General features: G+C 38.3%; 1 protein-coding gene across 2 annotated transcripts; it reads left to right on the top strand.

Annotated features, from left to right (window-relative positions):
* Positions 1–22567: 22567 nt before the first annotated feature.
* Positions 22568–118362, top strand: kif26ab (kinesin family member 26Ab). Of its 2 annotated transcripts, XM_084392482.1 has the most exons (15): positions 22568–22658; positions 23161–23400; positions 62032–62520; positions 69080–69246; positions 95811–95994; positions 100372–100581; positions 102908–103001; positions 104646–104908; positions 107740–107923; positions 109140–109299; positions 110000–110162; positions 110659–113965; positions 114452–114642; positions 115735–115885; positions 116021–118362. In XM_084392482.1, exons 1-15 carry the CDS (start codon positions 22602–22604, stop codon positions 116197–116199), a joined length of 6039 nt encoding a protein of 2012 aa, XP_084248608.1. In that variant the 5' UTR covers positions 22568–22601; the 3' UTR covers positions 116200–118362. The 2 variants fall into 2 exon arrangements, with proteins under 2 accessions (XP_084248608.1, XP_084248609.1); XM_084392483.1 differs by lacking the exons at positions 22568–22658; positions 23161–23400; positions 62032–62520; positions 69080–69246 and adding an exon at positions 91689–92160.
* The last annotated feature ends 844 nt before the right edge of the window (positions 118363–119206 follow it).

Raw genomic sequence — 119206 nt, 5'->3', positions numbered from 1 at the left:
AAATGAAGATCTTTTTGATGAAATCTGAGATTTCTGTCCCTCCTTTGACAGCTACACAACTACCACACAAGAGGTCGTAAAACTAATCCATATTAATTGAGCAGTTTAGTCCAAAATTTTCTGAAGAGGCAGATTGAATGTAGGATTGTATTCATAAGCATTCATCAACTCATATCAGTTGTGGTAAAGGGTTATGTTTGCTTGACGTGCGAGAACCAATGAGGTTCATTCTCGTGTTTGAGCTTCTGTTTATGTTTGCTGATGAATGTTTATATGTGAATAAAAGACTAAATTAAATCTGTTAAACATATAAAGTGAGCGAGTTTCTTCAGAGAATTTTGACTAAACCACTCATTTCATATGGATTAGCTTTATCATCTCTTAACAAACTTTTTGAAGCGTCAACGTGGTAGTTGTGTAGCTGTCTATGGAGGGACAGAAATCGCTAAAATTTCATTTAAAATATCTTAATCTGTGTTTCAAAGATGAACGGAAGTCTTGCGGGTTTGGAATGACATGAGAGTGAGTAAATTATGACAGAATTTTCAACCCTTTAACACTATTGGGCACCTGTGGGGGATTTTGTAGAGACTCGTTGAGCAACACTCCCCATCAAACATCATTCAGGACACTTAAGGAGATCGTCTTCCAGGAACAGAAATGTGAAAATTTTATAAACATAGATGTGAAGATTTTATATAGGCCCCCTACATTAATTTTTCAAATTGAAGAAGTCAATCTGTTGTAAAAATGTTAGGCTAATTTATAATGCATTACCTAATGTTAATGAATTGTAAATTGTTACTACTTTATATTATTAATGTTATAAAAAGGATTAACGTTTTGGGGAGTTTCCACATCAGATGACTGACTAAAGTGATCAAATGACTAATAATCAAACATGATTTATTTTGTGAATGACATGTCAGACAACACGCTGTCTCATTCATAGCCATAGCAACATTGTTTGGTAAATGGTACAGTGACATTTAAGCACACTGTATGTTTTTCTTATGGCACCCTTTCATTTAAATGATCACAAACATATGTTTGGGCTCCTCTGAGGGGAGGCTGCTTTGAACAGTTGTGGCTCTTGCGCGTGTGTGTGTGTGTGTTGGGCTGTTTTCGCCCCTGCTGTTCTATTGATCCACTGAACAAGGCCTGGGCTGCACCCTCCTCCATGTCTTTATTCACTGGGAGGGATTTCTGTTTAAAAAGAGAGATTAAAGAAATCTTTTCAACAAGCTTAAAGCAGCCACATGACACTATTAGCTCATATGTGCACCTTACAAGGGTGGCCCAATGTAACGGCACTTTGGGGGCCACATGAATATTTATGCGCTTTTAGGATAAGCCGTCTGTTTTTAATTAGAACATGGAGGTCGTGCAAATCTGGCCACTACTTGTGCTTAAATGGGGAAAATCCCCCAGCGCTCCGCCAATAACCCCCACTGACACGATGCACATCCAGAAAAATCAGAATTTCCCATCTTTACAACATTTGCTCATCTTTTCCCTCGCTCTCTAAAGACAGTAATTGTCGTGTCTGCACTTTGCCTTTCACTTGAGGGGACGTCCCGCTGCTCAGGCAGACGAGGCCCTGAAATGGATTAAACCCTCCCTCATCCCTTACCTTTTTTATGTGTGAATCTGAAGGTCATCCATTTCCCATTGTCTACAAACATGTCCATTTGAAAAGAATTGAGGTTTTTTTTTTTTTTTTTTTTTTTTGGCTTAACTTGTGTTGCTTGACTTTTGAAGGAAATATAAAATGTGTGTTTACTGCAAATGGGTCTCATTTTGTCATTTTCTTTCTTTTGCTCACCTCAGACGATCTAAACTGGACCAGAAGGTTGTACGTTTTTCAGAGAACTGCTCGACTCCACCAACATTATCCCAAATGACTGGTCAACTATTGGAAAAGACATTGAGGTTCACTTTTGACACTGGCACTAATAACAGAATATGAATCTGTTCTCTTAAGATTAAATATATATATTTTTTCAGATTTAAATTTTAGATATTAAGGCAAGATACAACCGGCAAAACCATTGTTTTTTCATGCGCTGGTCAATTTTGAGCTATTTTGCATTCATAACTTGTCTTCTTTCAGACTAGCAGAAAGAAAACATCCAAAATAGACATTCAAGTGTTTATATTATTATTACACTTCTTTCACTCTTTATGCATATGGAGATTTCAAGTACAAAACATTGTTTAAAGGCTGTTACATGCATGTTAAAAAAAACCTTGCGTTTTAGTCATCCTGCATGGCACACCTCTGCCTTCTGAATCATTATATATTACCCAGTGTTTAACAAAACAAGCAGATTTTTCATGGTATATTTGTAGGTTTTAGAGTAGGTACAGTAAATGATTTATATACTGTAATAATTCTGGTTTTAAGACTTTTCAAAGCAGCAGCCAAAATTGTGTGGTGTTGTCTTTTTATGTGGCCATCTTTGAGATGAGGAGTGATGGGAAGGTCAACCTCTTGGTGGCGCTGTTGATCGCAGGACAGTTTGTCATCCCTGAGGTGAGAGCTGTATGTTCACAGAGATGTTGTTGTGGCATTTGCAAGTGCAGTATGTGCATGAAACAGACAAATATATATATATATATTTTTTTTTTGCATTTTTACCGAACACTTTATTCAGTGTTGTACAAAAGAAAAACACATCACATTATTTACACAAAAATCTTGAACTTACTTCTGATTCTACCATTCACATTTAACTCTTTGATTTGAGTGACGCACTGTAAACATAGACAGTTCAAATGTGCAACAAGCATGTACATTCGTGAAACAAGTCTGTACAAGTTCATTCGGCCCATGCTAAGGTGTTCTAATGCAAGCTGACAACTGAATCTGAGGGAAATTACTATGACGTGCAATAAAAAGGACATGTGCAATTATGAAACACAGTTTGGACAAGAAAAGCCCTCTCACTATTTGTCACCAAAGTGGATTCTGGAAGTTTTAAAGCATTCGTCTGACAGAACCTGCAGGCTTTAGCCAATGCTGTCGATGCAGTGATTCAGTTCTTTCATTTATGCACTATTGCAATCAGAAATCTGTCTAAGCTACTAATGCTTCTAGGTCTACAGAAATGCAAAGATACGTTTGTTGGATGCTCATAATAACTGAGCATAAAGAGCAACAATTCATTGTTGGGCAGTTTAACTACCTTTTTAACTAACCTTTCTTATGTTTATTTTATTATTTAGCCTATGTAATTATATATAATATGCAGTATAGGTGTTTCAACTGATATTTATTTTATAAGTTATTTATTTATTGCTGTTCACTTAACCCTCAAGCGTCCTTCGTATAGCAGACCTTTGGGCACGAAGGTCTCAGGTGTGATCCCAATTTATTTTATTTTTATAAATGTCATATCACTATCTTCGTGTACTCTAAATGTACCATATTTTTATATATATATATATATACACAGTACTGTGCAAAAGTCTTAGGCATGTTAATATCCCCCACCCCCGTCCCCCCAAAAAAATGCAGGAAGGTTTCTTCAAGCATCTCGGAGACGTTCCCGCAGTTCTTCTGGATTTAGTCTGTCTCAGTTTTTTCTGTTTCTTCATGTAATCACAGACGGACTCGATGATGGTGAGATCAGATCATACCGGCTGTTGTCAGACTCCTTGTGCATACACAAATCTCACTGGATTATTACAATTAATGGCAAAAATAATGTTTGGAAATGTAAACTGATATTTCCTACTGACACACTACAGCAAAAGATATAAATAACTGACTTAAAACCATTTTTTGGGGGGGACGGGGGGTGGGCGATGTTAACATGCCTAAGACTTTTGCACAGTACTGTATATATATATATATTAGTTAGTATTATGATATTGTATTTAATATTTTTTTAACCTCAGTACAAATATTAGTTCCAGTAAGTTCAGACAAAACCATGGTTACATCTGGTTGATATATGTTGGTATAAAAATAGCAAAAAAGAGTCATAATTGACTCTTATAAAATTGTTTTTTTAAGTCTTGTTTAACTTTTTGTCAATTTAAACTTTTTTATCTCATAATTATAACGTAATAATCTCATTATTGTTACTTTTTTTTAAATATCAAAAAAGCATTTTTTAAAATGTTTTATGAAATTTTCTTCCATACTATGATAAAAAAAACTGTTTTTTTGGATGAAATACAGAATGTCACACTGCAGGACACCGTTGCCACTGTTTGTGATTTAATGTCAACTCCCCCATTACTGATGTAATTGTTTTTTGTTTTATTATTATTATTATTTAAATTTTTTGTGTGTGTGTGTGTCGTGAAATTCACTGTCAATACACAAATGAACCACAGTGTGGGTCTCTTCAAGGGATTGCTGCTGATACAGTAAAACAGTGTGATACTGCCACATATTTTTGTCAAATATTATTTATCTTGAGTGAAAAACCGGTGAGTGGAAATCTGCTACATACCATGAGAGTTTAATTCACATGCAGACGTTCCGCTTTTTGTGCACTTCACAGATTTGCTGCAGTGTATTATTTAGTCAGATGCTGTTATTTGGTCTGTATGTAATGAGACCGAGTTATGGAGCATGTCTAATTCTTTACAAAAAAGCCAGGAGTTGGCATTAGGGTTTACGCCACCTCTGTTAAGAGCAGCATGGGGGAAGGAGCAGGTATTTACTACCTCAATCTGGCTCTTTTGCCATTCGGTGCCTCCCATTTTTTTTTTTATCTTCTTTTATGACCTCAGTTTTTATGGCAGATCCTTCAAATACGCTTCTGTTTTTATGATTCCACTTCACATTCATTTATAGTCCTCTTAACCCTAATACTCTTGCAACACTGCAATGGAAATATGGGGTTATATTAAATAAATCTTATATGCTCTTTTTGGTTGGTACAGTAGTGTAAAATTTGAAAAGACACAAACAAATTGTAGATATTTACCATTACCACACAAAGACAGTTGTGGATATGTTGTAAATTACCACCTATTAGATGCCTGTAGGCGCTGACTAAAGTTTCAGTATTCATTCACAGCTCCCCATTGCATTATATGCTATTTCTGTAGTTTATTGAACTATTATTGGCTTAGTAACTTGTAGGCTAGCTATCAAGTAGATATATCCTCGATTTGATCTTAAACCACAGGACCTGTGTCTACAATGTCTCTGAAATGTCCTTGAGCGTGCTGATGTTTGGTAGCAGCTCCAGATGTGCTCTAGCAGGCGTGGGGTCCACCAGGGCTTTAATTTAATCTTCAGCGTCGTTAATTCTTTTCTCAGTGGGACTATTGGGCCACACACACCCTCAAGTATAACAATGTGGCGATGTGATGGGCTAGTCATCCCAATGGGACACTTCACAAGAAAGTGTCAAATTAAAACATTAAAAAGCTTGTGGTGTCTTTTAATAGATGGATCTTGCATGTTTCTCCACAAGTCAGCATGAAATTAAAATAGACCCCCCAGTTATTATCATTGACAAATAAGAGTGTCCATGAAAAAAAGGACAGTGTTTTTTTTTTTATGTGGTTTAAATACATTTCTTAGAAACATACTGTCTGTATTTATTTAGGTTTTATATTACTCATATTGTGATATCAATATTACTCATATTGATAATGATTATCATATTCAAATATATACATTTGTATATATAATATACAATTTTCTGTACATCATCATGGGTAATGTAGTTTTTCACCACAAATGATGTTAAACATAATGCGATTAAATAATTCAGGCTGACGGCTTTAGCAGAAACAAGTACCATGGATTAAAAACTTCATTACTCTTTACTTTAAAGGTTTGTTAACGTTCAAAATGATTGGAGTTCTTCCGGAACCCGACTGTTGCACTTTATTGTTTTGATCTCATGTGACTGAAAAATTGTCCCGCCCTCTCCCCAAAACACATAGTCAGTGAAGAGAAGAGATGTCACTGCAAGAGGAAGGAGAAGATATTTTGATTAAAGATTATGAGGAGACATGAATAAAAAAAATAAAAAACGGAGGGGGTAATTTTGGAGATGTGGTAATGCCCCAAACAGCCGCACTGACCTGCTGGATGAGATCCATACAGTGAGGGTTTAGAGGCCGTACAGGGAATGGTGAGCATTTGTGGTACCATATCATAAAACCAGAACATGCCTATGCAATGACTGTACTATATAACTCTTTGTTAAAGATGTTTGCTCTCAGGGTGATTCTTCAAATTTCCTTACAACACAAACTGTCAGTCAGGTTGGACCATCTGGCATACAGCCACTTCCTCCAAAAACAAATATTCCAATACCTGTTTTAGTCAAGTTTTTAGACCTGTTCTGACAATCATTTTAAAGGACACATCACACATTCTTTAAAGCAACTCCACGTCTTAAAGCTTAACATTGGTAAAAAAAAAAAAGATTATATTCAGATATCCCTGTAGTTCACTGCTGAGACTGATTGCCTTAATCCTGTACAATTATGTTGTAGATTTGAGTTTCCGTCACAGTGATTATTTCAAGGTTCTGACAAGCAATTTATTCTACATGTGAAGCAAAGCTGAATTTTCATTATCATTACTCAGTCTTCAGTGTCACATGATACTTTAGAAATCATTCTAATATGCTGATTTGGTGCTCAAGAAACATTTATTATTATCAATGTTGAAAAGAGTTGTGCTGCTTAGAAACTGTGATTGTCATGGCTGGTTGCTGCAATGAGGGTGTGAGACTGGATCTAATCGCAGCATTCACTTTATTTAACAATACGAACAAAATAACAAACACGCAGGAGAACAAAATAAACGCACAAGTAAGACAAGCAACTTAACATAGACAAGAGTGGACAAAGAAACCACTGAAAATGTGGGCTATCAATACAGACCCAGGGTAACGTTTACATGACAACGACACTAAAAACGTAAAAGTTTTTCACATACAGACGACAACGTTATCAAAATAATCCCTGTCCACATGGATCCACGAAAACGACTAAAAACGCTGTATTATTCATGCCAGGCCAGTAGATGGCGATGTCACTTTGTAAAGAAACACTACACGCCTAAAGACTGAACACGTAAAATGCATGCGTATGTCGTCACCGTTTTCATAAATCCTAGTTTTTGTAGTTTACACGGAGACGATAATGGTATCGTTTTCAAAAACTCGCACTTTGAAACCCTTTTCAGAAGTTTGCGGTTTCAGGACCGCTGTTGTGTAAATGAAAGGCCAAAACGCATAAAATGTTTTACGTGACGCGGTTCAGCGGCAAGCAGCGGCAAACGCCAGTAACCAATCACAATATAGACGTCCTTCGCGCTGGCTGATTCCGGAGAAACATACGATGTAAACTTTCGTTCCTACCAAAACATTAGTTCCGAGAAAATGGAGGAGAAACTGATAATCGCTGTTGCTGGGTTTCCTATAATTTATGATATGACGTTATTTTCATATAGGGACCACACCAGTTACAAAAGAGAGAGAGCCCTGGCCGCGCGCGCTCACTCACCTTCACTGTCTTCAAACAACACTGTCTTCAAACTTGCTCTCTTTCCCTCGCGCATATTAATCAAAATATTTTTTTTTCCCGACCAAATGTGACCAAAACGGTTATAAAAATGCTGTCATTATAAAAGGTTTCTAGTGTCAATGTATTGCTTGCTTTTTTCTGTTTACATTTCATGGTGTGACACAGACTTCAGAGCGGCCAAAGCGTCAACAAGCTTCCCCGTACTTTTTGACAAGCGTCCTTGACAGGGCGGCCAGAGCTTCTTTGCAGCTCAAGTCGGCTGCGGTGTGAACGTACAGTTAGGCCTTGTTTTTTTGCTCATATGTGTCACAGATCGGATGTGTAAACAGGAAAAAAACGCATGCATTCGGATATTTCGAGTTTCAGGCCTCATTCATATGTGGAAATAAATCAGATATGTGCCAATGCGACTGTCATGTAAACAGGGAGATCAGATTTTCTGAGGCATTAGGCTGCGTCTCCACAGTTTAATGACTAGAGAAACCCCGACGCGCGTCTGCAAAGGGACGGATGGCCAAACGAAATGTTGTCGTCGTAGGAGAGGAATGTGGACAAATGTTGACACAACATATCAAAGGTTGGCTTGCTCATCCTAAAATTTCGGACCCACTGCTCCTTGTTAAAGCCTATATTTAAACACAATATGCTCCCACCAGTCCTGAGATCTCTCTCGCACACAATACACTGAAGCATATGCGCAGGCTGCAATGTTGGCACTTTTCGTCCTCCTCCGCCTCAAAATCATGGTGATGGTTTGGCAAACTTCGCATATATCGCAGAGCTAGCATCAAGCATATTTCGCATTCATCCATCTGTGCAAGAGAATTTAACCCTTTAAGCATGCATGATGTTTCAGATAGTATGGCAAGTGTAAACACATGAATCGAATATGGGTCACGGTTAAAAAAAACGTGTAAACGAACAGTCAAAAAAATCGGATAAAGGTAACAAATCAGAATTGGGCATCAAGACCTGCAGTATAAATGAGGCCTTAGTGAAGGGAAAAAACAAGGAACAGGTGAGGGTAATCAATTAACAAATGAGAAACCATGGAAATAAATGGAACATACCTTGAAACCATGACAACTAATGGAAAGGAAACAAGAATTAACACAGGTAAACCAGAAACCTCATGTGACAGTTTTTTTTTTTTTTTTTCAGGACACTATGATGAATAGAAATTTGTACTGATATATAATTTTTTATTATAGGGCACTCACTTGAGCATGGCAGATTATGATGGCCGCACTCCGCTCCACAGCACACATTCAGGGAGTATCTGATGAGTAATGGGGCCACCGTCTATGCCAAAGAATGCTTTCGTCACTTCTCAATGGCGTTTACCTCAGGTAAGGCTGGATGGATTAGTGTAGGACCTTATGCATTAGAGCGTTGTGTATGTAACTGAATGCTGTAACTGCATATTATGTCGTTGTTTCGCCTAGCTAGTGCACGGGTGTGGAGATGTGTATGGGCATGTTGTATAACAGGTGTTTTTCATGTAACACAATTCTTTCCTTTACTCAAACTGAAACTTTTTATGTAATTACTTAGTTTTTTAAGTTTAGTTTTAAATATTTATCCATAAGTCTAAAATTATTTAATTAAAAAATGTAATCAATTTTAGTAAAATGTTAATTTTGTACACCAAATAATTAAATGCCTTTACCTTGACAAATATAAACCTTTTTCTAAACAATATGAAACCAACATGAATGCAAAGATTATACTTGACACATTTTAAACTGTATTTTTATTTTTACTTTATTGCCTTCATAGTTTCTTCAAAGCTCCTGCTGTGAGTAACATTCCCGTTAAAATATGTAATCCATGTGTAATTTGTGCAATAAAAATGTATAGTTATTAAACCTTATGGGTAAACCAGATTTCACCAAGTACATCATGTTCCTGGATGAACATCTTTGTTGACCCTGGAACATCCAATCAGATTTGAGTGACAAGTTTATGTCAAGTTACAGTTTATGTCAAGTTTAGGTTTAAAACCAGGGTGAGTATACATCAGTGTTATTCACCAATCATTTCCCTAGAAGTTATGGGTAGGGTTGGATTAGGAGTAGGGATAGGGCCAAATTTTCAGACAGGATTGTTGTTCCAGGATCAAAAAAATATGTTGATCCAGGAACATGTCTAAATTGGCAAATCACAGTGACCTTATGTTAACCTATGTTAACTGTAGCAATTAAGCTTAAGGGAAAAATTAACACTTAATTGTTACAAGTTATAATTTGCTACATAGTTAACCTATTGAAGGGCTGTGCTTAGTTTTTTTTATATATAAATAAAATAGTTTTGCACTTCCCTGTTATCTAAAGAATGACAAACTCAAAGATTCTTTGCAATTCAGATAAAAAACTTCAATCTAAAATCAGATTAGTAGTATTTTACAGATCATCAAAACCTGCTCTTCCTGTAATGGGCATTTTCCTGTGTTCTTCATCAGCTTTCTAGCTCTCGACTGCTATCCAGATGACACAGTACAACAGCGTGGCATACACAGCAATTACGAATCTCTCCTGAATGCGTGTTAAGTCTATGTATGGCCTAATTCCTCAGACTGATTATAAGAATTTATCTTAATGACCATGTTGCAATCTGTCGAGCAAAGCAAATTATGGCACAACACAAGAAAGTAGGATAAAATCTCCCCCTCAAATTCTCTATGGACCATCAACAGCCTTTAAACGTCTCATTCGGTCTGTCTCTGTGGAGCAATGCATGATCGGAACTACATGTGGTGTCAACCTCATTAAGACAGTTTAAGAACGAGGCATTAATAAAATCATGTCGAGAGACAGATTGGGATTCAAGTGACTATAAATGCTTAATTAGATTAATCATGAGGTAGATTGTGTAGAGTATGTATTATTGCCGCCTTTTGTGTTCAAATCCATTAAAGAACCTGAAAAGAAAACCATCTGAAAAGTCTGTTTGAGGTTCAGGTCTCAAAATAAGCGTTCTGCTGCTCGAGTCATGTAGGCTATATCTAGTCATCAATGGAACGCGTGTCTTTTCTGTTTGCCATGCAAGTCCAGACATGTCGCCCCTTTTTAAAAACAATGACAGGTTCAACTGACCTGGGAGCAACACTTAGTCTCGCTCTGAGTCATTGGAACCTGATGGAAAACACTTTTCTTTAAATGCAGTGACACAGGGTGACACTTCCTGTGGCTATTGTCTGGGCGTACAAGAAATGTTTGGATCTGTGACCTTTTTTTTTTTTATTGAAGATGATAAAATAACAAGAATAAATCTGAAATAAATGCAACAAGAGAAAGAAAGGTGTGTTTTCTAAACCAGCCCTACCTGATTCAAGTTTCATGTTTGGCAGATACTCTGACTAGTGAAGAGAAACAGAACCAACTGGAAGGGTGACTGTCACCAGATTTGTCAGAGCTCGGCTGGGAAGGGCCAAACTGAGGTCTGAAGTACCTGAAATAGATTAGGGAACAACTACACCCTGATACTATGTAAGACTGCTGCATTATTTCATATTAGCACAAACTAAGTGCCACTCCTAGTCATATTACTTAGATTAATAAGACTACTTAAGGTTTAATTTGTGGTCTTTGCTAATGACCTTTCTATGCTATTAGACTTTAATCTGGTGGACGATAAAATCAAATCCAGTGGACATACTCACATTGAAGGAGGGATCCAAACCATCTTGAGGGTGGGCTTTTTTTTTATTTGGGCTAGTAAGCAACAACCTATATCACCATAGCAAACAACTCCAAGTATACAATGGCAATTGCTTAGCCACATGCATATTCCTTTTAAAAATGTAAATAATATATAATTTCACTGTACTGAAATATATAGGGTTCTAATCAAGCCTGTATAACCAATGACATCAAGAGTTCAGTCCCATAGTACATTTCAAGTCATGCCTCAATATTGTCTTAATTGCCGACTACACCTCTTCTCCGCACCCTTATCCTATGGCGGGTATTGAAATGGCACTTAAACGCAATTAAAAGGATTTCTCAGGTGTCCATGCTTGTCCCTGTGTGTCTAGACTTATGCTGCCAGTGTGCAATGGGCAACAATTCATTAAAACCTGAGCGTTTCTTCTCTAGCAATGTTTATTAGTTGGTTTACTGAGTCAAGTATCACTATAACAAGTATTACTGTTAAGGATTTTATACTAAATTGAAATCTGTCATTTACTCACTCTCATGACGTTCCAAACCCATAAGACTTTCGTTCGCATCTTTTTCGTCAACACTTGACCCATTAACACTAACACTTACTTTTTGTGTGCTGTGCTAGACTAGTCATATTGTTGCCATATTGTTAGTTTGATTGCTTCTTTTGTTCTCCTTATTTGTAAGTCGCTTTGGATAAAAGCGTCTGCTAAATCATTGAGTGTAAATGTAATGAGACCTGAGAGATTTGTGTCTCTCCATTGAAAGTTCAAACTAACTTCAAAAAGTTAATTTAGACTTTGTAAAAGTAATAAATAAATTGAATCCAAGTCCGTTTACCATATTGGATGTGCTCTATGTATGTGCACTGATCAATGTTTAATGTGAATAAAAGTCTTGATCAAATCTGTTCATCATATTTATGTCTTCAAGATTGTATTTAATATTTAAGATTGTGTCTTCAAGAACTTTTTGAAACGTGGAAGTTTTGGTGGAATGGACTTAAATCTCACAGGTGTCAATAAAAATATCTTCAGTTGTGTTTCAAAGATGAACTAAAGACTAATGTGTTTGGAACGGCATAAAGGTGAGTAATTGATGATAACAATTTTGGGTGAGCTATGCCTTTTAAACATCAGAACATAACAGGTCGTGTGCTATTTGCACTATGGACATGAGTGATGCCTCAAATCATATGGCTTGTTGAGGAGAGGTTTCACAAACAACATGTTTAAAACTTCAAAATTAGTCATAATGCAACATTTGTTTCATGTAGTTTGAGGGATTTCCAAATTCCAGTTAATTTTGATCCAGATTAAACTTGTTGAAACACTAGACTAGAATATCATGTCCCAAAAAGAGATGTGGTGGCAACTTTTGTATGATCAAGCACCACTGACATTTTCTTTATATAATGTAAAAATGTAGTTCATTTTGCACAGATTGAATTAAATAGATGGTAGAGTGCCGTAGACCAATTGTAAGACTTTCTATAGTTCATTTCTCTTTCTGTATGTCACATTTCTATGCCTGCATGCATAAGGGTGTTGTGGAGGTGCTGAGGAAAACTGAAGCTCACCTCTCGTGATGAATTGCTGGAGACTGGAACTGAGTTGTGCTGGTCTTTTCTCTCTCTTTCACAGAAACACACACATTTCTTCTTACCCTGGCCTCTTCTTCATTCACTCAGGTCTGACCAGTCGTTCAGGGACTTTCGTGAACTTTTAAAATGCTCCCAAACAACATTACATTGAAACAGCAAAGACATTTCTGGAATCTGGCTGTAAACATGACAAGAGTCTTGTGGCCTATCAAACCTTCAGTCAGTCAGCCCTAATGTCACCAAAGATCTGTAGAGCATTCATGATTGAACTGTGTCGTCAAAGCAAACAGTCGTCAGATATCAGTATGATAAAAAGCAAGAATGCTCAAAGGGTATTATTAATAATAATTATATTAAACAATTTGCCACCAAATAGTACTGTACTATTCGTTTACTGAACAAACTGCTGTTTAAATTGACAAGTGACATCAATTGAATCAACTCAGCGACTTCGAACATGGCTCATCCAGTCAGGATTTAGAGTCTGAATGATCCGTTTTATAAAACAAGATTGCAGTCATCACAACCATGTCTGGATATGATGGAACGATGCCGGTTGAAGTGTTAGAAACATAACCACATCTAAAACAACCAATTCCTGCAATGCCATTTCATTCATAAAGGTGTGTCTTCTGTGTTGGCAAAACAAATGTTAAATATGTATGTTAGGATATGTTCAAAATGTTGTCATGCTTCTTGTAATCTTTCATGAATTGGCTTCTCATATTTAGGCAATATAGACTAACAAAAGGAGGTTTCCTGAAGGCTGCTTAGTGACCAACTCACATAGGCTTACAATCACACAATTTATATATCAATGAGAACATAAATAAAAGATAATAAAAAAGAAAAAGCTAAAAATGTTCAGACTTATCTTGATTTCATTTAAACTTGTGGAGACTGACTGAGGAGACTTTGAGTTTAGTGAACTCATTGACATGTTCAAGAAACCAGTTTGTGATGATTTAAGTTCTGTGACATGGTGTGTTATCCTGCTGGAAGTAGCCATCAGAAGATGGGAACACTGGTCATAAAGGGATGGACGTGGTCAGCAACAATACTGCTAGCGTTAAAACAAAGTGTGCCAAGAAAATATTCCCCACACACCGATTTCACCACCAGCAGCCTGAACCGTTGAGACAAGGCAGGATGGATCTATGCTTTCCATGCTTTTATACACACACACAGAAACTAAAACTATATACAGATGTACTATATAGTTTTAGTTTCTTTAAGAAATTATACCGTAGGTTCAAATACAAATTCAGGAAAACTTAAAACATTAACAAATAAATAACCCTTCAACTGCATGTGACCACACTTGTTTTTTTCCTGTCTGTTCTCTAGAACGGCAAGTTTATCGAGTTTACTGCTTGTCCAACAAGATCTTGAAGAGGCCGTCCTGCTTGCTGTCACTTCCTGCCGTTATTGTCCATCCAGTTTCTCATTTTTAGCAAAACTGAAGAAAAAAAACTGCAACAGTAAGCTATCGGATTTGAATACATTGTGATGTTCACAGTACAAGAGTCATACAAACTGTATAATTATACTTTAAAGGGAATTTTTTTGTGTGTGTGTTTTTTTTTTTTTTTGGGAAAGAGATGATCAGTGCTATCTACACTGTAAACAATTTCTAACCTCCCTAACTCAAAATTCTCTAGTGACTGGTAACATCTAAATTTTTCAATTGGCCCAAGTGAAATTCTGTAAATTTAATTTAATAATTTACAGAATTTCACTTGGGCCAACTGAAAAATTTAGATGTGACCAGTCACTAGAAAATTTTGAGTTAGGGAGGTTAGATTTTTTTTACAGTGTACTTGATGTTAATGTATTTTTTAAAATGCTTTACATTCTTATTAAAAACATTTTTGTTTATTATAAAACTACAGTATTTAAAAATGTACAGCATTTTCCATAGTAATGACGGTGAAGCGTATGATGTCTTTACATTCTTTATTTACAAAGATGTTTAATTAATCATTTGGATTTTCCTTTAAAAAGTTTAATAAATTATCGTTGTGTAACTCAAAAAAGTATGTTCATAAACCAGAATGGATATTAAATTTAGTGATGTCAGATGTGTTTCTCTGTTCTGTGTTTCTTATTCAGATTTAAGTTGTGTTTGAATTATACTTTACTAAAGGAAAAGTTATATTTATTTTTACAAAATTTAATTTGCTGTATCAATGAAATGCTCCTAAAAATACCGATGTTCCAGCACATCTCTATCTTTTTCCTTTTACACTGTCAGGAAAAGAGTAGCATAAATATGCTTTGATGCTAAAACAAATATTATTGCCAAGCACACAATTATTTACTTGTGAAAATTCTAGTGAACATTATTTGCATATTCTAAAGTAAGATATCGATTCAAGTGCAAATGCTTATTGCCAGAATAATTGTTAACCTTTTAACAAATCGCAATCTGAAGTTTGATATCGTTGTAAGCACAAAGACAAAAGGAAATTTTCGAAATGATTTACGTCTATTCTATTTCACATTATAACAATCAGCTTATTGTCAATACAATATTGTCAATTGTTAATACAAGTTAAATATTGTCTTATCAAAATCCAAATATGAAGAAACACTACAGTAGTCAACAGTTGAAGTGAATCAAAACCTTTCATCGAAGTTATAGCCTTCATGAATTTTAAACAATACCCGTTCTTGTCTTAGGACAACTTTGATTAACTTTTTTCATCCACTTCAAATGTTTACTACTATAAAGTGCTGTTTAAGTGTCCAAAAACTTTTTGGGGTCACTGTATATTGACTGGACCATGCTGATAATTAAGAATGAGGATTATATACTGACTAAACTAAACTTTGAAGAGAACAGCCTATGCACGAGGTAAACGGTCGTGTAAGATGCAGTGCTGATTGCTCTTTTGCCCAGGAACCCAGATGAGCCGGTCGGACCTGAAGAGTCGTCATTCCAGTCTGAATGAAAAGCCCAGGGTGAGTTATCCACGCACCGCACAGTATAAAAGACTGCACACCCAACTTTTACATCGCCGAGGCCAGACCGTTCCAGGAGAACTGCTTGCGCTTTTGAAACAGTCTTTTCTTGGGACGCTTATATCGGATGGTAACGTGAACCAGGTGCTCTGCAAGATATTTGTCATTGATTGAAGAGATTGTTTTTTGTTTTTTGTTTTAAAGAAGAAATACCTTCCCGAAAGTTATGGCGCGAGCTTCGCGAGTTTTCGCGTTCCGTCTGCGCCGTTTTTTAATCGTTATTCTACGTCCGACTCGCTGTTTTTAGGTCTTCATGAGCATTAAACGTAGTTCAACTCCTGGAAACACGTCTCGAGACTTTCCTCTCCTTCCTGCTGTTTTTGAACGAATGAACGCGTTCTGTGTGAACAGGTGAAGAGGAGGACCTGGACGGCTGCAGATGTGGATGTTCTTGGTCTCTCTGGTGCAGTGGTTCTTAACAGTTCAACAGTTCTATCTCAAAATTGTGAAATGTTTAGGACCACTTGATCAGGGAGACACTGTCATTGGTTCTAGGACAAAGATGACATAATAATATGCGTTGGGACGATTTGTTCGCTCTATAAATGTTTAACAACTTTTTAAAACATTTAAACAGGTGTCAGTCAAACGCTTGAGATGGAATTATGACGTCATTTGTCCACTAAAACAGTTTAAATTGTTATGAAGAGTAAAATATTTAATTTTTTTTGTTAAAATGATTGGTTGTTGTAAACGCTGAAGACTTAGTGACAGTGTATTTGAGGTCGAAGATGTATAGTGTTAACTCTATGCTTTTGATTCACTTTCTGTCTCGTTTAAGGGGAAATTGCGTTACGGGGAATTCTGTTTAAAAAGTCTGAATTGTTTTTGAGCTTTTTTTGGGGGGATTGAAGGTGTGTGTTCTAACCTAGCTAAAACCTGGGACAACTTTTCTGACAATGTCCCCAGAAATTAGAGAAGTGTGTGTGTGTGTAGTGTATGTATGCATGTGTGTGTGTGTGTGAGTGTGTGTGTCCCAAAAATGAAGGTTGGGTTTGGGATAGGGTTAGTCTATTGCAGGACATATTAGAAATTTCCCTTTTAAGTGGGTCAGCTTTTCTTTCTTTCTTTCTTTCTTTCTTTCTTTCTTTCTTTCTTTCTTTCTTTCTTTCTTTCTTTCTTTCTTACTTTATCCATTTAATTAATCTTTTTTTTTTAGACATCATGTGTATAGGTCCGTCTGACACATTAAAGACATTTAAAAGCTAAAAAATATATTTTAAAGACTTTCTCTCTTGTGCCCCCTTGTGTTTTACTGTGTAACTTCTAATGCTGAATTGTAATTAGTTGCTCAACTTATATTTCCATTTTGCCTATTCAGTATCAACATATCAGCTTCTTGCCCCCTAAAACACTCTTCACAGCTAAAGGTTAACAGGACACTCATACACCGAACTGACCTATAGTCGTGTCTTCAGTGGTGTGCTGTCCGTGGTGCTGAACCTCAAGTCTCTTGGGGACCATTGACGGACTCTGCTGGTTCGTCGGTTGCCTGCATGATTAAATTGTCCGAGACTTAAGATTTAACGCTTTGTCTTAAGCTTTGACAACAGCACGACTAGGTAACGAGAGCGAACAAACACAGATGAGCGCAAACTGTCATGCAAATCAATAGTCACAATTATCGTGTCTCAACAGTTTCATCAGTACATTAAGCAGGCAAAAGACCGACCTGTGACCCTGCTTTTAATTAAAGAGTACGACGAAACCATACAGAGAGGCTCCAAGCTGTGCGTCGTTCACCCACTGTACACATATCAAACTGTTTGTGGACAAATCGATTGTGCTTGTGTCTCGTAATCAAGAGGGGCAAAATAGAAGGGACGAGAAACATCTCATGAATTGCAAATTAAAGTGGAAACCTTTAAGATGAATCCATGCCACATATGGAGAAAAAAAATAAATAAAAGGCTATATCAAATAGCATATAGTACGAGACGAGTTCCTTATACAGTCTGCACAATCTTTTTTTTTTAAATATATAATAATAAAAATACAAACGATTAAATATTATATTTTAAATATTATTTCATTCGGCAGGTCATAGGCCTACAACGATTTCCATTGAGTCCTTAAAGAAAAGAAAAAAGAAACAAAACATGCATTCAAGACTCAATCTTCAAAGATTTGTCGTCTTTTGGTGCCCCTAGCGTCATAGCTAAACATCAAATTGATTTTTGAACCAATAGACCTTATTCAATGTAGCGCCATATTATTATTATTATTATGATTATTTTTTACAGGAATGAAAACAAGGCTTTGAGCCTGAGGAATAGAATACTGTTCGTTCATTAGTTCATTACTGTTTAACAACAGTCCGATTGTTCAACTGAAGAAACGTATTTCCGGAAAAAATAAAATCAGTAGTCAAAAACTCCATAAAATAGTACTGCAAGTTGTGAGTTGTGCAAATGACATGATTTAGGACTTTTATACAGTGCGTGCCATTGTAAAGACATCTATTCCTCACATTCTCGTTTTCATCTGGGTTAAATGTGGCGTCTAAACTGATTTAGTTTTTTTTTTATACTGTGATAAGTTAATTTATTGTTAATACAATTACTTTATATATATATATATATATATATATTAGTGATCCTAACAGAAACCGCTCATGCGGCCTAGGCTACTGTTGCTAGATGAAAATATGCAATCTGGCCGATTTGTAGTTTTCAAGATGTAGCAATCTTTTGTATTGGGTGAATTCAGGTCAAATTGGACACATTTTTTTGCTTTTTAGGTGACTGGGAAAAAATGTCCCAATTATTTTGAATGAACCCTAATTTTCAAGATCCACCGTAGGCTAACCTTTTGTTTGAAGCTTATATGTCACATCCCAAAACCACCCCCGCCCATAATTCACTCCAAAAACTCGCTCGAATCGAATGCATCAGTGGAACCATATAGCTGTCCTTTGTTATTGATAAATTATTCATGAGCGTTCAATCCAATCAGTTATTCTGTTTATCCGAGTCCTCTCGGGCGCGCGTCGACCGCTTTCTTTCTTCTTGATCTCAGAGGCGCGTCCTAAATAGCGGCAATATTCGCTAAACGCTCCGTCTTGCACCCCACTGGCGGAGCTCAGTATGAGTCAGGGTGGAAGATATTTCAACAGTCTTAATGAGGAGCCCGGAGCGATCCGCGTACATGCGCGAGGGCAGCAGATGTCGAGCAGCTCCCGCGAGACTCGATCCGCGGAATTTCATCATCGTGTCGGGATGACCCTGCGCTATCCCGGAGAGGAGAATGAGAGAAAGGCTTGTGTACGTGGTAAATCACCTTTACAATGGATTGTAATCATGAGGTCCTAAAGGACTAATGCATGAGCGACCCCCTTCCCCATCCAAAACTAATCTGAAGCACTCATTGCGCGAACTGGCTATCAATGCAACTTACGACTTAGTATATTGGGCCAAGTTGATGAGCCAATATCACTTCTAATTCACAATCAGATTTGTCAACAGTCAACTGCCTAATTCCCCGACAAAACCTCGCTCCTTCAAAAGACAGTCTACAGGAACGAGTATATTGCAATAAAGCCTGTCTGCTTATCTACTGCATGCTCCTCTGTATGCTCGAGATAAGAGTTTTTATTAAGAGGGCAGCAGTAATGTCCTGTGTTCGGCTTTCAAAGCCCAGCAAACAACCGCCTTTATCTAGCGTATTAAGCCTCGTATTTAAACTGCTCAATAACAGCCCGGGTTTGCATTCGGCTGCTCAGAAATCACGCACCAGGGAGCCTTCTGGTGGATCCGCTTTGGTGTTGAAAGATCTGGTGTTCAAAAATAATGGCAAGTTTTAAAATGAGTCTTTCAAGCTAAAAAAAAAAAAGAAAAAAAAAAAAGACATTATAATAAATAAATAGGCTAACATACATAGATACGTAATTGCATTGGCCTACATACATAAAGTACGTACATACAACATACGTACGAACGTACATACATACATGTTTAAAAACAACAAAAAACAACAACATACATGCATACATACATACATACATAATAAAAAATAAAATAAAAACATACATACATACATACATACATGTTTAAAAACAACATACATACATACATACATACATACATACATACATAAATGTTTCAAAACAAAAAAACAACATACATGCATACATACATTAGATCTACATACATACTGTGCATACATACATACATACATACATACATACATACATGTTACTGTTTCAAAAGTTACTTTCATTTTCCTTTTACATGGCGTTTTAAAGCCAGATAGGGCAATTCAAATTCATTAATAATTTTTTTCATTGTATGAAATGTCTATATACACGTCTAAAAATTAAGAAGATTATGTTGTTTCAAGCACACGTATGTTCCTTTAAAACACCCTCTGAACTATGGGATCTCATAAGAATCAGTATTAATCTATAAGCATTGGAATATACATATTTGAAAATGAGCAATGCCGCATAATAAGTCAAAAATTAAGTTAACATTATTTAAGCAACCTTGTCTGCAATGAAGGATACGCATCACTCACAGCGCACGCAAGGAATTGAAGCGCGCACTGGTTGAGCATCAAGCGCGAGAGCGACACACTCGCCATGAGGATGTTAGAGCGGAGAGAGAGAGAGAAAGATAGAGAGAGGGGTTGAGAAAGAGGTGGAGTTGTTCAAGGTAGTCCTCAACAGGCTCGGGCGAGTTCACTCTTAGACCTGCAGTGTAGACAAGACAAGGCGTGGACTGCCTATCCAACAAGGATGTATGCCAGAAGCGCATGGATCATGTATGGAGTGTATGGGGTTCTTGAAAGCTTTGACGAGTGTCAACATATGGATGTATGATTTTGTACGCGGCAAGTGATTTGGAACAGAAACCGGACGATCTAAATGAGTCAACAGTTGGATGTACCTGAGAGGGACCCTCTGGATAAGACCATGACACCGCTTTGGATCAGAGAGAACCATCTGTAAAATGACTCGGAACTCCAGAGCGCGCGCGATGACTTCTCCACATTTGCTGTAAGCAGGGCGAGGAAACATATTTACAGCTGCACAATGGATTTACAAAACTCTAACGGGTCATCTGGGGAGGACAAGCAGAAGCCCAGTCTGATTGACCTGGGGACGTTTTTCGTGGACGCTGACATCATTTTTGGATTTACTAGTCATCTGTTGAAGCGAAAAGCCAAGGTAAGCATGAGTACAAAAGACTCCACAAGTTGACTAATTTAGAGCTCATTAGAATCTATGTGGGATGTTTTGCTTAAACACACTTATTGTCCTATTGAAAGCTATCAAATTTTGAGGTTCACAAATATGAATAGGAAGTTATCTGTGGTTATCTGATTTGTGGTGATTTCTACACTTCAGCACCACGAACAGCTCTCAGCGTCCACATCACTTGCGCTTTTAGCAACTTCCTTTAAAGCATCCGAAATACATTAAAGTGCTATCGCAACTTAAACCATTCATTTTGCATATCATTTTTTTATTATCATATTGTGAACTTTGTGCCTAATTAAAAGTTTTCAGCGGTTAAGATTTCAGTAATTCAATTCAGTTATAGGCCTATAAATGCTACTAGGCTTCCTAAAGCCTGAAAATAAAAAAGACTTCGAGTAAAAAACAACATCAGTCTGAGGTGTTAACCACTATAAAGGTGCACAAACTGACATTAATGCTCAAATAAAGGTTTTGAAGCACTCTGTCAGAGAGTTTAATTTATATTGGCTAAAATGTTTTTGAGTCTAGACGGACACAAAAAAGCCGAATTTCTGTCAGTATAGGTTTAGCTGTTACGTTCGCCCACGTTAAACGGTCCGTTATTGATGGTTTATTGGACTGCTGGCGCTCTCACCGACAAAGGATTGAATGTGGGTTATTTGAGGCGAATTGTTTGATTGACAGTATTTGGGATGCAATTTAAAATCACGTGATCCCAGCATATACATCATCAACGTAAAATAATTAGCAACGGGTAATTAAATATTCAAACATTCCCACAATTTCTTGCCAGTCAAGAGGTTTGGAAGATGCAGTTAAAGACAATACCAGAGGGTGGCGCCAGAGTAATATGCAAACGACATCAGCACACCCGTAATCTCACAGTCGACACAAGTGAACTGCAACATAAAAGATGACGTAATTTATGTTAGCAGCAATCATTTATTTATTTATTTATTTTTATTTCAGACATACATTTTTTTTTTCATACAATTTTTTTTTTTTTTTGATTAATTGTCTTGTTGAGCACCCAATTTGAGCAACATTTTGCTTTGGATCTGATTTTACAGACATACAAATGGTAAAATAGTAAAATGAGTTTATAGGCTGTTCCTTACAATAATACAAATGGTTTTATTATTATGAATTGTTGTACATCAGACAGACACAATTTGATCAATTGATTAGGTTCACATGAGCACACTCCTTATCACAAAACACACAATTAATTAAATGGTGAATTCCCTACAACTTTATTTTCACTTTTTGTTTGTGCACAAGCAGCCTATAAACTATCTGAAACAGCATATTCTCAGTGTTTGAATAGCTACTGAATAGCAGCTCCACCCCTCTAACCAAGTGACCGAGCCGCGCAGCGCGCACACGCATTGACAGCAGTCAAACTTCACTCCCGCGTACGCGCATCGTCATGGAGCTACAGCAAAGCAAAACTTTAGGGGGAATCTTGTTATGCCTTTTGCTTTGCGCTCCCACTGACTATTCATGAACTGTGTTCCTAATCAATGTGTGTAGACAAATAGAGGAGCAATAAAGTACACTAGATATCCGCAGTGCTTTGATCTTTTATACCGAGATGATGGATTTAACTCAAGGGAATGCGCGAGGAGAGTTCCAGATCAGCCGGTCAACTGTAAGTCCTCTTATAAACAACAACTGATGCTGAGAAGTTACAGTAATCGAATTGAATGCCATCGTTTGCTGTTTGTTCAATTGTGGTTGAATAACTTGCAACACGTTAGAAAGTCTAATCACATGTTGTGTATATAACACGAGTTAAGAACTGTAGTGAAGCTACGTGTACATGCACTGCCATACATTTTTAAGTGCAATCAACTTGGATATTCAAGCAATTTCAACTTAAATGACATTAAACTGACTTAAAACATTTTTTTAAATCTTGTATAACAAAATTGCTTAACTTATTTTGATGAGTTAAAGCAATGTAAAAACACGTTGTCATAACTTATTAGTCATAATCATTTTCATAGTGTGGAATGGGTATTAATATAATAAACAATTTTTAATATGCAATTAACTGTAATGTTAAAGCTCTAAATGTTAGCAAATTTTGACAGGTGTTTGAAAAGTATACGTGCAATTTCTGCATTGTGATTTTGTTGTCTTTCAAAAAGGTGGAAGGCTGTTCGAGCGGAGAGTCTTCTCTCTCACTTGAGCTGAGCACGAGGAGGAGGAGGCTGTCAGCGGAGGAGGAAATGTGTGCCGGCAGACCAGCACCTGAAGGCGCAGGAGCCGTGAGCGTCTCGGAATCAGACAGGGACGAGACTAGGCCAGATCTGTGCAAGCAGTGTCAGATGACCGTAGCTGAACTGAGGAGACAAGCCCTCGCTCTGTCCGACCCCGCTTCCTTAAAGGTCAGTGAGCGAAAAGCATTATTAGGATGACACTGCAAAGTGCATCCAAGACAGTGGAAATCTTGCTGCATTTTTTTTTTTTTTTCTAATAAAGTTATCTTTCGAGGATCTGTTTTGACTCATGCAGAAATGGATGACTAAGAAGCTTTTGTTAGTCTCAAGAAGCACTTGACTTTCACCTGAGCTTCAAAGCTTTGGAAGTTGTTCTCTTTGTTGCATTCTGTCACTCTGCTCTTTTCACAGCATTGTGAAAGCCTCACATAAATCAGATGCAATGCGGTGAATGCCTCTTAAAGGCCATTTTTGTGTAAAATCTGAAAAGTTGACACAAATAAGCCCTGTCTTTCTAGTTTTATGACCCTCTTATCAGAAAACTGATATCCTATTCAGGCTCCTATTCACAAAGTTCGCCCAGTCATCAGAAGGTTAATCTTTTTACTATACCTTCACAGAGAGTAAATATTTCAGCAACCTCTTTTTCAAACTATAGGCTTTGTTGTACTTTAGAATGCTTTCAAGTCATTATTATAATTTGTTTGAAATGCATACAGGCTTTGATAAAATCGCTTCACCGCACAACTTCCTTAAAATGCTGTTTGAAATGTCTTATTGCTGGATGTTGGTTTATGGTCAAACTGGTGATGAAGCCTCATCAAGCCTTGAGTGGGATGGTTGGAGTGAGATGTGAGAAGCTCAGCTGTGTGGCGTGATGCGCCCCTGTGCTTGCCAATGCAGTAAGTGGATGGGCATGATATATAGAGAGCAATCTGGATGCAAAAATGAACTATTAAGGTTGCACTAAATTGACTGAAACAAAACAAATTATTATAATTTGTGAGGTTACATTTCTAGTGTAAATTTATGGTGCTGTTTAATCAATATCACATGAGCAAGAGTGTTTTTGTGATGAATGAGTCACTTGTTTCGTTACTAAATGATTTAGTGCTTTTGAATGAATTATTTGAGTGAATGATTCAATGACTCACTTATTAAGAGAGTTACTTGTTTCATCCTGAATGTTTTTTTATTTATGAAAGGATTGAGCTAATTAATTGAATGAATGAATCAATTATGAAACAAGTTTCGTTCCTGAACGAATCCGTGTTTTGGGTGGATGATTTAAACACAACCTCATAAAGAGAGTCATTTGTTTCATTTATGTTTCATATGTGAATAAATCCGTGTTTTAAACAAATCGTTTGAGTGAATGATTCAAAGACTATCTCATAAATACAGTCACCTGTTTCATTTTTTAAGGCATCTTGGTTTTTGAACAAACCATATGAGTGAATGATTCAATTGACTTTTTTATAAATGGGTTTTGACTACCTCATAAAGAAAGTTACTTGTTTCATTCCTGAATGAATTAGTGTTATTGAACAAATAATTTGAGTGAATTATTCAATGACTCACTCATAAACACATTTACTAGTTTTATTTCTGAATGAATCAGTGTTTTTAAACAAATTGTTTGACTGAATGATTTATGACCCACTCATGAAGAGATTTGCTTGAGTGAATGATTTAATGATTCACTCATAAAGAGTAATCTGTTTTGTTGTTTATACGTTTTTATGACTCACTGAATAAATCAGTGTTTTATTAACAAATTGTTTGAGTGATTTAATTAGTGACCACCTCATTAAGAGAGTCATTTTTTTTCATTACGGAATGAATCAGTGTATTTGAATTAATTGGTTGTGTGAATGATTCAAATGATTCACTCATAAAGATAGCCACCTGTTTTGTTTCTGAATGCATCAGCATTTTTGAACGATTTTGAATGAAGGACTCGATGACTTACTCATAAAGAGAGTCACTTTCAGAAAGAGTCACTTTCAAATCTCCACCGTTAACGCACTCTTTTAATGCTGCTCGACCAATCAGGTTTGAGGCCTGGAACTAACTGTTCTTTATTTTATAAAACCAATGCTTTTTTAATTGGAGAGTAATGGAACATAATCAATCAAATGGAGGACAGAATTCCATACCAGTAATGTATAACCAAAGCTGAAAGGAAAAATCCCTGGTACTTTGAAGTAATCCACAATATCCACCCTTGCGTTACACTTTTCTGAATGCTGGTAAACTGAAGTCATTCGCCATTGTTTGTTTGGGGTGTTTACAGTCTATCTGCTCATTCCTAAAGCCAAAAAATGCTCTTTTTTTCTCACAACCTTCCGTTTCTAGAGTTTTCAACAGCTTTCCTTACTTTCACACACTGTTTTCATGCAGAATATGTGAGTGCCAGTTTCTGAGAGTCTGTCGATAGGGGAGGGGCTATTGGAAGTGGCCCATTGTTTTGAGAAACAATGCTTATCTCCCCCCTTGTCCATCGACATTGGGGGGAGAAAACAGTCGAGCGGACTCGCTGTGGAGTCTGTGGAGGAAGTAGAGACCCAGTTGACCTTCATCATGCATTCAAAGTGTTCCTGTATACTCCTCACCAAATTCCCACCACAGTTAAATATAGGCTGTCGACTTTTTATTGTTGTCTGACTTGCTGCTTGGGTTAGCCTCAGGTTTTCCCCCTCCCTTCGCTTTCTTTTGTGGTTGTGTTTCAAGAGAGATCTCATGCTTAGGTAGGATTACAAGCCCTCCGGTTTGCTTTGAACCCCCCCCCCCTCAAGTTCTCTTCTCTCCAGGTTACCTCAGGGGATAAAGATAGGGCTTTTGTGTGGGTGTGCATCAGTGTTGGTGGATGCGTATGACCTCGTCCCACCCTAAGATGTGTTATTTGGTTAGTACTTACTCATTCTCATCACCAGTGGTTGTCTGAAACCATCCCAAGTTTGGCTGTCCGTTTCACTCCTGCTGTTTGCCCTGTGTGGTCGTCTCCAGGTGTGGGGGATAAAGCGATGGGGTCAAGCCGGAGAGGTCTCTATCGGCCCCTCTGCTGATGGCTTAATGAGACTGTGGAAGTATTGGTCATGGGAGTCCTGCTTTCCCTGCAGTTGGGAAAAGAAAGGATGCTTTGTCCAGCTGGAGATGTGTGGTGGTTACCTGACCTGAACTTAGAGACTCAAGTGATATGGTTCTAGCCGAGAAGCTACAGAGGGTTACTGTTTATCAGCTCCTGCCAAAGTGTGGGTGGCCTGTGGGCTTAAATCCTGGGTTTAAATTGGTTGAGTTTTCATTATTCTTGATTTTCAATTGCGATTCACACCTGCTCCCCCCTCATATGTTCATTATGAAAATTGCTCTCAGTTTGCTGGTAAAGTCTGGGAACTGCAGCACTCAATAAGTTTCAGATATCAGGCTGCCCCAATGACCCAGCTGCACTTCACTGGTTCATACTAGAGCTCATTTATTCCCAGCCAGCTTGTGTTGGCTAGGAGTACTGGCCTCTTAGTCAGTTATTTTTGTGTAATTGCTGACATTTATGTTTTTTTGCAGTTTAACTATCCAGTGGCAACATTCAAGTAGGCTTGCAAATCCAGACTTTTGAATATTGGCAAAAAAAAATTAGGCAGCAAAAAGCTGCCATCTGACATCTAAAGTGACGTTTGATTAGTATTATTTAATACGATTATATATTAATTCAATGACAAAACAAACAAACAAAAAATGTAAAGATACAAAAATATTAGTAATAAAATAACACATTTATTATAAATTTGTATCATGTATTATATGACGTTTATTGCTTAATTGCTATCTATCTATCTATCTATCTATATATCTATCCATCCATCCATCCATCCATCCATCACCCTCTCTTTAATAATAATAATAATAATAATTCATACATTAACAATAAATAATAATACACATTTATAATATCTCATCTATATCTACTATGTACACAGTGTGATGGTTTAATAAAACTAAATTAGATTAAAATAAATTGCCAACAGTAGTGGTCTGCAAATGATGCAACTTAATGGCACTAAATTCTCAGCTTTTGGCAAATTTAATGATAATTTTATCCTCAAAGGGGCTAAATGTAGCAGGCCGGTACCTTGTAAATATGACTTTATTTCCAATGTGTGTACTATGAAAGGCTGAGGCTAATACGCAAACTTTAGGTATATATGTGAAATGTATGTCTCGTAAATGAATGTATTGGCAAGTCCAGCAAAGCAAACTATTCGGAAGTGAAATCCTCATTGAAAAAACGTAAAAGATTGTAAAATCTTAAAATTTGCTCCTGAAAAAGTTCCTTCCAGGAAATGCATGGTCAGCAGCACTGCAGCCCGGCGTGTGACAGGCCGTTTCTTTACAGTCTTCTGCCAAGCACACGCTCACAGGTGGCAATTAGTCTTCCTTCACGCCCCACAGCTTTTAATGGCTTCACTCTTTTTCACCAGGTTTGCTTTCAGTCCTCGCCATCCTTTGTTTTATTATTTATTACCGGTGATTCCTTCGCCTGATATCAGTGAGGAATGGTCTCTTCTCTTCAAACAATAAAGAAGCTCTCCCCTCAGTAGTTCATTCACTTCAATGTCAGGGCACTTAACACCTGAACAATGCCTGAGGATGGAATGCCTGGAAGCTTAACACGGGACAATGGACAAAGACTTCATTGCCTAAAATGATTGGCACTTAACTAGTCACAAAGCTCTAGCACATTACCCAAGACTCGCAATTTTAAAAAATGGCCGGCGTTAACCCTAAATCATATGTCCGGCTACGATAACCATTAACCGTTGAGAATTAATCTGAGACGTCTAACGTCAAACTCTTTCACTCCACTGGCCATCCGCATCGATTACAGGATCATTCAACAAAATTTAAGGGCATTCGCACCTGGGTTAAAACAATCTAGTGGTATGGAATGTGGTGTTCCCAATCCCATTATTGTGATGATGGACTACAAGGTATCACGTTTAATAAGATGAATATGCGCTTCGGGGCGGCCGTTATTTCATCTCCATTGTCCAAAGAAAGGCACTGAAATGGCTGTCATCAATTATAATGACCACTACAGTTCTAAGGGTCTATAAGCTCTCTGTTGTGACATGTAAGAAGTTGAAAGTCCGTTCACAGGGCAGGTCGAAAACACCTGCATCCCTCCATCCTTCAAATGCTGTGTGAAACCTTATATGATGGTTGTAATGAGAATACTTAGCTCTCATTTGCTGTCAGTCATCTCCTTGAACTCTCTTGTGACCAGACCTCCAACCCCCCCCCCCCCCCCCCCCCCCCCTGGGAGGATCATCTAAAACAAAGCTAGATGGATTTGCAGTTTGCCGTTTTCATTTCGAACACTTAACCCTTGCAGCTGTGTGTCTATGTGTGCGTATGAGCGACACTGGGGCTTTAACTGCCGCATGAAAGGTCAGTGTGGTTGGCTGCTATGGGATAAGAATCATAACAAAGTATGAAAATGGGTGGACCGTGCCTGATTAGACTACATCGTTTTGGACAATAAAGATGGAGATCTTTTAAAGGGCATTGGCTAATTGTCTCATTCAATTTGTTGTTGCGTAAGCCACTTAGATGTTATATTGTATGCCAGGGCTCAGAAGAAGTATGAAAAATCCCTGAGGTATAGACAGGCTTGAAAAGACGTGACATTTTAAAACGATTCCAGTTTAAAAAGCACTCTACTTATACACTCTTCAAAATAATGGTTCCAAAAGAGGGTTTTCACAGCAATGGCGTTAAAGAACCATTTTGTGTTCCTCAAAGAAACTTTCAGTGAACATTTTTTTTTCTTAGTGTGAAGAACATTTTAATAATCTGAAGAACTTTTTTCCACTCACTCTTTAAAATTAAGGTTCTTTATTGGCTTTGATGGTTCCATGAAGAAACTTTAACGTTCATGGAACTTTTCCATTGCACAAAAGGTTCTTTATAGTGTTCTTTGTGGAATCCAAAATGGTTCTTCTATGGCATTACTGTGAAAACTCCCTTTTGGAACCTTATTTTTTAGAGTGTATGAATAACCTTTTTTTTTCAGGTTCCATGGATGTAAAATGTTCTTCATGGAACCATAGGCCCTTAGCCTGGGTGCCAGCCCGAACCCCGCCCACAATATTTTTTGGTCGGGAAGTTCGGTCTGGACAAAAATTGTTCGGACCAATCAAATTGTCAGGGCGGGCTTTATACGATGATGGACAGATAAGCAACGGTAACGTCATCATCCACGTCATCAACGAGCGCTTGGGTTGAATTCAAATGACTGCCGCTGAAGAATTGAGATTTCACGAGTTCACGCTTACAAATAAGTCAGATAGAATAAATGCATATTTGGCGTGCTGTCTGAGGAGAGGCTTCGGGCTCGGTATTCGGCCCGAACCCAAAGTACTCCCCCCGTATTCCTGGCTGTGGAAGAACAAGCCAAGAGTGAGTGCAGGGATGCTGAAAACTGTCATGTTAGGTGAGTTGACCGAGTGAATAAATATATGCTTTCCTCTCATGCTGATAGACGGTTGATTGGATTGATTATTTGAATGTGCTCCTCCTGAAATTTGTTTATAAAACATCATGTGTAGATTCCGCCATCGCGTCTGTTATAGAAGATATCGACAGCGCATTAATTTTAAAAGAGGAACAGAGAACCGCGATCGGAAACATGAATGAAAAACATACGTCACTTACTCCGTTGCTCTGATTGGTTGTAGGTCTATCCAATTGAGTGCAGAGGAATTTTTTTTCCTGGTTCGGTTGAAACACGCCCCATAATCAAAGCTCAATGGAGAAGTATCAGACTCACATTCTGACTAGAATTGAGTATGACGACGTCAGGCTAATAGGCCCTGTTTACAACCGGGAATTACCTCTGGAAGTGGTCGAAAGTGGACAAGCTCAAAACGTTTTAGACCCCGCTAACACCTGTATTTAGCGTCGTCCACTTGTGATCAGATCGACCAAAACGCCTCTTAATACCAGGTGTAAACAGACTCATAGATGCCAAGAACGTTTTTACTATCCTCTTTTTATAGAGTAAAATGCGTCAATAAGCCTGACGTTGTCATGAGCTCATCTAAATTTTCAGGTTACTTAATAGAGTGAAATTTGTCAAGAAGCCTTTTGCTTCCGTGAGTTCAAATAAGAGTGCATGCCCAACGGCATTGTTGGAATGTTTATTCCAAGGACATCAATTATTTCCTCACACCCCTACCAGAGAAAAGCTCTCGGTTCTCACGAGAAGCGAGGCTGGTTGAAGAGGAGTTGAAGGTCTACTGGAAGTCCTGGTTCGACTTGCTCGTCCCATTCTTCACTCTTAACCCTGCAGGGAAGTATTGCCTTGCACATGCCAGAGCAGTCACTATAAATCACTCAATTTTATTGCCTTTATTAGTTTCTCATTCAATTCTCCTCCTGTGCACTTTTCTCGTACTTTCATATGCTCTGAACTTACAAGAAATTCAAAGGCGTTTATCAGAACATAATAACAGGAGACTTGTGACGAACATGGGGGTGGATGGCATCCAGCAAACATTCTTACGTCAACCCACACCTGATTCCTTGAATTGTCTTTTCGTTACGTGTCTCTGATGTTATTTGAAAGAAAAGCATTTTATGATTAATGGGTTAATGACATAGGAAAATAACACACATGCCAAGTTCTCAGTAAAGTTGACATTTTTTATGTATTTATTTCACATGTATTTATTTTAAATGTAAACATTATTTTGTGTGTATATACATACATACATATATATATATTTTTTTTTTAATTTCTGACCCCCCAAAAAAAATATATAGCCTATATGGGTTTATATATATATATATATATATATATATATATATATATATTTTAGTCAGAAATTAAAAACATCATAGAAGAGTTGTATCCAAGTTATTGTTCGTATGATTTGCATTTTTATGCATTTTTGAATTAATCAATTTAATAGATCATGGCACTGACACTAATGCAAATACGTTTTTTCCTAAAAAAATATCCCCAAAATATCATATAATTCAGAAAATATACCCTAATCCCTATACCAAGACAGCATGACTTTTTAAGCTGGTCAGCTAATGTGAAACTGTCAATACTGGTAGCATTTTGATACCAAATGGTGAGTTTGAATAATATTTAACAGCATGTGTCCGTAGAACTGGATTCACTCACCTCATCTGAACCTTGACGTTTTATGCATGCCACTCTCGTCTTCCTCTTAACCTTTCAACCCGACGTCGACCATAGGAAAACCAGAATGTAAACCACAGGAAATGATGGGTTGAGAGATGAGAGAGCGAAGTACTACACTGCATTATTGATGTTTACTCCGGTGAGCATCTGATTACTATCTGATTCTCAATCAGGGAGTGTTTAAACTCAGTGTTTGCTTCCGGGCTGTTTCACTGTAAAGCTGTGTGTTCAGCTGATATGACCATGATAAACTCTTCCTAAATTGTTTTATTCTCAGTCTCAGGCTTTTGACTTTGAAACAAAGCACTTGTTTTGCATTTGTCTATCTTAGGGCATGCACTGATGCTCGCATTATATATATATATATATATATATATAATAACAAATTTCCAAGGAGGTAATTTGCATTTTGAGACTTTGACATATTTACTGTTTTATGTAGATTGTTCAGACATGTTGTTTGAAGCTGTCAAACATAAATCATGAAGCACTTGAAATTCCTATTTTGTCCTCTAGAGGCATATGGGCTTCTTTTTTAAATGCACTCTTGAACAGTGGTTTTATAGAAGGACTTGAGCTGGTGAAAGTGGTTCTATCTTTTGCCAGTCAAATCAGTTTCTCAATTGAACCTATTTTCAAATGTATCTACTGACTTTTATTTTCAACAGGAGAAGTTAAATAAATTAAATGAATTGTGTATTTGTTATAACGGACAGTAATATAACTACAGTGGTCAAAAAAGCATTTGGACACATAATAATAAAAAAAATTAAAACAATCTCAGAACTAACTTCACTTTTTGCAGTGACTTCCAATCTTTGATATTTTCCACACACACAAAAAAATTACATTTTGTTCTATATACATATATATATATATATTGTGTGAAATATTTTGCTTGAAATGTGTGCTTTATTTATTTATTATACCACTTTGTTATGATAGTTTCAGTGGCATTTATAAGTTGGGGACAACTTTATGTACAAAAAAGTGTAGCACAAAGTTCAAACAGTACTGGATATGCAGTGAAAAAGATGTCAGAGAAAAAAAGAGTTCACACTGGCCAGTTTACAGCCATACAGTGCGTGCAGAATTATTAGGTACGTTGATTTTCTGATCATATTTTTTTTCCAGGCACATTTTACCAATTCCAAACCACATTAATCTTAATAACTACAATTAATTTTGTATTTAATCATTTATAAGTGATATATAATTGTTCATGAAGGCTGGAAATGAAAAACTCCTTATATTCAGGTGTGCATAATTATTAGGCACGTTTTCCTTTACAGATAAAATAAGATTTAACTCAGACTGAAAAGTCAAAAATGATTAAATCCCCATGAGAAGGATGCAATACTAATGCAATACTAGAAATTACAGTTAAGGCATGACCATTGGACAGTGAAATACTCATTGGGTCAGCAGGGTCAGACAAAAACAGGTGGAGAAGAAAAGACTCATGTTAACTGCAAAATAATTAAGAATTAAGGTGAAGAATTAAGTGTGAAACCCTTAAGGAACCCTTAAGTCTCCAGCGCCACCATTTTCCAGAAATGCAACCTACCTGGAGTCTCCAGAAGAGCAAGGTGTCAGGGTCTCAGAGACTTGGGTTAGGTAAAGAATCCTAAAAAATGACCCCCACTTAATAAGAATCACAAGCTGAAGTGTAGTAAAATACATGAAGACTTTTTTTTTATATAGGCTTTATAGACAGATTGAGAGTGACTCTTGAAGGACCAGCACCACATCCTCTTCTACCACTATTTGAAGAATTCATCTTCCAGAATCTTACAGTAAGTTTTAGGAGTTCATTTTTAGTCCATCTCTGCAAAACGGACTAAAAATAAACTCCCAAAACGTATTAAACCGTATTCTGGAAGATGAATTCTTCAAATAGTGGTGCACACCTGAATATAAGGCGTTTTTCATTTCCAGCCTTCATGAACAATTATATATCACTTATAAATGATTAAATACAAATTAATAGTAGTTATTACGATTAATGTGGTTTGGAATTGGTAAAATGTGCCTGGAAAAAACAATATGATCAGTAAATCAAAGTGCCTAATAATTCTGCACGCACTGTACTTTCTCTTTATTCTGTATTTTATCCCAGGCTGCCAACAGCAAGAGGAAACTTCTCAATGTTGTAGGGTGTGACACAGGAAACCAGCTGAAGAGGGCTTGAGCTGAAGGCTGTGCAACTGTGTGTGCATAAATGCTCGAGTGCATTGGCATATGTGTGGTGTCAGACTGTTTGGGAATCCACACGACTGTGTGGAATCTGTGTGGAAAAAGAACATTCAGGAATGTTCCATCCAGCGTAATTGCTATTGTCTGTCATTCCTCTCTCTGTCCAGTCCTGCCCGCTATTACAGTAAATGTCAGGCGGACTGCAGGCTAGCAGATAAGACATAAGCGTGTGGCGTACCGAACCGGCTCTGAATATTGAGATTTGATCACATCTGGCCATCAGCTGATCAGTACAATGTCTCTCTGATTTTGTTCTCATAGGCTAAGTGAAAAAATAGCGCTGAAAAGGCGTGGACGCAGTCATTTTTGCGGCTGACCTTATTGCATAATGCATTTGTAGGAGTTTCCCTTTCAGACACAAAATTTATGGGAGGAAAATATTTATATGAATCATGCAAGGTGATTTACTAAGGTTTGCGCTAGTCAATGTACTGGTACCATTATTTACTGCCCAAAAAGCATTTCTTAACCCAGATGCTAATTTGCGTTGGTCATTATGGAAGTTATCCGGCTGCGTCTGGTTTTTTTTTTATTTGCGCGTCCTCTGTAGATCACGCTCAGAACTTTCCACTCCCATCCCATCCCATTTTCCGAATCACGCTCTCATGCTAATTTGTGTGGTTAATGACAGAGCATTAAAAAACGTTGGGCCTAAATCTGGCTCAAAGTGTTTTCATGCTCTGAAGCAAATAATTCACCACACAAAAGAGATTGTGGTCAGCACCAAAAACATCATGTCTGTCTTTTTTCTTAAGTTCAGATGACATAATATGCGAACAGAATAGAATCTTAAGTTATCATGACATAACCGCTGTAGCCTATTTAACATGATGTCGCCATGGAACAACACAAGGACATTTGCTTTTGAGCAATCAGAGGTTAAGTGCCTTTCTAATGGTCCATTGATGATGGCTCACTTCTTGTAGAGATTAAACTAGAAGCTACACAACAACACCCTCATGTTAATGTTAATAACCCCATGAAATCAAAATGGCAGTTTTGTGGCTTTTAATCTATCTCTGTGAGATTTGAGGCCATCTATATGCTAGTGTACAACTAAAAGATTTTTTTAGGTTTTAGCTCTTGGCACTTTTAGCAGATTGTACAGTTCAGTCTGCAGCTTCTCTTTGGGCCACCAGAGGGAACCTTCACCAGCATTCTAGGAAGTCAATTCCTTCCTCTACTTTGACTGAAAATCGCCCCCTATACCCTTATATAGTGCACTATTTGAGGGGATAGCTATTTGTAGTGGTGTCCAAAACCATTGTGGGCATTATCAAGTGCACTCATTCAATTTCATAATGCACCTCAACAAGTGCACAACGGATGTTCACTCAACACCCGGTTGCTAGAGAATACTTGTGCACTGTTAGCTTCGTGCTGAATGAATTCCCGCGTCTTGACAGAAGATTGCATCTATTATCACGTGCACTCAGTGTCCGAATTTGCTCACTCGTTTTAATTACTTGCTGTATTAGTGAAGTAATGTAGGGAATATGAGGCAATTTTGGATACAGTTAATTGCTGCCAATTTAATAAGCTATTAGCATGTTTAATGTCACCATGAAATCAAAATGGAAAATTCTAAATTCAATTCAAAATTCATGTGTCCTCATAATCTTTAATCGAAATAACTTCCCCTCCCTTTTGCAGCTCATCTCTTCACTGATGACACGTTTACTGGCATGAGGGCGGGACAACCTGTCACTCACATGAGATCCACCAATAGCAAACCACAACCATCTAATCAATTCCTGATGGACGAAATCAAGTCCCTACATTTATTCTTGTTTGAGAAGCTGTTTCAATCGGATGTATGTCACAATAGAAAAGAAAAGACCATCACAACTTCGGTGCTGACTTTTACAGATTGTGACATACTCCAGTCCACCAGAGGGAATATTTACAGGAATTCTAGGAAGTCATTTGCCTCCCTCCAATACACCAGCCTCCGACTAGCAATAACAAATAGCTAAGTAGTAATTAGTAATTCATTTTAGTATTTCGCTTAGTAATTTTAGCAGATTGTGACAGCCTCCTCAACCATCTCAATTCCACTAGAGGGAACCTTCTACAGATTTCTATGAAATCTCCATCTAAAACACCTACCCCTGACTAGTAGTAGCAAATAGCTAAAATGTTAATAAGCCCAAACAAAAGAGTTGATGAGATTTGCAGCCACTGTTGAAAGAATATGGCTACTGCTTTCAGACTTGCCATGACTAGTGATGGAAGAAACAAAGCTTTTCAAAGCTTTGAATCAATAGAACCGATTTCTTCGCAAAATGATTCATTGTTTCGAAGCGTTCGAAATGCAACACGCTGGTGACCCCTGCTGGTCTTTTTACTTTATTTCAATTCCACCAGCCCCGTTCAGCAAGAGCCCAGGTTGCGAAAGATGTCAACAAATCGAGATGGGTAAGCCCGCAGTAAGCATTCTCGGTGCACCGAATGAAAGGCCTTGACAAAATGGATAAAGTTCTGCTGCTGGTCAGAACACTGTAAATGCAACTAAAACTCAGACCAAACATGCATAAAAACAGCTTTTACAAACCCATTGTAAATGTTTTATTGAAAGTAAAATCTATCAAATGCAATTAACTAGTCATCTAATAATATTAATATTACTGTAAGTATCTGATTATGTTCTTTTATCAATTTTCCAGGCTTTTTTTGTTTGTCCCATGGATGGCTCAGCTAAACAGGCCAATAAGAGACTATATACTACTATTAGTCCTACTAATGTCTTATTAAAACGTCTACAAATGTATACAACTGATCAGAGATCAGGTAAAAACCATAGACGCTTGTTTAATGGTTCGCCACTGGGGGGGCCATCTGAGTGACTCCACATGATTCGTGGGTTCACAAAGATTGTGGTTAACTATTGAAATTTAGAAACGTTTAGAAACAAAGCCTCGTTTGCTGAAATCACGTGAGATTGGCTGTTTGATTCATGCTCCTAACCACTGATTCATGAAAAAAAGAAGAAAAAGATTTGTAAATGTTTCGAAGCAGTGTTTCGAAATAGCCCATCACTAGCCATCACTGGATACCATTTAACAAACCTGAACAACTGTAAACTCCTTTGGAAGGAAGGACTCTGCATCATTATAGCTACTCTGGCCTTGACATCAGTGTCAGTGTCTGCTAGTCAGTGGGTCAACTGTCAGCACAAACTGTCTTTGTATTGTTGGCATACGTGTAAGTTTGGCTGGATCCCCGTGGTGTTTGGCTTGGCATGTGTAAGCATGAAATGAGAGAGTGTGTGTGATGCCCTTATTTATTCTCCATTCTGCAGAACTCATTGTGATATGTGGGCCCCATAAATCTGCGCATGGAAATGCCAGTCAAAGTTCACACCTAAGTTCATTTCATGCTTCACTGTCTTCCTCTGTGTGTGTGGTGCAGCATGTTATCGTGTGAGTCTGTGTGTGAGATTTTGCATAAAAATATGCTGGTTTATCATAGAATGATAATCGTTTATTCTTTTTGTGTTTGAGCGTGTGTGCGTGTTCAGAATTGATTCAAGCTCTTCTATGATAACTGTGCTATGAAAAGATTTTTCTCAAAGATGGAAGATTTAATCAGCCATTACAGTAAAAAAATGATTTGCCTTACCTTTGGTGACAGGATTCACTGGGTTAAACAAAAGCCACTGCTTCCAGTTCTTTGTCATTCTGGATAATAGTCTAGTTCAGAGGTTCTCAAACTTTCCTGGTAAAACAAAAAATTGTGGACCACCTACAACCCCAGCAACTAGTTTTAACTTCAAAATCATAAAAATGTGTATAAAAAAGAGAAAGTTTAACTGTTAGAAACTCTAACAGACAACAGAAAAATGTATTACAAATGTATGTTTATACAGTCAGTTCATTTTTGTTATGAATTGATATATCAGTCAATCAATTAATGTACAGGTATGTGCTTTTGATAATAAATTATTTTCACATTTTTGTAATCAGACAATGAATTTGCCAACCATTTTGAATCTTTTATGGACCACATTTTGAAAACCTCTGGTCTTGTCACTTGGGAAGACATGCAGTAGTGTAATTTCCTCTCAGATAATCTTCAACCACTCTTACTTTAAAGTTTCTGACTCTTGAGTGCATTTCAGCTAGTTCTCTGTTTCCGCCACAGTAAAAAGTTCATCACCTAATTTAGCCTATTACTGTCATCGTATGATAAATCGAGACTTCCTGCAAGGATCTTCTAATCTCTGTTTTATAGGCTTGCAATTTCATGGCATCTGGCTTCTTCTCACATTTTGCATAAATAGACTTTTTATGACAAAGAGCGGATAAGAATCACTTCTGTTTTCTTGTTGTGGTTACTATCTGTTCTTTCGTCTATAGTGAGTTTCTTTTATGTGATGGACATGTAAACCTTTGATAATTTGTAAGATAATGTGTAACATGGTGGAAGATCACACTTTATTATAATGGCTTATTATGAATAATGGCCTAATGCTCTTTGAACTTTGATTAGAGCAGATGACGGTAAGAGTAATGAATCACTTGCATGTCTTTGAGTGCTGTGAGAGTGCCAGATCTTTGCCCTTATTTTGTTTTCCCCCTTGGAGGCAAGGGTTGGTCACAGTTCATATACCGACAAAGAGAGTTTTTCCTAAACCAGTTCCTGCAATTTACATTTTGTTCTTTTGACTATCCTGATAAAACCTGGGAGATTATGCTCCTCTAGACCTAAAGATGTAGTCAAGAACCATCTTTAACTTTGACTTTAAACTTGGTTTAAGAATCATTTACTGTAAAACATGCCAATCTACAAATAATTTAAACTGCAGTCACGACAAAATGTTGATAAGGTACTACCTGCTAACTGCTTTAAATGTTACAAAGCACTGGAAATTCTCAATAGAAACAAAATACAACAACTAGCAAAACACCCCAATTGAAATAAATGAGTTGAAATCACAGTGACAATTAGCATTTAACTATATATTTTGCCATAAAACAGACCTTAAATGATTTTGAATCAGTGATTCACTTTTTTGAACTACTTCATTTACATGAACTGTCTGAATGAACCGTGTTTGGAGAGCATGTTTGATTATTCAGCTAGCTTTGTTTCAAAGACAGAGATGTAGCATTTTGCTATGCTAAAGTGCTGCTTGTTAGAAAAAACTAGCTTGTTACTTGAAAACTTGGGACAAATGTCATCTTTATAATGTCAGTGCCATAGTAGACTGCATGTTGGCCTGTAATTGCCTCTCTTGCTTGTGTTCTGTATAACCCAATCTGTTACCATGGCCTTGCTAATGATGCCACAACAAAAGTAGCTCTGTATTAGCCCATCTGTTACCATGGCACTATTTATGATGTCAAAAATCTACCGTCCTTCTCCTAGCCTGAGGTTACTACAGCGGGCTTTTATGATGTCAGATTGCAGCGTGGTCCTGGAGAGCTTGTGTTTTATCCTTGCAGTGTGTCAGCTAGTTTACTTCACAGCTCCCTTTATGAGCCCCACTCCTATCTTTCCCACAGACATCAACCACTCTCCGGTCCTCTGTGTAGAAGCTAGTCACTTTTGGACACTTAAACAGCGCAGCCGGGAGTTTCACACGGGACTGTGAAGTCGCAGCCTTAAAACAGTTACAGTTACAAGTTGCATGTTATCCCTGTGGTCATTCCATTAAAGGAAGAGTTTAATTATCAGTGACGCAGCAATTAATGTACGCTTGTTATGCTAGTAAAGGGGCAATGGGTGGTGTTGAACAATCTCGTGTTCTACTTTCCCACACTATCTGAGCCAGCAGCCGTTGATAGAGTTTTTTTGTCTTTACTCTTTCATGTTTTTTTTTTTTTTTTGGAAGTGCAGTTAGTTTTAGCAGTTGAGGAAATTGAGGAAGCAAACAGGAATTTATAGATAGATAGATAGATAGATAGATAGATAGATAGATAGATAGATAGATAGATAGATAGATAGATAGAATGAACGACAGACATATAGACACATAAACAGACAGACAGATAAACAGATAGACAGATAGATAGATAGATAGATAGATAGATAGATAGATAGATAGATAGATAGATAGATAGATAGATAGATAGATAGAATGAACGACAGACATATAGACACATAAACAGACAGACAGATAAACAGATAGACAGATAGATAGATAGATAGATAGATAGATAGATAGATAGATAGATAGATAGATAGATAGATAGATAGATAGATAGACAGATGATGGACAGATAGAATGTCAGATTGATAGAGAGATAGACTGACAGACAGACAGACCTATCTTTGTGAGTCGGGATTTTCAAAAGTGACTGCAACGAAAACAAAAAGCAGGAATAGGCTGACAACAGCTAGTGTGTGTGCGACAATACGAGTCGCCCTTTCCCAAATTCCACCGCGTCTGGATATCATCATTTCAGAGCGGCAGTCTCAAGTGTCACATTAACATGAGTAAAAAAAAACAGTTTGCTTCATAGTCTGCATAATTATTGAAAATGTTTGTGTGGTTTTCTGTTTTCGTGAAATTAATTATAAGCATATACGGTGCAGCCTAGGTCTAAAGAGGCATTTTAGTTATTGATTTATTTCCCGCCTTAGTGGGTCGTATGACTGGCATACAAAAAAAAGTGTGTCACAGTAGGCAAAAGGTTGAGAAACCCTGACCTAGAGCACCCTAGCCTTATGGCAGTGTGTTTTGCATGGACTTACTTAAATTAAGTTATATTAAGCAGCAAATTTGCCTGCGGGTAGAAATAAAGAATCAAATCAGTTTTGTCTGTGTGTTTTTGAGGGCTGTGTGAGAGAGTGTGTGTATGTAGTTCCGTGCTGCGTGATTCTTAATTAACTCTTGAACAATGGACCAGTGAAGATCAGAGAGGCAAGTGAGGGGCTTGTTGTGTCTCCCTGTGAGCAGCTTCCTGAGCACATGAAAGGAACACACACTGCCCAAAAAAACACGTGTGGAGAGAGGAGGAACTTCTGTCAACACCAAACTATGGCCTTCAAAGTGAACGCCACCCCCTGCTTCACCTCCCACCCGTAAATGCAGACAGCAGAATACATTCATTAGGATGCTTTAAGCACACACACAGCATACACATACATGTTCGCATTGTTCTGTCTTTCCCCCTCCCTTTCTTTTGTTTTGGCACTCTGTCTATCTGTCTGGTTATCATTGCCGAGGGTGGGGTTGTCGGAATACCAACATTTCAGTAGTTGACACCATTAAAAGTGAAATTTCATGATTTTCGATGTCATTTTCAGAATATGCAAAAATGGATATCTAATTAACACATTCCTTTATTTAAAACGTTAAATGTTAAAGTAAATATATGAACAACAAAACAATAGCATGTAGTCTTTTGTTTGTCAGTTAAGTAGTTATTTAGTTATATAGTTATCTGTGTTTGTCAGTTAAGTAGTTATAAAATAATTTATTTACAAGCAAATAAAATAATAATGGAACAAAAAATTATATTTCTATGGAGTTGAACATTTGGATGGAAATATTTTTGTCTTTTCATGCAAAAATGTTGTGTTCATTTGCAATACTGGTGATGTAAATAATTTGAACATTTTTTATTTTAATGCATTTTTTTTTTTTTTTTTTTTTTTTTTTGTGGAATGCAAAAGCATTGCAATAGAATTTTTCCTATTATCTCAGGTGTTGTCCATCAAGTTCTCTAGGGGCTCCATACATTTGAATATCAAAAGAAATAAAAAAAGGCATATGCATAGGGATATGTTCACAACCTGATTGGTCAGCTTTTATTACGTATATTTCGTGACAGAACTTACCGAACATCCAGAACAATGCTGTGTTCTGGGCTAAATGTGCTCGTTGTATGTGCGTAGCCGACATATGATGGTATTTTGACCAGCTGAGAACTCGTGAAGAGCTTATAAAATGTGTAAAGGAGTCAAAACATCGTCAGGAATCGCTCCGTCACACACACAAACGCAGATCTGCTGCAAGGAGACGCGGTTCTGATGTCTGTCCCGAACTGTGATGGGCAACATCGCGACTATGACGAGAAACAACTGGTATGATTGAGCATTCTGTCCTTTTAGGGTCACATCTTGTGACATCATGTCCTGTTTTTGGTTAGTTTACGTGTCTTTGGTCTGTGTCGTGTTCAAATTTAATTCGAACCGCATCAGAGTTCGTTTGGAAGAGGACCGAGACCCATCTTTTCAGCGATGTCCGCTTGTTTGGGGCACCAGGGTTCAGATGGCAGCGTTCACTCTTATTCAAATGAACCGCACTAACAGTAATCACACCAGGGTTCGTTTTAATCTAAACAAACATGCCAAATGTGAACATCCTTAATGTATTATTTTCTTTTTTGGTCTGGACCAAAAGAACCAAACTACAAGTGTTGAACTACAAGTCTTTTGGCTTTAGCTAGAGGCATGTGGTCTTTACATATTTCAGTCATGAATGTCTGATCCACAGTCAAAATGAATTCTGGGAAATGAATTGACTGTAGTTCCAAGTTGAAGTGATATATACTGTATAACACGGTAGAGTGTCCTGCCATGGGTCACACCCTTCATATCCCTGTTTTCTGAACTGTGGAAACAAGAATAGGATTCCAGCCAATGCACATCAATACAGCAATTTCCTATTTGCTCATTTCCTGTTTTGACAGGAAGCAGAGGAAGATGGCTTGCTCACATAAACAGTGAGAGCAATGGACTTCTGGCTCGCGCAAGCAACTGTCCTCAGGTAGTTCGGCACAGGCGTTGAAGGACCTCTTACACCCCGTTAATGAGATTGGCCTGCCGCTTGTGTTTAGGAAAGGAAGCTTTTGTGGAGAATGCTGTTAATCATTTCTGAAGTGGTGTCCTTCTTCCCAGGACGCTCCTTTTGACCCGCACACAATGCAACGCTTTTGAAAGCACCGGTTTCTTTTGTTTTTCCATCACATTCCATCCATCACTGCAATCCATCTTTCTGTGGGCAGGGAAGTTGTCTCCTCTGTTCACACCTAGCTAGTGGGACTACAATTGAGATGTTACATTGTACCTAGGAACCATTTTTCAATTGACATTTCAGTTCAAACGTAAGTGCCCGGCTGCCCTGTAGAGATAAACACCTGCTGATTCATAAACAATGGATCACATGACCAGTCAAATACTTACTTTATCTTGATAACTATTATGGAGTCACATGACATGGGGGAAAAAAAGGTGTTGTGGCCACTTGTTAAGATTTTGGTCCTACAACTTATTAATTAAGTCCCTCGTTTTAGGTAACTAAATTAAAACTGAACTTAATTAAAACGTAAAAGGTTTTTCTTTGTTTAGATTGAACTGAAACACGGGAATGATATATTGTATATTTAATGCATGCTAATTTCTCCTATTTTACTTTTGCCATCCTCTATTGCTCACATAAACTAATCTTTTAAAACACGTCACTTATACTAACATTATTCAATGTAATCTCAAGCAAATTAATATACATTTTTCATAATGTACATTATTATGTTGTGATGCCTCAAATCACTTGCAGCATGTTAAATGATTGCTTGTAGTTTCTTTATATATATATATTAAAATGCTATATTCTCAGATCCACCCACCATTGGCAGACATGTTTTTTTTTTTTTGGACACTGCGTAGAAGTATTTGTGATTAAACTAATTCTTGAGACTAACCTCTTTCTCAGATTGCAGGGCAGATACACTGACAGGCAGCCAGAACCCTTCCACCCCCCCACCCCCTGCCCCCCAAACACCATTATGCACTGCCTCGAATTGCTAATTAGGAAATTCAGTGATTATTAACCTTGGCACTAGACAGCAATCTCCTCATTTCTTTCATTATAGCCTGGAGTTGATTTACTCTGAATGCTACTTTTAGTTTGACTGTAGAGAGAAAGCAATTGCACGCTGTCAGCTGCACACAAAAGCCCTCTGTTTTAGATTTTTGGAAAATATTATGCTTTGACATACTCCCTTTCTTTCTAGCAATTTGACCTTCTGTTTGCTTTTAAGTGATTTAATGCTGCATTATTTTAGTTCTTCTTCTTTTAGCAGACATTTATTGTACCAAACCAATTTTACAACCCTTGAACCAACCCAGAGTTAAATATCTTGCTCGAGAGCACAGTGGTTCAACTGGCCCTTCTGGAGTTTGAACCAACAACCTTTGATCTACCAGGCCAGATCTCTAAGGTGCAGTGATGGATTATGTACAGTCAGCCAGTTATGATCACAAAATAAACCTGTATGGTTTTTTATTATTATTTTACAACAATGACTGTCTGACTGTACAGTATTCTGCATATTTCAATGCTTATTACCAAATAAATAATAGATATGAACATTTGTACCTTAATATAACAGCTTCGAAATCATTTAGATGGTAAACGAACTCGTAGTAGGGCGAATCATCCCGATAGCAAAGCAGATGACTCTAGGGGTAGCTGTTTGAGAAAAACGGAAACTGCATAGTGTGCCTTTAAGCAAAGACATATGACCAATCAGAATCAAGTATTCCAGAGAGCCATATAACTTACTCATAGACCTTATGTAATAAGTTAGCCCCGCCCTTTTAATCGCTGCACTCGTTGAGTTCTGTCTTCTGGTTTGTATTTCCACAGCATGAAAGTAAGATCTTACGGATTAAATCTCGTTTTCAAATCTTCACGGTCTACTGACATTTGTTATGACATCCGCTTCAAACATTACAATGCTCGTGATAACTTTCGTTTACTCTACAATAAGTAAATCCACTTCACCAGCTAATTACTCTTCGAAAGCAATGCCATAGAAATATACAGATCTACCGCAAAAAACTGCTTGCTTGTGATTGCTTACTGTAAGTGTTTTGTATTTATATATGTTTGTATTTGAATGTATGATCATAGGTGGGTTGATCTATGTATTGTAAATCAATTCTAGGACAGGAACTTAGTGAAAATGTGCCATGTATGATGAAGGTGAGGGGTCAAAGGTCAGCGCTCCTGAATGTTTAACTCTGTTGAAGCTGCAGTGCACTTCTACCCTGACCTTCAGAAGCTGCACAATTAGCTGACCTTTGACATCTCATACTAGTCAATGAACCCCTAGGCACAAACAACATGCTTCCACAATCTTTGTCCTACATTTGTGTGTTTGTTTAGAATAGGGAGAACATCTTAATAAGGCTGCCTAGAGAAATAGAGACAATACTGTTAAAGAATTAGTTCACCCCAAAATGAAAATTTCCTAATAATTTACTCACCCCAATGCCATCCAAGATATCCATGTCTTTCTTTCCTCAGTGGGAGAGAAATTATGTTTTTTGAGGAAAACATTTCTGGATTTTTCCTCTAACAATGGACTTCATTGGTTACCATCGGTTTTAAGTCCAAATCAATGCAGTTTCAAAAGTCTTTGAAGTGTTTAAACGGGCTGTACGCGATCACAGCTGAAGAAGAGGTTGTTATCTAGCGAAACGATAGGTCATTTTCACATTTTTTTTAATCATTTATAGACTTTTTACCTTCAATAGTTCGGATTGAGCTGATCAACAAACGGACAGGGAACTACGTCATCACGTTGAAAGGTCATGCTGGCGCCGGCAGAAGTACCGCCCCACTGTTTACAATGCGACCTTACATAGGAGGATAGTTCAAATAGTATTGTTTGCTATTATATATATAGTAATAGTATTCAATGAATATGAATATGAATAGTAGTTCAAATAGTATTGCTGGCGCCGGCGTGACCTTTCCGTTTGTTGATCAGCTCAATCCGAACTATTGAAGGTAAAAAGTCTATAAATTATATATTTTTTTGAAAATGACCTATCGTTTCGCTAGATAACAACCTCTTCTTCAGCTGTGATCGCGTACAGCCCATTTAAACACTTCAAAGACTTTTGAAACTGCATTGATTTGGACTTAAAAACGATGGTAACCAATGAAGTCCATTGTTAGAGAAAAAATCCAGAAATGTTTTCTCTCCCACTGAGAAAAGAAAGAAAGGGATATGGCATTGGGGTGAGTAAATTATTAGGAAATTTTCATTTTGGGGTGAACTAATCCTTTAAGGCTCTAATGGTGTCTTGACTCACTCAACTTAGTTTTCTGCATCCAAAGCAATTACTGTTTGCTTTAACCTTGCACATTGTACTCATAAACATGCCTGTGCTTTTTATGTTCAATATACTAATCTGTCAGTTAACTTTCAAGCAGGGATTAAAGTGAAAAAAATTCTTCTGACTGAAATTTTTTTTTTAGGCCAAGTCATATTCCTTTAACTTTTTAAATAGTCGAGACCAATAGCGTTTTAAGGGGAGACGTTTTAAACCGCTTTTATATTGCCAGTAGGCGTATTTTAAAAGCTATATTTTAATCTATGAAAACCAGGCATGGAACATACTAATATAATTAATAATTTGCATATATATATATATATATATATATATATATATATATGCAAATTATAACACGTTTACACAAAATTTGTTAACACACAAGTAAGTTACTTTTCCCCTTTACTTAACATAAATTGTAAGAATATGACTAATAGTAAAGACTAGTACTAATAAATACAGTGCTATGCATAAGTTCAGACACCCATGCTAAAGTTGACTAAAAAGAGGAATAAAAAATCATCTTTTGGAAATTGAACTTAAAGGTATAGCGGAGGATCTTTCCGAATTTTAGATAAGTCCTGCCCTCTCCACTTTTTGAAAAGTTTGATTGATTCACCAGAATGATTGACAATTAGGAGGACCAATAGTATAGGGTATCCACCCGGAAGTAAAAAGATCCTCCGCTATACCTTTAATGCCTTAATTTAAAAAATTAGGAAAAATCCAACCTTTAAGGACACCAATTTTCTTTGTGAATGAATAATGTATCGTAAATAAATAAATGTTCTTCCTTAAAATACAGGGTGCATAAGTTTGGACACCCCTATGTTAAATTCCCATAGAGGCAGGCAGATTTTTATTTTTAAGTATTTTTTTTATTTATTTTTTAGGATACTATGAATCCTGATAAAGTTCCCTTGGCCTTTGGAATTAAAATAGCCCCACATCATCACATAGCATTCACCATACCTAGAGATACTTTCCATAAGATCATCTCTCAATGCAAATCAAACTAGATATTAGGCTAACTGAAATACAACCATGCCAATCTCTAGGTATGGTGAAGGCTATGTGATGATGTGGGGCTATTTTAATTCCAAAGGCCAAGGGAACTTTATCAGGATGCATAGTATCCTGGATCCATGAAGTAACTGGCCTTTAAAAATAAAAATTTGCCTGCCTCTATGGGAATTTAACATAGGGGTGTCCAAACTTATGCACCCTGTATTTTAAGGAAGAACATTTATTTATTTACGATACATTATTTATTCACAAAGAAAATTGGTGTCCTTTAAGGTTGGATTTTTCCTAATTTTTCAAATTAAGGCATTAAGTTCAGTTTCCAAAAGATGATTTTTTATTCCTCTTTTTAGTCAACTTTAGCATGGGTGTCTAAACTTATGCATAGCACTGTAAACATTAGGCCTAGGCTAAAGCTATTAAATAGCAGTCCCAAACTAGTTTTTGTTAATACAATGTTGGTATGAGCCACTGCAGTCATTTAAAAATATAAAAAATAACACAAAGAAAAATAGTGGCATTTTGGGGTTATATGGAAACGACAGTTACCATGGTGAATACACAATATTAACAATAACTGTTAATGAAACATGGAAACTGGTGAATAGAATGAGAATCATACCTGCATTACTTTTATTTCGTGTAATTTACAACGTAACGGCGTTGCATGCTCGTAGTTTCTTTTGCACTTGATCAGTGAAGCAATACAGCGCGCGCCGCTGAATTTGCGCGTGCAATTGAGTGTGCGCTACGAGAACAGGATAACGGCTGACAGGACAAGAAAGTCCGTTTTTCTGAGGTGAAAAACTTTATTTCAGCGTACACTTATGTCACTGCCTGCCTGGTAGTTCCTATTGTGCTGGGTTTTCTGAAGTAGTCATGATTCGCCTCTCATAACATAACATGCTCTAAACACGCACGCAGTGTGGAAAAGGAGGAGCGGAGGCGCGGGGAGCAAGGATCACGTACAGCGCAAATTTTAACTATATCGATGTGATATGGTCTAATTCCATATCGCATTTAAAAAATATATCGATATATTTTTTATATCGATATCGCCCAGCCCTACCTGCATTATAAGTGTGTCACTGAAATATAGTTCTACCTCAGCGCTCAGCTGTAGCCTGACATGCACTTTCCGTGAGCGGTAATTGAAAACCCGGAGTGGACTATGAGCGAAGTGATTACAGAGTGCTTAGAGTGGAGAGAGGAACGTGCTTTTGCTCCACTCCAGGCTTTGATCACATCCCCCTCAGCAGGGTGAATACACCTCGTCTTTCCTTAATTTAAGACCTATTCAAACTAAAATTAAGATATTTATTACACTATTTGAGAAATGAAAGCCTATTTACGGCCTTAAAATTATGAAAAGTGAATTTAAGACTTTAAGGACAGACTGGAACCCGCAATGACGGAAATCCGTCATAGACTTGCTGCAATTAACGGAAATCCGTCGTAGCGACGGAGAACTTTAATCCCTGTTCAAGACAAAGTTCCCAATTTATTCACTTTTGTAGCATTTTATTTGTATGATTCTAAATTCAGAACAGCAGGAACAGGATAGAGTTTAGAATCACTCAAAGTCTTCACTGAAACTCTCTCGTATGGATAAAGAGAGTGTCCTTAATGCCGCTCAGCCTCGCTTCGACCGAGTACATGACTAAATGTGTCAGGCCATTAAAAATAATGTAATGAACTCTCAATGTAATGGGCTTTCATTCATATGCAAATCAGAGTGGATTCAGCCTTGGCCTTTCTTGCTACCTCATTGCACACTGACGCTTGTGACATCACTGTTGGAGATATTCTCCGAACGCTTTCATGTTTTAATTGCCTTGATGGACAGAGGACCAACAGGCGGAATGAATCCATCAACGTTTACTGTAAGTGCAGGAGAGATGCGTTTATGTAGGTGTAGTGCTTCTAGGCCATGACAAATTGAACATGTTTTGAATGGAGTTCAGGGAGAGAGTTTAAATCAGGATGGAGAGTTTAGGGTTTTTTTTCTTTTCTTTTTGCCTTGTTTCCATCAAATGGAACATTTTAGCTCTGATAAATGACAGTTATAATACTGGTTCAGTAGAAACAATCTAAAGCACCTAGGTAATCTTTCTTTTTCTTTCTGTCCTATCGTCACAATCCCTGTCCTTTTGTAATTCTGTCATTTCAGTTCTTCCCATTATAAATCAGGATTGCCTCACCTCATCCTTGCTGCCATTAATGGGAAGCAGATAGATTTTGCTTTTGTATAGTTTACTTCAAGGCCATTTATAGTCGTTCCAATTGTGTCACACAAAGTGGCTAAATGTCTTTTGTTACTATTTTTGATAAGCAAAGATTTCAATAAAGGAAGAGAATGAAAAGGGAAAGCATTTTTATAGTCATTAAGGCGATTCGTTTGTGTGTTCTGCCTTATGTCTTCTCCAGACGGAGAAGGGTTCGGGAATCCTCAGTCTATCTTCCTATCTTTATTCGCTGTGTCTAGACGTCTCTATTCACCCAAAGAAAACATTCAGACCTGCCAATCTCCGAGAGTCTTGGATGCCTTCCTTGATGTGTGTCCAAATGTCTGCAGCACAAAGCCGTATTAAATTTAATGTCTATTGGATTATTTAATTGGCTTTTTTTGAAACACAGATTTAATAGCCAAACAAATAATAATAAGAATAATTCTATGAGAATACCTCTCTTTATTATATACAGTATAATGTCTCTCTCAGTTTATTTATTTATTTATTAAGTAATGTTTCTCCTAAAATTCCTTATGAAAAAATGAGGGCAGCTTTATACAGATAATTTGATCTTGGGAAAATTTTTGAGTTGTTGCGATGTCTTCTAAAACATATGGAGACACATGAGATTTTGAAGGGTTTTTAGGGCTACATCTACATTAATCCAGATTACATTTACGTTTTCGTTTCAAAACGCTCTCAGTCCACATTAGCATTTTCCAAAAGTTTCTGATTCACACTGAAACGTCAGAAAACGCTAAATTCACTTCACTGCACATGCGTAAAACCTCATAAAAGCTCACTGAGATTATACAGATGGAACAGACAAAGTAAAGTTCTCACGCTATTCTTCTGGCAGGATCAAACACATAACAGGCACAATACCGATATGTAAACATAGATATCTATTGGTTCAATATGTGTTATATGACTAAACATGCGTCATCGTTTTCAAATACCTCAATTTTCTCAGTCCACACTACAATGCGAAAACACCGGTCTCAAATTTATCCGCTTGGGAACGCATTTTCAAAACCCTGTCTTCAGTGTGGACGGAAGAAAAAGATGCGTTTTCAAATGAAAACGTATTAGTGTGAAAAAGGCCTAAAACTCTTGATGAGAAGCTGGAGAATCAAGCAGGTTTCTCAATTTACTCTTCCATTTAACATGATTTTCTGTATAGGAGAAACAAATGAGATTCATGATTAACAATACATGATTTTTCTTTCCTATGTGTACATCCTTGTGAACTTGGCCTTGCTCCAATTGGTTTGACAGATTGAATTACATTTAATTACGCTGAAAGGCAATTGTTGTTACCAATTAAAAATGATTTAGGCCACCGGTTGGCATCTTTCATAATGTGTTGTTGTATCTGTATATATTATCTGAATATAAATTGTATTTTAAAGGACATTTTGACTGTAATTTTAACCAACCCACAAGTTACCTCACTTTTTTTGTGAAGTGAAGTGACATGAAGGCCATGTATGGTAAGTCATACTTGAATTTGTCCTCTGCATTTAACCCATTCAAGTAAGTGCACACACATTAGGAGCAGTGATTATCGAACACACACACTGCAAACCGTGGACAAACACACCCAGAGCAGTGGGCAGCCATTCACTGCGGATTGGGGGTTATGTGCCTTGCTCAAGGGCACCTCTGTCATTTCCTGCTGGTATTGAGAATCGAACCCACAACCTTTGGGTTACAAGTCAGACTGTCTAACCATCCTGTGAATTATCTAACCAGAGTCATCGCATCACATTCCACTCCAGAGTTTACACACTCAGAGCAGTCTAAGACACCAATCTCTTGTGTGAATGACTCTTCCTAATTATGCTGATGTGGTACTTTAGATGTGACTTTGGAGATTGAGTTCCAGGGACGAGTGCTTCAGAGCGAGCAATCTCATCAGTTCCCGTGCTGCTGTTGCAGACGAGTGGAGCTCATGCAAATTACTGACGCATGTGTTTGTGTGTTTACCTCTTCCTGTTTGCATTTTTCACTAGGTAATTAACTTCTCCTCTCGCCCACGCGGGCTGGTGTGTGTTAAAGTCGAGAGAAGAGGTCTCTGTTGAAAGCAGATGGCTCTGGGAGGGCTTACAGGAAGTTGAGAGGAGGCTTAGAGCTGTGGAAAAGTTTGTGAAAGTTGGATAGAAGCTCTGTTCAGAGTTCAGTGTTTGCAGATTGAGGTACTTTGATTTTTCAGGATATATATCCGAGGCTTTCGCACCGGAGGAAGCTTTTCATAGTTCCTAGACCTATTGGCGGAAGTACCCGGATTTTGGCATGTTCGCACCGCAGGAACCAGGGACGATTTTAGTTCTAGGAACTCCTTTTGGAGGAACTAATTTAGCTCCTACTGCAGAGTCGGTCTAAACCAGCACTATAGGAACTACCCGTGACGTTAGTGTACGCTGATTGGCCGAACGCACGCCAAACACCAGCACCCGGCATTTAAAAAAGCTGTTAAAAGCTATAAACACACAGATTATAGCCTTTATATTTGCTCCACAAAGTAACTCTAGAAACATGGAAAACAGTGATAGATGGGCCTCTTAGCCTTTACGCTGAGGAGAAAATCCAATGCAACTTTGAGGGGACTAAGCTAAACATGATTATGTATTTCTGCTCAGCTAGCAACACTGGACATCAACCACACGGCATACGCTAATACCTTTTCATATACTGTCTACTTTCTATGCATTACGTAATATAACGTATTAGACACGACTGTTAGACAGATAGTAAACTAATGAACATGGATAATGCGAGCACTGTGAGCTCAGGCTCTGGCTGGCGTTCTTAGCGCCGTCAAAATAAAAGTCAAAACAACAAACGCGGCTTACGTCACTTCAGAGTTCCTACTGGCGGTGCGAATGCAACCAGGGAAATGTTCGAAGTCCTAAAAAGTTCTAAGTTCCTAGAACTACTCGGTGCGAAAGCCCCTAAGAGAGAGAATGGATTTTTTGCTATGACGCACTCACAAAAGAAAGCAACGTCGTCGCAACACATGAGCATTGCCATGACATCGCTCTCTATTTTTTGCGCGTTTGCTGTGCGTCTACAATAATAATAATTTAAATAATGAACTTGGGATGTGAGCGGCCTCTTAGAATGGCATATTTTGTGCAAGACTCTGCAAAAGATGCGAGAGGCAATCACAATAGTCAAACACGTCCATCTAGTGCATTTTTACATAAAAAAATAATAATAAAATGCAGCGCAGTGGAATAACAAAATGCTTTCAATATGAACATCCCCATGTGTTTTGCATTAAGTAGTTCGTGACACTGGCCCAGCCTGTTTTTTTTTTTCAGCCAACTTAGCGCTTTTTAACTAGTGCTTGGGGGAGGGGCTTAGAGGTAACGATAATCACAACTCTTTCTAGCGTACATTTGTTGACCGCCATTGTTTGCATTGTTTACGTTATTAAGTGGAGTATACTTTGCTGGTCACGGTGATTTTGCCAAGTTAGAAAATTTCCTGGATCAACATATTTTGTTGATCCTGGAACAGCATTCCTCTCCCAAAATTTTGCCCTAACCCTATCTCTACCTCTAAACCCGTAATTTATCCATAAAATCAGAGGGAGATAACAGTTGAATAACACTGAAATAGAAGCACCTAACCCTGATTTTAAGCCTAAACTTGACATTAACTGTAAACTTGTCCCTCAAATCTGATTGGTTGATTGAAATGTTGTTCCAGGATCAACAAAGATGTTGATCCAGGAATAAGCTGCACTTGGTCAAATCACATTCATCATACTTTGAAAGTCTATATGCATATGCAAAATGTTTGCACCAAGGTTTAGGCTGTTCCGTGTACTAGATCAGACATTTTTTGTGGGCTAATGGACATGATAATGGATTGTGATTGATAAATCATTATTTTTGATGAGAAGGGTTGGCTGAAACATCCATTCACGGCATATGTGGCAATCAACAGTACAGCCTCCAGTGACTGAACTGCTGTCATACTGAACACACATTGACTCTTCACTCAGGTGGTGCTCTTTCCCAAAGTGCTCAGTAGTGCCATCTACCTTGATTAGCTTATTAATAGTCAAGAACACCCACAATCCCTTGCAGCAATTACTTTTCCTTCCCTGTTCTTCACCTTTCTGCAGGCAGCTGTACTTCTAAACAGATTGAAGAGTTGATTTATTGTTTTTTATTTCCATAAACTCTGGCTAAAGAGATAAATAAATCAAGAGCAGTCTGGAGAGTTTCCAAACAGTCCCTGCATATTAACTATTTTAATTAGTTGCAGAAAGTATGCCGGTGAGCATGTATAAATATGCATGCGCAAGTGAGTCTCTAGTGCAACTGAAGGCGGCGTTGTTAGTTTAACTAAGTTTAACTGCTGCATTAGCCCTGGGTCACATAAAACTCTATGTTGTGCTGAGGAGTTATGAGTTCTGCTTCAAAACTGAGTGAGCTGCCTATCTAGACAGCACTTTAAGGGAAAATTATTGCTACCAGGCATCACCTGTGGGCTTCATGTAGAAAGCAATCACTGTAATGGGGAAAAACACCTAAAATCGACAAATTTGACTATAAATATATTTCATTTCAATTTTGTGTGTGTGTGTGTTGTTAACTAAGCAACATGCTAACTCTATTTGTTGTGAGTTGCCTCTCTTTTAAACAAATACTAATAATAATAAAAATAATTTTGACTTTATTTCTCGCAGTCCAAGTTTATATCCTGAAATTGTGAGTTAAACATATCAGACTTTCAGACATTTTTTCCCCCTCAGAATCTCGCAGTTCTCACGTTTTTTTCCCCCTCAAACTTCTGTTTACATCTTGCAATCCTGACTTTTTTCTTCTGAATTCTGGAGAGCAGAGAGCAACTCTGTGACACTGTGATTATATCTCTCTTTTTTAGGGGCACCTAATTTCGTGGATAAAGGATCTGAACAAAATATTCATTTCGTGAACGTAATATGTGATTTTGTGCATTAATATGAATGCAAAATTGAATGTACCAAAACATTTCTATTACATGTTAACTCAACAGTGCAAGATGCAATGTGCAATTTCAGTTTTTTATTTGTATTTTTCATTCTGTGGTGGAAGCAGGCTTTCATAAGATGCAGAAAGCAAGGCAGCTCACAAGGTTTGGGAACATCGCTGAAGTCAAACATGCAGACAAGTGCTTATAGTTTGTCTTTCAGCAATAACCTACTATTTAAGCTCAAAGAAGCTTTGGAAATAATGGTCTGTGGTTACAACAGCCTCAATACTGACTGACTGCCCATCCAGGGTTTGACGAGGCACTGACAGCTGGAGTGATCCATGAGGAGAGTGAATGGGAGGGTGACAGACAGATGGGAGACAGTATTGTGGGTTATCCAAACAATTAGGGAGAAAGCTGGTTTCTTTCTCAAGCCCCAGTGAACAGGAAAAGCAGTTGAAGTATCTTTCTGTTGAGAGCGATCTATGATGGATAGGTGATTGGGACATACCTGCATTCTTTTTTTGCATGGACCCTGGAGATTGAAGATGTTCATGTCAATATACAATTGCACAAATAAAGTAAATCGACTGTGAACTACACAGGTAAATATTTGGCTTACTTGGAGCACGTGTGTATAGATGTACTTTTAAAATCTGGGAGACATTATGATCATAAGACATTATGATTTTCTTTTCTTGATCAAATCGATTTTTCAGCCAGGATTTTTGCTGGTCAGTAATCAGGATTAATATAACTGTTTTATAACTGTTGAAATCAAGTTTTCTTCACCTTAGTAAGATTTAGTACAACTGATTTATCGAAAGCAGGCCAGTGTTTAGGAGAGGTCTTGGTCTTTTGACTGTGTGCTACATAAATATTCATGCACGTTAGCTTTGATTTATGAAACCTGCCACTTTTTCAAATTTATAGACATTTTAATTGATTCATTGATATTGGAATAATATGATTCAGTTTGTGTAATTTGGGGATTTTTTTAGAGGCTTTTTAACCTGCACTCTACGCAAAGTGGCTGACTGTACATTTTCCTGCTTATGCCACAGCTATTTAGACAGACATACAGATAGATAGATAGATAGATAGATAGATAGATAGATAGATAGATAGATAGATAGATAGATAGATAGATAGATAGATAGATGTAGATAGATAGATACATGTAGATAGATAGATAGATATTGGTCAATTATAGTTTAGTGGTCACTAAAAATAATGCCACGATTGAACAATTACAATGAAGTATTTGAGAAAGCTGTGTAATAAGTAATTGTATCATACGCATGCAGAATACAAGAAATAAGGCCTCTGACAGTGGATATAATCAATCAGACAGTAATGAGAGAGCACCAACTGTGGCCTGTCACTCAGCAGACACACAAACATCTGTGTTTCTAATCACCCTCTGTCTCATTCTCCCGCGGTGTGTGTGTGTGTGTGTGTGAGATCATCTTACTGCAGTAAACACATGATTTTAGAAGCTGAGGTTTGCTGTGTTTTTTTTTTTACATGTACATGTGTAAAAATATAATCATAGTGTTTTCTTTGTAGTTTAACATTTTCTATTCCTTTATTGGTAGATGAATTTAACCCTATATCTATCATTAATTAATTAATTAGTTCTTGTCACCTTTGATCAGTTTAATGCATGCCTGCTGAATACAAGTATTAAAGACGTATTTCTTTAAAAAAAGAAATCTTACTGACCCCAAACATTTGAACATTAGTCTATATTACACAATGCCTATCGTTATAGCTACATTTCTGCAAAATATAAGCAGTGAAGTTTTTACAGTAAGTCTTATAATAAATCTCAAGATAAAGCTTTTTTTTTTTTTTTTACTCAGAATTAGGATCACATTTAAGAAGCTCGTAGCACCACCAGATTTTTACATTTAAATTTTCTTTTTTATTGGCAGCCAAGGAAAGTCAAACCCCATATGCTCTTTTATACACACACACACACACACACACATGGATGCAGGTGTGCGCGCACAGACAGAACCTGATTTTATTAAGCGCAACATGTTCTTGGATCAACATTCCAATCAACCAATCAGATTTGGGTTTACAGTTTGGGTTTATGTCAAGTTTATAGGCTTACAACCAGGGTTTGGTGCTTCTATATCAGTGTTATTCACATATCATTTACCTCTGATATTAGGGATAACTTACGGGTAGGGTTAGGGTTAGGTGTATAGATATGGTTAGGATTAAACAAAATATGTTGACCCAGGAATGCGTCTAACTCAGCAAAATCAGGACGTGCCACACACACACACACACACACACACACACACACACACACACACACACACACACACACACACACACACACACACATACCTACCTGCCGCCGTTCTATGCTCCTGTAATTACACCCATAGCGGCCCAGAGGATCTCAGAGCTTACATTATGGCCCTGCTTAGGAATCCCTCCTGGGCTGCAGTGCGTTTGGATAGATTGACCATGGCATATGTGTGTGCGTTTGTGTAGAGGTCCACAGGGATTAGCGTTGGATGTGGTCTTTAGCTTTTTAGAGTATAGTGAATGTAATCTGTATTAATGGCCTGCTGTGAAAAGACCCAGCGCTCACCTTTTCACTACAGGGTGTGTAGAAACAGCTGTTCCTGGGACTTTCACGCAACCCCGGTTTCCATCTCAGAAAAGCTCCTCCCTCACATACCTGCAGCAAAAGTGCCAAATCACCTTTGCCAGTTGCTAGAGACTCAGTCAAGTCAAGTCAAGTCAAGTCACCTTTATTTATACAGTGATTTATACAATTCAGATTGTTTCAGAGCAGCCAGTGATAACAGGAAAATAATGATGCAAACAGAATTCAATTCTGCTGTAAAGCAGCTCTAAAAAGACAACAGTAAACAGTCATTATTCAGTTGAAATTCAGTGTTAATTAATTTTGGTTCAATAACTGAGTTCAATTCAGCTATAAAGCAGCTCTGCAGAAAACAGTGATGGCATCATCCAGCTGTGTTGTGTTCTCATCCAATAGTGCAGTCAGATCAGTAATATTGCTGAATATTAAGTGTCCCCAACTGAGCAAGCCAGAGGCAACACAGTCAGATGTGTATTTATTTATGAATACATATAACTTTAGTGTTAAAAAACCTGTGTTCTGTTATAATACAACGTATTACTTTAATTTGATGAGACTGAAAACTAGGTTGTAAGAGATAAAAGTACAGTCAACATGTCGTTACAAACGTGCTTGATTTTCTTTCTTCTGCGGAATACAAATTAAGATATTTTAAAGAATGTTTTGTTCATACAATGAAAGTCAGTGGGGTCCAAAAACAACAATGGATCCCATTGACATTCCTTCTATAAAAAAAACACAGACAAAAAAACAATGATACATTTTTCCAGTATATCGTTATTTTTGTAAGTCATAAAGGTTTGGAATGAGTAAATGATGACAGAATTTTCAGTATTTGTTAAACTATCTCTTTAAGGCAAAAGAGTTTGATGCTATCCAGGCTTAAAATGAATGATATATATATATATATATATATATTCGGTCTTGTCTAATTAAATATGACATCTAGCAATATATTTTTCAGCAATGGTGGTCAAATATCATAGATAAAGTTCTTGATCCACATGTTACAATCTCATCCATCATCATATGTTTTTTTTCTCTCTCTTTTCACCTTCTCATTTGTCAGCTTTATCTTCTGCGTCTCCCTTTCCTTTCTCTCTTTTTTCACTCACATGTATTTCTGTAGCTCTTCCCCCACCCTTGTATTGTCTGTCCTTTCCCCACACTCATATCTCATCATCATTAGTTTTAGAGACAGTCAGACTAGCGGGCTGAGGGCACACATGTAGTCATTTATCCTTCTGTTGGCTTTCTGTTCTTTAGTGCATCACTAATCAGCAGATAGGCTCCTGCATTCATACCCAGAGCTTCATAAAACCCAGAGTTGACTGCCAATAAAGTCACACAATGGCCAACTACAAGCCCCAAGGCCAGGGGTCTAACCCTCATCTTACATCTCATCCTGACTCGCTCGCTCGCTCTCTCTCACTTCTCAATTTTTTATAATTCTCTTTCTGGCACTGGTGGATGGATGGTACCATCCTAATGGCGGTACATTTTACTATACCGCAGAAAATACATGTATGTCTTCAAGTCAATGTGAAATCAGAATTCACCCCATTTACAGTTTTAAAGTGCCCCTATTATGCTATTTTAAAGGTTCCGAGTTTAGATTGAGAGGTCTCCTACAATGGGTTTATATGCGTCAAAACACTTTTCTCATAATATTCATCACCTCATTTCTCAAATAGTCTGAAAACGGTTTGTTCAAAGTCTCTCTAAACCCCTCCTTTCCGAGAGCCTACTCTGCTCTGATTGGTCAAATGGCCCAGTTTGTTGTCGGAAACGAAACGGCCATTACCACATCTGAATTTCAGCTCCGGATCTTCTTCAGCACTTGAATACACAGTGATACGAACAGTAACAGTGGCGTTGGTTTTTCCTTATGAATTCCAATGTGAGTTCTCACCCTTTTGAAATGCATGCAAAGTGGATTTGTCGACAACACGAACCAAACTCTTCCAGTCTCAGCTACAACTACAGTGTTTGAGGACGGGTCAGAGTAGATATTGTTCGCAGGCAGCCAATGAAGATCACAGGCTGGCATTATACATTGTTACGTAGGTATGTAACAGTAAGAGAGACTAAAATTACTGACGACTCGCTTCAGTCAGTTTAGAATTGATTCTTTCTTTTAGGAGACAATGGGCCCTATTTTAACGATCTGAAACGCAAGTGTCAAAGCGCAAAGCGCAAGTAACTTTGTGGGCGGGTCTCGGCGCTGTTGCTATTTTCCCGGCGGGATAAATGACTCTTGCGCCGGGCGCAAATCTAAAAGGGGTTGGTCTGAAGTAGCTTCATTATTCATAGGTGTGGTTTGGGCGTAACGTGAAATAAACCAATCAGAGCATCATCTCACATTCCCTTTAAGAGCAGACGCACTTTTTCCTTGGCGTATTGCTATTATAACGGCGGATTTGCCAGCCGCGCGCGTCAAGAGCGGTTCACAGCCGAGGAGAGCAACGCTCTCGTCACGGCCGTAAAAGAGAGAGAAGTGACATTGGGGATGGGAGAAACCCACCCAAATTAGCTTCGGCTAAACAGGCATATAATAATGTGGGTAAATGTGTAAGCTAGATGTATGCTTTTATAATAAATTATTATATTTATAATAAATTATCTATCTATCTATCTATCTATCTATCTATCTATCTATCTATCTATCTATCTATCTATCTATCTATCTATCTATCTATCTATCTATCTATCTATCTATCTATCGTTTGTAATAATATGATTTGCAAAAATGAAAACTGCTGCTTCTGTGTAGATTAGAGAATCACAGTGTATTAGCGTTGTGCACTCTATACATTATGGTCAAGCATGCGCCCTTAAAATAGCATAATGAACAACGCGCAACGCGCCACTGACTTTAGACTAGGTTTTTTCTGGCCAGTGGCGCAATTGTTTTATGGAACAGTAAAATAGCACCAGGGAACGTTTGCGCCAAAACACGCCTCCTTTTTTGCGCTGAACCGCCCAGAGAGCGCAAGTTCATTCCCTAGTTTAGCGACGTGCTTCTGTGGAGGGAAAAGCGCGCTTTGCGCGGGTGCAAAATAGGAATGAAACATGCGTCGGTGTACAAAGTCAATTGCGCTGGGTGCAAGATAGGGCCCAATAACTTTATTTGACATGCACTTTGATGTTTAAAGCTTTGCAGACCTTTATCATTTACAAACAGCTATATTACACACTGCATGAAAGATCATTGTCTGGTCTTGTTCATGATTCTGTTCATGTTATTTCAAGGATTAAAAATATATATATATATCTGCAATTTTCCACTTAAATATAATAACTTGCTCCACTTCTGAAATGACTTACTCTTTCAAACCCCTCCAACCACCTGGCTTTAACAATTTATGCAGAAACAAGAAAACAATTATGCAGCGTAATATAAAAAAAAAAAAAAAAAAAAAAAATCTTGTGTACATACAGTGTAAATCATAAACGTCATGAAAACATCTGTAGAATGTCCTTCTACCATCTGACATAGAACATTTTAGAAATACATTGCATATGAGCAAGCATTCTAAAATCTAAACACACACACACACACACACACACACACACTTCTTAACACTAACTGGTTCCTTCTATATCTTTGAGTATTTGGATGGCTTTGTGTTCCCAAGCTAAGATATTCAAAAATGTATCTGAATGATCATTTTTAAATATTCATGCCCTTTTGAATAGTCCCACAGAATATTTAGTAATTGGACTTTAGCACACCTGAGTTGAGAAGTTTAAATTCAGGGCGCAAATCCCAAACATATCTGCTTGCATTCCCAACCGTCTGCAGGAGACCCCATATTTTATTTAACAGAGGAGTTTTGCTTGCATATTGAAGTCTGTTTTAGTAGTAATTATGATTTAATTGCAATAAATATACTTATTTAGTGGTAGTCGTTTTAGGCTCTCGTTCATCCAGGTTACTGTGGCTTTGAGAAAAGCGGGCTCCATAAACATCAATGCTGCCCTGGGCTCCAGTCTGATCTAGAATGTGACATTTGTCTTTCAAAAGACCAGAATGCGAGTGTGGATGTAAACGAGTTATTACAGCATTACAAACAAGTGCTGTGAAGGAATAGTTTGCTCTAAAATTTGCATTCTGTCATCATTTACTCACGCTCATGTCATTCCAAACCTGTCTGGTTTCTTTCTTATTTAGAACTTAAAATGTCCAGGTAGCTTTTTTCCATTATAGAGAAAGAGGGTGACTAAATAATGACAGAATTTCTAAGTGAAGAATTCCATACAAGCATGTCATTAATTTCCTTTTAATTCTACATGTTCACCTTTTATATAAGTGTTTTTATATCGGCGGCTGGTTAATCCTTTATGTTCAGTAGTAGTATCATGATAAGTGATCTTGTATTGTAGCAATAGTTACTGCTCCAAGCACTTGATTGTGTTTGAGTATGAGTACACAGACATAAGCCCCTGTCCATCAGGTAGACTGGCGTCATGCCCCTGGCATTGAATGTGAGATGATTATTTTCATGCTGGGTCTCTTGTCATATCTCTCCCTGCTGGGAGTCTTATCAAATGTAAATACACGCTGCAATGTGCTTCATGCCCGGGCTCAGCTGTTGTTTTCTTTACACCCTACCGCCCACCACCCCACCCCACTGCTCAATCCCTCCACCCACAAAACTCTCACTTTTCAGCTCTGCTTAGTTTGAAATATTATAATTAAGATGAGGCTTCTGGGACAACTAGGATGATCTTGTCTAAATGTCTGCAGGCTATATGGCTGTGCTGGTTTTTCTGAGCAAAACTCATCCAAATATACATTTTTCTACATATTTTTAAATGGCCTGCTAATAAAATGTTCATTTAGCATTTTTAGTATTAATATCACAAATGAATCATTATTTTAGACCGTGAGCTCAGATAAATCTGGAAATAAGAAAATGTATCTATATTTTAATATTAATTTATTCTATAATCTTTACAACATCAAATATAACATTTATATGTTACATTATAAAACAGAAACATTATAAGCATATTTGTTGATGTTGTTAATGACTAATTATAATTCATTAGAATAATAATTAATAATAACAATAATATTAATTTAATTATTTTAAATATTCAAATGTATTACATTTCAAAGATTTACAGCATTTTTTTTATATACACACATTTTAAAATTATTATTATTAGTAGTAGAGGAGGATAATGATGATGATAATAATAATAATATTATTATACATTTTTTAAACCTTATTTAAAAAAATCTGAGATTTTTAAAATAATTTTCACATTTCAGAGATGTATCGCTTTGTGATTTTATACTTTAGACACCAAGCCAGAATTCATCAATAAAAACAAGCATAATTTCTAGCTATAACAGCTCTTTTCACCTCTTTTGCTCTCTGTAGGACCCTGGATTTGCTTCCTTTATCATTGACCAGCTGCAAGTGCCTGATTGGTCGCTGAAAGGAGGACATGAAGGAAGGAGGTGTCAGGTGTGTGGAACACCTGCACAGCAGCTAAAACAGCAGGCGCTTCAGACTCTCCAAGAACTGTACCCTGGTTCCCACATGCCATCCCTGCCTCCCAACACCTTCCCTGGGCATCCCACCAGGCTGACGACTCACAACGTGGTCACTCTTTCCTCCAGACCTACCAAATCGAGGATACCTCACCCAGCACACAGCGTCCTGCCTGTGGGGGAGCGGCAACGTGAGCTGGGCTGGTCTCAGAGCCCGTCTCCCAGCGCTGGTCCTCTGAAACCCAGCGTGCAGGTGACCATGGGAGGAAGACCTCTGACGGGGACCATAGGCTCAGTCACCATTCAAGCCCAGCAGTATTTAGAGGGCATGTGGAGCATCTCACGCGTCAATAACTTCCTGCCTCAGCCAAACCCGGTATGCAACCTTCCATTTCTCTCACAAGATCTTTTGTTTATGTGTTAAATACATTTATTCAATCACATTTACTACTGTACTACAAAACAAACTCCTAATGTGTTCAATTTATAAGTGACCACGTTTATTCCCTGCAAAGGTTTTATCGTTCACAGTAGGAGTAGGGTGTAGGGGTTGAAAATAACAGTCATTTTGATGCACTTTTGCATCTTTTCAAGTCAAAAGTGCTGCTGTTATTGTCATATAATGGTTGAGAGGTATGGAAAAGTTCACTTTGAAGGGCTTTTTGAAGTATTATTGTTTCGAAGTGCTCAGCATAAGCATCAGTTATAACATTCGGTCCGGTTATGTGAGCTTACAGCTGTCTGAATGAGTCGCAGTTGAAAACACCTGCATAACTGAATCACACGCACTCAGTTAGACATGGGGAGCATGCTTGAAACATAATGCACTAAGACTGTGTGTTAACATTTTATGCAGCTTCATTGACAGATTTTTAAATCTCTAGTGCAGTTTCACATTGTCAGTGCACCTGTTGCTTTATGAGTGAGTGTTTTGGAAATTAGTATCATGTTGTCAATGAATGTTGCAGGGTTCGGTATTGCTGTTTCAGTATCACTTTATGATGAGGTTTATGCACTACCATTCAAAAGTTTGGGATCAGTAATATATAAAATATATAATCTAGAGATCACAGTATCACGGTTTCTATAAAAATATTAAAGGTCCCATGACATGGATTATTTGATTATTTTATAATGTTTCCTGGGGTGCCCTTATAATGTTAGTATGTTTTTAAGATCACATTTTTTTATCATTTAGAAATAAAAGGCATTTTTCCTAGCCTGATTTTAGCCTCTGATTTGAACACTCTGTTTGAAGGGGCGTGTCTGCTGTGAGACTTCAGTGTAAACGCCCACTGCTGTGATTGGCTGACATGCTTGCATATGAAATAGCTAGCATTACATGTGGAACTCTCTCAGATACTTTTACTATTACAGCTATTATACGTTTTTACTATTATAGCTATCGAGATAAATGAATCATGAGAAGTTTTTTAAGTATCTAGATCTATTCCCATCACATAAAAGGTTGCAGTGATGAGCATTGAGCAGATGACAGCCTGTTGATCGCATGAATGAAGATCTTATCATTGCAACGCAGTTTCTGCAATCTCACTAATGATTTCACCAATGCAAACATGAGGTAAGTACAGTAAGAGCTTCGTTGTGCAGCGTAATTGATTTCATAACGAGTTTTGGCAAGTGTCCAGATAAACTCGCGCTGTGTGATTGACAGCTTGGGCGATTGGAAAGGGATTGTTCTTTGATCGCTTTCTGTATATATTTTAATCACAGTTTAAATAAGATTATTTTCATCCTACCAAGAGAAACGATGTGAAGTTGATATTTTAGTCACTGGCTTGATTTACTGATGCATAAACAGTATTGAACGATTTTGAGAGAAAGATTATCTGTCTGAACTTGAACAATTACACATCAGAAATTCACATAACCCACTGGTTCTTCAGAGGCTCGGATGAAGGAACTAAAAAAATACTTTTGTGTTCATTTGTACATCCAAACACTGAGCAACTGCCATGCTTCGCTCGTTTGCAAGCCATGATGTCTCGAGGAAAAACCAATATCGCGCTCGCATAGCTCATTTTCTCATGGTCGGGCCAAATTCTCTTTGCGGGCAAAGAAGAGAAAGGGGAGGTAACCTTTCCCCTTATGGCGACATAAAGGGACAATTCTAGATTCGCCCGTCTGAGCTTTCATTTTCTCAAATATACCCAGGGCTTGGTTTACACCTATCAAAATGTCAAGCCACTGGGGGACCATAGGCAGGCTAGGGGAACTCAAATAATGTTAAAAAACCTCATAAAGTGAAATTTTCATGTCATGGGACCTTTAAGACACCAACCGTTTTCAACTCTGATAAGAATAAGAAATGTTACTTGAGCACCAAATCAACATATTAAAATGATCTCTGAAGGATCATGTGACACTGAAGACTGGAGTAATAAAGATCCTGAAAATTCAGCTTTGCCAACAAAGGAATAAGTTACATTTTAAAGTATATTACATTTTTATTTTGTAATAATTGTTCACAACATTACTGTCTTTACTGTATTTTTGATCAAATAAATGCAGCCTTGGTGAGCATAGACTTCTTTCAATTTACCAACCCTAAAATTTGAACAGTAATGTATATATACAGCAATTTAAATAAATGCAAATATTTATTGTTATTGACTGGTGACAGTATACAAAATAATGGCTGAATGTCGTGCGATCATCATCTGTCTGATATATTGGTCTCAGTCATATATCGATCGATCACCAGAATGCAGGTTTGGCAGATTGACAGCTTGGGGAGTTCATTTTATGACTCCTGCGTTTTATTGACTGCCTGCCTTACTGCACTGTTACATTCCACAGTGGACTGCTGAAGCTGTATAAATGTACAGCTTCAGCGTGTTAAACTAAACAAAACTCACCACCACAGGTGGACAGCTCAACTATTCCTGTCTGTCTTCCAATGCCGAGTCTCTGCTCCATCAGAGCGGTATCTAATTATAATACATATCACATCTTTTTGTGGTGTTGACAATCTTTTGCAGTTGCCTTTGCTAGAGCCTTTTTGTTCCTGCCAACAGTTACCGCTATTGACGAAAGGGGATTAACAATAGTGACGCCAGTGCATTTTATTTTTGCACTAATATCAACAAGTGCTTTTATTCCAGCGAATGAGCCGACACAGAAGCTTTTAGCAACCAGCATGTGCTTTTGCACAGACAAAGCAAAAAGCCTTGGATAAATACTGGCCCAATGCTGGCCCAGTACGTCTTGAAAAACTAACAGAAGCTGTCTGCCTTGTGGTACTTACCCAAACACACCACTCGCACATGTAGTTTGTGGATGAACGGGAATCGCTCTGAGCTCTATGTTTCCCCCTAGTTCAAAGATGTGCCTTGTATAATTTGGAACGGCTCCTTCATTTCATTAGATTGGAGGGATGACAATATTGCATGCAGTGCGCTGGGACTTCAGCAGAGCCTTGAGCAAAGAGCTTTAATGCATCTGATTTCTGTGGGGAGAAATGACAATCGGCAGGAGGAAAGAGGAGGAGATAAAGCCTTTGAGATGGGCTGAGTCTGACAGGAAGTCTTTGGAGGGGCCTTGTGTTCTGTGAAGTAGATTTTTATGTCTCTTCTAGTGGGTAAAGATACATCACTACTTTTGAAGCAGGTGAGAGTTCCTCAAAAGCAAGAAGTGAAACATCAAATGGCAAGGAGCACTTTGATGCAAAATCAGGGCATTCATCATCAACACATGATGAAGAAGTTGACTGCTGTCAAGTTTAGATTCAATCATACGCCTGAAATGCTTAGACAGACCACGGGTGATTGTGTATGTGTGTGTGTGTGTGTGTGTGTGTGTGTGTGTGTGTGTGTTTTGAGCACTTACTCTGTTAATACCATTGCATTCCTTTTAAGTCCTTTGGATTACTTAGATAAATACCATGATGCATGGATATGTATAACGAATATAGACCAGTGTGTGTAAACCCCACTCCCCCATCCTGCGCCCTTGTCAGCCTATCCGCCTTCCACGCCGGAGACCCGGGTTCGAATCCCGCTCGGAGCAGGTCGAGCAGGACTGGTTACCTTTGGTGGCAGAAGCCGGATGGGAGTCAGGTTTAGGGGGTGAGTGTAATGGACGTAGGCCAGTAAGAGCTGTAAACCTCACTCCCCTGGCCTTAAGAGGCTGCGGTCTTTAGCGTCCTTGTTCGCACGCCCACCTCCCACGCCGCAGCGGGTTGAGTAGGACTGGTTACATATGTTCCATGGTAACAAGTGGTTACAATATTCAAGTACCATGGTAGTACCATCTGATAATATCAATGTGTTACCATCATAATAACTGTTTATATAGGGGTATAAAAACACATTCAGACCCACACTTACGAAAGTGTATATAATTTTCATGTTTTTACACATAGCCACACTTCCGACATGTAGGCTGCACCAAATCGTCAGCTTAATCTTGATTCCTCTTAAGCTTGTTTTGGCCAAAATTTAAGACAGTATCGCATTCATCATTTTCAATGAAGACATTTCCAGAATGCATTGCAATGAGGACAGTTAAGTTTGTAAAAAATATATATATAATCTGATTAGAAGCACCTGTAAAAAGAGAAAGAAAAACTGTATTGAGAGCATGTTACTGTCAGCTTTATTGCTCTTTGCTCGAGCTGGCAGATAAAATTATTAGAGCATATCGAGGTGGGATTTTCCACGTGGGCTTCATATGGGCTGGAATGACCTAGTGGCCTACTGGGAGCCCAAAACCAGGAATCCTTAAGCAGCGTGAACAGACTGTGATCTACCGCCCTCTGAGAGAGAGAGAGAGATAGAGAGAGAGAGAGAAAGAGAGAGAGAGAGAGAGAGAGAGAGAGAGAGAGAGAGAGAGAGAGAGAGAGAGAGAGAGAGAGAGAGAGAGAGAGAAATTATGCTGCTTCTTTCTATAAAGGAAAGGGAAAGACATAGACCTTCGAAAGGAGATGCGAGTAGTAGGATTTTGGTGGGGTGTTTACTGGGTGTAGGGTGTAGCATAAAGAGAATACCTGATTTTATTGAATGCTAGGAGCTCTTGCAGCTGTACTTTAATGACCCGACCTGGGGATACAGCATGCGCACCTCGTGCTCTGTGTCTGACACTCATGAAAACAGCTTGACTGGAGGGCTTAAGTCCTCAAAAACCCATAGTGGGTTTTTTGACAGCTGCTTCAGTGTGTGTGTGCGTGATTGTGTGTCTAATGTTTGTGTTTGTGTGTCCCAAATTCGGTATCGCTCTGAGTGCGTAGCCCCTTAAACATCCTGTTGATGTGAAACCTGACACTCACTTCTTCTTTATCTGTACGTGGGGGGATTACCATCCTGTCCAGATAGACACCATTCGCTGTCAGTGTGACGCTGTTTTGATTTATCAAGGCTCGTCTGAAATCGGAATGTCATGCGTTGTGAAATTACTTCGACATTGTCATGTTTTTTGTGTTGATGAATGCTTGAGTGCTAAGTTCAAATGAGCCCTTTCTGACTTCTCACAGACATAAAAACCTGGACACTGTAAAGCAGCTCAGATAAAAAGTGGCAGGAACAGCTATTGTGTATGTGTAGACATTCACAGAAACAAATTTAGTTCTACAACAGAACTGACAGACATAACAATTATTGATTTCAACCCTAAACAGAAAGCAATTATAGACATAAACACAATACAGAGGCATCTGAATAAACAGACATAAACAACTCAAACAAAACAAATCCATTTTTTCTCTGCTTTGTTTAGAATCCCCCATCCCTCAAGTTGAAGCTTATGTTTTAGTAATTATTCAACCAAATGTCACAGTTCAACAAAGTGCAGACTAGAAACATCTCAAAATGCATGCTACTTGTCGTAGTCCGCCTCATGTGAGTAATCCTTCCATGTGTCTGAAGGTTTGTGATGTATGAAGCTCATATGTCATCCTATATAAATATTTCTCCTGTCAGAGTTGCATCGACACATCACGCACTGGATGGGATATGCTTCATGAAAAGATTGTTAATGATGTTATTTTAGTTGCCAGACATGAATCCAGAGCAAACACTAATCCAGCCATTATGCACAACCACCACAATGTAGCTGACATGCCACGCTAAAGCCATGGTTGTCTATTGCTCAATGTGTTTAACTCAAGATAGTCTCTGGGAAATGGCCCAACCTTACCTGAAGCCTTTTAGCACTCTGCCTACTTTCAAAACAAGCACTTGACAGATCATATTGATTGTGGGTTTAACTACTTAGTTACTCACAGACCTCTGAGACAAAGAGTGACTTTGGTACAATAATGAAAACATAACTGAATGAATGGTTTCTTTCCAGTGCAGGGATATTTAACAAGCTGCAAAAGAACTCTAAAAACTCTATTCCTATTCCATATCTGCGAAAAAGCAATTCCTCACATTTCAAATGCAGAGTTGATTCCTAGAATCATGCTCTGTTCACTTGCTATCCCTTCACTGAGCTTTTGTGTGGACACCATTGGAGACACTGACAGGAGACTAGTTTCTTGAACTGGCAGAGGAAAATGTGCCTATATTGCCTTGGGTCATGAGAGACCTGGTGGACCCATTTCTGGATTGACAACCCCTGCATCTTGCTAAGGATTTCACATTTCTTATGAGCCTGTCTAATCTCTACCCATTGAAACCCTATTCATACCTTTAGAACAGGGATGAATGTTCCTCCCTGGTGGCTAATTATGTACTTTATCATAAATGCATGCGAGTAATTGTTACCCACTTCTTTTTTATACGTGACCTTTGAAGCATAATTTGTAAGGGAACTGCCTCTTGCTCCTTGTAAGGACTTGCTGCCTGTTTCTTCTAGAAGGTGTAGCCTAGGCATAGGATTCTTGGAACAGTGTAAGTTAGCGTAAGATAATTCAGTATCTCATTATTGAATTCCAATGTTTTAAGCATCATAAATCCTGCTTCTTCCCACCCCAGTCACAAGGCCTCGTGGGTCAAGCAGAGCAGAGCGAATGGTCTTCAGACACCACCATCTCCAGAGTGTCCATAACTCCCTCCAGACAGAGAAGTCAGGTTCAGGTTGGCCAGACTGTGCCCTCTTCCTCCGACCATCCCAGTTCAGCTGCGGCATCCTTCTTCATCAGGTAAGAAAACACATTTACTATAAATCACTTAATGGATCCTCAAACATCTATATATAGCAATGCATTGTAAATAAAGGTACACTATGTAACTTTTTTTGTTCAAAATTAACAAAATTTAAATAATGAGTCAATACATCAATTCTTCTTCCAAAACGTTTTTGACTTACCATGACGTTTTGACTTACCCTGGTTCACTATGATAAGCCTATTATAAGTGTTTATATTTTAGACCTAGAAGGATGGGTTTCGCGGGACATTGCGTACGTATGTTACTCGCCCGTGCGTGTTACTGTTAAAAGTTACTGTACATAGTGAACCTTTAACTAAATACTTCTGAATTTTTACCTTCAGAATATAATGTCAAGGTTATAGATTTTGGACTTGGTATAATGTGGTGTATTATGCTTTGGCATAGTAGCTATAGACTGGCAACCAGCTTTCTTGAGAAAGGCACCTAACCCTAGGTTGCTTCAGGGGAATTGTCCCTGTAGTAACTGTACTTAAAGTTGCTTTGGATCGAGGTGTCTACTAGAGCACTGCCTAAATTAAATGATGGCATGATTTTAGGAACATGCATTCTAGTCTTTTATAAGTCAGTGTATTCTCAATTCCACTGGTATGTGGAGAGGGGTGGTGACTGACAGGAATGCTTCTGGAATGCTCCTGGAAAACACATTTGACATATTTCTCTAGCCAAGTGACAGCATGGGACATTAAAGAGTGTTCAGGGGCCTCTCCCTTTGTGGAGAATGAGGGCGGCCGAGGTTTTAGATCCGCTTTGGATGCTGCCACCTGCCCGATCACTTCCAGGTCATTCTGAGACAACAGACAGATGTGACCCCATGTTGGACAAGGTTAATTTTTGCAGTCTGATTAATAATTGCTTGTCTGTTTTCTTTGGAGTTGATTTCAAAAGAAGCGGATAGCAGGGAGGCTGTTGCGTCACAGAAAGAGAAAGATGAGGAAGAGAGAGAGAAAATAGGTTTGTTTTGGTCTCTTAATTTAAACTCTTGGGTGGATGAACAGAAGAAGTAGGAAGTCATGTTAGGTACCACCTCTTGTTTCATTGCAAATAGTATTGCCTGCCAAGAATTTTATTGTTATGGTTAGGAATGAGGTCAGTTATCATTTTGGACACCCTATTATCCTTAGAATACTGGTTCCAAGACTAGGACAAACTGTACATAACTTTGTTAATAACAACCAGTAATTTTATGTGGCTAACTATCATTAAATTAGTAACCAAAGACAGTGAAATGTAATAACTGCACTAGATCAGGGACTGTATATGGCATAGACAATCCACTGTCCTAATTCCTAATTTTCAATAATCTGTTGCGTGTTTTGAAATACTTTGACTAGATGCGGTCTGATATCAGTTTGCATCAGTGTTAGTTTTCTATAAGAAGTCAGGCTAGTTTATTTAACTGCATGTTTTAAGCAGTAAAACAAGTGCAAATGATTCAGTGCTATTTATTTTAAAACAGACCATTACTATTTTAATAACATGACTTGCTCCACCTAGAAATTTACAAAGACTTTCAGATACCTTTCACCTCAAAGATGTTTGACCTGATCAGAGTATGCAGAATAAGAAATGCCAGTGAAATACCTTGCTTTTAGGCATGCCAAAAAATGTATTAGGGGCATCCTCTAAATTAGTCATTATCAAACTTCTACATTTAAATTAAGAGCTGGTAGTGAACATCCAGACCTGTTATTCCTCTAGTGTGCACTGGGCCTTTAAACTGCTTGTACAACAAGCAAGAGGCTGGATCCTCTTGTAAGTCAAATGTTAATTAGAGTGCAATTAGAGTTGCACAGCGGAGAGGAGAGCAACGGGGGACAAAATAAATCTGTTCCCAGTCATCCATTCAGTGTTATGATCTTATCCATTTAATTCCAAAACATTTTCAATAAAATTTCAGAACAGCAGTGATCAGAATCCATCTTTGACTACCTCTGAATATTGTTTTAGTGATCTAATCACAGTTTCTTGGGTGTAGTTAATGTACACATGGCTTTTACTGCTGATCTATGTGTTATCTTAGTTCTTCTTGAGGCCAAAATGTTGCCTTATAATTGCCTTACAATATCAGTCTCTCAACTTTCATCCCCAAAAAATATATATTATGGTATTACATTATAAACGGACACTACTATAATGGTATTGAAGTACCTTTTAAATACATTGATCTATGAAAAAGGTAATCAGTAAGTTCAGTGATATTAGATCTGGTACTATTGCTGAACCATGCTACTGCCACAGTCCTTTTGTAAGGCATCTTTGGCTATAGTATGGTGATTTAACTTTCTTTTATTCAGACAGTACTGTATTTATTAGTGAGTATCTATTGAGAAAATAGAAGCGGACGATGAGTAGATGCATGGCTCAGAAGTTGACTTTTCCCTAACCCCCATTCTCAGCATATGCTCCAGAGTGGCGGAGCATATGATTAGTGTATTGACATACTAGCTGGCTCCTGTAATGAATACAGACACAAGGCCCAAAGAGATTCCCAGAGCTTTAGGATGCCTTGGCTATTCCAACTCAGTGCTCCAGGAGATGAAATGGTACTGAGCATCGTGTGCAGGGTCATGTGAATGAATCATCTGAGCTTTTGCTAGGAGGGAATTGGGGTAGAACTGATTAAAAGGATATGACTGTTTTAGACGGCCACATGCTCCATTGACTCCAAAGGGGATGAGACAAAGAGAAAGAAAATGAGGATGAGAGATTTGTCTGTCTAGAGATCAGAGCGACTGTCCACGTGGATATAAAATGTGCAATGGATGCTAAAAGATTTGGGGCCAGATTTACTAAACATGGCAAATTAGCGTGAGAGCACAATCCCATAAAAGTGCCTATGGGAGTGGAAAGTTCTGTGTGTGATCTACTGACAATGCGCAAATTAAAGAACACAGAAGCAGCCAGATCATTTCCATAATGACCAATGCAATCTACCAAGAGCTAGCTTTTCTACCTCTACCTTTAGAATCAATTTACCTTTTTTTTTGGCGGTAAATAATGGCGCAAATACCAGTAAATTGACGAGCGCAAACCTTAGCAAATCACCTTGCTTGATTTACATAAATATTCTCCTCCCATAAATTTTGCATCTGAGAGGGAAACTCCTACAAATGCAAATGCAAATAGATCAGCAAAAAAAATAACCCTGTCCACGCCTTTTCAGCGCTAGTTTTTCACTGCGTGTCTTTAGTAAACCCTGACAATAGTTTTTTAATGCCAAAAGAGGGTTTGCGGTGGCGCAAGCTGTAAATCTGGCCCTTGGTGTTTGTGTGTGTGTGTGTATGAATGTGCCTCATGGGTTTTAAATGGGAAAGTGCCGAATACAAATCTTTCACTGAAGTTTTAGGTTAGTGGTCTAACTGAAAGGTTCTTTAAACACTGATGTGTATGGATGACAAGATTTCATACAGAGTATAATGCCTTTAACTGTAACAAATGTATTGTTGAAGGTTGCAAATTTGTGACAAAAGCACTCCTCGTAGAGGGTTGTAGCATGCTGATAGCATGCTGTGCTTTAGCATGCTAATAGTCTAACAGTACCTGTTAAAATGTGTCTACACTGGAAGTGAGTGGTGCATTGTAATGTGACAAGACTGTTCCTGTCTTATAAGCACTGTGATTTCACTGTCTACATATTATGCTTATTCACATGCAATGTAGACATTGTGTGATGCTGAAGTAGTGCTAAAATTCATTCCTTTTAAAGTGTACACAACTCATTAGTTGACCACCCAGTCCAAGTTTAGGGTTGCAATTTCAAGGTGTGTAAACGGAGGGTATATGTTTGTACATGCATGTATGCTGGTCAGCATGTAAGAGGCACAGCTGTTTGGTGGTATGTGGACTTGCAGTGGCATTGAGCACACACAGTTAAACATTTTTTATGGCCAAGCACTCATTTTTAGTTGCCTGTCCAGGTGAGCTTAAACAGTAATGACTATGATTGAAGTAAACATTCCACTGTAATTACTTAAACAACAATCCAGACTTTCACCAGACAAAGTGCTTTGTTGCGCTGGTCTTAAGGAGTAACCATAGAAACAAAGGGAAGTTAATTCATGGGATGTTTATGTTGTGGCTTCAATAAACATCATTGCCAGTTGAAGATAAAAGGAAGGGAGACATTAGCCCACATGAACTACGAAATGACATTCTTTCTTGTGACACATCTGAATTGCTTTCCTATACACTAGTTCACAGTTGTTCCAACTAGAATAGTACATTTTAACATTTTCAATTATTATTATTTAATCACTGACATAACATCATATCCTTTATGTATTTGTTACCAAGTCCAAGTCCAAAATAGATTTACATTCTTATAATCTACCAGGGCTGTAACGACCATAGGCATTGAGGGAGACAAGTCTCCCCCTCAAAAATTGGAAATGGTCATATTGTCTCCCTCAATATTTTATATTTCTTAATGCTGCATTACGCACCACTCTTTTGTTGTAAGGATGGCAGACAGTTTAAAAATGAAAATTTTTAGGCTGATCTGCCTCAGCGGTCTTATAGCTCTCGTCAATGTCAAAATGATGGCCAATCAGATCAAAGAAGGCGGGACTTAATGTTCACTGAAGATGAGTGTGAATTCCAAATCGCCACTTTTAGTTTTTACAGTGAAAGAGTGCGTGCGTGGTATGATATAATTAGCTAAACATTTCATATTTGACAACTGTTTTACAATGGATATGTTTAACGATCAACAGTAACATACAGTGATGCAAACCACTCAACTCTTTCAATGTAATTTCGCCATTTTGAATAGAAAATGCAGTCATTTAAATTACGTAATTCATTTAGTCCAGTCTTCATCTCATGTGAGCGTACACATTCAGATGAATCTTCTTGTAAAACGTTTTTAAATTAGCACCAAACTACTGAACACACCTTTAAATATCTTCCATTTGGCCTGTATTTTGATTTGTTTTGCATGTGTATAGACTACAAAGCTTTAAAGTAACCTTTCATGAGCGGCTAACTGCGCATAAGTTAGTAGATATTTAACAATTATTCCTCTTGCAATGAAAGGTCAGTTGATGCATTTTGGTACCCCTTTGGGTAACCCTTTATGACTAGCATTGCCCCTAATTCTTGAGTTCTCACTGTGCGTTCCAATTTAAAGTCAATTAGGTACATTAATGCATCAGTTTAATCTCATTGTTCAGACGATTTGCTTCCTTCTCCTGCTGTAGTGGGGCAATAATGATAAAGCATCCCAAGAGTTGTAAACAGGGGGATGCCATTCACCTTTCCACCCACATGCTGTGTCAATGCTAATGTGGACAGTGGTCTTCTGATGGGTGGGACAAGGGGGCGGGGCTCTAATGGAGCCGATGGGATGGTGACATGGGGGATGGTTGACTGTAGAGTAGAGAGGTGAGTGAAAGAGAAGAGAGGGGTTGTTGAGAGTTCTTACACACAGTCACAACAGCTCTCGGCTAAAGCTGATAACGTCGGCTCCGTAGGCCACCCATCACAGCGGAGGATTACAGCGAGAAAGAGATCCAGGAGGGGCAGAGAGATGGAGAGATAAAGTACACAGAGGAGAACAGCAGAGGAGAAAGAAACAGGCAAATGATCCATGTGGATGGCTGTTTTTGAGTGACAGCACTAATCCCTGACAGGGACAAATTGGGAAAAGATTAATGCTGAGTGGTCGGGCCCTGGAGCGGAGCCGGGCCCTGCTGCGCCGCTGAGTGACGGGAGCCGGGAAACAGGAGCACTTCAGTCAAGGCTGATAGTGGCGGACTTTGAAAACATTGATGCAGTGAGTTGGTAGGCAGTGAGGTGAATCCACACACATATCCACTCATGGTGGGCAGATTCGGACTAATGCCCCATACCAACACTCCCAGCTGGAGGGAGAGAAAATCATGGACTGTGGAGGAAAGTAACTGGAGCGGCACTATGAAACTGAAGTAAGTCACCATATAAGAAAAACTTGTGTTTTGAGATTAAAAAGTTTTGACTTCGCATTATTTTCTGACTACCGTCAAAATTGTTGGCTTAAGTTGAGTAATGATGTTTTTTTAGGATCTTGCAGAACATATTTCAATGATTCAGTTGAACCAGTTTGCAAAGCACAACTATTTCACTACAAAACATTTGACTGATTAATCAAATGAATCAGTGAATCGTTTTTCAACTGGTTCAGTGAACTCACTGTTTCTCAAACGAACTGGGCTGTTCAAATACTTCTAAATGACTATTTTTAATGATGACTTAAATGAATCAAATAATTGTATTTAAACTGGCTCAGTCTGAAATATTCCTCAAATGAGTCGGGTTTAGCAAATGCTTCTCCATGAGTTTTTTTTTTGTTTCCTTTATCGTTGACTTTAGCTGTAATAGGATCAGTTTTGTTGACAGTGCTGTGTTGAGATGTGCCTTGTTGTTTTACCGTGTATTTACTCTGGCTGACCCTCCAGCTGCTGGTCTCTACTCCTAATCACATGGTCAAGCTTGAGTTTGTCTGTAAGTGTGTGTGTGTGTGTGTGTGTGTGTGTGTGTGTGTAATGGTCATTGAGCAGCTGAGGCTGGTACTCGAGAAGTGGAGGCTGGGAAGGAGGGGGGCCCTCTGGGCAGAGTGTCCAGGTGTGAAGAGCCTGCGGTGGGCCGTGAGATGTTCTGGTTTGTGGTTTTGGGTGGTAAGGGTGGATGATGGAGGTGTTGATGGATCTATCACTCTAGGCCAGCAGCCCCAGGGATCTGCTCAAGCCAAGCCCACTTCCTGTCCTCAGGGTTTTGGGCTGAAGTATTGATGTGCTCAAATGGACTGATCCACAAACACACTCTTTAACAGCATTTATCCCCCATTTTTAGTGTATAATTCACCTTTTCCCTTCTTAATCTATTGCATTTAGTGTTCTGGTATGAGTGAATCTTACAAGAAGATGCTTGGGTCACATTTTATCTCAAAATCAAAAGAGAAGTATAGCTACATTTGGCATCAAGAAAATTATGCTTGGGTTTTGCATTATGAAGTGGATTTTCATTTTTATTGGTCATCATTTTTTTTAAAGAACTCTAATGTAATATAGTTTTTCCCTTTAATCAAAGGAAAATTTAAAATTCCATACAAATGAAATGAAATGGGATTATTTTATTTATTTCTTTTTTGCATTGTGGTAAAGAGAATTGGATGAGATGTGCTTATGTGTCATGAAAATGATGTCCCAAAATATGGTTAATTTTATATTAGGGCTTCATATATATTAGGGGTTATTTTGATTTTGGGATGAAAAATGACCTGAATATGTTCTTGACAAGTTTCAAGAGATTCACACACAGGAAATATAGATACAACCCAAGGATAGCCTTCAGCTTTACTGGTATATAGTAAAAAACGAGATGCTTTCCATTTCCAATGCATTAGTAACATTATATATACATGCACAAACACAGATATACAGAATATAAAAGTAACTGGAACAAAATAACATTGAAATATGATACAAGTAATGGTTTGTTATACTGTGCACAGTGCACACAGTGTTGATGTCAAGATGGTGGTCCTGTGTCTTCTGTCCTGTTTCCACCCCCCACACCTTTACAAGATGTCACCACTTCAAATCACTCCCCATAACCTGCGACCACCTCCGCTGAATGTCTCCCACCCACTCTCTCCATTATTCCCCAGATCTTTCCTGCTTTTTACACACCCCCAGGTTGTGTGAATAACCCCCATTTTGTGAGTTTCTCAGCCCAAACAGTTCTCACTGGGGTGATTATCACCTTCGAGAAAACACGAAGAACACTAAAGCTTCTTTGTTTTGTCTGAAAGGAGGCAGACTCACCTTTGAAGCACTTGTGAAACAAATGTACTGTCAGCGGTTTAGCATCACAATGGATTCTCTCTCATATGTCACAATCTTGAAGCTTTCTGCATTTGCTCTACACAAATTAATTTCTGTTAACTGTATGTTCCCACTCTGTTTAGAAGTGTAGAGACAGCAATTCATTTTTATGCAATATAGACAACCAAATATCTAAACCTCATCAGCAATGTGAACAGTTTTTCACACATCTGTTTCTCAGGATGAAATGTTCTAACAGTACATGATACAACAGCATTCAAACTTCAGTTTACTGATCAGTGGCAAGACATCTGGACCCCATTTACACCTGGTATTGACATCTGTCTTGGAAGATCGGATCACAAGTGGTCAGCCGAGAAAAATTTGTTTACTTCTGGTATTAGCATGTTTCTCGTATGCCGTTTTGTTGCAAGCGGAGACACCGTTCAAAAGGTTGGGGTCATAATTTTTTTTTTATAAAATAAATAATGCATTAAATTGATCAAAAGTGATAGAAAAAACATTTATAGTAACAATATATTTTAATACATTTAAGTTAAAAATATTTTTATTTTAAATGCTGTTCTTCAAACGTTGTTTAAACGTTGCACCAAATCAGCATATTAGAATGATTTCTGAATGTTGGGTTTAAAAAACCCAACATCTGGGTAGAAATAACCCCAAAATTAGTTGATCCTTTTTTAACCCAGGAGTTGGGTCAAAAATAACCTAACTTAACCTCACTATCCCAGTATGCCTTATTTCAGAAAATAAAACTTTGTTTTACATTATATTACACACTTCAAGCACTTTTACATTTTTATTGCATTAAATTAAAATCTATATGAAAAAACACACACTTGGACATGTTTATTTTCCTATTTATTTTAGGTCACACTGTAATAACAATATTAGAAATAAAAAACAGAAAAATAAACAACAATTCTCAGAAGAGCCTCAGGAATTTAAGCCTGGGGACAACTTTGGGGACAAGATTTTTGATAGTGTCCTCATCAAAGAGAAGAAATGCCTCCTCATCTATGTCTTCATCTGAAAGACAGAAAACAAGACAACATGAGTATTGTTAATAAGTTGAGACAATTGTGAACCACTCACCAGACACTCTTTCATTATCAAGCTAACAAATAATCACTTTTAAGGGAATGCAGTGGCTTTTTTTTTTTTTTTTTTTTTTACGTGGCCCAAATTGCTAGTTAACCAATGTGGTTCGTTTGCAGCATTAACGTTACCCATTTTGTGTGAATTACATCTTTTCTTTCATTAAAAAGTGTAATGATATTAATGCAAAGGTGAATATCTTGCCCATTCTTATGCATAACAGCTTAAAGACAAGGCACAATAATCTTTTAGGGTTGTGCATACCCCACTGGCGAAGAATTTGTGACTTTCACAAAATCTTGCACTGACACATTTAAGTCTTATTAAAAAAAATGTAGGTATAGAGAGATGATATAAGGGCAACAAGAGTAAAATGCTCACCTCTAAAATTCTCTGTCAGCTCAGACAGCTGCCACTCAGTTAGCTTATCAGCGACAAAACTGTCCATTCAAAATGACCTGGAGAAAACATAGCAATATAGAGGTTAGCAACAATTTGAAGACTTGACCCGCTTCTTTAACTCTCACTACTTCAGCCAGTAGAGCACTGTATTATGATAAGCACGGCGCAGCTGGAAAACATAACTCAACTATTGTGTTGCCTCGTCGCTCTGTAGCCGCGGCTATGGGGCTCGCACACCGGACGAGAAGAGCCGCGTCGCGTCTCTAGGACAACTCGAGGTATCGCTCACCAGACGTGCAGTCTCTCAAGGGGCTCACACACCGGACACGAAGCGCAGTGCCGCGTCTTTAAAATTCGAACACATTATTCTCTATGAGTGTACACACACCGGCGGCGCCATCCGGCGTCTGTCCGCGACACCCAGCAACGGCTCAGGACCTTGTTCAAAATCGCGTCCGGTGTGTGATAACGTTACCTCCAGTTGTCCTAGATGTTGTCGTGATAGCCGCGGCTACATGCCAACCACAGAATTACCACGGCTAACGCTAGTCTCAACGTATTTTTTTATTTTTTTGCAAATGGTGATAAACTAGCAACAGGGACATGGACACAGAAAAGTTTACATTACATCAACACTGAAAATACTCTCTTACCTTGAATATAGATGAAGTTGCACCGATGAAGCACAGGCCAAAACGGATCGAGCGCGAAAGCGACGGTTATTTCAAACGACTGTTGTGAGAAAATTCCAGAACAACTGCGGGCGGGCGAGAGAGAGAGAGAAAGCCAACCCTATAACCCAGAACATGGGTTACTCTTTGAAAAATAACCCAGAAACCCAAACAACCCATGAATTGGGTCAAAATATTAGCCCTATAACCCAGAAAATGGTTACTCTCTGAAAAAAGAACCCACAATTTTAACCCAACACAAATAACCCAGAAAATGGGTTGAAGAAATAACCCAGGAGTTTTTAGAGTGTAGTACATCACTTTATGTCACCTTGTTTTGGCACAATAGTTGTTTTACGCAAGTAGGACACAATGCACAATATAATTGTGACACAGTGCATTAGCATTTGCAATGCGGTTTACATCCCTGGATGGGTCCAAAGGTGGTTTGAGGGAACCCATACAGATCCTGTATTTTTATTGGATCACATATGATAGATTAATACCAAGTAAAAGGGCTCAAATTAATTTTGAAGCATGGAACAGGGCAGAACAGAAGAAACAGAACATGGGAACAAATACCGGAATTGGGGACAGTTATGCAAAGTGGTTCGTAGTAGAGCGCCCACCTAAACCTTTTTCCTGAATAAACAAGGATATAAGCTCCAAACAGTTGGTGTTTTTCATGCATACAGTGGGGGTCTGTGACAGCTCAGGGAAAAGCATGAAAACTGCTGTGTCAGGAAGCCAAGCCATCCCACTCGCATACAGTCACCACAGGAAGAGAAGCAGGCATCAGCGAGTCCCCCAGACAGCATGGATCTGCTGATCCATGTCTATGGACTCAATAGACGTGGGCCTGTAGGAGAGCTGATGTTTGCTGCAACACTATGGAAATAAATGCTGTCGAATCAGTCAAATTCCAAGTGCCTTATGGCCTGGGGGTCTTTGTATGCCAAAGTGAGGTTGTTTGCAGGCCTTCGGATTCTTTGAAAGTATTTTTTTGAACTGGGATTCTAGTTAATCTCTTGTATATTGTTTGAAAATGCATACTTGGTGGCTGGAATTACACACTAGCACTCTGCATATAATAGCTATATAAACTGTATATAGTAGCTGCTTTCAGACTTCCCACGGTGCGGCGGCGTAACAAGGGTTTGATTCTTAATTGCTTTAGCACTGTACTTCGCACAGTAAGCATGATAGACAAGTCACTGTCACCACCTTATTAGTCATCTCAAAGCTTACACTTCTCGAGAATGCTGATTAAACCAACCCTAAATAACAATTGAAAGCCATTTCACAAGGGAAAACAGTAAATAAGGAAGAAGAGGGAAGCGGCGGCTCTTCTAAAGAGGTCTCCGGTTTGCCCGGATTTGTGGAATACAGATCAGATCAACTGAGGTTATTAGTTGTGTAACCAGACCGAGTGGAATATACATTTAAAGGTTTATTACCTATTGTCTTTTCAGACAGCATAATGTGGTTGAAGTTGAAAATTCCCATGAGGTCATCCAGCCCGAATATCCTCTGTTGTGGCTGGAGAGAACAAAAGCAGCAGCTCACAATCCCACCACAATCCACCCGGTTAGGCTTTGAGCCTGAGCAGAAAAAAAAAAAAAAACGAAACCAGCGTTATGTCTAATTAGTGTTCAACCTTCCCCTGATTTCCCAGCCCAATACCACCCAAGTGCACAGTTCATACTTATTCATGTAGCATGTTTTACCGCAACTCAAGCAAAATTCCAGACTACTTAATGAGATCCCTGCTACTTGTCATTACAAACACACACTACTGATTATACACATTCTACTGATTCCATAAAGAAAAGTTTTATTGTCAAAGGAGGAGACGCTATAACCTGAATCTCTCTACATATGTCGCCTCAAGGATGTCTATATTACTTGCAGAATATGTTAGCATTACTTTGAATCTCTATAGCGGTTGCCCAGCTGGGGCAGGAAATAGAAATTTGCCATCTTTACTCGTGGGTGCTTGGTTTTGCTACCAGGATATTTGCTAATACTTTTTTGCTGCCCCATGATAGTTAGCGTTCTAGGAACAATATGGTTCACCTGCTGAATAAAGTTGAATCTTAGCTTATGTCTTGTAAGCTAACCGTGTTAGCTCACAGCATGTTAGCTTAGCCTGCACATGATTCAACGGGTGGACCAAATTGTTCATGATACATCTACTAATAGGATGGGACAGTGGGTTGATTTTTTCCTTCATTTTGGTTAATTGAATAGTAAAGAATGCAACATTGTTTTCATTGCATTTGTTTACCGCCCCTATCATTTTCCCTAGCATTTCAGGAAAAATGTTGTCCGCCTGTTGAATCGAGTTGAATCTTAGTTTTTTTGTGTTAGCTCATAGGTAACAAAATTGGACATTACATGTTAGCCATACACTGACTTGCTGTTCCTAGCCCATGGAAATGTTCAGGCAAGTGGTCTGTAAAAGTAATCTCAGTAGGCTAAAGTTTATCCATTTTAGTTCACTGAGTTTTAATGTTTATTTGTGAGGATGTAAAATTGTTTTCACAGCACATTAAGGCAGTGAAGGTTTGTGGTAAAGAGGGGGGTGGAGTGGAAATAAGAGACAGAGAGGGAGTTGATCTGCTGTTTTTATTTGTTGAAAGCTACTCTGCATCCAGATTGTCTGAAATGGAGTGGATTACAGCCTGTAATCAGTTCATGACCCAGCATGTGTGAGAGCCTCTTGCAGAGAGCTGAGAATCCCATTAGCGCTATCTCTCTCTATTTCAGTAGTAAGTTGCTAGAACCAACAACCTGAATTCCTGCATTAGCACCAGAGGGCGCTCATAAAAGCTTATGTGTAGGGCCTGTTATTAATGAACATACTTTGGGTTATTGCTATAACCTATGGGTTTCTTAATGGCAAGTTTCTTGGATTTTGTCTGTTGCAAGGCTATAAGCTGTGATGATGCATCACGTGGTATGGATTGATAGCATTCCTGCCGTTTAAGAGCGCTTCTATGCACATTGCAATGGTAATGATTATATTGCAGTGTGAAGGTCACCACTGAATGTAATAATCTTCTCATACATTGGTGGCTATATGAAGTCAATTGAATGATGTTATTAGTCTTATAAACCCGGCAGCTGTATGGTTCTCCTCCTGTATGGTTAGGGAAGCATCCGTCTTTCTGTCTATGACAACATGATCATTAGTCAGTAAAGACTATTGACTATTGACATATTTATTGCATTTAGGATGTATTATGTAAATGGCATAGATGGATGTTCACGTCCCTTGGTGATTACACTGCCTCCTGTCTTTACCCAAATCATTTTTTTACTAGGGTTGCCAAAGTTATGCTTTGCATATGCAATAATTTTTTTTTTTTTTTTTTTTTTTTTACATTGTTAATGCATCTTTTCAGTTTGACATTCATAACTGTTTCTTTCTCTTCTGTGTGAGGTCTAGAAACTGATCAAAACCTGATTGTTGCTGCAGTGCACACAAAAAGTCCCATATAATAGACACACTTTATGGTTTAATTATTTATAAATCAAACACAGATGGGACATTTAAAATAATTTGCATTCTTTGCATGGTGAAATTTAATTATCATCAAAAAATACCCACATTGCAAAACACCATAATTCATATAAATTGAATACACTGGGAGATGGCCGCAACAACATCACACACGTAATAATATGACCATCGTCATTCTTTTATTATTATTTTTATATACATTGAACTTTTATATATAAATATTTTCAATGACTCTCTCAGCCCTTAATTTAACCTATAATTGTAAACTCCCTTTGCTTCCATATTGTCAACTTGAGCCCACGACAATCAAAAAGACGACCTTCGTTCTGCACCCCTGTTTCCTGAACATCTGTTTTTTCCCCTATCCTCTAACCTTCCATGGTCACTTCTTTCTTTCTCTCTTTTCCCTCTTCATTTCTAAACCCTGATGTTCCAGGCTTTCTCTGATTAATCATGCACAGATATTCCCAGCAGCCACTGGGGTTGTTTGTTGTAATAGCCTCAGAGTAAAAGAGTGCAAATAAATAAGCGTTAGGTGTCCTCCCTGCCAGACAGTGATTAATGAATGAGAGCTAAGGCAAGGTGGAGCGGTAGGATGCTCTTGTTGACTCGGCCACCCGACATTGCAAAGCTTCTGTTTGTACCTAGTGGGCAAAGTGACCGTAATTTGTAAAAGTCAGTTATAAGCAATTAGTTTTAGGTGTGAAATGGCTGAAACATCTTAATCAAGCAAGCATATTTCAAGGTCCTGGTCAAGAGCACGTCTGGTCAAGTGTCTGATCGGACCTTGCGGTGTCAGCTAGTTTCCCCGACTCCTTCCTTACTTGGGTTGCGCTTTTTGTAGCGTGTGTAGGCAGGATTATCCCATTCCACGCACTTGTCCTGTAATTAAACTCCTTTTCCTCAACACCCTTTTAGTGAAACCTGATGCTGCGGGTTGTCTACCTGTAGAACAAATCCCGGCGGTGCAAAGGGAAGAGATAGAGAGATGTATCACGGATGAGATGAAAGTAGATGGTAATCTTTGTAAACAGGGTGAGAGAGAGAGTGCGCGAGAGAGACGCGAGAGAGTCTTGGTTATCTGTCAGTTTTCTGCTAAAATGGAATTGATCTTCCTTAAACGTTAGCTTGCTGTGCTTTTAAACAAATTCCGGAAGAGCAACCAGGCTACACCTCGCATGAATAAAAAAGAGAATATCTTCAAAAAATGACAACCCCATTACTATCTTCAATTTGTGGCTTTCCAGAGCTTTTTCTCTAGGGGCTCGGGATTGAATGCTGCAACTCATTAAATAACAAAAAAAATCTTGGCCACGTTTATGGCTTCTGTTCTGCCTCCCCACCGTGGCTAAGTCACAACAAGCCAAGCCTGGATTAGCTACACATCCTGTCTGTTCAGGGATGCTATTGAGGGGGTAATTTAGGAACAGCAAAAAGACAACAATGCGTCTCTCGTTCACTCGCTCGCCCCTCTTCAAAATGCTTTAGCGGCCTTTTTTCATGCACTGTAAACAGAATTGTGCTCTCTTTTCTTTGCTGTTGGTATTAATGGAGGTGATAGGCTTGACTTTGTGGACATGTTTGGTGGTACTTTGATTTTTATTTTACTGTTTTATGAGCCACAAAACTAGCACAGGAAGCAGGAACTGTAGCGTTAGCACCTATCTACTAGCCAAGCATGCCAGTGAATGCACAATAGCCCGTAAACCTACAGTAAACACTTAATAAAAAGAACATGTTTGCTAAATAGAGCATATTGGATGACAGTCTAGTCTTGTAGAGTAGGCTACTAGTTAAACATTGGGACATTACTTTTGACTAAAAGCTAACGGTTAATTTTACTTAATTTAATGTGAAATGCTTCTACTCGTGCACAGTTGAGCACACAAGTCCACGCAGACACAAATATAGAGCTGTGCGTGGACATTAGTGAACTGTGCTAATGGCGAAAATTATGTCATGTGAACTGTCCGTAATCTGGACAGACAAGGGAAGTATACTCTCGATTTAACCCTAACCAAACACACACAAACAAGCTAACAAAACTACAGACAGATAGGTTAAATTGGGATTGGGACTGCATATGTATGAACAATTTTTTTATTTGACCAGAGTTCGGTCCGCCTGTTAAATCGAGTTGAATCTTACCAGATTGGCCAAGCTTATGTTTAACTGTGACCAGCTGAAAAGTGCCCAAAACCCCCCTGGAACTAGCCAACAGAGTAGCCTGACCAGGCTGGGAGACCAACGTAGATGAGCAAACCAGCTTAGGTTGGTTTAGGGAAAGAGGTTTGCAAATACCAGTGTGCATGAGAACTCCTTCAATTTTGAGAAAAGCCCAGAGTGGTCAGAGCTTTCAAACTACTTGCTACTATTTGCTTTAATGCTTTTAAGGACATTTAAACAAGTCAGCCAGCTAGTTGGTTCACACAATTCACACAATGCAATGGTTCTTCCAATTACTTTGCATAAAATAGATAAAGGGATTAACATGCAAATATAAACATACAGTCTAAAGAAACACCGCATTTCCCAATTCAGTAATTCCTGGGGATTTTCTTGTCCTTTTTCTTTTTAATTAGAACGTTTTCAGACTGCTTAATTTATTTGGGTCTGGCTGGGGATTTCCACCCTTGGCCCGCTGAGGGAACGAGACAATCCCTAGCTGAGCCCGGCCCGACTTGAGCGATCATTTTTCAGTGTGCTACTCTCGGGCTCAAAATGATTTACCTCCGTTCAGACAGCCGCTGACTGGCTCCCAGCCAAAACACAAAGACCAGACTGATCACTCGAGCACTCAAGCTATCTACCTTTGAGATGATCTCTCTCTCTCTCTCTCTCTCTCTCTCTCTCTCTCTCTCTCTCTCACTTTCTGGATGTGTTCTGTCTCTCTTCACCCCTGAGAGGTCCTCACCCTCTTTCTTTTTTAATTTCCATCTCATTTTCAGATTTTTGGCTTTCTGGTTTTTCACCTCTGTGTCTCATACTCAACCTCCCCTCCCTTCTTCTATCCTTCTGTCTCTCCATATAAGTCTCTCTCTTGCTCTCAACACGTTTGATGCAATTTTATGCTTTTTATTCTCCTTCCACATTGTCCTTTGTCCCTACTTTTTCACACTCTCACACAGAAATCACACTCTCTCTCTCTCTCTCTCTCTCTCTCTCTCTCTCTCTCTCTCTCTCTCTCTCTCTCTCTCTCTCTCTCTCTCTCTCTTCACTTTTATGCCTCTTTGAATCTTTTAGTGTTGCATGGATCATTTTCTTTTAATCTTGGTTGACTTTTCATATGTTGGAAACATTGATATTCTGGAATTTTTTTGTTTTATTTAAAATTAATATCTATGGACATAATTTTTGGCATGTTGTAAAAATAATATATAGTTTCTATATAGTTTAGTTAAACAATTCAATAGTTTTATAATTTCTAAAAGGGCACTTTTTGACATTGAGATGACTTGGAAAAAGTGTCCCAATCAACCTGAACTCTAAATGTATTTATTGGCCGTGACCAGGCCAGTTTTTATAGCATATATTCTTTCCACAAGGCTAAGGACTAAGTAACTCTAGAGTGCATTTGATCTCATTTACACTGCATTGCAATAACACAGTAGCCCATCACTTTACACATTTCAGTGACTTATTATAATTATGAGCTACACTGCATTATGATTAGGCTATATTTTACAGTAGTAGCTCAATGAACAGCCAAAGCTGCCCTGTGGTGATTTCGGTATTGACATAATGCTCCAATTTTACAGATATCACACAGCATGCTCTCATGTACACTCCGTTTTAATGAGGGATAATGTTACCGGGTGACTGAAGCCTCAGGTCATAAGTGCTCCAAGGAAGTGTTTAGTAATGGAGGATGAAAGCCCCCCTCCTACTGCTCATAAAAAAAGAATATCCATACCATCCCGTCCATCTAATTATTCCAATGAATGAGATTTGTAATATTCTTATCTTACTTTTGTACACGTCTTCTGCAGACAGAGATTTTTGCTTTGTACTTGTGATTCGACCCTCTTTAGCACTAAAGCATAATGTGAGAGAGTATTCTGCAGAACATATACAAATGATTGATAATTTCAGTCAATGTGCAGCTGTGGACCAACACACAACTTTCTCACATTCTCTTTCTGGATTTGCTTCTGTCAGAACACCGTTTCTTACTTCCATGGGAAAGAAACTTAAGACTCCAGGTTACTTGTATAACCAACTCCATATGTCTTTGGTTATTTAAAGAAATCCTGTTCACATGTCTTATGTTGCATGTATGGTTCTTATTATGGCTAGGAGAAACTTTTAAATGGTATTAAATATTAGGTGAATATTAAAGAAAGTATGAGAGACTGTAGGGAGAGTTCACCCAAAAATGAACATTCTCTCATTGTTCAAAACTCTGATAGTCTCAGCCACGGACCTTTGGCTGAACGTCTGATGCATATGGAACACTTAACTGGAAACACTTCGGGATTTTGGAAGTTGTCATCTGGTTCGTTGAATTCTACGGGATTGTCCGGGAGATGTGTGTGTCACGTTCTTTAACAGTCTGCCTGAAAACAAAGCCGAAAACCCCCCTCATGGAGGAAAGCCATTATGCTTACAGCTGTGACAATGAGTGCATACCAGGATCAACTAAACACTGGATTTCCTAAATTATGTGAAATTCGAGGCTCCATTGTTGCAGTAAACTTGTACAACGTTCTTGAATATATAATTTTAGAATTAGATTGAAATAGATTTATAATTAATTTATTAGAAGCCAGTCTGTAGGGACTCCGACTTTACATTTTCACTCCCCTAAACATGACGCGGAACAAAACGAACTGTGATTGGTTGCGTTACATGTCAGTTAAATGTCCTCTTGGGCGGTCCTTGGCCAATGAAAGCTGCGATGAAGTCCATATCTTCTGCTGTCAGTCTGAAGGTCTGGCGACACGAGACTAAAACTCTTATGACTCGCTTTCTTGTGTTAAACACAAATGGATATGTTTAAGAGAATGTCCTTGTTGCTTTTTTCCATGCAATGGAAGTGGTTAGGGACCAGAGACAGTCGTGGTCACCGTTCACTTCCATTGTATGGAAAAGAGCATCTTGAACATCCTGCTAAACATTTCCTTTTTGCAAGAACAAAAGTCAGATTAGTTTGGGCTTTTAAATGAGAAACAAATATTATTTTTAAGAGCCTGACTAAACTCAACATACACATATACACTCTCTTACTGTACTGTAAACTGTTGCAATAGCTAGTTGAATCTTGTTGTACGCTGAAAGCTCTCTCTGACACATGGGTTTCTCCTCTCAGCCTCTTGACCTGACTACTAAATCTTGTTTCAGGCCAGTGGCTGTGGGTAAAAGAGGATGACATCATCTTTCGATGCCCATGCAGTGATGTCATAATATCTTAATCACAGGAAGAGGTTTAATGGTGAATCTTTGGTTGGCACGTGCTTCAGTAAGTGATTAATGGGTTAATGCACCTTCATTGATAAAAGAGAAGAACATTGTCTGACTATAACCTGTTTTGCTGGATATAATTTTTTTGTTTTCCCAGTACTTATCCACATATTGAATATGTTTTGGCTCTGGTTTCAAAATGAAGATCATTCGAAGCTGGCAAATTGATCTAGTATAGAATCGTTTCTCATTGATTATTGGAGTTTATGGAATACTATTCGATTATTTCTTCAACTTTCTAACGCACAAGTACTATTTTATAGGTATTAAAAGCACAGTCTTAATTGATCCCAGAGCAGTGTAGTTTGATAACTCATAGAAGCTGTACAAGAATCAGCTGTACAACCTGCTGATCTTACAGTGATGAATGATAGTTGGAGATATCAGTATGGAAACGTTGGTAATGTAGTCTGAAATCATTCACGGGGATCCATAGCATCCGGAGCTTTGTTATCCTTTGTCAAGAAAAAGAAAAAAGACCTTGTTACTATAAAAGAAAATGTCAGGGATGGTAAATAGGGCCAACATGGCAATTAGCTACAAAGGCTATCTGGACGAAGAGAGAGACAGACTGAAATCTCTACAAACAAGCTAATGGCTCTCGAGGCTAATGACTCGGTCAGCTTGAGGAATTCCTCTTTCTAATTTGACAAAAGCTGAAAGGCAGACAGCCTGCAAAGATTATTGACAAACAGCCAAATGCTTTGGCTCTCACAACAGAACATAAGCAAGCCAGGCATGATACGTGCATTGGTTCACACATCCACACACACTCAAAATCCCCTTCCTCAGCCCGCAACCCTACATCCACACACACTCAAGTCCATTCTGATTTCAACAAAAGCTCAAAGCACCTTTTATGTTGCTTGACAACCATGTTTCCCATTTATTTTAGCCAGTTGCATGTTTCCATGCTATTTGTAGAGGAACATCGGAGAACCCGATTTATCTTGCCCAACACTGATTCTTGAGTATTGGGACAAGACGTCATGCACCATGGAATCACTTTCAAATGTTTTGTATCACTCAATCACTCAATACCGTCAGAAATAAAAATAAAGAGTACTGTGATCATTTTAAATACTGATTAATTCAAATAAAGATTAAAATATAGTATGGTGCATGCTCTTGCCCCTTTGAATCAGTTGAAGGTCCATGGTTTTTCCCTACACCAAATTATTTGCAGTGTGCCTCCCATCCAATAATCGCAAAGAGCTTTGGGCTTTGTTAATTCTGATAAGAAACATTCTCATATTTCCAACAAACAACAACAAATTATGTTTTGAGGGTTTAAATGTGACGTGACAGATCGCTGAAGCATCTCAGTTCAAGCGGCAGTGCGGAGCGCAAGTCTTTTCTTCCACTTTAATACAAGTTATAGCTTGAAAAAACATGCATGAACATCAGAAGGTATGTACAACTTACATAAATGAATCCTGTCTCATTTAATCAGTGTTTCAACCCTGGAAAGATGTCAATAAAACAGCTTTAATGTTGCATTTACCTCAGGAAAGTTATCCAATGTTCACAGTTCGTTAGTTAGCTATTAAAAAAACTCTAGAGAGGAGCTTATTTACTGTTAATTATATATGTATGTTTGAGTTGTATACAAACATTTCAGTTTTTATTTGAGTGTAATTATTATATCTGAAAATAAGTAGCAGTTAAATATAATAGCTCTGTTGTTCATTTTAACCTCTAATATTACAGTAACGTACCAGAGGGTTCCTTGTATAGTTTGTAGCATTATTTGGGAGATTTTCCTTGAGAAAATCAAACTATCGGCAGATATCATTCTGAATATTCGGCTATCGGGATCGGCGGAGAAATTTAGTATCGGTGCATCTCGAGTGTGTATACATGTATTATATATATAAATTAGAGCATTTTGTCGTTTGCTGTCTGCATCACTGTTTTTTTTTTTTTTTTTTTTTTTTTTCTCTCAAGCCAAAGAACATCTTTCCAGCAAGACAGATTTTCCTTTTAAAGCATCATCAGAGTACATAATTCCAGTCCTCTATTCTGTGCACCTTGGGAGCTTTGATTGTACCCGTCTCTTGGCTAGCAGTGGGAGTCTGAGTTTGCTTTAGATATGTAGGGCAGTGTGTTAGGGGGGGCGGTGGTGTGCGAGCCGTGCTACAGACCGACGGAAAATTATAGTCTCTTTCAAACATTGTCTCTCCTTTTCTCTCTCTGTCTGTCTCACTCCTGCTCCTCAGCTCAAATTAGCAGTTTAGGGAATAGATCTCTCTCACATAAAGAGCTTAGACTTGTTACAGCTGCTGCTTTCCCCCCATCTTGCCCTTACCCACAGGCCAAGGGCATCTCTAAGCACTGTATGTGTCTGGAATATGATTTTAAAGTGGTGGTCGCTCATAGATGTTTAATTTTTTCCCCTCTACACCTAAACACACTAAGCTCGCCTACGCCACACCTAGCATATGCTGTGTGCTTATTTCACGTTCGTGATAATTAATAGCTTCATCCCACCCGTCAGAGCAATTATGTTTGTCACAATGCAAACACTTAATGAGATTTTCAGCACACACTGAAACACAGGTGCAGGACGTGGACAAACACACTTCCTCTCGCCCCGTATTCTCCTTTTGTTAGCGGCGCTCGCTAAGGCTAATTTGAACAAACACCTAATGCTCAGTATTAACCTTCGGTGGGAAACTCCTCCCATATTGTTTGTGGTACAGGCGTGAATGTAACTCAAATTGTGCGGCTTGCTGAAGAGATGTGTGCTTTTACTGTTCTAAGCGAATCAAACTTGTGACTAGCAGATAATAAAACGAGCGGGGGGGTGAAACCCATACACTTACATTTGAGGAACTTGACATTGTTCAATACTGTAATGCCCAGAACACCCTGGAAACCAACTAACAACATTTTATTTTAGATTACTAGATCATTTTTTTTAACCACACACATAAAACAATAAACATTCCCCTCCACACACATTTGAAAAACCTAAGGCAGATACACACACATTATGCACTGTCAAAATAAAAAATCTGAATATCCTTAAAGCAAATAACAAATAAATATTTATTTATTTATTGTAACAAAAAAAAATCTATTTTTTTCTATTATTATTTAATTATTTAAATCACACACATAAAACAACACACACTCATTATCCTCCACACATACAAAACACCTAAAGCAGATAAACACACACAGAGAGAGAGAGAGAGATACAGGCATGCAGCACATACTAAGCAAATCTGTTTGAAGTCTGGGGTAGAATAAAAAAGAGACCCCTTCACACATGAAGAATTCATGCAGTAAGGGGCATGTGTGTGTGTGAGGGTGAGTGAGTGAGTGAGTGAGAGAGCGAGTGTTCGCAAAGCTCTGATTCCTTTTCTGGCCGTGGGGAGTGAAAGGGGGCTGGACTGTGTAAAGAAAGAGAGAGGGAGGAATCATGCGCGTGTGTTTGAGTGCAGTGCAGCTGCCCGCACTCCTCCGGCAGCAAGAGGCGAATCCTCTCCTCCGCGAGAAGGAGAAACACAGGGATAGATGACTAAAAGGACCAGGATGCCTGACACAAGAAGTGGACTAGCTGACACAGAGTGTTCTAGGGAGATTAGGACAGAGAGAAGTACTAGTAGGGTTTAGTGCTCGCTGGATGGTGCAAAGAGGAAATAAATGACAAATGTCAAGAAGAAAAGTTCTGGAGATAATGTAATGACTTATTTGCTGATGTTTGTGCATTGAGAATGGGTAGTGACCACCGGACAACGACTTGCAATGACTTTATGAATAGTTTGTTTTTGAATTGCTCCTTTTTGATGGAAAAATGTGGGAATGGACACACAAACAGTACTGTTTTCTTGCGTCCCGCCTGCGTCGTTCTGGCAATGAGTTGTGAATACATTAGATGATGGATTGGAAAGAAGTGTGAGTACTTTTAAAGCTTTTTTTCTCTGTGTGTTCGTGTGTGTAGTGGGTTTTGACCCATAGATGTCAGTTGCAACACACCCGTCTTAACGCCAGGAATTCTCGCTCCGTCCCCTGAGCTCACCTGCCAAACTCTACAAAGGCTGCTGTCTGATTGTTTATACATACTTGAGATATGGATTGCTCTTTAAATGTGGAACATGTCAAAGCATGTTTGTTTAGCATTGCGTGTTGCAGTGAGTTTGAGCAGGTGGACAAGTAGAAAGTGCAAGCACATGGACGTGTGCTTTATAGCTGCTCTCCATTCATGAACCGTGGCAGGGTTTTTTTTTTTTTCGAGGAGATGGAGAGAATGAAAGAGAGAGGGAGAGAGAGAGCATGTGTGCTTCAACAAGCAATTAATTTCAGCATTAGTGTACAGGTGTGCGTGCTGAGCATGCTTGAGCTGTTATTGTAGTTTCATGGAGAGCTTTATGACTGTAAAAGCATTTCATCTCAAACCTTTCCAACTTATTGGTTGCATTTTTGCCACCCAAATGTTAAAATATATAATGAATACCCCCCCCCCAAAAAAAAGGTTTTCCAATAAAAAATACATGAGCATTCCCTAAATATGTATTTATTTATTTATTTAGTACAATTTTGTTCTTTTTTAAAATAAATTGCCAGCCTTTTTATTTTAAATTACTTGTTTATTTTTTTCATTATTATTATTTTTATTTTTAAATGTTATTTCCCAGTTATTCTTTTGGTCAAAACGATAGACTTTCTTGTTCTAAGCTTACACTTAAATCAAATAACTTTTTTAGTTTAGATTTGATTATATTTCTTATGTTATTATAAGCGATTCAATTGAATGTTCTTTTATTTCATATATGTATAGCTTTTTTTTTTGGCAGATAATTCCACAAGAAAATCATTGTATGTTACATCACATACACAAAAACTCTTGCTGTGTCTGATTTACTTTCTCTCTCTCTGTCTATTGCTAGCTCTTTTTCTTGTGTTCTGTCATTTCTCTATCTTTCACTCATAATTCTGAATGCTCTGCTCACACATTTCTTCAATCCCCTTCGTCTGTTTGTACACACACACACACGCGCACACACACACACACACACACACACACACACAATTGCTTCCTCTTGTGGGCGTCAGTTCCCTCGGGAGGGGCTGCTCCTGTATTCCTTGTGGATGTTATAATTATTTCATCAGCCATCGGTGTGTTCCCTGAGTGCGCTCTTGTGCTGATACGGGGGGCCAGACGGAGTGAGAGAAAAAAGGGGTGGGGTTGAGAAATGAAGGGAGAGAAAAGGGAAGGCAGGGGTTTTCATTTCTAGAGGTCTGGAGTGATGCAAAGAGGGGAAGAAAAAGAAAAGGTGTAGAAATGGCAGAAATACTGGGACACACACATGCATGTCCAAAGAGCTAGAGCCCACACTAATGATCAGGGCTCTTGCATCCCCGAAAAAAGACTTTCACTGTCTCCCTTGTGTTATTTTCGCCTTTCCCATTTCCTGACTTTCATTTAATTTGATCTTATCACGGGATATACAAACATTACTACCACACAAATATTCCATAATATCTATCACTTTTGAATTGTAGGAGTAATTGAGATTAAGTGCATCATTGTATGGGAAACCTTTGAACAATGGGTTGATCATGTGCCTTGTATCTTAATTAATGTATTTAATAGATAATAGTATCTACTAATTTATTTTTTAAAAATCAGTTTTTTTGTTTTGTTTTGTTTTTTTTGCGACCAACAAAGTCATGTGGTTCAACCAACCTGCAGAAACATTCTGAAAAAAAAAGAAGTTTAAACGGTGTCTTAAAAATATCAATATACCTTAGTCAGCTCATTTTATAAAATGTCAAATGGTGCAACTAATAATTCATGGTATTTTTTGTGTGTGAAAATAATGGTTAAGATGTGTACTGTCACATTATTTAAGATTACATTAAACTTGCATATTACTTGATGGTTACACCACATGACCTTTTTTCCCAGTCAGTAAATGTAAACTTTTACTAAAAATGGCATAAAAGTTTTTTTCCAAAACCTTTTCTAACCAACATAAATACAAACATTACATGTAGTTCACATAATGGTCACATTAGTCATCATGTAGTCACATCTTACTTGGTTATCTGATGTACTATTCTTCTCTTCTTTAATAACGTTCAAAATATGTGTAAGGCATGCCAAATTAAGACTGGCATAGCAATTACATTTGAGTTCCAATGTGCTACTATAATGTGTACTCTTAGCATTGTGATTTTCATTGTACTTCACTTTTGATTATTGCTGCATTCAGTGTGATTATGTCTGGTTACGGTTAAAGACCGCTGTGGACAGCTTTCCTTTAGTTAATCCTCCACAGTTACATTTCAGCCTAAGAGAACAGCCTTAATGTACTACTTAATGTGAGCTAAGCCCCCAAACGTCACTTGATAGCCTTTGGTTTTTCACTTTTCTTTTCTCTCCCTCACTTCTAGTCTCTCTCCCCACACCCCCCCCCCCCCCCCCCCCCACCTCACTTCTAGTCTTTCTCTTTTCCCCCACTTTATCTCATTTGTTCCTCTCATTTGGTACTTTTACTCATAGGTACATTCAATCACCAGAACAATTGTCAAGTTCAGTCTTACGATAGCTTGTAGGGAAGGTAGCTGTTGCTTGGGTAAAGACATTACTACCACTTTATCTACTGTTTCTAAAGTCCGGTAGTGACATCTCACATGGTTATTCAGATTAATTTCCACACTGTAACTGGGTCACTGTAAAGCCAGTCTTAGCAAATGGCTAATGTTAAGGCTAACTACAGGGCTGACCCCATTAACTTCAGTTTTACGTTTTAGAGGACATTTTTCAAGGGTTTCTGTGCACAGTGTGCCTATTTAGTTGTGAAATAACGAGGAGGAAGGCTGCCTGTGGAGAAAGACGGAGCTGGTCTGTGTTTACTTTGGCAATGCGATAGGGGGCTTTTGACCTTTCAGGTCTGATTTTATAGCATTGAGTTTTAAATGTCAAGCTCTACCATTAAATCAATCAGGAAAATACCAAAATGATTTCTTCTGTCTGAGTGAAAAATAATTTTCTGAAAACATGTAGGGTTCCTTGGAAAATCACTTCTCGCTGTGGTGACAAAGAGTTTTGACTTCATTTTAATGGGACCCCCTTTGGCAGAGTGATTGGATTTGAGAGATTTAGGCTGACTGCTTTGTTGAACCTTTTTTTAAATGCTAAAAATACCTCATTCTACACCTTTGTACGTAATATATATGCATTTTTTATCGCTGGAATCTACAATAAATTCTGATTTATTATTCTGACCGTTAGAATTCAACAGGCTGTTTTGCTACTGTATCTTTAAGATTTCTATATGTAAATGAGCTCTGTTATGATTGGATAACCTCAACATACAGCCAGAGTTCATCAGGACGGTATAGTTGCTGAATAGATGTTGTTTCGTGATCACGGGTGGTCAAATGTTATCGGTCTGACATGAATTGCATGATGGTCTGTTCTCAAACTATAAAATAATGAACAAAAGTAGTACAAAAATACAAAAAAACGTTCTCTCATTGATCATTCATTCAATATTATAAGCTCCTAATCCATGACATATTTTTGTCTGTTATCCCAGGGCTGCTCAGAAGCTGAATCTATCATCCAAAAGGAAGAAGCAGCAGACGCCACTGGTATACCCCCAGGAGCCCTCCATCTACCCTACTAACTTTAGTGCTGTCCTCCAGTTTTCCCCTCCACCTGCTCCACCATGTCTGCTCAGGGCGGGGTCAAAGGCCAAGGAGAACCCTGGCATGGGCAAGGTCAGACACTCTTCCTCTTTTAACTGCACCATTCAAGTTGTTGATTAGGAGTTCTCACTATTAGTCTTTTATGAAATCTTTGAAAAACTAAGTATCTATTATCAGGGCTTGACATTAACACCCTCCAAACCTGAATTTTATATGTAATGTAGTCCTTTTAAAAAAAAGGCATCTGAAATAATAAACTAAAGTAATGTAGTGTTGTCAAAAATATAGATTTTACTCTACTAATACTGTATGTTCAGCATCGATATACTGAAATATCTGAAAAGCTTCATTTTCACTGCTTATTGCACTGAAACAGTCAAATACACACACAATAATGTCAGGATGTAAACACAGTCAGTCATGTTTTAAGTGAATGTAAACAGTTGAGAAAGTAAAACGAATGTGTAACAGTAAAATGCGTCCATGACGTGAGTCAGGTCTTAATGTGACAGCAGCCTAATATACCTGCTGCCAAATTATGAGATCATATTAAAAATATCTATATGGCAGTTTTTTTCCCCATAGAATTGATGTCAAAATCGTGGCCAGTGAAAATGCTGAGTGGCTAGTAACTTTGGAAAACCACCAGCCACAGTGGCTGGTGAACAAAAACATCAATGTCAAGCCCTGGCTATTTTGCTGATGGTGAACAGATTGTGTGTTTGAGATCTCGGATTGGGATCCTGGCCAAGAGTTGCAAGTTGTTCAGCATCCATGCACCAGTCCTCCTCATTGTCCAGAGGGTTTGTCTTCAGCACCATATTACAGTGTATATATATATATATATATATATATAGTGATGAAGAGGATTTGTTCCAGATTAGATGCCACCTGCTCTGAGAGATGATTGTAGAACAACATGCCAGAAGCTGTAGCCTGCTGAAATGATTGATAAGTACCCACTGAGAATGGACTCATTACATCCCAGCCTCACTAATGAGCTTCCTTTTCCTACTACTGCAAACATGCATCCGAAGCTGCCTGAATGGACTCCAGTTGTTGGCAGCTTTTGGGAGAACTATAAAAAGCTACAGGCATTAGAATAATGGCCCAGCCGTCTGTGTAACCATTTTGTTTGCACAATGACCATATTGTCCAGAAGGATGCGAGACATGTGTCGTAATAGCAGTGGCTGTCAAGCTCCAACCAAAAAAAGAAAAAATCAATTAAAAAAAAAGAAACAGAAGCTGCATAAAAGTGGTTCCATGACTTTTGCACTATATTCCAAGGTTTCAGAAGCCATGCAATAGATTTCTTTGAGAAGTAGACAAAAAAATAGCTGAAAATACGTCACCCGTAGCTTTCAAATCCCATTCACTGCCAAATACCACTGGTCCTCACGCCTCTCAATTGTGACATGCCAGGTTTGAATGGGTGCAGAGAGCTACGGGTGACGGGTGCACTCACCTTCATGTTGGTCTTTATTACTTTTTTCTTCTTCTGCAGAACACAAAATATAATGTTTCGATTAATGTTAACTCCTTTTGTCTATATAATGAAAGTCAATGGGGTCCAAAACAATATTGGCCCCTACTAGGGTTGCAAAATTCTGGGAATTTTCAAAGATGGAAACTTTCCATGGGAATTTATGGGAATAAACGGGAATAAACTGGGAATTTTCAAAGTTGAGGGTTGGCTCTTCATAGGAAACTTAAATATAGTTGAGGGAAGTATATTTTAGCATAATCTTGACTAAAACAAACAGATGCCATTCAAATACACTTGAATATCCATGCCATTCCTCAATCACATGCACATAGCATACTGCTTACTGCATGGCTATTGAGACCACACCCCCTACTGGCACTGTGCATGCCTCCATCACATGTACAGAAGCCCAAAGCACAAGACTATTGAAGGCACACATTTGAGCCTGTGGACTAAACAAAGTGAAGTACGTTTTGATGATATTATGGGGAAATATATTTATTAAATGTTTAAATTGCAAATATCACATACAAATGTATTCATCTAGTAGATAGCAAGCTGATAAGTTAGATGCTAAATAAGCTAGCATAACTTTATTTACCACATAAGTAGGGCTGGGCGGTATGACGGTATATATCGTTACCGCGGAAGAAAATGTCAACCGTAACAGATTTTTTTATTCTGTGTATACCGCGACATGTAAATAAGTAGGCGTGGTTAACTCACGTGCAGAGTGCGTGAGACTGAGACACTGATATTTGTCAAAGAAACATGAAGAATGACCAAGAGGATCCACAAAAGGAATTACGTTTTCAAAATGAACGTGATATTTTCGGGGGGGGAGGTGCAGAAGTCAACTAGAGCAGTGCAGCACACTGAAAGTTTAGAGAGACGCACATGCTCGCAACGGGGCTTACTTGACAACAAGTTCATATATCAATATTCTAACGAATAGAAATAACCTTAAACAATGTATCTATCCGTCTCTTATGTGTACAGTTACTTTCAGAGTGGACGCGCAAGCGGTTGCCGTGGTAATGAATATTTCCAAAATTCCCCAGCTTAACTTCCCATGGAAATTTACTGGAAATGTTTCGTCCCTTTGCAACCCTAGTCCCTACTATATGGACAAAAAAACTACAAAAAAACCCCACTGAGAATAAAACTGAAATATCTTATTTTGTGTTACGCAGAAGAAAAAAGTAATTCAGTTCTATTCATTTTGGAAAAATCATTCAAGCAGGGAAACCAGAAAAGCTAGGACTGTGGATACATAAACCGTAAACAAATCAACACTTGCTTACCATTTTCACACCAGTCTTACTCACCACAGACAGATTTAATCAAATTCATCACAGATGAGATGAAAATGAGAAGAAAAATAAGAGCCCTCTGTGTTTGCTTACTTTAATCACTTCAGTTTTCCCTTCTTGTGCACTGGTTCACTAAGCTAAACAGCCAGAGTGATCTCTCTCCTTCAGCAGTTTTTATGGCCAAAAAGCCACAGACAGTGGTCCAACCACTGCAGAAAACCCTGAACTAGTCTGACATACACTTAATGGCAGCTCGACATTGGCGACGACCAACCGTTCACTTGGTGTGTCCCGTCCTTTCGTCTGTTCCTCACATAAAGCTATCGTATATGCCTCAAACTGTTCTTTTTAATTGTTCTTTTCCACACAGAATTATAGCAAAGCACAAGTTATTGGTAGATTTTGACACATCAAGTTAATTGCTGTTTGGATTGCCTCAGAAACTTGTGGGACATCATTTCTAGACCAGAGTTTAGGAGGTGTGAAGCCAGCAGCCGCGCTAAAGGGATCTCGTCACGTATCAAATTGCCAACAAATGTAAAACTCAACGGTTCAACCCAAGCCCACATTTCTGTGGTGTCTCAGTGGCTGGCCCCATTCGGGGGCCAGTCATATATGGAAGCCTATTTCCAATGTCACGGCCGGCATAATTCGTTCACCACGTGCACATGTCCATCAGTGTAATCGGCCCCTGTGGAGCGGTGAGGGGGAGTTCGCGCAGGGCCGCCGCTGTGGCGCAGGCATGCCGCTTGGCCCCGGGTGCCATGGAATAGGATCAGCAGCGCAGACATTGTTTCATAGCACTGGAGCCCGAATGTTGTAATTATATCTCTGCTACAAATCACCCATGGAATACTGTGGCTTTGTGCAGCTCTGAATGCTGTATTAAGGGCATGAAGTTCTCCTACAGTATGTTTGTTTTACTTTACTGTATTTGCTGCAAATGGTTTTAGAGGTACTCCGTGACGCAATCTTGATAATGTGTAGTATTACTGAAAGCAGTCTATTTGTTAATGGCTGGTTTGTTAGGTTACTCTGTGTGTGGTCAACTGTGATGATACGATAATGATATGACGAAAGTTCCCTCCCTTTTTCAGTTGTGTTTAACTTGAAAAAACAAGTTGTTATTGAAGCAGTAACAGCTACTCCACAGTCCTAAGTGCTAAGGCAATATTTTTTGTGATATCAGGGTTAATGACACTTTTTTCATGTTATTCAGACAATGTCTGAAATACACATATTCTACGATTAGCAAGTTTTTAATTTCTGAATACAAATTAATAAAAAAAAATTAAAGTATAAAATGTGAGGATAATACACTTGATATCGTATTGAAGAAATAATCGTATTAATAGTTAATTTCTTAAAATTCACATAATTTAATAAATTTTTTGTAATTTTTTTATTTTTATTTGGAGCAACATTTCCCATATCAAAGTCATGTGGTGCAACCAATATAAATTTTTTTCCTTGTTTGTTTTTTGGACACTTGCTTGTCATTGACCCATCGATCGCTTTATGTGCCCTACAGTGTTGTATTTCAGCGTCATTGCCTTTGTTATAAAACATGCCTGTTTTGAATTCTCTGCTTCTGCTTATACTTTTATCGTTACTCATTTCTTTTTGTTCCACCATGTACCATTTCCAGGTCAAAGTGATGATGCGAATCTGTCCATCTCTGGGGGTTGTGGATTCATCGGAGTCCATGTCCTTTCTGAAGGTGGACACTCGTAAGAAACAACTGACCCTCTACGATCCTTCGGTCAACACACAGCCCACCTCAGTGCATAGACGAGCAGTGCTGCCCGCCCCAAAGATGTTTGCCTTCGATGCTGTTTTTTCCCAAGATGCCTCTCAAGTAAGAGCTACTGTGACGATGCCTGCATTTCCCTTTGAGTTTTGAAGTGAAAACATTTTGTTAGTGTCAAGAAGATATTTGAGAAGCACACACACACAGACACACACACACACACACACACACATTCTTTGCAGGGCATGGGGCTTAATGCAAAAAGGCCTGTTTTGAGACACCATCGTTCTTCAAAGTATGAGCCCAACAGCTGTTTCTTTTAAGTATAGAAAATAGTTTGAATTCCAGACTTGCCTATCTAGCAGCTCATTCACAGTTCATTATCTGTCCTCCAAGGCTGCAATGGCATCCATCTTAAGATAAGTGGCTAACAAATGGACACAAATAGGAAAGAGAAACTTCAGGAGACACACAAACTTGAAGATGATTAAGTGTGAACAATTTAGATTTGACATAGAGCTACTTCAAGACTAATATGGTTGTCATCTTGAAGTACTATGGCTGTAAAGAGCCATAAGAAAAGCCAAATATTCTAAGTTTAGCTTCAAAATGTATCAAAAGCAAAGGTAGGCAGATACATTGTGGTGGCTTCTAAGCTACCTTAGAAGATCTTAGATTTGTCATTTTTGCCAAATTCTAAAGTCCAAAATATACGTAAGTTTTGGAACAAACGCTTAGAGTACATGTACATCGGAATTCATTACCATTCAAATATATAGTCCCTTTGACAGTGTGTGCGAATACAGTCACTCGAAAAATGCAAACTGAAGTATAATTTGGGGTTAAGGCATGGACTGCAATGAGTTTAGTAAAAAATGAATCCAAGATGACAGACAACTTAAGAGAAATGTTAATAAACAATACATTTCATTCTATACTGAAAAATAGTAATAAAAATAAGTTCAACCAAATAAAAGAAATCACAATTTCACCCGATATTTGTATATGCAATGCATTTGTATGTTTAAGTGTTGTTAGCTTAGCAACGTGCTAACAGCAAACTCTATTAGAATCAATTGTAAGACTACTCTCTTCTACACTTCATGTAAGGAGCTTAGTTTATGTGACACCAAAGTCTTTTTAAGACAAGTCATTTCACTCGGCGGCCATCTTTGAAACACCTCTCGGGCATGCAAGTGCAGCTCCAATCTAATTCTGTTTCAAAGAAAACATCACAGAAAACTGAGTTTCTAACGGCAGCTGCAGTAACGCAATGACTTTACCAATCGACGATTGGCTCTTTTTTTTAGAAGGCGGGGCTTATTCCACCATATTGCACGTTGCACTTTCTCCCATTCATAAATAATAGGAGTGAACTGTCTTTCTGTATATAAAGTCTCTGGTGGTACTCAAAGTTTCTGCCTATGAAAAGGGTTCCAAATCATTAATTTTTGAGGTTCTGTTTCAGTTTGCATGCTTCTGAGCAGTTCCCTATGTAGACCGAGGACAGAAAAGCAATTCAATGGGTTTAGGAACTAAACTGTGAATTATACTCTGATTTTTAGTAAACTCAATGCACAAGGCAAGATATAGACACCAGCCTATCGATTATGAGTTTCTTTACTCAGGGCCAGCAGAAAGCTTTTAGATCTCAGTACCAGCCCAGTGAAGTCGTGTAACTGTAAATCCTCCAAATCTAGCGTGTGTGTGGTTTAGTGAGAGCATGGGGACATATTTCTTAGCAAAGCACTGAGCTGTTGTTCTGTCTTTTGTGAGAATGTGTGTGTGTTATGATGTATGGGAGGAAATTGCTGCAGTCCCAAATTGTCTCCAGGGACTTGGGCTAGTGGAACAGATTGTAGCGTTATGGCCGCACAGTGCAGCCAGTGTAAAGCCCCACATGTCTGATGAATCTGTGATGAGGAGCTGCCTCGTTGATGCTTTCTGTGTTTTTTTTTTTTTTTCTGCGGTTACAATTTTTTTGGCAGTGAAAAAATCAATGATCTCCGGATCAAAGAAAAGATTAGGTACTTTCTTCTCTGCCAAAAAAAGGTTTGGTTACATTTCACAGCTCACCTGAATGTTAAAAACTATTAGAAAATTGAGTATTAAGACTACAATGTGCATTGTTGATTAAATAGACACAGTCTTAACATACTGGCTAAGTTTATGCAAATGGCCCCTAGGTCTAAAATTAATACAAGAAAATTTACTTTGCAGAGTAAATAAAACCAGTTGGCTGGTAACTTGCAGTATTGGAAACGGCAGTATAGTACATGTATTAAATTGATCTTGGATATCTACATGGTTTTCACTTATACCATCACAAAATGTTGGACCCTGTTGACTTTATTCAACACTTGCTAAATAATGATGCCATGTGTTAACTGATAAGAGTACCAGATCTGAGTGTTAAGTGTTCTGTTTCCCACAGGCTGAAGTTTGCTCAGGGACTGTGGCTGAAGTTATTCAATCAGTGGTCAACGGAGCTGATGGGTGTATTTTCTGCTTCGGTCATGTCAAAGTCGGTAAGTTATTCTTAATGTTTGGAATTTAACTGAATATGACAGCCACTGATCTTGCACTTCACAGATTGCAAGACACTTAGGGCCAGATTTACCAAACGCCAAATTAGCGTGAGAGCGCAATTCCAAAAAAGCACAGATGGGAGTGGAAAGTTCTGTGTGTGATCTACTGACAACGCACAAATTAAAGAACACAGACACAGCTAAATAATTTCCATAATGACCAATGCAATCTACCAAGAGCAGTGCAAATTAGCGACTGGTTAAAGACATGCTTTTTTTGGGTGGTAAATAATGGCGCAAATTCCAGTAAATTGACGAGCGTATTTAAATTCATTTAAATACTCTCCTCCCATAAATTTAGAGTCTGAAAGGTAAACTCCTACAAATGCATATGCAATAAGGTCAGCCGCAAAAATAACGCTAGTTTTTTAACCGTGTGTCTTTAGTAAATCCTGGAAGTAGTTTTTAATGTCAAAAGAGGGTTTGCACTGGACCAAGCTGTTAGTAAATCAGGCCCTTATATATAATATTAAGACTGAAGATCAAAAAAGTTTTTCTTTTCAGAAATGGCAAGTGTGGGGCATTCAAATCTGTGTGTGTGTGTGTGTCTGAATGAGAGGCCCGAGGCTAAAGAGTGTAATTAAAAGCTGACTAATCGACCCTCACAGTAGACTGTACTATTGCCAATTATGCTTGTAATACATTTCAATGGCTTCCTTCATTATTTACCACATGTGGTCTCAGCGCTTAAGCATTTTTTATGACTCTTTTAAAGCAGGACTGTCTATATGGAACAGTATTCATCTCTCTTTTTTTATGTATATAAATTTTGCTCTAAACTGTGTTTTTTAACTTCTGTACTGTATAAAACAGAATATTTAAAGGTATGCAATTTTTTTCATTTTTGTTATACTCTCTTCACATCCTGATAGCAATCAATAATAGAAGTGTAATACAATTTTTAACAAATTTTTCAAAAATGTTCATATATCTTCTATGGAAGTCCAGGACCAAAAAATGTTCGTCCAAATGTTCGGACCGAATGCAATGATACGATGTCAGCCACCGAGCACACCACCATTGTGTTGAAAGAAAAACAAACAGTATCTTTTAGAGAATAAAATTACACTTCAAACCAGATGCGATTAAGTAAGATTCAGTAATTTATTGACACTTAATGCAAAAATTTCCCAGCATTTTTGGATTCAGTGTCAAAAAATTACTGAATGCAATGCAGTCGCAGCCAATCATGTTTGATGGCTATGTGGAGCTTGATTTTGGACCAATGAGATTTTTGGGTGGGTCCAACCAGCATGACGCAGCAGAAATAGAAACCAAGCAGTTGACAAAACGCAGTGTTATGTATCACATTCGCAATTGGTGTAAGATTTGTTGAGGCCAGGTTTGATTATTTTTTTTTTTTTATAATAATAACAATTATAATAAAGTGTCTGTAAGGGTACAGCAAAAAAGAATTCACGAATTTACAAATTCAGACTCATCAGATTCTATTCAAGTACTAATAATGTGTTATGAAATCAGTAGCAGAAATACCTGTACTTGAAACAGCTCATTGAGTGCTCATCGTCATCTTGGCAGAATCAACAGCTTTCTCTCTCTCTCTCTCTCTCTCTCTCTCACCAGGCAAGACATACACCATGATTGGCACAGACAGCTCCATGCAGGGCCTTGGCATTGCGCCCTGTGCCATCTCCTGGCTGTTCAAGCTCATCAACGAGCGCAAGGAGAAGACGGGCACGCGATTCTCGGTACGGGTGTCAGCCGTGGAAATCTGCGGCAAAGACGAGAGCCTGCAGGACCTGCTTTCTGATGTCCCCACAGGCAGTCTGCAGGACGGCCAGTCGCCTGGGGTCTACCTGCGTGAGGACCCCATCTGTGGCACACAGGTCAGTAACTTGATGTCAAATTTAGCTGCTTGTTCCTGATGAAGCACTCCCAGTCTTGGTTGTTATGTATTAACATACAGTAAGTGAAAATAAACAGTTGTTGCCAATTTGTTGCCGATAAAGGCTTTTCAGTGATCGAAGGTAACATGTGGAGGGCAGGGAGGGAAAAGGCAATTATACTGCCAACAATACAAATAAATGAAAGCAAAAACAACAACACAAAGTACAAATAGAAACACAGCAAAAATGGTTGATTATCCATTGGCAAGGCTGTAAGTACAGTTTGGAAATGACAAAATGGACATGGTTTTTGGCAGTTATTATTATACTGTAAACATTTATTATACTGTTTTTTGGTAAATTTTGTAATTTTTTTTGGTTTTGTTATATATTTTAATATTTCAAATCTTTGTATTGTAATGTTTTAATATTTATTATACTATAAAATTGTATTTGCAGAATCTCTTTTTCTCTCTCTCTCGGCTCTGTCTAAATAGATCATTTTAATGCATTCTTGCTAAATAAGTTTCAATTTCTGTAAAAAAAAAGAAAAAAAAGAAGCTTACTGGGACTATTCTTTTGAACAGTATATTTTATAATTATACAATAAAATAAACAATAATTAAAAAAATAATAAATTACATTCATAAAATATTTTATAATTGTTGTATTATAATATAATATTTTATAATTATCTAAAATGTTAATATATAAATATTTTTTTTTCAGGTCAGTAAGATTTTGTTTTAAAAGAAATTTATAATTATATTCAGTAAGTATGCAATTAAATGAACATATATGTAATATATTTATTTTACGAGACTGTAGAGAGTCTATTTTTGCAAAGAGAGTGGGGAATGAGATCATTGTATATATATTATATATTTGTTCTGTCAGTTGAGTAGTTTTCATAGGTTTTCACTGCACCTCACTTAACAGTAGAAGTTATTACAGAATATTTTTAGCTGATTTTAATCACAAAATCTTAAATTAAAGGCCAGATGTTGTGGTGGTGCTTTTTACTCAGTGCACCATCAGGATCCATCTGGGTGAGCTGCTGCTCTGTTTCCCCCTCCCCCTCTTACCTTCCTCTGGAAGGGGGTAAATATCAGGAGGGGGTAGGTAGTGTTTGGGGGTAGGTAGAGGGTAGTTAAAAGCCCTGCCAGGTGTTGGCATCAGATGTTGTTTTTTTGGGGGTCCATATGAAGCAGCACATCAAAGACTGCCTAGAGGCCTGTGAAGTTCAAATCTGGGGAGTGGGCCTATACGCCCATCACTTCTCCCAGCATTCTCTTCTCTTTTTAGTTTTAGAGCGGCTCGTTGGCCACAGGCGGTTGGCGAGCACTGCTGGAAAGTGCCCGCTATTTTTCTCAAGGAACCTGCTTTTGATGGCTGCTGTTTGAAATATACAACTGATTAAGTCAGTGTTTTGTCACATTGAAGATATTTAAGCATAGTAGGAAAATCAAGGAAGAATTTCCAGTTGTCCAGAACTCAGCCTAATTGCTTGTTTCTTTGAAGAAGACCATAAATGTGCCCAACACCTTTCATCTTATTTTTTTCCATGTGCCCTCTGCCCTCTTTATCCACCACTCTCTCTCATCAGTAATCCTACTCCCTCTATGGGTGTGTTTGTTCCTCTGATTGCCCCAGAGACTCTATTTAATAGCCTAGAACTGTGTAAAGAGGCTCAGTTATCTTGGTCTCCTTCTTCGTCAACTCCAACTAGGGATGAGCCATATGACAATAGACTGAAAAATAGTACAGTTTGAAATTTACACTTTAAGATTAAATCTGACCTTTAAAAACGACTTTAATGGTTTATGTAGTGATTGTAGTCATAATAACACCTGTTACTGTAATTTTTAGTGTGATCACATGATCACACTTTTTTGTTAAAAAAATTCTGTAAATTACTTTAATATTCCATAGTAAATTATATGATAATTCATAGATTTTACTTCCAAAAGCATAACTTTAAAAAAAAAATTACTGTTGAAATGTCTATTGTAGGGTAATTTAGGCCCTGTTTACACCTGGTTTTAAGGTTTTGCGTTTTGGGTGATCGGATCACAAGTAGACGAGGGAGACACATTCCCGTTTACACCTGGTGTTTTAATTCATCTCTATTGTCCACTTTCAACCACTTCTGTCCTGATTTCTTCGAGGGGAGGATCTATGGGCGGGTAAATGTATGTTTTTTTTCCAGATCTTTCGAACTAATGAACAAAATAAGCTCATGCAATTTACATATGAACTCACCAAAGTAGCCGAAACATTCAGCTTTCCTTTCTGCTCTGATAGCCACAAGATCACGTAAATCTGCTACGTGTTAGAGTGTGTGTTAGAAATCAGGAATGGTAAGAGAACATTGCGCTTGATACGTTTTTGGTCTTCAAACCAAACTTGGTGTCTACAGCAGAGAAAATTTAAATCCCGTCTAGCTACCGCGCTTCCCGGGATGTTTACACGGGAGAGCAGGTGGTCTTTTGTGGCTGTTCGAACGCATTCGACCACTTGAATACGTTTTCAACTTCAGGGTGGGCCATTTATATGGATACACCGTAATAACATGGGAATGGTTGGTGATATTAAAGTCCTGTTTGTGGCACATTAGTATATGTGATGGTCACCACCCATCTTGAGGAGTTTGCCCCCTCACATATACTAATGTGCCACAAACAGGACTTTAATATCACCAACCATTCCCATGTTATTACGGTGTATCCATATAAATGGCCCACCCTGTACATCTGGAAGTGGTCGAAAGTGGACAGAATAAATCCCACGCTTACCCACACATAGACTTCAACATCCTTTTCATCTTTCAGCTCCAGAACCAGAGCGAATTAAGGGCTCCCACTGCAGAGAAGGCCGCCCTGTTTCTTGACGCCGCCATCGCAGCACGAAGCACCAACCGGCCGGATGCAGATGAGGAAGACCGGCGCAACTCGCACATGCTGTTCACCTTACACATCTATCAGTACCGCATGGAGAAGAGCGGCAAGGGTGGAAGTAAGTCTTGTGTTTGCACTGTGTGAAATGATACTGCTACTTTTGACTCCTCTGCGTGTTCTAAATCGATTATACTCAGTCTAGTCTAATTTCTTCTCCTCCTCCTCATTTACCCAGTGAAAGGAAAAATGCATCTCAAGCTTATTATTGTAATAGCTGTGATATTACAGGCCAAATCAGAGAGTTACCAGAATCCCTTCAATTTTCGTCTCGCTCTATCATGGTAGGAGGGAAATCAATCATGTCTGCTTTGACCACTTCATTAAACTTTAATGGGAATTTTAACAGAGAGTAATAATTCATGAGCAGCTAACAGCTCTAATCATAGCAGAGGTACCTGTCACTACGCCATCACGGTGCTAATTTGCATAGGTAAATACAGTGTTGGTCACTATCTTTTAACAGTGGAATTGCCATGGAAGCATCTTTGAATGGCTTCATTAAGTCTTCTGATTTCAAAAGCTGATTTTAAAATGGCAAAGGGTAGACAAAAATGGCTAGGAATGGAGTAAATAGGTTCCTCCTGCTTATCACAAACGTAATGATATAGTGTTTCAAGGTCTAACATTTCTCTATAAGATCTTGTGTAATAACAGTGTATTGTCAATTTACCCTTTGTCATTCTGTATTCTGTGTTCTGCCATTGTGTTTGAACCATGTCTGTTATTCTTACTAGTAGTTATTTGCTAGACATAGCTGAGGATATAATCATCGGAACAGTTCCTCATCTGTACAGCACCCAGATGTGCATGCATTTAACCTTTTGTTACTCCAAGTGTATATCAACGGTCTGTTATAGAATGAGAATGAGTAGACAGCACATCACAGACTCACATGTGTATTTATGTCTCATGTTGTGCATAATATGAAAATAGGTGTTTATCTATGCCAGGTTGCTCTGTCTTTGAATCATAGTGGGCTGCGCAACTTACTCATGAATAAATCACACAGTCTTGTCAGCCGCAAGTCTTCTCTGGGGGTGTTTATTAATATGTCTGTGCATTTGCCACTCCTCACTCTGCCCGACACTACCCCAGTGTGGGAGTGTCATCAGCGTGGTATGACCACACTGGCAGCATCTCAAACTGTCAGTGACATCAGTAATGAGTGGGGCTGACAGTGTATTTTTATCTTCCATTACAAGGATGGCTAAGCTGGTATTTTTACCGAATGAGATATTACCTCTCATTTTCTCTCTCTCTTTTTTTTCCTCCAGTGTCTGGTGGTAGGAGCAGATTGCATCTGATTGACTTGGGAAGCTGCGAGAAGGTGCTTTGTAAGAGTAGGGACGCAGGAGGAGGTCTGTGTCTGTCTCTCACTGCTTTGGGAAATGTCATACTGGCTTTGGCCAACGGAGCCAAACACGTTCCATACAGGTAAGAAAATGTAAATAAGATATTGAAATGGGTCCTGTTGCTTAAAATGTGTAGAAATGGTGCTAGCATCATTTTTTTCTACTAGTAATCAATATTGACAAATTGACATATATGACAATCGACTAGCATAACTGCCAAGTGGAATATTGCATAAAATATAAAGTATTTTTTATAATGTCAAATACATCACTTATGCAGGTATGGCCATTAGCAGAATGTTCATGATAAATTCTGAATATGTGCTTGGATCTGTCACGTTTACATAGAATATGTTATGCTGAAGCATTTGCACATAATCAAAGATGTCAGCAACAAGCTTGAACCTGTGATCTTTGTGTTAACAGGTTTATTGTCTGACTGATGCACTGCTGTTTATCTGTATTTTGCTGAGATCATAGATGATGAGCTCATAGATCATGCATCTCTTTTTAAAATAAAAACTGATATCTTTTCAGGATCACATGCACCATATTTCTCGCATTCTAAAACCTATGCACATTTGGAAGAATTGCAATATAGACATTTTTGTAGCTTTTTGATTAATATCATGGCAGAAGAGTTTAGTGAACCTTGCGATGGTTCTGCAGTTTTAGAGAACATTTAACGGCCAGGCTCCTTCAGTATTTGAGTAAACAGCTCACTTTCTGCTGACAATCTATCAACCCGTGTTTATGCTGACAATGAAATTGTATTTTTCTAGGGATAGCAAGCTCACAATGTTACTGCGAGATTCCCTGGGGAACATCAACTGTAGGACAACCATGATTGCTCACATCTCTGACTCCCCTGCCAATTATGCTGAGTCTCTTACCACCATTCAGCTGGCCTCCCGAATCCATCGTATGAGGAAAAAGAAATCCAAGGTAACTTTTTAGAACTAGAATTAAAGAATTCAAGAACTAACTAGAATTCAAGAATACTCGTAATAATAATTGTATATTCCACTTAGAAGATTTCAATCCGATTAAAATTTTATATATGTTTTATACCAAACAAAATCAACTTTTATTTTAGAGATAACAACATAGAAATATGTTTAGTGAATATTAACAGCAACAATGATTAAGATTATAATTGAGTATCATAAGTTTCACTGTTATGGGACACAGAAAAAGTCACATGATATATTGACCTTGAGGTAGTCCTGCAACAGCTAAATGGTTTTGAAAACTTTACTATATAATTAAGCAGTCATATTGTTGTCTTGGGATTTGTATAACACTTGCCCTCAGAGTATAGTCAATGCATCAGCTGCTTAGACATTACAAAATGTGTTTGTGCATAAGTTTTGACAAGGTTACAACAATACCATTACATCAGAGTTCCAGAGTTATTTTGTTATTTTTTGTCTTTGTCAAGTATGCATCAAGTTCTTCTGGAGGGGAAAGTTCCTGTGATGAGGGAAGGATTCGTCGACCACCACATTTGCGGCCCTTCCATCCCCGGACTGTGGCCCTTGACCCAGATCTACCATCATTCCTCAGTGATCCTGACTATTCTTCAAGCAGCGAGCAATCATGCGACACTGTAATTTATGTTGGCCCTGGTGGTGCTTCCATCTCTGATCGAGAACTTAGTGACAATGAAGGACCCCCCGCCTTTGTTCCTATCATCCCTTCTCTTAACCGTAAGCAACGAGGGAAAGAAGGGCCAGTTGACCATGATCACTTCAAATGTAACACCTTTGCTGAGCTTCAGGAGCGATTAGAATGTATTGATGGTAGTGAGGAACCTACAGCCTTTGTTGGTGAATCTGGAGAAAATTCTGAAAGCCCTAAAATGGACCGTAGTGCAACCAAGTTGAAAGAAGGCTCTAGTTGCATTTCAGTTTCTCCCAAGACTCCTACCAAAGCACTCTCATCAACACAGGACAGCATATCCCAAAAGTCAATTTATGTGGCCAATAAACTGCCCAGCAGTCCAAAACACAAATTAGAACATCCCAAATTGCAAAGTGCCCAATCAGACAAAGATCTCAGAGACATGTCTGAGAGTGTGTGTAGGACAAGTGCAGATGGTGAAAAGGTGCAAATGGATACTAGATCCCTATGTACTCCAGGAAAACCAATAGTATCCCAAAACTCAGAGCCTGTGGTTAGGGAAAAGGTTTTTTTCAATAAAAAGTTACCCAAGCCTGCTCCCCCACCGCCACAACAAAGAGACTACGGCAGGCTCAGTAGTGAAACTGAAGAAAAGTCTGCTACAAGGATACCACCAATTGGGATGAGCCATCAAAAAAGAGGTGATTCAAATGGGAACTCACCTGTCAAAGTCCATCATCTTAATCCTAGGACTCCTGGGGAAATGAGGTCCAATCTTAGGGAGAGGTGCATGGAGAAGGACATATTGAGGACAACTGTAACCCTCAAACAGCCAGTGGAGCTAAACGGAGAAGATGAGCTTGTATTTACTCTTGTGGAAGAGTTATCAATTGGTAGCATTGTGGACAATGGGAGGCCCTCAAGTATTGTGAGTTTCAATAGTGATTGCTCATTACAGGCCCTTGCCTCAGGGTCACGACCAGTAAGCATCATTAGTAGCATCAATGATGAGTTTGATGCCTATACATGCAATGTTGGTACCTCTGAGGCAAACATTAAAATGGTGGCTCCATTACAGGATAAAACATTTGCTTCGCTTGGCAGCCGTGGTTCTTCTATCACTTCATGGCTCAGTGAAGTAAGTGTCTGTACTCTGGAGAGTGAAGGTGCCCAATCAGCAGATGTCTTTCTCCCTCAAGGTACTCATACTGGTCTAGATAGCAGTTTCTACCTTGATTCTCTAAGCATGATCCAAAGCAGCCATCAAAAGCAACCCAAGAACTCTTTGAATGATAGTGGCTGTAGCTTCTCAGATTTGGACAGCGACAGTGCTGTATCAAGCAAACTTTCACTTAACAACTGCCCATCTTCTCCAGAGGCCCCACAACTATCTGCCAAAAATTTGCCAAAACTTGCAAAGGCAAATACCATTCATTTATCTGATCCCAAGTCCTTTCAAGACTCTCAAGTTGTCCAGTGTAGTCTTTCCAGGAAATTAAAACCTACCTCATCTATAGCCCATAGTAGCAGTATCAGTGGAACCAGCTCCAGTAGCAACTGGAGACGTGAGCCACCTAGGCAAGACTGCATCCCAGATCCATGGCACCGAGTAGATAGCTCATTGGAGTCTTCTTTAACTTCTAATTCAAGTTCTTCGTCCAGACTGGTAAAAAATGGAATGAGTGGAATTCCTGCAAGAAAAGCAGGCACAAGCAGCAGCAGTGTACCTCGAATGCCCAAAACACTGGGGTCAAACCCGTCCCAAAGGGTGGTGGACGGATGTGAAAAAACCATCAACAACAGGAAAATGGAGTCCCCAAGCAGGATGCCACAGCTCAGACGAGGTGCAACAACGCTTGGGATAGTTCCAGTCATTCATCCGTCCATTGATGTCAAGCTTGCGCAAGATATTGTTTCCTCAACAAGCAGTTTGAAGTTCTCCTCTTTAGGAAAAAGTGGAAAAGCAAGCAAGCAAGAGGAGAGTATGTCAAAACCTGGAAATGTATCACCACCTCCACCTCCAGTTCGCAAATCCAGTTTGGATCAAAAGAATCGAATCCTGTTTCCCTCAAGTGCCTTAAAGTCTGCTTATGATGCAGGAAAGTCTTTAGCACCAAGGGCTACAGGTTTAGAGGATGACATTGATATTTGCTCTAGGGGTGATTCAAATAGTTTAAGAGCATCTAACTTAAAGGCAGAACATAGTTTGATAAAAGCAACCTCCAGTCTCAAAGCTAGAGGAGCTAGAAGTGATACAGGACAGCTTTATGGGAGCCAGATATCTCTAGACAGATGTGACAGTTTATCATCTTTGGGGTCTAAACCTGCTCTTAGTCGAGAGAACAGTGGTGCTAGTCTCAATAGCAAGTCAAGCAAGTCTGTCAGTAGGTTTGGATCACCTGTTTCCACCTCTTCCCCAATTGCTACCTCTCCTCCTTCTTGTATAAACCCAGTAAGCACTGTAAAAAATGGAATTGTCAAAGGCAGCCTTAATGCAAGACCAATACCTGCTAATGCCAACAAAGCTCGTACATTATCTGCAAACAACTCCAAAGCCCTTAGCTCATCCACTAAGTCTCTTGTGGCACCTGCAACAAGGAATGCCAACCTTCCTCCTTCAGGAAAGACTGCGTTACCTCGAGCAACAGTAGGATGCAATGGTAAATCCACAAGAGGGACTATCATGGGTACCAAGCAAGCAATGAGGGCAGCAAACAGCCGTGTTAGTGAGTTGGCATTGGCCAACACTTCTGGGAAACATACAAGGGGCTCAGGTGATTCAGACAGTGGCAATGACAGTGGAGTGAACCTTAACGATGACAAGCATACCCCAATCCCCATTCTTCCATCTCCATATAGTAAGATCACAGCCCCAAGAAGACCTCAGCGCTACAGCAGTGGGCATGGAAGTGATAACAGTAGTGTGTTAAGTGGGGAGTTGCCTCCTGCTATGGGACGAACTGCACTTTTCTACCATAGTGGAGGGAGCAGTGGATATGAAAGCATGATCCGTGACAGTGAAGCTACTGGTAGTGCTTCTTCAGCCCATGACTCTATGAGTGAGAGTGGGATGTCCTCCTCTGGTCGCACAAGGATCTCCAAAGCACCCAAGAAGAGGTCAAATGGTGAGTAACACCTGTTGTTTTCTATGAAGACATCAAGTGTTTGATAAGGTTATATTTCTTTTGTACTTTTTATATATGCCTGTCATGAATTGTGCTATACTGAAGTCCACACAACTCTTTCTGAGAACTAATCTGGCTATGAAACAGTGACATTTTATTACAGTTTTATTGTATAAATATGTGCCTATTTAAGACAGTTAATTCTAACATCTGCTCATCACATGCAGTTTAGTAGGTTTGAATCGCCATCCATCCAGCCTGCATCATCATACGCATACAAATAACTATCACATCTTAGTATTCCTCAGTATATTTGTAAAGCACTGGTATACTATCTGTACTTCATTTCTTTATGTATTTTATGTAGACAGAGCTTGCTTTATTTTTCTTTACCCATCCATCTTTTTAACTACTCTTTTTTTTCTGTGTCCCAATTACATTTGAACTTTTCTGTTTTCACATATACTTTGTCTCTTCATGGATCAGGCCTCCAGAGGCGGCGCCTCATCCCAGCTCCCTTACCGGACACCTCTTCCCTAGGGAAGTCTGGGACCACGGGCCAGTGGGTGGACCTTCCCCCTATGTCCGGACCATTGAAAGAGCCTTTTGAGATCAAAGTGTATGAAATTGATGACGTGGAGCGGCTTCAGCGTCGAAGACAGGAGAAGACAGATGAGGTTAGTATGGGATTTCGGGGTGTTTTTTTTTAGAAACTGAGATCTGGTGAGATCCAGTTAAGTGCATTTAAATTTAACTTGAGTCTTTTCTCATGGGAATGTAAAATATGTGTTTACATCTTAAAGAGAGTAGTTCAAATGTAAATTGATTAATTACTATGTATTATAAGTTTGCACAGTGCATAGCAGAGATGTCAGATACCAATTTGTTCTCGCTAGTAGCTTCCCAAAGATTGCTTTGATCTAGGTTGGGTTAGATTGTCTAATCTAAAGAGCAATATGTTTAGGTCAGCAATATGCTTTATGTATCATATTCAAACTCTATACATTGAATGAAGGTTTTGGCTCTTTGCTTCTTATTAACAGTATAATGATAATGTTGGGATATATGTATGCTGGTTGAAGAAGGAAATACTTTTTTGGTTACATTTGAAACACTGGAGGGATGAAAAGTGAACTATCTTGAATAAATTAGTTTAGGGGGAAAAATGCAGGAGAGAAATTCTGTAGTAAAATAATCTGTTATCGTTTCTGTCATTAGCAGCAGCAGGGTGAAGTTATTAAATAGATTTAAGAAGATTATCCTCAATTTGTCTGTCAGTGTTTTTAAGGCCAGTTGGTATTGCAATGGAATCATGTGCCGAGGTATTGTAGCATTATTGGATAATAGGGGTGCATGTATGTTGTGTATCTCCACTTAGTATAGATTCTTACATCCTTTTCCTCTTTGTTACAACAGTCATTTCAGGATGTTGAGAAGGTATATTCAATAATTCGCATAAATATCGAAGTGAACCAGACTGTAACGTGAGAAAGCTTATATTTTTCCATTACAATGCCTGAAAAATATCACAGTATTATTATAGGTCTGTGTCCTATGGTTCTTTTGTGCAGCAAATGTCATGGAAAGGTTAAACTAATTTAAGGAATCAGCATTGTACTATTTTTTTCTTCTTCTAATCAATCCTGACAACACAGTGAAATGCAGTCTCACTCGATAAGCCCAAAATGATTTTACCTCATTCTTCCAGTCAAAAAGGTCTGTGGCATGGAACTGTAATTTTAACCATCATGTCCAACTTCTGTCCACAGGGCCTGATGTATTTTAACACTAAATTGAAGGTTCTTGAGAAACGACAGCAGCAAATCAGAGATCTCACAGCCAAGCATAAGACTCTGAAAGAAGAGTTGGAGGACACCAAGTCTAGACTAATGATGGATTCCAGCAAGTGGATAGGAGAGTGTAAGTATTATATCTTTACACTAGTTTGGACACACTAACTTGTGACTGGTAGTGCTTCTAGTAGACAAAGGTGAAAGTTCATGCTAAATACTTCCAGTCCATTTCATGAAATAACTGTTCTGGTTTGTTTCACAGTTGAGGTGGATCAGGATTTGGATCAGGAGTCGCAGGATTACTTCGAGGCATTGGAGCAGGCTACGGCTGAACTGGAATACTGCGTCAACCTATGCAAGTCTCGTGTCATGATGGTGACCTGCTTCGATATTCGAGTAGCATCTGACGTGCAGGAAGGACCGCGAGAAGTTGAGGTTTAAGAACGCGATGTGGTGATCGATGGACAACGAGAAAGAGATGGAGGAAGACAGGACCCTGGATGTCTGAAAGGAAGGATAATGAAATGTAGCAGCCGGTCCAGTGATTTCGAGAAAACTCATGGATCAAAGGAATGACCTTCATAATAAGATGGAAAACTGAATTCTGCATGAAGTAGGAACTTATTATCTTCTGGAGAAGACAAAACTGTTCTGGTTATATGCAGTGCCTCATAACAAACATGGAATAGACTTGCTCAAAACGAAAGCCAACAAGCTTTGATGCGTTTGACGCATTTCCTTACCCAAAGGAAAAAGAATCATTATTCTCACTTACCGAAGAGTTATTCAACCACGCCACAAAGTGCCTTTTTCATATGACTGTTTTGTACATTTGTTGTCAATCATTATTTTTTCTACTGGTGCTAGTGCTATGACCAGCATACTCAAGCCGAACCATATTTTTTTTTTTTTATTGCATTGTATAGTGTATTTATATGAACTTATGGTGTGTGAAATATAATTTTGGGTGCAAAAGGAGAGCAATAAGCTGAACTTCCATGCTTTGCCTTTGCCTCCTGAACTATCACCTCTGTCAGCATATTGTTATTAAACCTTTTGAGCCTTATGTTGTATTTGTAGTTACTGTCGGAGTGTTTTTCTATCTTTCAAAGGTCTTTTTAAATCTTTTTAAGGAACACAGTATCACTCAGCAATTGACAGTCATATGTGATGCAAGCCAGGTTTCATTTAAGTGTTTGGTTTGGTTTCCTTGGCTCCAAACCTTTCAAACTGTACTGAAAATGGATGCATATGCACCTTTAACATATTTATTTCCCAGAGAATCCTACAGGTGATTTGAATTGGTACTACGTTTGCTAAGCCATGTTGAATGTACATTAAAGCATTTTAATGAACAGCACAAAAATTCCCAAGAATTGAAATCTTTAGCATTGTTATTGGTTCTTATCACATAAATACATGCAAGTCAGTGTCATTGTTATGCCTGCGATGGATGCGTGTTCCTAGAGAGGTGCAATCTATTAAAATGCAGATTGGCCTCTTGTTCTTGTTTACTTTAAACAGACACTTTTGCAAATGGGATTCATTAGTGTAACCTGACATGTCTAGCTCAGCCTTTCTCTGTAGACACACTGTGTGCTGCATTAAAAGAGCTGTGGTTGTGATTAAAGAGGGGTGAGGTGACATTTGTGCGGTACAGGAAGGACTCTTTTCCATAACTTTTTAGAAAACAGTATCCTAAAAGTAACCATAAAAATATCTGATGAGATTTTAAACACTGTGGCCCGCTCAATGGCATTTTGGATTCTATTTGATGCATATTGGATGCTAAAATAAACCTTTTTTATAGATTAAGGGAACGTTGATGCTGTCATAAAAATATTGACTGACAGTCCATGTCTTCAAACATTAATAAAGTCCAGTTCATGATGCATTGCAGTTTTTTTAACTACACTGTGGATGTACATCCAAGCCTTAGACCTATGCATCCATGTAACCATGGTCTTGAACAAACAACCTCAGCAACTGCAACAGGAAGCATTTAGCACAGATGTCTCAATGGCTAGCCTTCACAAGATCTATTATCAATATTTTCAGCGCTCATTGTGCTGTTTAATAACTGCTGTAAAAGACCACCTGCATTTCTCTGATGTCAAAGACGCCATTACAGAACTTTGCTGGTAAAAGTGATTCAGTGTTTTGTAACTGCCAGAATGACTTTCCTGTTACTTGTCTATCAAAGGCCACGAATGACCTTTAGATCTCATTTGACATTTAAGAAAATCAAAACCTTTTCTTGGATTTATTTACCTGTATAAACACTCTCAGGCCCTTTTTCAAGATGCTGCGTGAGATTTGTATTTTTTTCTAGAGTTTATTCTTCATCTTTGAATTTTGTATTGATTATGCTGGCATTCACTACACTTTATGAACATGGGTTTAAAAGACACCAAACTGAAACTTTTTTTTTTTTTTTTGAATGAAAGCTGCCAATGTATGTTGCGTCATGTTTCATATCAAATCATATTTTCTAACTTTTTTTGTTTGTTTGTTTTGTAAAGAATTTTCTGACCCTCTGTATAAATGTATTATATGGCAGCTTGGGATAACACTGTTTTTCTTGTGAATAAAAATTTCCTTCTTATTTGTCTTTGTCTGTCCATTTCTTTGAAACATTTCTATGTGTCTGGAATATTTACTTCATCATTAAGATGTTTCTTTTTTAGTGTTTCACAAGTAAAAACTTTACAGTCTCAATTATTCGATTTTCTGAAGAAAATGTAAAAGTTCTGTTATTAATTACGCACCCTCATGTCGTTCCAAACCTGTAAGACTTTCATTCATCTTCAAAACACAAATGAAGATTTTTTTTTTTAAGAAAATTTGAGCGATTTCTGTCCCTCCATTGAAAGCTACACAACTCCTATTTTGACTCTTCAAAAAGTTCATAAAGAAGTCGTAAAAATAATAACCCATATGAATTGAACAGTTTAGTCCAAATTGTCTGAAGAGACACAATCACTTTTTATGATGAACAGACTGAATTTAGGCTTTTATTCACATACAAACATTCATCAAATCATATGAGTATATCAAATATATATATATAAAATACTGATATAATACTGAAATATTATATGTTTGATACATTTTATATGTATCTTTTTCTTGAAGTCCATTGCTTAGCTATCAGGTCTGCAATCTCGTCAGTCATTGGACTAAATATTGTGGCACATTGCAAAGCAGCATGACTGTTACACTCAAAGACTAAAATTACCAGTGTAGATTTTGGTGTCTGAATGTATTTAATTATCATATCAACAATGCATCCCTAATGGTTTGTTTGTAAATAAAGAACACTTGTGTTATGTTCCATGTTTACATCTATATTAATGAAATTATGAAATGCCTTTCAAATATGGTTATGTCAAGGACAAACCTATGGATAAACTAAACTAGTATATAATATATCTGCCAGAAGTTTAGT

The sequence above is a fragment of the Rutilus rutilus genome (genome assembly GCF_951802725.1).
Source record: "Rutilus rutilus genome assembly, chromosome: 21".
Taxonomy (NCBI): domain Eukaryota; kingdom Metazoa; phylum Chordata; class Actinopteri; order Cypriniformes; family Leuciscidae; genus Rutilus; species Rutilus rutilus.
Note: the sequence above shows the minus strand (reverse complement) of the source record. Positions and strands in the feature narration are given on the sequence as shown.

What these genes read in the sequence shown, in the direction of transcription:
- kif26ab (XM_084392482.1), top strand. Translation starts at nt 22,602, where the DNA reads ATGATGGATTTAACTCAAGGGAATGCGCGAGGAGAGTTCCAGATCAGC. An exon ending in AGAACCCTGGCATGGGCAAG is followed by an intron (nt 95,995 to 100,371) that starts GTCAGACACTCT and finishes TACCATTTCCAG; the next exon opens with GTCAAAGTGATGATGCGAAT. An exon ending in ACCCAAGAAGAGGTCAAATG is followed by an intron (nt 113,966 to 114,451) that starts GTGAGTAACACC and finishes TTCATGGATCAG; the next exon opens with GCCTCCAGAGGCGGCGCCTC.